The sequence below is a fragment of the Ambystoma mexicanum genome, chromosome 8 (genome assembly GCF_040938575.1).
Source record: "Ambystoma mexicanum isolate Mex_15411 chromosome 8, UKY_AmexF1_1, whole genome shotgun sequence".
In the NCBI taxonomy this organism is placed as follows: Eukaryota; Metazoa; Chordata; class Amphibia; order Caudata; family Ambystomatidae; genus Ambystoma; species Ambystoma mexicanum.
The window spans coordinates 979,686,013-979,830,191 of record NC_090929.1 but is presented as its reverse complement, the minus strand read 5'-3'; positions in this window follow the sequence as shown (position 1 = coordinate 979,830,191).

Sequence of the window (144,179 nt, the reverse complement as noted above, 5' to 3'; positions counted from 1 at the left end):
TGGCGTCCCCTGCGGACACCTGCAGACACTGACAGGGAGCTGCCCTTTGCCTACGTGCCCTTAGCCGTGGGGCTGCTGGGCAGGGGGCTGCCCTGGGAGGGCCAGTAAGTGGGAAGGGAGAGCCAATCAGGGAGGGCGTGGGCGGGCAGGAAAGCAGAAGGTGTGAGGAAACAGTTACGCTCACCTGGCTCCCACAGGGGTGTCGGTCGGACCCGGACAGTTGCGCTCTCCACCCACGTGATGCGTAGTGCAGCGATGACTGACTGGATCTGCCCTCCTAATCTTGTCTGCTTAACCCGTAGAAATATTCTCCTGCAAGTGGAGAGATGGATTTAGCCACTTGTGGATTCAAGTGATGGCACCCCCACAGTCCTCCCCAACTAATCTCCTCCGAAATGCCCTCACAGCAATCTCACCTTATATTCTTGAAAGATGAGCTCTCCATCCTGCGTGGATTTGCAGGGGCGCGTCGATTCCAGTTACTTCACTGGTTTGAAGGCTCGGGAGAGTTCTGGAGAGTATTGACTCTGAGGTTCCTGGTGAGGACCAATAAGTATTAAGTTCATAGAGTTCAATATGTCCGAAGTTCACTCTTGTTCCCCCCTTCCTTTCTTGTCTTGCAGCTGGCTCGTGAAAAGATGCTCTTGTGGCAGCTGGTGGCGCTCAGGTAAGAGTCTGTATTACCTGGCGCTGTCCGGTAAATGTTGCACGAGGAAAACGTGTTGTTTTGTCTCTCTTTACAGATGCGGCACGTGAAAATATGGAGAGTCACAAAAGGATGCCTCCGGTGGTAAATCAGGTAAGTCTATGGTGGTAAGAATTATATTTGTTGGTTCCCTCGGCTCATCTTGTGGTTTTCTTTTGTCTCTTAGGTGCCGAAGTTCGGCGAAGAAATGATGGAGGCAGCGCTGACCCGAAGGATGCTGTGAAGACTGGCGAGTATGGCGCAGCGCTGCAGATGGAGGTGCGGCCGTGCAGAAATTATGTTCTTTACAGGTCCGGAGACAAGATGGATCCAGAATCAGGTGTGGAATAGAAATAAGTTTGTTTTCTAACCTTGTCCCTTTCATTCCTCTTTGTTTTAGGAGCTCCGGATTCGAGGCGGGCGTGACAGAAGACTGGATGCAGGCTGCAGGCACGGTGAGTGTTACGCTGCTGGATGCAGAATAACGTGAAGCGTGTGTTGCTGGTCGGGTGTGGTTTAAATAGCCTCAAAAGTAGTCCCAGGTAAGAAGTCCCTAGAACCACACTCGAGTAAAAAATAGTCCCTGTAGAAAAATAGTCCCTTTCAGGCTTCATGTTGGATTGGAGTCATTTGCAGCATGGTCTGCCTGAGGTAAGTAATGACTATGAGCATGGCGCCTTAGGTGCCAGGACTGAAGCCAGATAGCCCCTAGCCGGGGCTGCTGAGGTTTTATTAAATGTCTAGATGCCTGCTCCCGGGGCTGAAGGGCTTGGTCCGGATGCCTGGGGGTAGGCAACATGACAGCACTCCCCCCCGCCCCCAAGGCCCCTGCTAAAGTTGTTCTTCCCCTGGGCCCTGGTTTGTCTGGGAAGTTCCGATGGAATCTTTTCACCAACCGAGGTGCATGGACGTGGTCACTAGGTTCCCATGACCTTTCTTGTGGTCCGTAGCCCTTCCAATCGATTAAATAAAAAAGTTTTGATTTAACCATCTTGGAGTCCAGGATATTTTTTACCTCGAATTCAGGTTCTCCATCTATCAAGATGGAGTTGGGTGGTTTGGTTAATCTTGTTCCTGGTTGAACTGGTTTTAAAAGTGAAACAAGAAAGACAGGATGAATGCGCATATTAGAGGGTAATTCCAATTTAACGGCTACCGGGTTGATAATGGCCTTAATAGTGTAAGGTCCCAAATATCTAGGGTTAAAAGTCCGAGTTCCCTTCAGAGGTATGTGTTTTGTAGCCAGCCAAACCTGATCCCCAATCTGGTATTGTGGAGTTTCACTTCTATGTTGATCAGCATTTTTTTTATATTTCTCTTTTGCTTGTTTCAAATGTTCTGGTGCCTCTTTAAAGGCTTGTGTAATAGTAGAATGCAAATGACTAACTGCAGGCATTTCTAAATGTTGAGGCGAATCTAGTTCTGAGGTTCGAGGGTGATGTCCACATATGGTATAAAAGGGGCTTTGTCCGGTTCCTGAATGTACAGAGTTATTGTATGCATACTCGGAAATCCATAAAATATCTTTCCAATTACTTTCGGTCTGGTGTAGCATTCAACGTAGGTACTCTTCAAGGGTCTGGTTGGTCCTCTCCGTCTGACCATCGGTCTGGGGATGGCGACTGGTTGATAACCTCACATCGATTTGCGCCAGTTGACAACATTTCTTCCAAAAATGTGAAATTAATTGACTACCTCGGTTAGAGACTAATACGGAAGGAAATCCGTGTATTCGAACAATGTTTTCGAGGAACTCATTGGCCAGAATTGAAGCATAAGGTAATCCCTTTAGAGGAATAAAGTGGGCCATCTTGGAAAAAAGATCCACAATAACTAGAATGCTGTTAAATCCATTACATGGAGGTAGATCTGTAATAAAGTCTAACAATAAGGTGTGCCATGGTGTAGGTGGAATATCCAAAGGTTGTAAGAGGCCAGCTGGTATTTTCTTCTGACTTTTGTTTTGGGCGCAAATGCCACAAGACATTACAAATGACTTTATGTCTCTTCGACCAGGTGGGCCACCAGAATTGCCTCTTAATTTTAGCTTCAGTTTTTGCGATACCTGGGTGTCCTTCCATCAGGGTGTCATGATAATTGGAGATGACTAGTTCTTGTAGTTCCTTGTGTGGTAGAAATAGTCTCCCTTGATAATAAGGTAGGTCATTGATGACTGAGTAGTCTGGGCCTTTCTTCGCCCAGTCCTGCAGGGCTGTTGGATCAAAGAGTTGTTGGATCTTTACTTGAATATCCTCTAGTGTCTGTAGGGTGGTTATGCCAAGAATTCTTTGTTCTGAAATTATAGGCACCGGTTCCGCATATGCTTCTCCCATCCCTATTCGGGATAAGGCATCTGCCTTGCCATTTTTACAACCTGGTCGATAAGTGATCACGAAATCGAACTCGGCAAAGAACAATGCCCATCGAAGTTGACACGACGATTGGGCCTTGGCTGTTTTTAAATACTGCAAGTTCCGGTGATCGGTGATTACCGTGATGGTATGCCTGGCACTGAGAAGATAATGCCGCCAAGCCTTGAAGGCGGATTTGATGGCTAATAATTCTTTATCAGTAACCGCATAGTTTAACTCGGGTGCCGAGAATTTTCTGGACCAAAATGCTACTGGGTGAAGTTGACCGGTTTCAGGATCCTTCTGGGACAGGACAGCTCCCATGGCTAAACTGGATGCATCAGTTTCAACTTTGTATGGAAGTTCAGGGCGTGGATGCTTTAAGACAGGTGCAGACGTGAATTTCGCTTTCAGCTCTTGGAAGGCCTTTTCAGCTTCTTCGGTCCACAAGAAGCATTGGTTTTTTCGCAAAAGTGCTGTGAAAGGGTGTACAACATGTGAGAAATCCGGAATGAATCTGCGGTAGAAATTAGCAAATCTGAGCATGCTTTGTACCCCTTTAACTGAAATGGGTGATGGCCACTTGAGGATTGCGTCCACCTTTCGAGAGTCCATTCAGACTCCTTTTGGAGTCAGGATAAATCCAAGGAATTCAACTTCTGTAGCATGAAAAACGCATTTTTCCAATTTTGCATATAACTTGTGCTGGCGTAGTTTCTCAAGGACTGCACGAACGTGCTTCACATGGTCTGATTCTGAAGAGGAGTACACTAGAATATCGTCTTTGTATACAACAACACAGACGTCAATGAGTTCACGAAGGACATCGTTCATAAAATACTGGAAGGCTGCTGGTGCATTGCACAACCCGAAGGGCATCACCTGGTATTCGAATAACCCGTACTTAGTGCGAAAAGCAGTCTTCCATTTGTCGCCTTTCTTTACATGTACCAGATGATATGCCCCTCGGAGATCTAATTTAGTGTAGATGCAAGCGTCCTTTACTTGGTCTAGTAATTCGGGGATCAGAGGCAATGGGTATCGGTTCTTAACCGTGATCTGATTTAATGCGCGGTAGTCTATGCACGTTCTGAGGTCACCTTCCTTTTTAGGCACGAAGAACAAAGCTGAAGATGCAGGGGACTTGGATGGACGAATGAAGCCATTAGCAAGGTATTGGTCCAAGTATTGTCGTAGGTGAAGGTTTTCGGGTTCGTAAGGGCGTAGATCCTACTACATGGAGGTTGTGCAGCGGGTATGAGTGCGATTTGACAATCGTATGATCTGTGAGGTGGTAGGGTGTTTGCCTGTTCCTTTTGGAAAACATCCTGGAATTCTTGATATTCCTGAGGTAACTGCACGACTGGAGTAGCGACTGTGGCCAGGCCTTGGTTCAAGGTTTTTTTTGGGTAACAAGTATGTGCACAATCCGGGAAGGTTATTCTCTTCTCTCGCCAATCAATACAAGGATTACGTGTTTCCAACCAAGGTATCCCCAGTATTATTTGGAACTGCGGGGCTTTGATTAAATCAAACACAATAGTCTCTCGATGCCCATCCTGACCCGATAGTGTAATCTCTGCGGTGGAATGAGTTACAGGCCCAGAGGCGATTTCAGTTCCATCGACTGTGGTGATGACATCCAAAGTGGTCTTTTTGCAGAGAGATAGATTCATCCTATAAGCCCACTCGTGGTCCACATAGTTTCCTATGGCCCCGCTATCAATGTATGCCCTCACTGCGTGCATACGTGATGGCTGCCTTGGATCTATAAGGACCATTGGTATGATGAAGTGCGAGGTCTGAGTATCCTTGTTCAAGCTCGGCAAGCGGACCTCTATGCTTGTCGGGCCTGGTCGTTTCCCGAATCAGGCTCCGTTTGATTTTTATCAGCAACTCCGACTACTTTTTTAGATGTTTTTATAGGGCAATCCCGTAGAAAATGTCTTGTGGCCCCACAGTACAGAAACAATTACATCTGCTGTCTTCTTTCTCTTTCCTTTTGAGTTAAGGGCCCCTTGACCCCCCCGATCTGCATCAGTTCTGATACATCTGTTCCTTTGAGGGTAACATTGGGTTTAACCAATACCCGATTCTCCAACTTAGCTCGATCAGCCTTTCTATTCTGAAGTCGGTGGTCTAACTGGACCACTAAGTCTATATATTCTGCACAATCCTGAGGTGGGTTCACAACTTGGGCCAAAACGTCTTTGAGTTCACCCCGAAGTCCACAATGAAATAATGTAATTCGTTTTACCTCTGGCCATCCGGTTTCCACCACTAACCTATTGAAAGTGGCGATATAGGTTAGTAGATCCTGGTTACCTTGATGTAATGATAAAAGTTTGTTATCCAGGGCCTGTCCCTGTGAATGTCTGGAAAATAGTCTTTCCATGCTCAATTGAAAACCTTGAAAATCCCGAAGAAGAGGGTCATCCTGGTTAACTAATGAATTGACCAATCCGCTGTGCTGCCACTAAGATATGATAGTACAAAGGCTACTTTGGTTTGGTCGTTCGGAAAAGCTTCAGGTCTGCATAAAAAGTGCAAGCGGCATTGGTTCATAAACACGGCAAACTTTTTTGGGTCCCCAGCAAAACGTTCGGGTGGAGCTAAAGGAATGCTCCCTGGTAGAACCACTTGCACAGGATTGCTCGATGAAACAGGAGTTGGATTCCCCCAGAGTCCAGGTAATGGTGTTTGCCCAGCTTGGTTTTGCAGTAATTGTCTAGCAAGATCATCAGTGCGCTCCACTTCTGCCCTAAATTCCCCTAACAATAGGGCTAGTTGGTCGGTTTCTGAGGTTTCCATAGCGCTCGGGTGGGGATTTGTAGATAGGCTTCGCGTTCTGTTACGCTCACCTGGCTCCCACAGGGGCGTCGGTCGGACCCAGACAGCTGCGGTCTCCACCCACGTGATGCGTAGTGCAGCGATGACTGACTGGAACTACCCTCCTAATCTTGTCTGCTTAACCCGTAGAAATATTCTCCTGCAAGTGGAGAGATGGATTTAGCCACTTGTGGATTCAAATGATGGCACCCCCACAGTCCTCCCCAACTAATCACCTCCGAAATGCCCTCACAGCAATCTCACCTTATATTCTTGAAAGATGAGCTCTCCATCCTGCGTAGATTCTCAGGGGCGCGTCGATTCCAGTTACTTCACTGGTTTGAAGGCTCGGGAGAGTTCCGGAGAGTATTGACTCTGAGGTTCCTGGTGAGGACCAGTAAGTATTAAATTCATAGAGTTCAATATATCCGATGTTCACTCTTGTTCCCCCCTTCCTTTCTTGTCTTGCAGCTGGCTCGTGAAAAGGTGCTCTTGTGGCAGCTGGTGGCGCTCAGGTAAGAGTCTGTATTACCTGGCGCTGTCCGGTAAATGTTGCACGAGGAAAACTTATTGTTTTGTCTCTCTTTACAGATGCGGCACGTGAAAATATGGAGAGTCACAAAAGGATGCCTCCGGTGGTAAATCAGGTAAGTCTATGGTGGTAAGAAGTATATTTGTTGGTTCCCTCTGCTCACCTTGTGGTTTTCTTTTGTCTCCTAGGTGCCGAAGTTCGGCGAAGAAATGGTGGAGGCAGCGGCGATCCGAAGGATGCTGTGAAGACTGGTGAGTATGGTGCGGCACTGCAGCTGGAGGCGTGGCGCGTGTAGAAATGATGTTCTTTACAGGTCCGGAGACAAGATGGATCCAGAATCAGGTGTGGAATAGAAATAAGTTTGTTTTCTAACCTTGTCCCTTTCTTTCCTCTTTGTTTTAGGAGCTCCGGATTCGAGGCGGGCGTGGCAGAAGACTGGGTGCAGGCTGCAGGCACAGTGAGTGTTACGCTGCTGGATGCAGAATAACGCGAAGCGTGTGTTGCTGGTGGGGTGTGGTTTAAATAGCCTCAAAAGTAGTCCCAGGTAAGAAGTCCCTAGAACCACACCCGAGTAAAAAATAGTCCCTGTAGAAAAATAGTCCCTTTCAGGCTTCATGTTGGATTGGAGTCATTTGCAGCATGGTGTGCCTGAGGTAAGTAATGACTATGAGCCTGGCGCCTTAGGCGCCAGGACTGATTCCTACTATGAGCCTGGCGCCTAAGGCTCCAGGACTGAACCCAGATAGCCCATAGCCGGGGCTGCTGAGGTTTTATTAAATGTCTAGATGCCTGCTCCCGGGGCTGAAGGGCTTGGTCCGGATGCCTGCGGGTAGGCATCATGACAGAAACAACAACAGGGAAAGACAACGAAGGAACAAAGAGCAGGGGGCGCAAGGGGCACCCGAGAAATAATTACAACAGAAATAAGGCCCCAGAGGGTCTTACCAACAATTTTGGTCAGCTGTAGCACCTGCTCACGCTAAGGTGGAAATGGCAAGCCAGGTCATGAGGTCCCGACAGCACCAACACAAGGGAAATAGAATCAGCCAATCAGGGAGGGAGTGGACGGGCAGGAAAACGGGAGGCAGGAGGAAACAACAACGGGGAAAGACAACAAAGGAACAAAAAGCAGGGGGTGCAGGGGGCACCCGAGAAAGAATTACAACAGAAATAAGGCCCCAGAGGGTCTTACCAACAATTTTGGTCAGCTGTAGCACACGCTCACGCCAAGGTGGAAATGGCGAGCGAGGTCACGAGGCTCCGACAGCACCAACACAAGGGAAATAGAATCAGCCAATCAGGGAGGGAGTGGACGGGCAGGAAAACGGGAGGCAGGAGGAAACAACAACGGGGAAAGACAACAAAGGAACAAAGAGCAGGGGGCGCAGGGGGCACCCGAGAAAGAATTACAACAGAAATAAGGCCCCAGAGGGTCTTACCAACAATTTTGGTCAGCTGTAGCACACGCTCACGCCAAGGTGGAAATGGCGAGCAAGGTCATGAGGCCCCGACAGCACCAACACAAGGGAAGTAGAATCAGCCAATCAGGGAGGGAGTGGGCGGGCAGGAAAGCGGGAGGCGGGAGGAATGAACAACATGAGTCGGTCTGACTCAATCCTTTAGGGTAGGCCAAAACGCGAGAAGATGTGGTTTTTTATCAGGGCAGCTGCTGTTTCTGCCTTGCAATTTGGGGCCAGGACAAATTCCACCCCTTTGGTAAACAAGCATGTTACTGTTAACATGTACTTGTTCACCTTAGAGGAGCGAATCATTGGCCCAATGAAATCTACTTGTAAATATGACCAAGGCAGGGTCAGCCCCCTCTTCTGGAGGGGCACTCGATGTGAGTGAGCTTGGCTGAAATTGTGCACACACAAGACACCCCTTCAAATATTGGTTGAGGTCCTGCCCCATGTGTGGCCAGTATGCAACCTTCCGCAAGATTTCTATTGTAGTATGAAACCCCCGAAGACCAGCTGTGGCTGCGTCATGGGTGTGACTTAGTGTCAGGCTTCGGAATGAGGTAGGTATCACTCACTGGTCACAACCAGAGATGGATCTCCTTACCAACAAACCGTATTGTATTCAGAAGATTTTGGGACACTTCATCAACAATCTGAGGTCCCCTTTCCCAATTTAATCGGTTTCCGTCAGAGGAAAGTTCTCAGGGTTCTCAATGTGTTGATAACATTTCCCAATAATCGGATCCCCTTTTTGTGCCGTGATTAAATCAGCACCTGGGGTCCCCTTACTCCACTGGGCAGTTGAGTGTTAATTTTGAGCATTTGTCTGGGACCTGGTGACAGCAGTGACCTGGATTTCCCCCAACACGGACTCGATTTCAAGGAGATCCCCTGGATGGCTCCAGCTTTGGCCAGCTGATCAGCCAGGTCGTTTCCAGTTTTGTCTGGCCCCTCTATTCTGGAATGACCCTTCATCTTTTTCCCAATAGATGGTCATCCCATTAGAGGTGACCAGATCATCAATATTTTGTATGAGCTAGCCATGTTTAAGTGGTTTGTTATTGGCACACAGCATGCCTCTGGTTCTCCAATTAATCAGGTGCTCCACTAACCCGTTCCAAACGTAATCTGAATCAGTGATTATGACCAGTTCGTGGAGTCAGTGTTGCACGGCAGTAAGGATGGCCTGGTGAACTGCCATCAACTCCGTCACCTGACTACTGTGGGGACTGATTTTGTACCCCGTGTAGGGTTCCGAGGCATCATTCACCCAGGCATTCCCAATGCCGGCCATCAGTTCCTTTTCCACGTTTTTGTCAACATGATAGGAGCACTCATCTGCATAAACTGTGGGCCTCCCCTCGCACCTGTCTTCTGTATAGACTGTGTGCTGGGAATTCAGGTACACCTCCATGATGTCTTGGGTTTTGAGACTTTCGTCATTTTCTCTGGCACAATCATACAAGTCAGCCAGACCTTGCGTGAGGGGACTCTTCTTGTTTTGCCCATATCTGACCTCCACAGGAAAGCCTTGCATGGACAGAATCCAGGAGTTAATTCTGGAATTACTCATATTTCCTGCCCGGATTCTGTTGCTTTGGAGGTATTGCAAAGGCTGGTGTGGAGTCTTCACTATGTTGTGCTCACCTTGGATGAACGGGCGGTCATTTTTCAGTGCCCACACCATTGCCAGGAGTGCCTTCTCACAATCGTTGAATTTGTTCTCCACAGAGGATTAAGTCTTACTTGCATAGGAGATGACTTTATTGACCTTGTTATGCTTTTGATATAATACTGCTGTCAAGCATGTATTCGAGAAACCTGTGTTCAAGAAGAACTTGTTTTTAACAGGTTAAGCTAGACAAGGCCCTTGTGAGAGACTTCTTTTGAGTTGCTTTACTGCCTCGGCTTGTTCTGGATCCCACTCCCACTTGACCCCTCTCCTTCAGCAAATGGACCAGGGGTCTTGTGACCTCTGCGTAATCCTCAATGAACTTCCTGCTGTAATTAGTCAGTCCAAGGAGGCTTCTTAGCTCATGCAGCGTTGTGGGGTCTTTCAGTTTTAGCAGTGCTTCCACTTTCTTCTCCTGGGGACAGAGACCCTCAGGAGTTTTTTCCTGTCTGAAAAAGTTGACATGGGTCCTGCACCACTGTGCCTTCTGGAAGGACAGTTTTGCTCTGGCAACCCTCAACTGGGTCAGAACATAGTGGATTTTCGCTATGTGTTCCTCCACAATTGGGCTTTTAATCAAGATATCATCCACATAGGCCAGGTTACCTAGCGGTGTATATCTTTGACCCCTGGATCTGGGCCAGCCCATGGTCAATGTAGGGAAGAGGCCATCAGGACATATGGACATGTTTGTTCAGTTCCCTAAGGTCTGTGCAGTCTCCATTGGCCATTTAGTTTTAAAATCCCCAGGATTATTAAAGGTGCTGTGGACTGGAGAAATTATCCCACAGGAATATAGATTTTTGATAATTTCTATCAGGGACTCCATAGATGGGAGAGGCAAGCAATATTGTTTCACAAAATCAGGAGTCATTCCAGGGTCTGTGGGAATTTTGGTAGTATGTATCTCAGTGCGACCACAGTCGTTCGAGCCGACAGCAAAGATATATTGGAAATCTAAGAACACCTGTTCTAACTTTTGCTTTTGTTCTTCAGTCTTACAGGCATCAGCGATGTTGAACCGCTCTTCAACCATTTGCCTGAAGCCTGGAAACACTTTGGGTTTTGCGATCTCAGTGGCCTCCTCCAGCTGGGTGGAGAGGTCTCTGGTTAAAGTGGTGACCTGGACAGAGGGTTGCAGGTAGGAGAGGAAGTCATTGTGGACCTAGAATATCACCTCATCCTGCCTGATGTCACAGGTCTCCTCTTCCTCCCCATAAGGGTAGGAAGAGTACACCAGGAAATTCCCCCCTTGCCGGGTGAAGATCCTGTTCAGTGGTATTTCATTGTCACTGTCATTATCATAGCAGTTATTGGGGATTGGTCCTATCAGTTCATTTCCTAGATCCATGGAAAAATGCTGGTCAGCAACCGCCATTCCAATAATGGTGCCTGCGCCCAGAGTGATACTCGTAGGGTCGCTTTTATCCACCAATATTGGAATGGTGTTTTGTTCTACATTGACTAATGGTGTTGGGTTTAACCCCAACCCCTGCTGTTAGAGATGGGCATTGAGAGGTACTTAGGCATCAGGATTTTGCAGTTGCTGTCCTCTTTAAATTTTTAAGTCCATTGGGAATTGTCGGGCCCGTCCTGGGATGGTGACCTCCTCTCCCATTTGAACTTCAACCAGATATGGCAGCAATTGGGCTGACCAAAATGCCTTTTCAGAATCATCAAAGCCCATGGGATTGCCCCTTAGTTGGGACCGGCCTTGTAATTTATACGGTCCAAATTAATTGCAAACCGATTGAGAATCTCACCACCTAAATAGAATGCAGCAGGGACATCTCGCACAACCCAACAATTATGCTCTATGCTTTTGTCACCTATAGACATTTTGAGCATACACCTGTTAGGCAGGAGATGTTTGGAATTGGAGTTTGGATTTTTAGATTGTGAATTGGTATACAATTTCAAAGTATTTCCTTCCACTGTGGAATGCCATTCAAACCTGGAAGGAAGGTTGATTTTGAGCAATAGAGAGGGGTTCCCATCACTAGTGTGTTGTCCTACAGCAATTACTGTAATGTCAGGTGTTTGATTATTTTGGAAATGAAACTCAATATGATCAGATTTTTGTTCAACCATGTGGCATGTGCCATTTAAGCTAACATGGTTGACACTTTGTTTTAATTTTATTGGCCGGTTAGTCTGAGTCCAGAGCACCTTGTTCACACAGTCTATTAGGGGAGACAACCTGTGAAGGATGTAATTCCCTAATTCACCTTATGTCACCCAATTTTAATTTCCAGATCTGCAGTCCCCTCAACGGGAATTTCATTCCCATCAAAGTTCCCATCAAAGTTCTGGAGTTATCCAGGAAGAGGGGTGATAGGGATATGGTGTCACCCCGCCCTTCCTGAATTTAGCTGCTCAAATGTCCTTTTTGACAGAAAGGTGGCTTGGGATCCAGTGTTCACCAGTGCTGAAAATGCACATTGCCCTTGAACTCATAGGGGGACATGGAATCTACCTTCTTTCTCCTCCAAAGGGCAAAGGTAATGGGCATTTTGGGCAAGCTGGGCATTCAATTTCTTTATTTTGGACACTGACACAGTGGAGTTTAGGACAGTTTTCTGTGTCAGAGTCTGGGAATCTGTAACAAAAGTGTGGCATCCTGAAATATGTGGGATTTCGGAATCCCCTTTTTCCCTTAGCTCTGTGCCACCCCCATTTACCTGGTGGCAGTCACTAGAACCAGTTTGTGGGGAGGATCCCTCCATTAATATTTTGTTCTCAGGATGACAATTCTGGGGTTCAGTGATGGGTGACTCTGAATCATTCCCCACACCCACCCAGTCTTCATTCAGGTCTTTTGGGACCCATTTTTCATTGGGAGGAATGCCCCCGTCCCTGAAGGAGAAGATTTTCTTCCCAGAATCCTCCAAGGATTCTTCCCCTTCAAACTGGAGGACACTGACTTCCTCCACAAAATGGGTCTTTTTGATTTCTTCATTTCTCCTACCACCCTCTGTTCCCTGGGTTGCAGATTTTCGGGGGCAAGAGATTTTAGTTTCGGTACCGGGGTGTCCAAGGGCTTTTCACGGGTGAAGAAGGAAGCTTCCTCTAGGGCTTTACACCTCCCTTCCTCCCGTGCCTGCTCCTCTGGAATGGGTGAGTTGTCGGGGTTCTCTCCCCATCATTGTTCTGGGGTGCCAGACCCTTGGTTTGAGGGGTTCTGAGCTGCCATGTTCATCTGAGGTTTCTGCTGAGCCCTCAACATGCGACTCCGATCCTGCGTGAGGTTCTGGACCTGGCGCTCCAGTTGGGACACCCGCTCCAGCTGGTACGGCGGTCTTTGCTCAAACCTAGGTGGTTCTCGGGAAGGGTAACTATCCCTTCTCCCGGAGTACCCTGGGTATTGGGGAATCTCTTGGTAACCCTCCACCCTTGGCCTCCCCTCTCCCAGATTGGGTGATCTGGACTCCTGAAAGCGGGGAAAGAAAGGAGGGTTGTCCAGCCTGTTGGGGCTTGGAAGGTGCCGGGGGAAGAAACTTAACCCAGGATTTTGGAGATTACTGCCCCCCTGAGGGAAGTTAGGAGGGAAGTTTCCTGGGGCAGTACTCACCTGGTTATCCCCCCCCCTTTGGGCTGGGGGAGTCCATACGTATCCCAAGATAGGTCTGTTGCCCTTATATCTGGGACTGTTAGGGGTCACATTGGTGGGGTTACCTACCTGACTACCACCTGCTGCTGACTGACCAGAAGGCCATCTTTGCCTCTGATTTGGCTGGTTTTGGGAAGGTGTGTTTTTAGGCCCCCCCATTTCTAGATCCAAAATGGGGGCAACCTTCACCACCTTAGCAGCAGCAGGGTGTTGGTTGGTTTGGGGGGCTTTGTCTGGTTTTTGTTTTTTGCAGGTTTTTGGACCTCATAGATCCGGGTAGCCTGCTCTATTACCCAGCCCAGGGTCCTGTTGTTGTGAAAATCCCTTACCAACTAAGTCATTATATATTTTGGGAGCGCATGAAAATAGGTAGTTATGAATTCTCTACTATTCGTGTGCACCCGCCTGGTGGTTTGTGCAAAGGCGCGTTTTAGCTCCTCCACAAATTCTCTTGGGGCCTGATCCTCCCCGCATTGCAGATTGTAGGCCGCTTTGCGAGCCTCCTGGGGGTTTCTGTGGGCAGAGAAGGACTTCAAGATGGCTGCCTTATAGGTGGACCACCTTGAATGGTTCCGGTCTTCCAGTCCCGAAAAGAAGCCGGAGTACTCCGGAGAGAACGCCCATTTGGCATAATCTGGCTATTATGTGAAAAAAGTCCATCATTTGTTCATATGGTTCCAGATGCTCCCAGACAGAATATTTTGCATTTTTGTGATACAGGGTTATACAATTCCTAAAAGCCTTAATCTGTCTAATGGGGTCTTTCACCAGAGGTCTCTTTTGTTTATTGGCCTTCTTTACCGCGTTACCTAAGTCCACTCGCCCTCATACTCAGAGCTGCTACTGTTTGATGTGCCCTCTTTATCTTCTAGGCGCTCCCTTATTCTTTGAGGTTGTGATTTGCTCTCAGAATGGTGGGGCCTAATGTCTTCTCCCCTGTTGTATCTTGGGCTCTCTCGGTCACTCCCCTTGGACTCCCTCTTTTGAACAGGAGAGTGGTCTTCTGACTCCTCTCTGCTTCCAGGGTTATTGGAGGGTCTCCCCCACTACCCTGTTTGGATGGAGGTTTTTAGAATGCTTTTTTGGAACCTCATTTCATGCTGTTTTTCTGCAAAGTGAACCAAATGGTTCCTTTGTAAGTGATGCTTCTGTAGGTCTAGCTCCCTGAGTTTCTCCTCATAGGAGTCTTCCTGATCACATATTTTGGCCATAACATTTCGGAATCTGTGCAGGGAGGCCCGTCCATCAATCTCTGATGGGCGGTGGCCTACCTGCTCAATCATGATAGGCCTATTTAAGCCTGGCTGCCTCATGACTCCCATTTCTTGTGAGCCGACATACATGAAGTCAGCAGTGCCTTGTGCATACAAATTGGTAAGTGGGGTTTGAGGCCCTTAGTACAGAGGGCATCACACTGTGATCAGAGGTTGCCCTGTCCCTCTCTACTTGTTCGGGTCCCTCAAGTTTGGATTCAGCCTAGAATATTCTTTCTCTAACAGCTCCAGTTTTTCCTTTTCAGCACCTATTTCTTGACGGTAGGCAAAGGCCTGAGCCTTTTGCTCTGCTATCACTTATTGACTTACTTCTATGACCCTTTTCTTGAGCTGCTACCTGACTCTGGAGTCAACTGTTCTCCTTATCTTTTTGTGCTGCCTGTATGCTCTGGGAATACTGGGCCAATTTTTGTTGCAGGAGATTAATCTCCTGGTTTTGTGCATTTTTAGCGTGGGTGTTCTCTTCTTGCACGGCCTCCACTCATCTGGTGTGCCCCAATAACCTTTCATAGTCTACTGTTAGTTAATTTTGTTTCTGGAGATCTGACTCTCTTTCCTGTAGATCTGTTTTTTAGGTTGCTCATGTCCTGTCATAGGGCATCTTTTTCTTGATAGAGGGCGCCCCTTTGTTCAGCCAGGTCATCCCGCTGTTTGATTTTACATGATGTCTGGCATTCTTGTTTAAATTCTGTCTGGAGGTGGAATTCTTTACTGATTAATTTACTATTCTCCTCTTCCAACTTTTTGATCTGATTTTGTAAGATGGTTATTTGTTCTGAGCAGGTTCTGTTATATTTTAGTTTTTGATTCAGTTTCTGTTGACTCTATTCCAGAGTGTCAACATTTATCTGACACTCCACTTTCAATGCATCTAATTGGGACTCTTGCTCTGAATAATTTTGTTGTTGTAGAGCCAAGTCCTCTTCTAGCTGTTTGATGTAGATTCCAAATTGTACCTCAGAATCTTGGCTCTTTTGCAATTTCTCTCCTACTAGTTTTTGTTCAGTCTGGATTTGGGTTAAGAGCTCAGACTGGTTTTGTGCAAGGGACCTATTTTCTTAATATTTTTCCTCCATAATTCCCATGTGGAGATATAGGTAGGCTGTGATTCTGACCATTTTAATCTGCTCCTCTTTAATTTTCGGAGTCATATACAACTCGCTCAAGGTTTGATGTAATAGGCCACCGTCTTGCCCCACATCCAGGTTCATGGCGGTTACCTGTTGCATCATTTCTTCTAGCCAGACCTCCTCATCTTGCTGAGCCCACTCCCCTCTGACAAATAATTTGTGCAGAAGGTGCTGCTTAGCCATGTCTATCTCTACTGTGGTCATTATGGAGAGTGTTCTTTCTTTATTAATTCATGTATATAAGAGTAAACCTGTTCTGTTGCTTTTTGTCTAGTTCAGGGTTGATTTTACTTTATTGTTTACACACATGCCTGATACTTATGGTCTAGGTTTTAGGAAGGCGCTTTTACAGTGTAACACAGTTTTATAACCACAAAATATATCACTACCTTTACAGTTAGCCTGCTGTGTTAAACTGTCACGGTTGGAAACACTGTCTCAAATACCGGCACAAGCCCCCAATTTGTTAAGGATTTCAAGGGCATGGTACACTCCAGACCTGGACTCTTTCTAATAATGGCTGTGGATGCAGCGCACAATTAAAACACTTTTATTTGATTTATTACGAATTCAGTTTGAGACGGTACCTAATCCGTCTCATAACCCCCTTTACAAATACCTCGGGTCGCAATGGACCATGAACCAGGCCAGTGTGCAATAATACAATATTTATCTATTTTTAAATTCCAATGAAAATCACACAAATTTAATATAGGGCAGCAATCACTGGTGTGGTGATAATTAAACTGTACATTGATAGAATACACTTAGTTTGACCTTGTTACATAAGATATATAATGCACACCTGAATAAAGGCAAGATTACTTTTTGGAAGGTGTTTTCTGATAGCACCACAGTTAGTATTTCCCCCTACAACACTCTCTCAAACCCCTGTTAACCGAATTGTGTGTGGGTAGCAAGAAGTAGCAATGAGTTAGGTATACTAGGCAAGAAACAGAATAAAAATATGACCTTCCCCCTCTGAATGGGAGGCAAAATCAGATTGAAAACCTTTGAAATTGAGCAAAATAGCACTCGGAATTACCTAATATTTGTTTTACATGTGCGGTTGAATGAATAAGGTAGAAATGAGTGTAGCAGTATCAAAGATGTAAGAACACTAATACAGTTCAGAAAATTGACTTTGGAAGGAAAAACACAGTGCAGCCAAATCATACGTGGAGAAATTGCGTTAGCTTAGATTCACGGGTTAAAATGGCAAAACGGCTTGGAAAAGGGGTTAAACAGACAAAATCGGAATGCGATTTTGATGCTAAGGGACAAATCACAGGTATAATATGGAAATGAAAGGGTCATTCTGGAGAGATGACAGTATGAGATTCTTAACGGGAAAGGAAAATCGTTTTTTAAACGGGAATAAACGGGAATAATTTCACGGGACAACTTGGTTTTGTTAGTAAAGCGATTTCTTTTACTGAAACTATATCTTAGTTACTAGGTTGTCAAAAAGAGAAACGCTGCTAATTTTCAAAGTTGTACCATGTATGTTTTCTCCAGAATTGAAATGTTCCTGGCGTTTGCACCCCCAACATGCTAGAAAAACCTACATCTTATTTTAATGGCACAGACATGATATTAAAACGGTCATAATTTCACATTTAATATGTCTTTTGATTACTGAAATAAATTACATGAACTGAATAGTCTCTGAAATCAACAAGGCTGGCTTTGTTTTCCAAATATGGGCATTCCTTTCCAGCCCACAGCCAAATGTCAGGCTCTGGCCAGTTTAGCCCACTGTTGCCATGCATCTGCCTTTGAAGTCCTTGGGTTTGAGTTGAGGGGAGGTGTCACCAGGAATTCACACCTTTGTGCCCTGGCAGTCCATTGTCTCAGGCTGGAGCAGTGCCGCTTCGTCTGACGAGGGTGCTAGATACTCTGCCTTGGCCCATTCATTGTTTGGTCCACTTGGGGAAAGTGATTCTGTTCCCAGGAAAGGCAGGGCCCTTAGAAGCTATGGTGTATTGGGGAATCCAATCAAGCCTTCATCCTGGTGTTTCATGACTTTTCAATTTCCTACTAGGAAATATGTGGCCCAAAACCTCCTCATCCCGAGACGCAATCTGCAGCTCCCCCACCTGTGCTCGAAACAGTGTCGGATCTTTGTCCTGGACCTGCTGCCTATCAGGTCTTGGTTATGCTTCCTCCAGAGTCATTAAGACATGTCTGTGCTGTCCGCAGGAGTACTCGGGTTTCACAGAGGCACTCCAAAGTAGTTTAATCAGGTGAGTCCAAATCCACACACATGATCACCATAAACCTGCTGGGATGCAGAGTGCCTTCTCCTCTTCCCTTCTGCTCAGCAGCAAAGTAGAACAAGAGGAATTACAAATAATTGTTGGCCCCCTGAGTTCAGCGCCAAGGGCATAGGAATGAGTCTAAGTGCCTCTGAGTTCCTACCAGCTATTAGACAAATTTAAATTTGAGGCATTATGGGTAGGGGAGAGTTATATCCTACTGGGAAACGGGTGTTCTGTCTTAAAAAAAGTAGTGAAAAAATTCCTATTAGATGACGTGTGTTGCACTAATGTGAGTACTGGGATATGGAAGCGGGATGTGGAAATAATTTATTGACGGTGTATCAATTGGCTTCAAGGTTTTAAAGGTACAGACACGTTTGCAACTTGTAGGAGCAAATAAAATGAAAGAAGTGTTATCCACATGAGTTTGTCCTTTTAATGATTAATACAATAATTGTAAAGAACATATGTTGATAAAATATATTTGGAGTTCTCTGTTACATTGCTATTTCAATGTATGCATATCTTTATAAGGCTAAGGCCAGCCATGACTTTTTTATCTGTAATTGTGGTGTTTTTTAATGTTTTAATGGAAACAATATTTTAATGCATGGATGATCTTAATTGTGTTGTTTTGTTTATTGAAATTGGAAAAGTTACTTTAAAACTCAATTGTAATAATTTTGTGGGGTACATCTACCAGCCCAGCAGAACTCCCCCACATCACCAAACTGCATTTCAGCAGTCGCAGCAGAATGGATGCGCTGTCTCTGCTGAGCGCTATTCCCTTGCATTGAAACTGCGTTTTGCCATTACAAAAATAATGGCTGTGCTGTCTTTGCCAAGCACATATGGGGCGAGATGGAACATGCAACACCCCGAGAATGGCTGCCAGTGTTTTCTTCATGTGCACCAAAGAAAAGAATTCAAAGGCAGTGCTGCTAAGCTGCCAGCTCCAAACTTCCCACTGAAAAAGAAAATGTTCTGCATTTAAAATGACTGCACACTGATGTCCTTTTCATCTTTTCAACATTATCCAGTTTGGTTCCAGTAAGACACATTCATGCATACCCATATTCAGGGTGTACACCAGTAAATGGGGGCATTCCTCACTGAATGGCATGTTGTGTCAGGCAAAATCTGTGAAATAGCAGAGAAGTTCACTCCAAGCCGTATGGCAAACACTTTACCTTTTGCAACAAAATAACACAGACGAACCCTTCACAAAAAGCCCTCTCTCCCTTTGCTTATGTCAGTTTCAAAGGACCCTTGCATTGAACAGACTCCTGCGTAATAGAAATAAACTGGCCATGGAAATGCTCGGAATACAGATCTGAGGAACAAAAGCATTTTGTAAAGGGACATTTGAGGAATATCAACCCACGTGTAAAATGGTGGTTTTGCCAAACAAGAAAATGCCTTTTTAAAAGTGAAATGTTAAACTAAGGCTTTGTGCTTGCATAGAAATGTGCTGGGGGTTTGCTTTAAAATATATATAGGATATTTATTGCCAAAAGACTTGCTTTTTGTTAAAGAAAGAAAAATAAATAAATAAAATGACTGTGAGGCCAGCAGAACAGGTTTGGCAGGCCCTGGCTTCAAAAGACCCTGCCTTTTCTGGGAACAGAATCACCTTCCCAAAGTGGACCAACCCCCTGGAAATTATGAATGGTCCAAGGGGGAGAATCTAGTATCCTCGTCAGACGAAGTGGCACTGCTCCAGCCTGAGACAATGGACTTCAAGGGCACATAGGTGTGAATTCCTGGTGACACCTCCCCTCAACTCAAACTGAAGGAATTCAAATGTGAATCCATGGCAACACTGGGCTAAACTGACGAGAGTCTGACATTTGGCTGTGGGCAGGAAAGGAATGCCCATATTTGGAAAACAAAGCCAGCCCTGTTGATTTCAGAGACTATTCAGTTTATGTCATTTATTTCAGTAATCAAAAGACATAATAATGTGAAATGATGACCGTTTAAATATCATGTCTGTGCCATTAAAATAAGACGTAGGTTTTTCTAGCATGCTGGGGGCGCAAATGCCAGGAACATTTCAATTCTGGGGAAAACATACATGGTACAACTTTGAGAATTAATGAGAACATGACCAGTGATAATATGTATATATATATACATTTGTAGAATTTTAGGTGAAAGTAACTTTGGTAGAACAAAGCATGTTGTAAAGAACACCCACCATAAAACTGAGTCACCTCCTTCAGTCCAATCTGCTTCCAGGGAGACGGCGACATCCACAGCTGACCTATCCAACTTTAAGAGGTGTGCCCAGCTTGAGTCTGCCCCGTAGTAAAATCTTGTGATGTCATGCTCCTTAAATAAAGAGGAGGCATAGGGAGCTCTGGACTCTCTTCTGACTTTTCCAGCTCCCGCGCATACAGAGATCCAGACATTCCAGATTCACCCTGTAAGATTCCAGATTCCACTGGCAGGTCAGAGCTAGCTGACTCTATTCAGGCAGAACCACTGATCTAGAAAACCCCCACAAAAATCCCAATAATTCAAGGAGAGCCCAGCTGATGCACCTCGCTATCCAGTGACCAGAATGGGCCCAGCTGTCCCCTTCTAGGTTAGCCTGTCACTGTTTGCAGAGACCAGATTTTGCCTCTCTGTCCAGAAACCCGCTTTGCTGTCCAAGCTACCCCATTTAAGTGCTTGTTGTGAGTATTTCCCTTCCCCAGCAACCACAAACTGCATCCCTTGCTTTGTTACCTTGTATTAGGTCCAATTCGATAGAGATCTTATAACTGCCCTAGCAAAATCCTTAAAATTGTCAGAATCCTCTGTCTACCTTGTTCTTAGGAAAATCTGTAGTGATCTCAATGTGTTAGCACTGTTCTTTCCAATCCTTTTAGTCCGTGGTATAAGTCCCTAGTACTATTTTGAATAAATTAATGAATTCCCACATAAAGAGATACACGGTGTGAGGGGGTTAAAACTGCAGCTTAACCCTTTTCACGGGCAGCGTTTCTCTTTTTGACAACCTAGTAACTAAGATATAGTTTGAGTAAAAGAAATCACTTTACTAACAAAACCAAGTTGTCCCGTGAAATTATTCCCGTTTATTCCTGTTTAAAAAACGATTTTCCTTTCCCGTTAAGAATCTCATACTGTCATCTCTCCAGAATGACCCTTTCATTTCCATATTATACCTGTGATTTGTCCCTTAGCATCAAAATCGCATTCCGATTTTGTCTGTTTAACCCCTTTTCCAAGCCGTTTTGCCATTTTAACCCGTGAATCTAAGCTAACGCAATTTCTCCACGTATGATTTGGCTGCACTGTGTTTTTCCTTCCAAAGTTGATTTTCGGAACTGTATTAGTGTTCTTACATCTTTGATACTGCTATACTCATTTCTACCTTATTCATTCAACCGCACATGTAAAACAAATATTGAGTAATTCCGAGTGCTATTTTGCTCAATTTCAAAGGTTTTCAATCCGATTTTGCCTCCCATTCAGAGGGGGAAGGTCATATTTGTATTCTGTTTGTTGCCTAGTATACCTGACTCATTGCTACTCCTTGATACCAACACAAAATTCGGTTAACAGGGGTTTGAGGGAGTATTGCAGGGGGAAATACTAACTGTGGTGCTATCAGAAAACACCTTCCAAAAAGTAATCTTGCCTTTATTCAGGTGTGCATTAGATATCTTATGTAACAAGGTCCAAGTAAATGTATTCTATGAATTTACAGTGTAATTATCACCACACAAGTGATTGCTGCCCTATATTAAATTCGTGTGATGGTGCATAAGTAACACTGCATGGTCAGCAGGATGAGCAATAAACAATTGTTTCCGATAAAGGTCGATGGTAAAGGCATGGGAACATACATCTGTCTTAATGATGTGTCCCAAGTCCAACCTTATGCCTTTTTCTGGAGTTTTGATTTATTTAATGGCCAGGATTCCTTGTCTTGCTTAGTGTTAATGTAACTGAAAGAGTTCCTGGTGTTCAAGGCTTTCCAAAGCAGTGTTTGTTTTGGCATTTGTTTGAAATGTGGCTTGTAGTCAGTACTGTAATAGGCGTTATCACATAAACCGGTGTGGGCTTTATTGAACGGCTTCATGGAGTGGGCTTTATTAAAAAAACAAAAAACCTGACTTTTCAAAAAAAGTTATTGATAGACCCCGTGTCACTCACCTGTTGCTATAGCGCCAAAGTGCTCAGTTGGTGACTACGAACCTTCACACAATCCATCACCAAATGCAGTCCTTTAGTAATGCTATGAAGTTGGTATTTGTCTTGTTGATAAACATTCTGTGAAAAACACTGTTACAACATTGAAAGCTAATTGGTGCAGGAACAGTAAATATATGGTAGCTGGATTTTCTGTAGTTTGGAATATGGAAAAGGGACAGATACGTTTCTGACGTTTGTCACGAGGACTTTCATTGACTGCTCTGTGTTTTAGGAATGTGAATCTTTGTTCTGTATTTTAACGGGGAATTTTGAATTCTGCCGTAGAAAGCAATGCCTCCAACTATCGTAAAAACAGGAGATATAATTGTTTTTAATATATTTGTTGGAGGTGAAACCTTAAAAAAAAATGTCAACAGGTTCCATGATTGAATATACATATATAGTGGATGTGTGTTGCTGTATTGGAAATCCATAGCCGAGAAAGCTCTGTATGTTTAGAAGCACTGGTTCTCCCAGCATCTCTCTTCTCTGTTTTGTATTGGAGCCTCTTTATCGATGTCAGAGCTCTTAAACAGAGGGCGAGAAAGACAAATGCCTCAGGTAATATCAGAATTTGGATCATGTAATCCCTTTCTGGGAGGGAGAGAAGGATTGTGAATTCTGTGACAAGGAAGAGTAGGACGAGGAGTAATGAAATGGCCAGTGTGTAATCCTGTAAATAATTCCAAATGTCAGATGAATGGTCTAAGAAAACAGAAATGCTGCCAAAATCCTCCAACACCAATTGTATTAGGACAAAATTAGTGCCAACTCAATCCTGGATACCAACATTCAAAACCCCTGTACTGAACACCAATGACCCAGAGTTATGCACGTCTAAGTGATAGTGTTTTACAAAAGAAATCTGGAATGCCCAAATGGTTCACTTGCAAATATCCTGGATTGGTACCCCGTGAGCCTCTACCGATGATGCTAAAACCAAAAAGGTGATGGGAGGAAGGTTTTGAATTAATCTGAATCACTGGCATTGCTCTGTTTTTTAGCCCATCTGTGCCATTTCAAAAGAGGTCTGGCCATAAGCAAATCTGTCCAGAACTGCAACCAATGGGAGTAGTCCTGCCCTAACTGCTAGGACAGATTGCCCTCTTCATGGAAAGACAAGCAACCCCAGACATGTTTATTTTGGTGTAGTCTACCCTTGATGCTGCCATATCCCTGGCAGATCTCCCCTAGATATTGTCTGGCACCTGGATCTCTGATAGTGAAGAGGCTGTAGTAATGCTCTACCGGATCTACTGGCTGAATCATATTTCCATGACCTGAACCTCCAAATGTTATTAACAGGCATTCTGCCTGTCTAAATTCCTCCCTCCCTTGTGCCTAGGTAATTAGAAATGACCCTGTTGACATCAAATATGGGAGGCCAACATCCAGGCATTGGTGGAATTTAGAGATGACCTTTGGCAACCAAGTGTCAAGGCCTCTGATTGGATCTGAATAAAAGGTCAGTGCATTAATGCCCGAATCTCTCTTAACCTTCCAGCTAAAGTAATTTCCACAAACAATATTGTATTCTGGGAAAGCATCTTAAAGTCAATCTTGGCAATAAGCTCAAAATGAGGAGCCTGTAAGGATTTCAGAACTAGCAGAGGTCACAGGAAGGAACTCCTGAATGCAACATCGATTTAAATATCAAAATAACTCTTAAAAGGTGTGTAACAAGTATCTCTCTCTCGTCCCCAAAAGAATGATGGTGTCTAAACACCCACATTTCTGCCCATTGACCCCTAATAGAAGAAATCACCAGTCCCATCTCAAAAACCTTCCGGAGAAAATACCTGAAGGCTTGATTTGATTCCCCAATACACCATAGTCCTGCTGAATCAGCAAAGGGGAGATTCACAGCCCAACTTTGACACCGAAGACCGCAGCTAGGAGGCAGGGCCAGTGATCACCAAAGCTTGTAATCATGGCATGTCAAGGGGTAGTGAGTGGTTGGGGACAGAGCACTGATAGGAGCATGCATGGATCCTATTGGTAGGCAAACTATGCTGTCAATGGTTTATTTACAGACATCCTGTCAAGCAACCGACAAAATGGGCTCCCGAAAATGCAATGCTATTTGCAAGCATGTCCAGAAAGGCACAGATTGCTACAGCTACTCTTTCTCCCGTGAAACCCAAAGAAAAAGAAGGAAGAAAATTATAAAAAATGGAAAACCTCTTCCTAAAGTTTGTTTTAAAAGGTGTTATGAGGGTTTTAAAAAGGCCTTAAAGGAAGGAACGTTCAGGAGAAGCAAGCACAAAGACTAAAGGTACTCACCTTCCTTTTATCCCCCTCCACTTTGAGCTCTTGGTCCTCATCTGATACTGAATCAGAAACTCTGTTAGTTCATCATAAGGGTAAATATATGGATACAGATTCCTTACCTGTGCTATTAAGTCAAGTGGCAGCTTTGATGAGGTTTCTACAGGAGACCTCTAAATATGCTGGCAGATCTATTAAAAGAGCCACCCTAAGCATTACATAAATGTGGGACTTCCTCTCTCAAAGAAAATGAAGGAGGAGGTGTTAAAGAAATGGACAGACCCAGACAGAGTTGATGTCCCAAGGTTCATGAAGAAGACATATTCCTTAAAAGGAGAAGAACAGGCCCTCCCACAGACTATCCATGTTGATGCCATTCTTCCCAGTTTGGTAGGAAGATGCTCGATGTATCCCGAGGAGGCAGTCATGGACTAGGTGAACAGAAAGTTAGATTCTGCTATTAAAAGATCCTTCTCCTTGGCTCACCTCAGCCTTGGCTTCATTGTCTATGTCTCTTACATGGCAGAACCTACCTTGGGGGTTCTGAGAGTTTGGATAAGCCATTGAGGAGGGGGCTGATTGCACCCCAATTCTGTGGGTTATGAAGGCTCAAGCAGAATTTATATCAGATCTGGTTTATGACAAGGACACTGACACATGACACTGTAGCCATGATGAAGGGTACAGTCATTTTGAGGAGCCGTAATTTACATATAAAAGACTTGCATCCAGAAGGACATTGAAAGGCCACTCCTATGCAAATTCCCGTTAAGGAAAAGATTTTGTTCAGAGATTACTTGCAAGAAAAGATCCATCAAACCATTGAATCGAGGTTGATAAAAATGCAGATCAGCTAAGGAAGCAGACTAGGTCAATACTGAAACAGGGAACAAGTCAACTACAAAACAAGCCAGCATGACAGGTTGGAGTTTTCCTCAGAAACCAAGGAAGCCTTTCTCTGCCCAGAAGCAGCAGAAGTACTGATGCCAAGAGAGTGGAAGCATGTGTGCCTTGGTTTGCGGCGATATGGGAAAGACTTCCAGCAAAATCCTGGGTCAAGAGGATTGTTCATGAAGGTTACAGAATAGATTTCCTAACTCCTTCATAAGAATAAGAATTGGTTAGAACACTGTTACCCGGAGCAAGGCCAAAAGGACAGCAATGATTCAAGATGGGAGGGAGTCGATCCAGATAGGAGCATACATTCAACTTCCCTGGAATCAGTGATGTCAGGGCTTCTATTCTATCATCTTTCAGGCCCTAAACAAAGATATATAACATTCCAGAGCAACCGTTCAAGATGTGCCTGCAAAAGATTAGCTGTATCAGTAAGGAGGATTTTCTCACCACCTCTATCATCAGGACACTTATTTACAGATTCTTATTCATCCGAACCTTCAGACATTTCTGAGATTCTACTTTGCTGTGGTTCATTTGAATCAGGACTCATTAATTCAGGCTCAAGACTTCTGCCAGGCACTTTATCAAAATCCAGGGCCCAGTGGTGGCACTTCTCCATCTGCAAGGAATCCACATATTCCTATTTATAAGCGGCTGGTTGATCTGGAAGCCTCCCTAGGGCAGCTGGAGGAGCATGTCCTGATGACCAGTCAGAGGTTGGAATACTTGGGGTTCCTCTTGAATTGGGGGTAATATGTATCTCGTTCCATCCTTGGACTTAATGCTGTTTGCGGCCAGATTTTTGACATCCATGGTGGGGGGATCCTTCACCTGAGAGGCCGAACAAACAGGTTAAAGAGATTGCTGAGGAATCTCCTGGTGGGTCAGGGATCTACAGTCTCGAAATCTCCTTCAGGTTCTGATCTGTACAGGCACTCTTTCCCAGCATCCTCAGCAAGGTGGTGGCAGTCAGGACGGACAGCACAGAAGGACAGGCATGTGTGAACAGGCAGGGTAATCTCACTCCAGGTATTTGGGACAGTTGGCTCGGCTCTGGATCTAGGGCCCTGGACAGAGAGCAATCTGTTATCCCTGAGAGTGGATCACATTACAGGTGTGGGCATTGTGACATCAAAGATGACATCACAAATGTCATTGATAACATCACTGATGACATCACATGTGCATTTACCTTTCATGAAAAGTCTGTACAAGGGATTCTTATTGTAATGTCCTGGGTGTTAGTCTTAGCAGTGCACAGTGGTGGCACGAGTTATGGTTGTTTAGTTTACCATAACTGGTGAATTTCAGGGGGTTTTCGGTTTTACTTGGAAGCATAACGTCCCTTTAACAAAGTTTTTTCGCTGAATTTCACAGGTTTTTAGTAGCGCAACTTAACCATAACGTCCCTTTAATAAAGTTTTTTCATTGAATATATGTATATTCAATCATGGCACCTGTTGACATTTTTTTTAAGGCTTCACCTCCAACAAATACATTAAAAACAATTACATCTCCTGTTTTTACGATAGTTGGAGGCATTGCTTTCAATGGCAGAATTCAAAATTCCTCGTTCAAATACAGAACACATTTTCACATTCCTAAAACGCAGAGCAGTCAATGAAAGTCCTCGTGACAAACGTCAGAAACGTATCTGACCCTTTTCCATATTCCAAACTACAGAAAATCCAGCTATCTTAGATTTACTGTTCCTGCACCAATTACCTTTCAATGTTGTAACACGCGTTTTTCACAGAATGTTTATCAACAAGACAAATACCAACTTCATAGCATTACTAAAGGACTGCATTTGGTGATGGATTGTGTGAAGGTTCGTAGTCACCAACTAAGCACTTCGGTGCTATAGCAACATGTGAGTGACACGGGGTCTATCAATAACTTTTTTTGTTTTTTTAATAAAGCCCACACCATGAAGCCGTTCAATAAAGCCCACACCGGTTTATGTGATAAAGCCTATTACAGTACTGACTACATGCCACATTTCAAACAAATGCCAAAACAAACACTGCTTTGGAAAGCCTTGAACACCAGGAACTCTTTGTTACATTAACACTAAGCAAGACAAGGAATCCTGGCCATTGAATAAATCAAAACTCCAGAAAAAGGCATAAGGTTGGACTTGGGACACATCATTAAGACAGATGTATGTTTCCATGCCTTTACCATCGACCCTTATCCGAAACAATTGTTTATTGCTCATCCTGCTGACCATGCAGTGTCACTTATGCACCAAAAATAAAAATAGGAGTCTTAACATGATGCCCAGATTAGTTACAGTAATCTTCATTACTCCTAGTCCACTCTTAATCGTCAGAGTAATTATCTATGAGGGCCTCACCCACAGGCAACCTTTTATCCCTCTAGAGGTATAACATATCTTAATTACCCATAGTCCTCAATTACAATTACAATCCGGATCATGGGTCTGCCCACACCGAGGGTGGGAGAAGTGGGTCTGAATTACTGCCAAAAGGAAGAGAAGGACTAGGAGTAATTAAGATTACCGCTAAGTAATTAGAGCACTACCTCCATGTCCCTCTTCCTCATCCCAGTACTCACCAATGCGGTGCACCCATCAGAATTCAGTTGAAAGGGCCCATTGAGACACACCACAACACCCTGCAATGCTGCATCGCATCACCAAATTTATTAACAGAAACCAAGGAAATCAGACCCTGCCAACTAAAAGCACTCTTACCAAAATGGAGCAGCCGTGTGTTATCCTCGTTCAATCAATAATTTCTAATGTTTGTGTTTGGATCTGCCCAGGTGGCCACTCTACGTATATCCTGTAGGGAAACCCCATGAGTGTCTGCCTAAGAGGCGGGCATGCCCCTAGTAGAGCGTCCCTGCATATGTTCAGGAATGGGCAACCCATATGCCATGTAAATAGCCCCCTGATCCAATTATTGATTGATACCACAGGCACCTTTATGCTTTCCAAAAGTCACTGGGAGATTGTCCACATTCTTAAAACCCCAGCCTTAGAGATGTATTACAGGACCAATCTCCTCACGTTGAAGGAGTGCTATGCTTCTTTGTCGGGTGTTCGGGGTCCTGAAAGAAAGCAGGAAGGAACGCATATTGAGAAACATGAAACTTTGTGACAACCTTTGGGAGACATTGTGGGTCACACTTCAAAACCAGATTCTCAGGGAGGATTTTAAGAAAGGGAGGTTTATACAGAACGGATCTAATTTCATCCAATTTATAAGGCAAGGTAATGGCAATCGGAAATGCTGTTTTGAGTGCGAGGTGTTTAATGTCAGTTTTATCAATGGGTTCAAAAGAATGGCTTTGTAAAAGTCTGAGCACTAAAGGAAAATCCCAAAGAGGTAAACCCTTATTGGCATAGGCTGGGAGAAAGCATGACACTTAAGGAATCTTCCCACCAGTGCTTCTCCATCCATCTTGCCCTCCACAGCCCCTTCCCGGCTTTTAAGGGATGCCAAATTGCAGAGAAAATTGGATACTACCAATCCTTTGTCAAAGTCATCCTGGAGGAACTGAAGAACGGCTGGAATACCACAGGGAAGAGGGGAGGAACTGGACCTCTCACGCCAGTTTATCAAATGGACTGATTGCCTGTTATAGGTTTTTAATGTGTTGGGCCATTTAGAGCAGAGCATAGTCTCTGCTACCTGAGCAGAAAGGCCAAGGGCCCTTAACTTATTCCTCTTAATTTCCAGACTGCCCATTCTATCACATGAATTCCTGACCCTGGAACAGTTTGTAGAGGGCACGGCCATCACAGGATCCTCCAAACCCTGTGGGACTGGAGATCCAGAAGAGAAGGAAACCACCCCATATGTGGCCAATAGGGAACCATTAGGATAGCAGAGAAACTGCTCCAGCTGATCTTTTGAATCACCCTGAGAATCAGCTGAATGGGAGCAAAGGCATAAAGAAAAACATGAGGTCAATCCAGTTTTAATCCGCCCACCCTCCTAGGCACCAACTACCTAGAACCAAGAGCAGAATCTGGGAACCTTTGTAGAAGACGGGGAGACAAACAAGTCCAATATTGGTGTCCCAAACGTTTGATCTCTGAAAAGGTCCTCTTTGAGAGGAGCAATTCCTGAGAGCCGAGGAATATCCTACTTAGGCAATCTGCCGCAAGATTCTTCACCCCCCCCACCCGGATGTAATCCGCTTCCAAGGACAGCAGGTGTTTCTTCACCCGGGACCCTATTTTCCATGCAATGGCATTCAAAGATCCCGGCCCTGAAACTCCTTGGCGGTTGACATATGCCATGGCAGAGATATTGTCTATTCTGACTAGACCCTTAATTCATTAGGAGAACCTCCGCAGAGCTCTGTAAAGGGCTGGCAACTCCCTCCAATTGGAGATCCTGATTCCACTTCTCCTGAACTGTCATAGTAAGAGAGGACTTAATGGGGTGTTTCAGCCCAATCTGTTTTTGTGGGTTGTCCATGCATCACCTCCACCCCAGAGGCCCCATCAAGCCCTGTGACACTGGTATGAGGGAATCCTAAGATAGGGATGCAGAAATCCAATGCATTAGGAAATGAACCACCTAGGGGTTGAAGTAGGGACATGCCCACAGAATCAAAACGACATAAGACGCTATGTGGCTGTGAACCACTAGAATCTCTTCTGCTGAGCCCCAATCTTGTCTCAGAATTCTTGACAGAGAAGTCTGGAGATTAAGAGCTCTCTCCTGAGAGAGGAAGACTTTGACCTCGCTGATGCAGAATTGAGCTCTTATGAAAATCAAATATTGGGAAGGGATTAACTGGGACTTTTTCCAATTGGTAAGAAACCCCTAGTCCTGAAGGGCTTGACAGATCCGGAGAAGATGGACCCTAACCCCCCCCCCCACCCCCCTGCAGTCTGCTTTGATTAACCAATCATTGATATGTGGGATGAGTTGAATACCCTGGGGATGCAGGTGAGCCATCAAGGGTGTCACAAGCTTGGTAAAGACCCACACAGTAATCTTCAACCCAAAAGGAAGATCCTGGAATTTGGTAATGCAGCCCCCACCACAAATCTGAGACATTTCTGCTGGGAAGGTCGAATGGCCACATGGTAGTAGGCTTACTTAACGTCTAATGACACCAACCAGTCTCTCTCTACCAAAGGGAGGCTTTTTTGAAGGGCCTCCAGTATGAATCTTTCCGCATTAAAAAATATATTCAGGGCTTTTAGATCCAGAATCACTCTAAACTTTCCCAGGCCTTTCAGATTTCGAACTCCCGACGCTTTTGAATCCTTGCAATTGCCATTTTTTCACTATTTCTAAGATGGCCATGAACATGGCTGTCCTCTAGACCTAGTTTCTTGGAATAGGTGTCCTGGTCATAGCTGACTTATCCGGAGGGACTAGACCACTATCTGTTATCCCCTCTGTGCCATCTGGAGGGTCCAGGCATCTGAAGACCGCTTGTGCCAGATCAGTAAAAGTGTGGGCATCTTCCACCCACCGGCATAATGTCATTGTCAGGACTTCTGGAATTTTACAGAAGTTTTCATTGTTGCAGGTCTTGACGGAAACCCATGTGCCTTCCCAAAAAGATCTGGTTCTGCCACCTGAAGAATGAGCCTGGACTTTAATCATGATGATTTGCGACTGGAGGTTGAGGGGGAATACTTATATCGGCATGTTTATCTGACCAAAATACTGGACTTTGTCTTTTAGGGAGTCCCTAAAAAGCTTGCTTACTTCGAACAGGATTTCCAAGGCTGTATATTTCTGAGACCCTCTCTTTTCTAATTGTGTAAATGAATGCGCCTCCTAGCAGAAATGCCTCCCCAGTCTCCATTGCTGTACCTAACACCTCGTCGTAGGATAAGTCTGAAAGACACTCCACCTGCCTTTGCATATCTTCCAAGGTAGGTCCACAATTGGACCCCTCTTCCATGGCTTTGCATAACCGTTGGAATCCTCCAAGGACATTCTCTGCGATGTAAGGTTTATGGATAATGTCTCTAAGGGATGCATGAGCACCAAGATGGACTTTCTTTAGGGAAGAATTTGCCTTCTGATCTACTGAATCCCGTACTGCTACTTCTTCAGCTGCCATAGATGATATTCTCACTAGACGGCCAAGATGTCATCAACCTCTTCTGATTCTGACGGAAAGGATTACATGCCCTTCACAGGGTATGATTTGGCTACGAAACGAGGCATAGCAATGTGTTCCGGGGATTTCCATTCTTTCAGGAATGTATACATTAAACCGGAAATCAGTCGAAGCCCCTTCTTGAGGTGTGTTTGTATTGTCTGATATTAGAATCAGCTGTTTCAGAGAACCCCATGTTTTCTCAGACCTGGGATAGCGCTGCCTAACCCTCGTCTCAGTCCAGATATTTCCCTTATGTTTCATTATCAGATATGGAAGAACCAGATGGTGTTAAGTCTGAAGTAGAAGAGGAGGAGGATAATGAGGATCTGGACTGAGACTGTTTCCCCTTTTTCCTTTCCTCAAGTTACAGGAATGCCTGTTTCATGAGCCTATTGATTTCTTTTTGTGACAGCGAAAATTTCAGCACCACATTTTCTTCCCTGTTTTCTTCTTTTTAGTCCCTCTTTTCGGACTGGAGGAGTCTTGACTTCTCCTTTTCAGATGCTTATTTTTCGCTATTTATCCCCATGATCTGAGGAGGGCGAAACCGCCTGCCATGTAATCTACACCAGCAAAGTGTCTGCAAAGGACCAAACACACTGGAGACACGGAAACAGGTCACCCAGACAACTGCCCCCAGTCCCCTTTCTAGTGGCTGACGATCAGGTTCCTTTGTACATTAGGAAGCACCCAGCCCCTTTCCAGGGAGAGTGGCCCGAATAACGAGGTTCCCAGTGCCATAGCAACTGGCCCATGCCAATAGCTGGATACATGATGGTTATTGGCGTGGACTGACTAGGACAGTGCCAATAAAACACAGAGGAATCTTCATTTTGCTTGGGCGCGGCCCCAGTATCAAAGACTATGGGTGCTGTGCCTTCCAGAAACCATGGACCTGGCCAAGGCAAGTGAATGGCCTTGCCCCCATAAGAACGCCGGCCCCTCCAACATTCTTGGGATTGATAGCCTGGGGCCATTTCGATGCTGTGACTTCCATTGGGTCCCCTCACCCTGCAGCGGCACCGAGAGGGGCTTACACAGTTCCCATTATAGCTCAACTGAACCACCTGCCCTACCGGAGGTCCAGGAGATTGCTTCACCCGGACCAAACTCCACCGCCCATCTAGAGGAGACATCAGCGAAGCTCACAACCTTGCTCCTCAGAGCCTCCCACTGGGAAGATGCCTACTTCCTGTCTTTCGGACAGGACATGTTTAACTGAAGATTATGGGTAATAGGAAGTATTATACCTCCAGAAGGGAAAAAAAGGGTTCTGGAGGGGAGGCGGTGCCTCATAGGTAAGTACTGGGCTGGGGAAGAGGGACGTGGAGGTAATGTGCCTGAAGTTAGAGACTAGGCTATTTTATCTCGCTAGGCTCTGCAATATAATTTCACTGAAAGTTTTCTCAAAACTGCCAATGGACCTGGTGTGTGTAGTGCAAGCTAGGAATATCATTGGAAGATCTTCAGTGCACACGTGGGACAGTAAAGAGGAGGCTGTTGACACTGGACTGAATCTTAACAGGCGATGAAGTAAGCAGTTATTAACTTATTTGAAACTCAGACATTGAACCCAGATGCTGAATACCAGATCCACTATTCAGGGGCAGACTTCATGAAAATTCGGTTGAAACCTGCACAAAACCAACAAAGTCTTAGCGGCCAGAGCCCCCAGAAGGTTAACCAACCCAGACCGCAGATTCTTTAAAATGGTTGGGCAGACGGAAAACCTATACCACCAATTTACGGAATGTGAGGCTTTAACATCCAGCAGGAGTAAACACTTTGGTCGGTTTCTTGAAGGTAACGTAACGATGTCTGCTGCAGAGTGGTGGCCAACGCTGCTGAGAGGAAAGCAGATTGGCCCATCAGTCACAGACGTAAAATTCATAAGAGAAACACTTAACTTATTAGAAGAGGATGTGATCTGAAGTGAGAGAATGAAATGTGTACCCTATCACAAATTGGAAAAGATCGAACAGAACATTGGAGCTGGCACTGTGTCTTTGACAAACTTTTACAAAAGTTTAAATTAAACAGCAATGCAATAAATAAACATTTTAAAAAATGCAAGCTATGTCAAAGGTACAACGATTCAAATAACCTTTTAAAAATACAACTCTGGGCACAGAAAAACGAAGCAACAAACGTGGTGAATGAAACCGTTAGGCGTTCACACTGTTTTGATCACACACAACATAACGAAAGCAAAGTGGGATTTTCAACTCAAGAAGTTCTTTTCATTGGTCAAGTCGAAAACAACAATCCTACAGTACGTGTGGGTCATTGCTCAGTTTAATTAAGAACCTGACAGCAGGAAACCGAGTCTTAGAAGAAACTAAGCGTTTTAATAACTTGATTAAGGATACAGGATGAGTAAACGCGTTTACAGAACAATGTTGTGACGCAAATTGTAAAAACAAGTTTTCTGTGTTCTATGTTCAATGCTGAATGGTATTGTGGCTTAACCTTTTCACATGCTACACACAATCTATTTGTAGGCTTCGCCACATCCCTTTGCTGCTAATACACCAGTCCTCCAAAAAGAACCACAATAACACACCCACACTCACCTGAAAACCCACAGCTCAACCAAACGTCACAGCTTACAACCACTCCCAAATACCTACACACACTTGACGCCCACACTTCCTCTCCTCTGCAAGAACCCAATCACACCCCATGACCACACAGCGTCAGCGGACCCACCCCTTAACCACAGGATATATTTGACTTAAACCTCTCTGAGTAACACGAATGTACAATGGTGTGCGTGGAAGTAGCAGAGCTATGCCCTTTGCTTACATATCAGGGTGGAATCCACTGCAGTATCAAACAGACATTCACAGCCTGAAAGATGCCAATTTCTGCTTCCAGGTTGTGTTTACCCTTCCAACATTCGCGAGATAGTAGAGAAACGCAGAGCCAGTAATCTCATTAATATTCATCGTTCAGAAATGACTCATTTGGCAGCTGTTATTAATCTAGCCTCTATGCCAGGGCCCAAATATTTTCTAGCACGCTTGTGACACTGCAAGCGGACAGTTCCCCACCATTGCTGCCACCACCCAGAACAGCCCAGGAGCCCGCCGCCCCATCCCCCCGCATTTGGGGGGTGCGCGCACCTGCTCATTGGGGTTGATGGATGCTCTTGGCTATCATTACGTCATAATCTGATTCGGACACAGTACGTGCTGGTGCTCAGAAATAAGTGCCTGGGCTGAGCCCTACAAATTAAGCACTGCATGCAATGCACGAGTAACCCCAGCAATTTGAATTTCTATCCAACCTCACATTCGTCCAATGGAGGATAAAGAGTACTTCTAAAGACGCTTCTTATTGCAGGTGTTGGACACCGGACATCAGATTGCGAGCATCTCTGCTCACGTCTTTATGGGCTGGGGCATTACATTTTCACTTGTGAGGGAAAACCGTTTAAGGAACCACTATTGTTTGCCCGCCTTAAAATACTTTTACCTCTACCTTTTGATTGGAAGTCGTAATATGGGTATTTTTGGATGGTAATGAATCTCGTTATCGGGAAGTATTTACCAAATGCAGTAATTGGCAAATCCCTAAAGTGATACATTCCTCAATAGTACAGGATAAGGCTGTTGAACTAAGGCCCTAATAAATCCTTAGCAAGTAGTAGGTCCAGAGAAGGTCATGCTGTGCAACAAGGAACGGCAGAGCTTTGAAGTGGACAACATTGCATCTGGCGTGTATTTTAACACAGGCATTCTCATTTGTTGGCGAGTATTTGGAGGTATGATATGATATGATATGGCATTTATTACACACCTATACACAAGTGTTTCAAGGCGCAACGAGGTAAGGGAGGGAAACAGAGGGAAGACAGAGACAGTGATCCTACTAGGCCAGGTGACGATGAGATCGCGCAAGTGCAAGGGGGGGGGGGGGGGTTAAGGGGGAAAGGGGAGGGGGCACTGCCGGACATAGGATTACAGTAAAATAAAGAAAGACAATAAATTAAAGTGCGGCAAGTGCAGGGGTAAGTGCAGACATCAGGTGTCAAGTGCTGCAAGGGGGCTGTAGGGATACCAAAACAGCCCCCCGAGTGCAAGGGTTGCCAGGGGAGGCAGCGCAGGTGTGTAACTGGCGGGAAGAGGACCTGGGCCTGAGATCAGAGGGCAGCCAGATAACCAGTGCAATTTCAGATTTAGCCAGGAGATCAGCAGGGGAGAGGAGGAGAGAAGGCAGAAGCAAAGAGGAAAGTCTTGAGGTGCTTCCAGAACCAGAGATGGATCTCCTCAAGTTTCAGAGAGGCAGGGAGGCTGTTTCAGAGGGAGGCCCCAGCAGAAGAAAAAGATCTACCACCAACTTGCTGCTTGGAGAAGCGACTAACCCTGATGGAGTTGGAGGCAGATGAGCGAAGAGCTCGAGAAGGAAGATATTTAGGAAGAGAGAATTGAAGGTATTGGAGGTCCCATGCCCTACAAGGCCTTGTGGACAATGCAAAGGGTTTTGAGCTTAATCCTCACCGCCAGCGGAAGCCAGTGCAGATATCAGTCCTGGAGAGATACGATCCCTGGGCTTGAGGACAACAAGTGTCGCAGTCCTGTTTTGGAAGAGTTGCAGAGGGCGGAGAGTGGAGGCAGGCAGATTTAGAAAGAGGCTGTTGCAGCCTAGAGGAACCAGAGCTCTGGAGACAGTGAGCTTCTGGGGAAAGGAAAGGAAGAATACCTCTGAAGAGGTGCAGCTGGTAGTGTGACTTCTCATAGACGTTAGAGATGTGGGGAAAGAAGGAAAGTGTGGAGTCGAAGATGACATGAGGTTTTTAGCCTCGTAGGTGGGAGCAGGAAGAGGGCCAAGAGAGGCTGGCCAGAGAGTGACAGGAAAGGAGAGAGCAGGTGTGCCGATGAGGAGAATCTCGGTATTAGTGGCATTAAGGCAGAGATCATTGACGGCACACCACTTCTGAATGGCGGACAGACAGTCAGAGATGAGTGTCATCCGCATAGCACTGAAAGTTGGGGCAGAGAGCGGCAATGCGGTGGGCAAGAAGTGCCAGGTATTGGTTGAAAAGCCAGGGAGAGAGGTTACACCCCTGGGGAACACCACAGGTAGAGATAGATGTAGAGGAGAGGAAGGACCCAGGTTGGACCTGAGAGGGTCAATCAGAGAGGAAGGAGGTCAGCCAAGCCAGCGCCTGATCGGTGATACCCAGGTTATCATGGAGGCGGTTGAGCAGGATGGCATGGTTGACCGTGTCAAAGGCAGAAGAGAGATCGAGTAAGATGAGGACACAAGGGTTTTGGAATCGAGGTTGGAGAGCAGGTCTTCACAGATGTTCAGGAGAGCAGTTTCTGTACTTCTGGCAGCTCTGAAGCCAGACTGATGGTCATGGAGACAACCAACAGATTCAGAGTGAAGATTAAGCTGGGAGATGGCCAGCTTTTCCAAGTTTTCCCAGGAAAGAAGTGATGGAGATTGGACAATAGTTGGCTGGGCATTAAGGGTCGGCAGAGTGTTTCTTAAGAAGAGGGTGCAAAGGAAGTGCTTCAGGGGGCTAGGGAAGACTCCAGTGGCGAAGGAGTGGTTGCAGAAGTCAGCCAGAGCAGGAGCCAGGGTGTCAATGTGGTCCTTGATGGTTTTGGAGGAACAGGGGAGAACCTGTTTTGATGAGACTTTCATAGATTAGACTTGTCTAGAAACTTTGTCTGAGGAGAACAGTGGAAAGGCAGAGAAGCAGGGAGGAGAGGTGGCCGAAGAAGGGCCAGAGGAAGAGCAGGCAGTAGACAGAGGAGGAGGAGAGGAAGAGAGAGAGGACACGATGCCCTGAGTTTTAGAGATGAAATGAGAACCCAGGGCCATGCAGAGGGCCTGGGAGGGGACAGGAGAGGTAGAGACTGCAGCAGGATTGGCCAGTTCCTTGCAGATTTTAAAGTGTTTGGCCGAGTTGTTAGATGCCTCGGAGACACAGGCTTGGATGAGGGCTCTCTTCTTGGTGGGACAGAGAGCGGGTATTTCCTTTGGAGCAGGCAGCAGGCCAGTTTGTCAGGGGATGTACCAGAAGCACGCAATTTCCTCTCAGCCACCCTGCACTTGCGTTTAAGGGTGACAAGGTCAGAGTAGTACCAAGAGTTGCACTTGGCTTTGGGCTTCAAGCAGATCCTCATGACAGGGGCAAGAACATCAAGAGTATCATATATAGCAGAGTGGAGCATGGAATGCGCTATGCCAGGGTGTGAGCCAACCAAGGGAGGAGGAGGGGGGTGAGAAAGTGGCCGTGAAAACGTCAACTGACATACACTTCATGGGTCAGATAACCAAGAAGATAGGCGAAGCCACTGCCACCTAAGGGGTAGAGAGGGTGAGATAGGAGGAAAGGAGAAAGTGGTCACCACAGGAGAGAGGAGTGGTGAGAGGGGACGAAAGGGGAAGGTCTGAAGAGATCAGAACATCCAGAGTGTGCCCTGCAGAGAGAGTCAGGCCAGAGGGGAGAATAGAGAGTGAGAGTCGCAAAGGTCACAAAAGAGTCCAGTGGTAGGACAGGAATCATCCAAGTGAATGTTGAGGTCACCAAGAAGGAGGAGTTGAGTGGTTACGAGGAGCGAAGAGGAGAGGTCTGCCCACTCAGAGAGGAAGGGGGGATCTGACAAGGTGGCCGATAGATGGTGGCCACAGTAAGGGAACGGCCAGGAGAGAGCCTACAGACAAGGCATTCAAAAAAGGAGTAGGCCTGCGTACGAATGACAGAGGCAGGAATCCACTCGAAGAAGATCAGGGCTACACCCCCTCCATAACGGTTGTATCTGGGTGCAGAGAGGATCTTGTAGCCATCAGGGAGGAGAGTGTCAAAGCTTGTGACAGCTGTTATTAACTGCAGACACAGGTATTAACTGATTAACTGCAGACACAGAGCTGTAGCCTTAGGAGCAGCATATTGTGACATGTTCAATTATTGGTGAACTGTTGGCAGCCCCACACATAGGATTCACAATTTTGAGAGAGTGGGAGATAGTGGGCAGAAATCAGGAGGCAAAGAGCTATGGCTGGAGCTAAGGTTAATTCCTACAAGTCAAAAACCTTTCAGCAAAAATAGCACACAATAAAGCCTTTTTCTCCTGGGGCTCTTCAGTAGGAGCGCCTGAGATATCATCGCGTTTTTAACTTTAAAGACAAAGACACAGACTTGCACCTGGACAGCTTTGGATGTGGTCATTTGCACCACACATTCTCGAATCTTCTGGTGCCAAATAAACTGAGGATCAAGCGATTACGCTTGTGCTTAGAGAATATCAGCAGTGAGGAATGGGAGGCTATTTTAGCGACCTGCACACTCACTGGAAATGACGTCATAGGCAAGGAATAGTCATGCAATGCCCCACGGTAGGGGGGAGGGTTACTGTTAGCCCCTCGCCCTCCGGTAGGCTGATATTGCAATTCTACCTCAGCAACCTGAGATGACAATGGGTGTTGATGAATTCCCAATGGGAAAACTCCAGTCAACTCTATTCATATGGGGTCGTTTATTAGAACCCATTTTAATGCCGTTATAGTGACACCTTTAGTCGCTGCCAGATGGTTTACTGCTCGCTATCTTCCTAAAGGGAAGAGTGGATGGCCCATGTAGTGATCAGCCCATACCACTGATTTGGGGTGTTGCTAGGTCTGGAAAAGATCTGGGGCTACACTAATATCAGGACTGTCGAGACTCGGGGCTAACTAGCCTTTTGGATGTAGCCCTGAAGATTGTATCCGGGGCTACAACCAAAAAACCCAGGGCTATAGCCCCCTAAGCAACGCCTCTGCCACTGATATGTGTGTTGTGCAATACACTGCATGCTTGTTCTTTCTAGATTCGAGAATGAGCTGCTCCAGGGGGGATATGATTGCACATATGCAGGGGAGCTTTGACCAGGGTTTTGGAGCAATGAAGCAGTGCCTAAGCCTCCTAATTGATGTATACTAAATATGTGGACCTGTAAGTGGAACACCTGTTCGCAGGTTTTGTGTATGCAAAAGCTGCATTCATTGCCCTAGATCCGACACAGCTGTAGGAGTCTTTACACTGGAAAGGGATGAATGAAGGACTGCGGTGCCTCCTCAAGGTGCTGTATGGGGAAACTAATGGTAAAGTGCAGTTTTGCCCCAGAGAGGAACACATTGAGAATTTCACCATTGCAAAAGTAGTTAGACAGGGTGTGTTAGTGCCAACCCTTTTTTAAAAAAAAAAAAAAACCTTTATTTAACTCTGGCATGGCATTTAGGCAATAAACAGACATAATATTTTAAACATTTGGGAGAAATGCATTCTTACAACTTGGAAATTACACAGTTTATCACTAATTGTCTCTATCTAACGCTCTTCTTCTTCCGAGCTGGCCGCCTGGGCTTGTAGGTATGCTCTCAGTGGGGCCCATATGTCCTTGGGTCTGGAGCGGGCTTGTAGCCCTTGCACATACATCTCCTCGCTTTCCCGTGTGAGAGCCAGATATCTGAGCCATGTTTGGGCCGTGGGGGGCGAGCTAGACTTCCATTTCAGGAGTATGTGTCTCTTGGCTGCTGCTCCCGCCACCGCGAACAGTCTACGGATCTTATTTGAGGCCTTTCCAATGTATCCTAGTAGGTATTTCTGCGGGGTTGCCGGGATATAAATGTCCAGTATGTCGCTTATCTTTTCTGCCACGTCCTCCCAAAACTGACCAATCGGTGGGCAATACCAATACGTATGTATCGCATCCGCCTCAATTGCACCGCATATGGGGCATACTGAATGTTTGGAGGAGTCGAATTTGGAAATCTTTTTTGGGGTGATATGCAGCTGGTTTAGGATTTTGTATTGGATTAGGTGTAAATTGGCATTGAGAGAGATGGTTTTAGTATATCTGCAGTAATGTGCACATTGTTGTTAGTTGATTTCATTGTTAAGGTCTTCTTCCCATTTGGATCGCATTGTGTTGGCCGAGGGGGTGTGTGGTTGTACTTTCTTGTATATTTCAGAGATGCCGCTCTTGCACCCTTCTGGTGTTAGAATATCCGCAAGGAACTTATGAACTGGAGGTTCTGCAGGGAACGACAGCCAGATTGCTTTGCAGGCCACCTTTAGGCGGTGATACTGTAATGTCGGAATCAAGCCTTTGCCTATTCTCTCCTGTAGTTCGACCATCGTGATAAAACGCCCTTCAGGAAAAAGGTCACCTAGTCTGGCTCCGCGTTCCGGGTCCCAACAGTTCTGCAGAGTGCGATCCAAGGTCGGTTCGAGGTCTGGGTATGCCCATAACGGGGTATGTGGCCAGTAAGGTGTGTCGCATTGAACTCTCTTCAGGATTTGCATCCATGCTCGGACCATGGTCGTCACTGGGTCCGCCCCGTCCTCTCCTCCTTTACCCTGGTAAACATCATACCTCGCAGGTAATTCGGGGCTGCTGCAAACTCTTCAGCGTGTATGTGTGCATACTGTTCTGTGTCTTGGAACCAATATCCTGCAAACTGGGATTGTGCCGTGTAATAATATAGCAGGTAATCCGGCGCCGCCAGGCCTCCTGTTTCGTAATGTTCACACATCTTGGTCCAACTGATCCTGGGTGTACTTCCTCCCCATACAAAGTGTGTGCTGCTCCTTTGTAAGGTCTCGAAGAATTTACAGCCCGGCCAAATGGGAATTCCACTGAAGAGGTATAACAATTTGTGGACGATCACCATCTTTAGTAGGGATATCCGGCCATACATGGACAGCAGAAGTTTTGCCCAGAGGTTGAGCTTGGTTTCCAGCTGTGTTAGGAATGGGCCATAGTTGTTGGACTACAGCGTGTTTTTATCCGTTGCCATAATAATCCCTAGGTATCTGGCAGTAGTAGGTGACCAGCAGAACTGGGCAGTAGCCTCTGATTGTGAGTCGGCTTTGGTTAGAGGCATTATTTTGGATTTGAGTTGGTTAATCTTATATCCGGAATACTTCGTAAATTCTGCAATGTCTTGTATGATCGGGGGGAGATGTATATCTGGGTCTCTGATGTATAACATAGTGTCATCTGCGTATAGTGAGATGAATTGAGGTCTACCCATGATGCGTATCCCTCTCCATGCATGTTTGGTCCGTAAGAATGCTGCCATTCCCTCTATGGTGAGCGCAAATATCAGCGGAGAGAGGGGGCATCCCTGCCTTGTTTCTCTTTGTAGTCCGAAGCCATCGGAGATGGTCGCGTTTGTTCTGACTCCGGCTGTGGGGTTACAATATAATGTCTGTATGCACCTGAGGAATCCCGAGCCGAATCCCATTTTTTGGAGGATGGCGTACATGAACCTCCAAGAGATGGAGTCAAACGCCTTTTCGGCATCCAATGTTACTGCAATAGTTTTCTTCTCCGGGTCCATTTGTGATGATATTGCAAAGAATCTGCGGAGGTTTAGGGCAGTGGAGCGGGATGGTATAAAGCCGGATTGGTCTGGATGAATCAGTTTATTCATGTATGGGTTTAGTTTATTGGCGATGGATTTGGCTATGATCTTCGCATCTACATTGATGAGAGATAGGGGCCTGTAAGAGGAGGGGTCAGTGAGGCAGTTTGTGTGGCTTTAACAGGACAGAAATTATGGCCTCACGTAGAGTTGGTGGGAGTGTTCCTTTCTCCAGTGACTCCTCCCATACTTTCAGAAGTCGTGGTGCTAGTTCAGTGACAAATGCTTTGTATAGGTCTGTCTTAATGCCGTCTGCTCCTGGTGCTTTGCCCATCTTTAAGTCTTTAATTGCTTGTGTTATGTCCTCTTCTGATGGCGGGGTGTCTAGGATTGTTCTGTCCTCTTCCGTAAGTCGCAGAAGTGAGTATGAATCTAAGTGTTGCTGCAGTTCTTCTGCTGATTTATGATCCCTGTTTTGGTATAATTTGGAGCAGTATCAGAGAAACTGTTCATCTGTGATGCTGATTTGTCCTTGGCATAGTTCTGACCTGACAAGGTTGGCCAGGAGCTTTCCTGATTTATTTCCCTCTCCATATCTATTGGCTCTCATGGGTCGTATCATGTAATGCACTTCTTGGTCTGCCAGTGTATTGAATGTTTCAGTGGCTTCATGTAGGGGGGCAGGGTGTTTTGACCCGGTGCTCTGGTGTATGCTTCCTCTGCCTTTTTTATGCAGGTTTCGGTCTGAGTCAAGTTTGAGCGGCTCTCTTGCAGTCTGCCATGCACCGTGGCGATCAGCTGCCCCCTTAGCCACACCTTGAAGGTTTCCCATATTGTGCTGTACGATGATACAGAGCCCTCGTTGCATTCAAAAAAGTAGGTTAATTCTATGTGGAGTGATTCCACCGGCGCTTCATCACGTAGGAGTTGTGGCAGCATCTTCCACATTCGGGGGCTTCGGGGTGTGGAGCCAAGTAGTATGTCTAGTATGACCGGGGAGCGGTCTGAGAGAGTGCGGGGTAGTATGGTGCACTCCTTAGTCTCTTGAATACATTCCGTAGAGCAGAGCCAGTAGTCTATACAGGAGCTCGACCCATGAACCTATGAATGGAATGTGAACTCCTGTTAGTGTGGATGAAGTTCCCTCCAGGTATCGGCCAACGGTAGTAGGCGGATGGCATGTTTGATGGTTGAAGCCGCCTTCGTCTCCCTTCTACTATTTGTGGTTGTTCTGTCCATCTCGGGGTCCAGGATGGTATTGAAGTCCCCGCCCCACATCACCTTCTTCTCTCCTATAGGCAATATCAACGACAGTATCTGGTGGTAAAACTCCGGGTTGTTGACGTTGGGGCCATATGTGTTGAGGAGTATTGTATCCTGCCCATGCAGTGTTCCCCATATAATTACGTATCTGCCTTCGGGATCACATTTGGTTTTGGTTATAAAAAGCCTGTTCTTCGGTGAATAAATATCGCCACCCCTCTGGATTGTGAGGAAAAGTCAGTAGTGATCACTTGTTGACCCCAGGTGCGGCGAAGGGATGCTACCACCTTTTCAGTTGCATGAGTCTCTTGCAGAAACAGAATGTCGATATGGTGTCTTGTAGCGTAAACCACTACTTTTCTAGTTTTGATTGGGTTGGACAGGCCTCTTATGTTCCAGGACAGAAGCCTAGTGCTCACCATCTTATCTTGTGTTGCCATTCATTCTGCTCTGTTAAATGTGTGCAACATCTGTGACGCCCAAATACAAGTCTTTCGGATTTTGCCATGCCAGGTTTTATATATAGCATAACGTAGTCTCGGTTTTTCTGCTTTATAACAAACATCAGTAACTGTAGAAACTTCGCCCGACTGGATCCTTTGTTTGCAATCCTAGGTACAAGTATGTGTAGCATCAGGGAACGAGTCTTAAATAGGCAACAGGCCTGCAGTTCCTCCCATTCCCCTCCCTCACCAGCCCCCCCAATCGGGCGGTGTATCCCTGTGAACCGTATGCAACATTGCGAAGTGAGGGGGGCTGGGTGGCCCGCTTTCCTCACTGGAGTCGTGGCTGTATTAGGCTATCGTGTAGGTGCATTGTCGTTCTATATCTGAATCAATGTTTGGTCGTACGGGTTTCTGGGTTCAGGTTCCATTCTGCACTGTTGGAAAGTGTTGTTCCAGGTATGACATGGCCTTGTCAGGTGTCTCAAAGAATTGTGTCCTGCCGGCGTGCTGTATGCGGAGCTTAGCCGGAAATAGCATTGCGTATATTATTTTCCTTTTCTTGAGTGCCTTCTTTACTGTGTCAAAGGAGCGCCTCATCGCCTGGACCCCTGATGAAAAGTCTGGGTATATGTGGATGTGGTTGGAGACGTAGGATAGAGGGGCTTGTTCACGTGCTAGTCTGAGGATGAGATCGCGGTCCCGGTAGTTAAGTATTCTTGCTATAATTGTTCGGGGTGGAGCACCTGGTCTAGGCAGAGGGGCAAGTGCTCTGTGTGCTCTTTCGACCAGAAATTGTTTTGAGAACTGTGCCTCTGGGAACAAAGAATGGAGTATATCCTCGAGGAAGTGTTCCATGGGAGTGTTAAGTTTGGTGGTATTAGCAAATGCATCCATGGGTCCACGTTTTTATTTTTTGATCCTCCCACCATGCCTGTGTGTTAATTCCTTGTTTTTTCTGTACCACCGGGGAGGGGTGCTATGGAGCGCTGTGTAGGGGGTCTTTGATACTGGCTTAGGTATATGTTTTTTGATGTGTCTATGGCGGGCTATCCTGCCCAGAAGGATTGGGGTGTTTTTTCCAGGTCCTCACAATGGGGTTCCGGGGCTCTGGTGCTCAGAGGTGCACTTGGTGATAGACAGAGTGCAAGTAAATATTCGCCAGGAGACAAGTATTGCCTAGCCCTGTCCCTCAGTCCATCTCAGGGGGGAGGGGCAGCGACTGCGCTGCAGGTTGCGTGGACTCTGGTGAGAGTATGGGGCGGCCTCGTGTTTGACTGTGCACAAATTTATGAGGGGGCCCTCCGCCCCTGCACATACCTTGCCGGCGCCGGGTCAGCCGCGCCGTGATCTCTGCCGTCGGGGAGCAGGGCACCGAGAGCACAACCTCTGCTCTCTGCCATGCCGTGTCTCCACTTCAACCATTCCTCAGGCGCTGCAGTGTCTTGCTGATGGGGGGGGGGGTGGACCATGATTCTGCCCCCTCATGCATGTTTAATTCATCTGTAGGCCCTGGTGGGAGGGGCGGCCCGCAGCGGACCATCCAGCACCTCCCTCGTCTGGATGTTGTTTAGCCGGGGGTCTTGTCCGCGTCCCCTCCACGGTCGCCTCCACCCAGCAGGCAGCGAGGTGGCCCAGACGCAGCCCCTGCACTCTCACGGGCCACGTCGCAGTCCTCGCCCACACCAGATCTCTGGCCCTCATGTACCCGGAGCCAGTGCCCGGCCACTCGGTGTGTCTATGTGCCCAATGCCTTGGTAGCTGGAGGGGGTTCCGACTCCCTCACGGTCCTCGCCGTCAAAGGTGTTCCGGGCCACTCTTGGGCTTGTATGCTGCCGGTAGTAGTCGGGTCTGGTACACTCCTCCCTCCATCCAGTGCGAAGGTGCCAGTCCAGGAGTGGTTTTGGCACGCTGTGTCACAGCCATTAGAGGGGGATCTCGGCAGTGCAGCCGTTCGTTTTCTGGGATACAGGATCCAATTTCGTCCCAGATTGGGACAATGTAGTCCCAGAGTCTTCAGCTGGAAGTTTGTAGGCTCTGGGCACTCGACAATAGCAGCCTTCAGCAGGATTTCCAGGTACAGGATATTATCAGCCACGGAGCTCACGGATTAGGCGGCCATCTTGTTCGGCGCACAACAGCGCCCCGTGCTCACCCTTTTTAAAAGATGTATTAATTATGTTAATGGGCTGTTTCAGAGAGTTGGGGCTCGCACTACACCAACAGAAGTTATGTTCCTTGGAATGATTATTTGGGGGTTTGTTTTTGGGCAATTTGGTTCCTGGAAACATCACATATTTAAAAGCACCACCCCCTTTAAAACAGGCAGCTGGAGGTATTCTCTGTTTGAATGAGGCTTGAAGGTCGATCTGCTGAACGAACTAAATAGGGAGTACACCAGGTACAAGGCTGTCCATGTGCTAGCGAGCTATGGGACATAGAACATTGAAAATCTTAGATACAGTCAAAAACTTGTTTTGAAAGATATTGATTAGTTTATCTATGACGGCAGTTAATTTAAAGACCCATGCCGAACTAGGCGGCAGCACTGAGACTTGTAGTATTACTGTGGATTCGGTCATGGGCTGCTCCAGACACTAAAGCAGTATTATTCAAACTATTGTATCCTGATCCCCTCCTTAAATATAGTTGCTGAGCCCCCCCCCCACAATTAAGTACAAATCATGTTTTTTCTATTAAGAACAGTCACTGTTCTCTGATTTTCAAGATCCTCACCCCGCTGACCATCCTTCAGGCACCCCTAGGGGAGCCAGCCCCACAGTTTGAAGACCACTGCAAGTCAGTGCCATGAGAGCGAGCTACAACACCACTCCTCTCTTAATTACCAACACAAACAATACAGACAGTGAACATATCCGAATTAGCCATGAGGCAGAACATTTTAAAAAACCCACTAAGATAACAATTAAATAAATATTTCATTTTGACAAACTGTGGCATTAGCAAAGTTAGTAGTTACGCTATCCTGACAAAAGCATTGTATTGGAAGAATAACTGCGATGTGGTAAGGAGTAGGTTATAGCCAGTGAAAGACAGTGTGTGGAGGAAAACACCTGGCTTGCTTTATGAACTTGAAAGAGACATTTTGCCTTATCAAGAAGGATACTGTGAAAGCGAACTATTGCTTGGCCTTTGAACAAGTGTTTCGGGAAGAGGCATTTATTTCGCAAAGGGGAAAATACATAGTGGATTGGAGAAGACATTTGGTGTTGAACTGAACAAATCTTTGTCAAATAAGAAATTATCTAAAGTTATTACTGAATTGAGCCGAGGGAATGGAGTGCTACCCTGGACGCAAGGAGTGCTGTCTGAAACCTATGAGTTTGAACTTTTGCAATGTTTTGTTGAACTGAAGCCAGTCAAATATTCCTTGTACATTTGTGTTGTATGTATAAGTGTGAGGGTCAGAAACTATTGGACACTGTGCCATCTTTATTTAGTTTTAGTTTGCTAGGCAGGAACATTCTCAGAAGGGTAGGGAAAGATAGGTGTTTATCTCACCTCTTTTATCTTTTAATAAAATGGCAAAACTTGAGAAAACTATATCTTTGTGTCTGTCTTGCAATTATGACCCCTCACAATAGGTAATACTTACCTTTAGTAGTTTTGTCACTAATTTGTTTCTGGAGTGTTGATTCTAGTGTTTGGGTGTTCACCAATAGGCGTTCGCCCAGGTCTAATGCTTGTTCGCATTCAGGGAGAGCCTGCCAGCTTCCCTGAACCCTTTCTACCAACAAAAGCTTGCTTCTCACTTGTAACTGAAGAATCCTCTGGATCTTTGATTGTTTTCTACAGCTGTGCTGCATCTGCTTTGCCCTCCAATCTGACTTTGAAGAACTCATACCTAGATAGGGATGGACTGCTAAAGCCTTAAGACCCCATAAAAGTATTACAAGTCATTAAAAGCGCTTACCTGCTATTGTTGGGGCTCTTTATTCATTTTATTCCTACATCAGAATGTTCTGAGTTAGTAGAACAGTGGTTTTACTTAACTTTGAATTGCATTCACTGACCTTGAACGCGTGTGCTAGTGAGTGTTGGACCCCTACCCAAACCCAATCTCTGCGCTGCATTTGTCTGCACAAATTTGATTTGTTTGATTTCATTTTAAATTGTTGTACTGCATCTGTGCCGGTAACTGCATGCTTTGAGCCCGCTTTCTGATTCCAACTACAAGCCCGCCTCCCATCCCTCCCACCATCTGCCTGATTGGCCCAAGAGACCCACTTAGCACATCCACCCAGGGTAGCCCTCTGCCTGTTGCATCCCCCCGAGGCAAAGGGCAGCTCCCGAAGAAGCAGCTCCAGAACTGTTAACCTGTGGTGCCTGCAGCCGTCAACCAGCAGCAACTGACAAGGTAGGTGAGGTCTGGACAGGGGGACCAGCAATTACTGCTCCCCATTAAATTGTCTGACCCATCTTATTATCCTAATATTATATTATCTAAAAGCGCAGGTAGATTGTGCTAATTAGCCATATCTCACATTATGACAGATTGGGGCAGGTATCAACATCTCGCATCTAGGGAAATTGCCCACTGATTAACTCGCAGCAAGGGCATTTACCCCTACGCCCTGGTATCCCAAACCTTGTAGTTACTGCCTGCATTGTTATACTTTTTAGACATTTCTATGTCTTTCCAGTTGCCCCAAATCTTGGTGCTACTGCATTTTACGGTCTACTGTTGTATCCCCATTTAAGAACCTCTCCCTCTATCCAGGTGTCCCAAATCTAGGGGCTACTTCATTTTACTATATACTGTTGTATCCCTATTTAGACATCTCCTCTTCTATCCAGGTGTCCCAAATCTAGGTGCTACTGTATTTTACAATCCACTGTTGTATCCAAATTTAGGAGTTTCTCCCTCTATCCAGGTGTCCCAAATCTAGGTGCTACTGCATTTTACTGTAAACTGTTGTATCCCTATTTAAGCATTTCTCCCACTACCCATGTGTCCCAAGTATAGGTGCTACTACATTTTACTGTCTACTGTTGGATACCCACTTAGGTGGTTCTCCAATTATTCAGGTGTCGCAAATCTAGGCGCTACTGCATTTTGCTGTCTACTGTTGTATCCCCATTTATGCGCGACTACTGCTATCCAGGTGTCCCAAATCTAGGGCTACTGAGTTTCTCTGTCTACTTTGGTACCCCTTTTAGGCGCCCACCTTAAACGCTCCTCCCCCTGATCAGGTGCCCCAAGTCTAGGTGAATACACTACCCCAGCTGGACATGATCCCCTCTACTGAGTCACATAATCCGATGTGGTGCTCAATCCTCAACCACTCCCTAACATTGGGAACCTTCCCAGAAGCCTAAAAACCTCCTAAATCAAACCCCTCTTCAGAACACCTACACTCAATCCACTCCTCCCCCAGAACTACCGGCCAATCTCCAACACCCGCTTCATGGCCAAACACATGGACCACACAGCATACAAGCAGCTTGGCCTTTTCACTGAAGCCAACAACCTCCTGGACCCTGCACAATCTTGTTTCAGACCTCTCAGAGGAACAGAATCCTCCTTAGTGTCCTTCTGAGGTGACCTAAAAAGAACATCTGATGCATGAGACTGCGCTGAACTCATCCTTCTTGACCTCTCTGCCGCCTTCAATACCATCGTTCACACCATCCTCCCAGACAGGGTACACTCATTAGCAATCAAAGATACTGCCCTCTCTTGGATCTCCCCTTTCATCTCACAATTAATGCTCCTCCACCCGTTCATCTCCACCTCACGACCAGTAACAAAAGGGATCCCACTAGGAGCATCCCTATCTCCCCTGCTCTTCAACATCTATCTAAACCCTCTGCCTGCACTCATCCACTCCCACAATCTTATCTGATACAACTACGCAGACTACACCCAGATAATTATTAAAATCCCAAAATCGCCAGGCTCCAACTGCCCAGATCTATCATCATGCCTCTCAGATACTGACTACTGGATGACGACCAACCAACTCATCCTCAATCCTGGGAAAATTGGAATCCTGGTCTGCAGAAAAATAGCGCTCCTCCCCCAACCGATTCCCTGGCCGCAATCCCTAGGTTCCCCACCGGCAAACTCCACCTCGATGAAAAACCTCAGATCCACACTGGACACGGATTTATCCCTTTCCCAACACATCAACACTATCCAGAGCCTGTTTCTTCCATCTACGCATCCTCAGTCATATTTTCCCTTACCTCACCTAGCCTCACTGTTTGCCCACCATCATCTCCCTCATCCTCTCCCACTTAGACTACGCAAACAGCCTTTACCTAGGTGCACCAGCGTTTCAATTAAGGAAACTGCAAAGAATCCAAAACCCTGCAGCCTGCCTGCTCATTAACCTCCCTCCCAGAGAGCACATCAGCCCTACACTAAGACTCCTCCGTTGGCTCCCTATTGGTCAACACACTACCTTTAAAGCCATGTGCATCCCCCACCGGGCCATCCACAGCACTGGCCCAGAATTCCTTCAAGACAAAGTAATTCGCTACCACCCCTCAAGGACTCTCAGATCATGCACAGCATCTCTCCTAGTTGTTCGACATTATAGCTCCTCCAGACTGGGTGGATCCTCTTTCTACATCAAAGCGCTGATCATCTGGAACTCATTACCCATGCATATTCGCAATATTGACAATCACCTGGCATTCAGAAAGGCCCTCAAAACCTGTCTTTTCCATCCATCCTCTTGAAGCCCTCTCACACTCTACACTCTCAATAGGCACACAGAAATGCAGACCCAAACACAACCCTCATATTCACCAATACCCCATGGATGCTGGCAGCGTTTGCAGACGCACACAGTAACAAACCATCATCCTGCCCTCATACGCCACCCCCATGTCCCTCCGGACAACTCTCCCACTGCTCAGACCTTCGTTCAAGGGAGACCAGCCAATCGCATTGGACCAAGAAAAAGAACACTGCAGTCAAACTACATCCAAGAGTACGGTACGTATACCTTACACCACACCTGTAGACACAGGACACAGGCAAGGCCACCCATGAATGCACCCTAGAATGCAGCTATGCCTATGCTATTCTGGTCTAGCAGCACACATAGCCATCCACACGAAACCCCTGACATACTCAACACCTCTGCCATTAGTATAGAGTGACAACCAACGGAAACAAAATCGGTTTAGCTGGGCACACATCGAATCTTCAGCACTAGCACTCTATCATAAACCGCCAACAGCACCCACCCACGTGCCTGACCTTCGGGCAGTTTACTGGAGACTAGCCAGCCCACCTAAGTTCTAAACCAGCCAAAATGCACACATCTAAATTTAAACTCTTAGAACCTCCTACACATGGGGGTTGCAACCACAAAGCACATTGAGGGCATACAAATGGGGAAAGGGTGCTATACAAAGTGACAAACACAATATGATACCTATGTGCCCCCAAGTTTATTGGCATCTGGTCTGCTGAAGACAACAGAGTTAAATTACCTCAAATTGGAACTAGTATATAGGCCTAAAATGATCCTTTAAGTTTCTACCCGAAGGGCACATAGTACAAATTGATAGTAACTGAAATACTAACTGAGACTGGATGTGGGACTGCAATACTAGTGTGCAGGATCTAAACTATCATTAAGTGCCAGTGTTTCCATGACCCCTGTTATTTTATATTTTTCTTAATTGTCTAAATATTACTGGAATCTTAGATGCCTGTCCTCTCTCATTCTCTCAATGAGCTATGGCAAATGCATTGGCCCCACCACTTGTCCAGCCCCAATTATTAAAGAGGCTGCACATGAACTAGCCCCCTTCATCACATCATTCATTACCTCCTCATTTAAATCATGCTCTGTGCCAACAAACCTTAAAGACGCATGGATACTACCTCTACTAAAAAAAGTTAACCTGGACCCCAACGTCCCAACTAACTATAGGCCAATAACAACTGTCCCGTTCCTCCTTAAAATCTTAGATAAAGCCGCATACCTTCAGATCCAAGACTATCTGGAGAGCAACAATCTACTAGGGCCAAGACAATCTGGATTTAGACCTAGACATGGAACCGAAACGGCTCTCCTTGATCTTAAAAACCAGCTAGACGAGCGTAACGACAAAGGAGATGTGTCTATTCTCCTACTCCTAGGCCTATCAGCTGCTTTCGACCTGGTAGATCACAAGGTACTGTGCAATCACCTCAAATCGTCAGCCAACTTCTCCACAAAAGCCAAGGCATGGATAAATTCATTCCTGGACCAGAGAACTATAAGAGTCTTCTCTCCTTCATCAGCAGCGGACCCAGTCCCCATCACCTGCAGAGTCCCTCAAGGGTCATGTGTTTCCCCCACGCTATACAATATTTTTACAAAGCCTCTCTTTGATATATTGGACAAGCTAGGGGTCTCATATACCAATTACGCCGATGATACCCAAATCCTTATCCCAATCCAAGCTGACTATGAAAAAGACACCAGACTCATAAACAAAATTTACCAAATCATCCAAACCTGGATGGCCACTCATGGCCTATGTCTTAACGACGATAAGACCGAGCTCTTAATCATTGGTTATACCAATAAACTGAACAAACTACCCCAGCTTTACAATTCCATCACGATCGATGACATCAAAATAAAGGTAGCCAAAGAAGTAAAAACCTTAGGCTTCTACCTAGACTCAGCTCTCACCCTCAACGAGCAAGTAAATGCTACAGCCTCAGCAACCAGCTATACCTGCAAACTCATCCATGCCTGCAAACCATACCTTTCGACAGATAGCTGCACCACCATTGCGCGAGCCCTCATCCTCTCCAAATTATATTACTGTAATGCACTGTACCTAGGCACCAGTAAACATAACACTAACAAACTCCAAACCCTGCAGAACAATGCCCTCAGAACAGCCCTAGGCATACCCAAAGGACAACACATATCTACCCACAGAAGAGCCGTCAACTGGCTGGCCATCAATGACCGTATCAAACTCAAAACCCTGAACATTACACATAACTGTCTGAACAACAAAGCTCCTGCATACCTGTCAGAAAAATTCACAAAGCATACTTCTGAACGTCCCATCAGAAAGGCCCTCTCAAATAGCATCAAAGTCCCTAACTTTAAACTAAAAAGAACTGGTGGGTCTAGCTTCCCGGTTCGAGCAGCGCAGCTTTGGAACTCCATCCCAGATGCACTTAGAGCCACCCCCTCCTTCCATGTGTTCAACGCCAATGCTAAACTCTGGGTTAAAAATAACGACCGCTAAATGCCCCAACTATACCAAAAACTATGTATATTCATTGCAAACACTGTAACTGTAACTTATCTATTCTGCAAGTCATCTGGCAGTGCTACACAAAAGATTCTGATAAATGTAACATACCTCTCTTGTAAGTAAAAATGCCTTGTAAGTAATGCTTGACATATGAGCCTGTAATATATGATACTGTAACCTAAGAAATGTAATGTAACTGTAATATATAATCCTGTAACCTAAGAAATGTAACAGACTCATGTACCTGTAACCCAAGATTTATTTCATTGCAAGCGCCCAGTTGCTTAACGGCCAGGCGCGCTCTATAAATAAATAAACAATACAATACAATACTTGGTGTATGTCTAGCAACCCTTGGATCTGATGTTGAGTCACTCATTCCAGGAAGGCCTAAGTCGGTGTGCGCTTGTGTGCTACCAACTAGGGCGATGTCTGTCAAAAGATTTAACATTGGCCGCTTTAGGCCGCTTTAGGAATCATCAAAAGTTTAATGTATTTCCGAAATTATATGTTCATATATAATAACCACGTTAGTCCATTGATTTTTCAAAAAAAGAGAGTTTTTATCAACAAATAGTTGCGTGAAGGCATAGTAATCTGCCTCGTGGTGTGAGGCGTTACCAATATTTCCTTAGCGAGGAAGGAAAAGCCACTTAACATCTCATGTCAGACAAAAACATTTGCCAATGCATTTCGGATTCATATATCCTTCTTCAGGGCAAGTCTGCAAATTGTACATGTGTCATATCATAATATTCCAAAATTAATGTATCGACAATAATTAAATAAATAAAGTAAATAACATACCAATAATTGTTGTGGTGGAAAAGGTCAAAATTGATAGATGCGGATAACAGGAAACAGAAGGAGAAGAAGAAAACAGCAGTGAGAGGGCTGATGCATATAAAATTGGCAAGAAATAAAAATTCGAATATCATTTCCCTGACTGAGTAGTAAAGTGCTTGCATGCGTGGTGGCTTGGTGTGCGAAAACATGTGGACGGCAGTGAACTGCCCGGGAAAATGTCAGCGCCGTAGCGCAGCCTTCGGAATAAGCTGAAACGTAATGAAACTACCATAAGCTATGGAAGTAGACAGGTACAATCAGTATAGATAAATATTAAGAAGGCTTACCGTGTGACCAACGAGCGATAGAACTGTTCCTCTCGCTAGCTCACTTGAAACTGCGATGCACGCATCGGCGCGTTGTCAGGACAACGCTTCTTGAATCTACCACGTGACCGCGTTCCCGAAGGACTCGCGGGTAGGGATGGCAGACTGTGTGTGGATCTCCGGAAGGGAGTGCAAAGTCAAAAAATAATTTACATTCTACCAAAAGGTAATCCCGGAATAATGGTGACTCAAAATTATCAATAATGAGAAACATGGAAATAGAAGAAATACTGCCAAAGTAAAGAAGAGTAAAGACAAGCAGTAGCCAAAGGTATGAAAGTGAGGTGGCAATTAAAATGGTGTCCAACCCAGAGGCAGGCTGCTAAATATGTTAAGCACAGTATACATAATATTAATAACACATGGTTGTGGAATTACATTCTGAAATTACAATCAACATACAAAATGCAGTGTCGAACAGTGGCGACACCAAAGGGAGTAACACTGATGGTGCAAGCCTCCCCACTGCTATGGTGGCGCAAAACAACGCCACCTTGGGTCCCAGACAATTGTCCAGGAGACGTAGCGGGGAGGACACAAATAGATCAGTCATATGGAAATTCACAGTATATAATAGCTAGAAACATGTCTATAAAGCAATTCACAGTATATAATAGCTAGAAACATGTCCATAGAATCAAAGAAAAGGCAAAATTATAAAAAGCAGTGATAATTGATCTCCTCGTTCATTCCATGGGGAACCAAACTTCCAAGTTTGTCGATCCAAAATGTCTCTCTTCGGTTCAACCGCTGGTTCAAATCTTCGTGAGGATTATTCTTAGTCAGTACCTCCAAGATCACAAATCTGATTTGGGTCAAATTATGACCATTCTCCATCCAGTGGCGGGCTACAGCAGAGTTGGTGTTAGCAGTCCGGATGCATGAGCGATGCTCATTCCACCTCACTTTAGCCATTCTTGTGGATTGTCCCACATAGAATTTTCCACACGGGCATTTGATGCCGTAGATTATATTGGTGCTATCACAAGTACCATAGTTCTTGAGCGGAATCTTTTTCCCTGTTCTGGGATGGTTGATAGAGTCTCCTTTAATTACTGAATTACAATTGGTACAGTGGAGGCAAGGGTATGTCCCAGTACGTTGGGTTGCAGATTCTTTCAAGGGGGGTCTAGTATATACCAGTTCATCCCTCAAGTTCCTGCTACGTTGATAGGCAAATACCGGTAATTCAGTGAATAAACTTTGTACTCGGACATCATTCTTCAAAATCCCCCAGTGCTTACTAATAGTTTTCTTAATCCTGTTACTCTGAGTTGAAAATTTAGAAACAAATACCGGTGTTTTTAATTCTTTCTTATTTCTGGGATTTTGGGTAGATAACAAAGTTTCTCGTGTCAGGGTACTGACCCTATTTGATGCTATGTCGAGTTCTGTTTGTTTGTAGCCCCGGGCTAGAAATTTCTCTTTCATAATCTGTTGTTGGACTGCGCAATCCTCGGGGTCGCTAACAATCTTCTTAACCCTAAGCAGTTGACTGTATGGAAGGTTCTTAAGTAAACTGGGTTGGTGAAAACTTAAGCGATGTAACAGATTGTTACGATCTGTCGGTTTCCGGAAGATTGAGGTGCTGTAAGATGTAGTCTCTCTCTTAATGCAGATATCCAAAAAGGTAATCGTGTCCTGTGAAACCTCTCTAGTGAATTGGATGCGTTGATCAATACTGTTGAGATATTCAAAGAAGGTGTCAAAGGCCGTCTTGGTGCCCCTCCACACTCCAAAGATATCATCGATGTAACGAGTCCATAGACGAATGTCATTTTTCCAACGTTGATTACTCAGCACATTATCGGTTTCAAATTTATACATGAAGCTGTTGGCGTATGAGGGTGCCATTGTTGCCCCCATAGATGTTCCAGAGGTTTGTAAATAGAACTGATTTCGGTACTGAAAGTAGGAATTTTCTGATATGAATTGTAAGAGGGCTAATAGAAACTCCTTTTGTGCTCGTATATCAGGTGCTTGTAGCAGTAGCCATTCCACAGCTTCTAATCCTAGATCATGTGGTATAGATGTGTAGAGGCTTCTAACATCTATAGTAAACAGCCAATCCCCTTGTTCAGGAATAATGGAGTTGAGTTTCTGTAAAAAGTGGGTGGTGTCGCGAGTATATGTGGATGTTTTCTGAATTAAAGGTTGTAGAAAAAAATCGACGTAGACGCCCAGTGGTTGATTAATACTTTCCATGCCAGCCACAATTGGTCTTCCTGGAGGGTTGGTGGGATGCTTATGAATTTTGGGTAAAGTATAGAAGTTTGGTATCCTTGGATGATCTTTAAGTAAAAACTTCTGGGTGTGTTCGTTTATCCACTCTAGTTCGAAGGCCTTATCTAGTAGAGTCTTGAGATTTTGTTTAATCGTAACGGTAGGATCACGGTCCAGGGTGGCATAAATTGACCTGTCCTGAAGTTGCCGGTTACATTCTGCATCATAGTCCACCGTGTTTTGGATAACTAACGCTCCACCTTTGTCCGCTGGGCGAATGGTTATTTTCTTATCACCATACAGGTCTCTAATGAGTCTCATTTCGTGAGGTTTCAGATTCTTATGGGGAGGATTCTTATAGCTAATTCTCTCCAAGTCACGAGTAACTAGTTTTTGAAAAATATCGATGGAAGGAACAGTAATGGGTGGCACAAAGCCACTCTTTTCTCTAAATTCTTGAAAATCTGGACCACTAGGTGGTTTTTCTTGGACTTCAAGTTCTTCGAAGAAGACCTTCAATTTCAATTTTCTAACGAATTTATAGAGCTCAATTTTTGTGTTGAAGAGAGTAGTACCGTAAGTGGGTACAAAACTCAAACCTTTTTGTAATATGTCTTCCTCTGCTCCTGTCAGTGGTCGGCTGGATATGTTGATCACTAAGTTTTCCTTAGTTGAAATCTGGTTTGTGGTCTGTTTTTTTGATTTCCTCCTCCCCCTGCGCGTTCTTTTGGGCGGGCGCCTAAAAAAGGCAAAGAGGAAGGTGCTTGTGTTGTGGAGCCGCTAGCTGTATTAAGCTCTTCTGTGGTTCGTTCTGTGGAAGTTTCAGATTCTCTCTGAGCTTCCGAATCGGAGCTGCTGGTATTATCTGACGTGTATTTAAATGGTTTCTTAGGTATTACAGAACTATACCGTTCCATCCATGTATATACCTCATCATTAATGTAATCGTAGGTATCACGTTTAAATTTTTTGACTTTTTTCTGTTCTAGTTCTGCTTTGTAGTCTTCAAGCTTAGTGTTGACATCTAGCAAGATACTGTCGTATTCTTCTTTTCCTAATGAAGCGGTTAGTTCTTTCTCGATATCTTCAATCTCTGTCTTTAATGTCATCAAGTTCTTGGAAAGTTCTTGGATGGTTAACAGAATCAGATCCAATGAACATTTGTTTAAAATAGCTTCCCATTTACGGACAAACTCCTTATTTTCCTTGCACAAGGTTGGCCGAAGTTGTATACGTAGGCCTCTAGGAATGCGTTGGTTCTTGAAGTAGCGTCCTAATGTAATTGCATGTAATTTTCTGTTGATTTCTTTACGTATTAAGTATTCTAGCTGTCTGATCTGTTTCGCAAGATCTTTAGGTGTAGTCCCATGTGTGCCAATTGATGTATCACTGATTAGTTTCAAAATGGCGTTTGCTTCCTCAGGTGAAAACCCTAAGGTTTCTGCGCATTTGTTCGATAATCCTTCTATATCTTCATATGACATAGTAATGTAGTCTGAATCTTGGTGATGTTAAAGAAAACGTGTGCCTCCACTGTGATGTGTCTCGCCAAAAATGGGGAACAAAAAAGCGAATAGCAGCAAAGAAGTGGGCACCACTTTGTAATCTTTACTCGGATACTAATTTTTTAGAAAATTAGTTTCTTATGTGATTTCTTGTCCAAAAATTGTAAGAGGGAGCCAGCTGAGATAAATGAGGAGACACCCAAATCTAAACTCAACTAAAAAAGCAAAAGACCAAGTACACAACTAGGTCACTCAACTGCTCTCCAGAAAACCCAACCGGGTACATTGATAATGCAAATTCATCAAAAGTTTAATGTATTTCCGAAATTATATGTTCATATATAATAACCACGTTAGTCCATTGATTTTTCAAAAAAAGAGAGTTTTTATCAACAAATAGTTGCGTGAAGGCATAGTAATCTGCCTCGTGGTGTGAGGCGTTACCAATATTTCCTTAGCGAGGAAGGAAAAGCCACTTAACATCTCATGTCAGACAAAAACATTTGCCAATGCATTTCGGATTCATATATCCTTCTTCAGGGCAAGTCTGCAAATTGTACATGTGTCATATCATAATATTCCAAAATTAATGTATCGACAATAATTAAATAAATAAAGTAAATAACATACCAATAATTGTTGTGGTGGAAAAGGTCAAAATTGATAGATGCGGATAACAGGAAACAGAAGGAGAAGAAGAAAACAGCAGTGAGAGGGCTGATGCATATAAAATTGGCAAGAAATAAAAATTCGAATAGCATTTACCTGACTGAGTAGTAAAGTGCTTGCATGCGTGGTGGCTTGGTGTGCGAAAACATGTGGACGGCAGTGAACTGCCCGGGAAAATGTCAGCGCCGTAGCGCAGCCTTCGGAATAGGCTGAAATGTAATGAAACTACCATAAGCTATGGAAGTAGACAGGTACAATCAGTATAGATAAATATTAAGAAGGCTTACCGTGTGACCAACGAGCGATAGAACTGTTCCTCTCGCTAGCTCACTTGAAACTGCGATGCACGCATCGGCGCGTTGTCAGGACAACGCTTCTTGAATCTACCACGTGACCGCGTTCCCGAAGGACTCGCGGGTAGGGATGGCAGACTGTGTGTGGATCTCCGGAAGGGAGTGCAAAGTCAAAAAATAATTTACATTCTACCAAAAGGTAATCCCGGAATAATGGTGACTCAAAATTATCAATAATGAGAAACATGGAAATAGAAGAAATACTGCCAAAGTAAAGAAGAGTAAAGACAAGCAGTAGCCAAAGGTATGAAAGTGAGGTGGCAATTAAAATGGTGTCCAACCCAGAGGCGGGCTGCTAAATATGTTAAGCACAGTATACATAATATTAATAACACATGGTTGTGGAATTACATTCTGAAATTACAATCAACATACAAAATGCAGTGTCGAACAGTGGCGACACCAAAGGGAGTAACACTGATGGTGCAAGCCTCCCCACTGCTATGGTGGCGCAAAACAACGCCACCTTGGGTCCCAGACAATTGTCCAGGAGACGTAGCGGGGAGGACACAAATAGATCAGTCATATGGAAATTCACAGTATATAATAGCTAGAAACATGTCTATAAAGCAATTCACAGTATATAATAGCTAGAAACATGTCCATAGAATCAAAGAAAAGGCAAAATTATAAAAAGCAGTGATAATTGATCTCCTCGTTCATTCCATGGGGAACCAAACTTCCAAGTTTGTCGATCCAAAATGTCTCTCTTCGGTTCAACCGCTGGTTCAAATCTTCGTGAGGATTATTCTTAGTCATACCTCTAAGATCACAAATCTGATTTGGGTCAAATTATGACCATTCTCCATCCAGTGGCGGGCTACAGCAGAGTTGGTGTTAGCAGTCCGGATGCATGAGCGATGCTCATTCCACCTCACTTTAGCCATTCTTGTGGATTGTCCCACATAGAATTTTCCACACGGGCATTTGATGCCGTAGATTATATTGGTGCTATCACAAGTACCATAGTTCTTGAGCGGAATCTTTTTCCCTGTTCTGGGATGGTTGATAGAGTCTCCTTTAATTACTGAATTACAATTGGTACAGTGGAGGCAAGGGTATGTCCCAGTACGTTGGGTTGCAGATTCTTTCAAGGGGGGTCTAGTATATACCAGTTCATCCCTCAAGTTCCTGCTACGTTGATAGGCAAATACCGGTAATTCAGTGAATAAACTTTGTACTCGGACATCATTCTTCAAAATCCCCCAGTGCTTACTAATAGTTTTCTTAATCCTGTTACTCTGAGTTGAAAATTTAGAAACAAATACCGGTGTTTTTAATTCTTTCTTATTTCTGGGATTTTGGGTAGATAACAAAGTTTCTCGTGTCAGGGTACTGACCCTATTTGATGCTATGTCGAGTTCTGTTTGTTTGTAGCCCCGGGCTAGAAATTTCTCTTTCATAATCTGTTGTTGGACTGCGCAATCCTCGGGGTCGCTAACAATCTTCTTAACCCTAAGCAGTTGACTGTATGGAAGGTTCTTAAGTAAACTGGGTTGGTGAAAACTTAAGCGATGTAACAGATTGTTACGATCTGTCGGTTTCCGGAAGATTGAGGTGCTGTAAGATGTAGTCTCTCTCTTAATGCAGATATCCAAAAAGGTAATCGTGTCCTGTGAAACCTCTCTAGTGAATTGGATGCGTTGATCAATACTGTTGAGATATTCAAAGAAGGTGTCAAAGGCCGTCTTGGTGCCCCTCCACACTCCAAAGATATCATCGATGTAACGAGTCCATAGACGAATGTCATTTTTCCAACGTTGATTACTCAGCACATTATCGGTTTCAAATTTATACATGAAGCTGTTGGCGTATGAGGGTGCCATTGTTGCCCCCATAGATGTTCCAGAGGTTTGTAAATAGAACTGATTTCGGTACTGAAAGTAGGAATTTTCTGATATGAATTGTAAGAGGGCTAATAGAAACTCCTTTTGTGCTCGTATATCAGGTGCTTGTAGCAGTAGCCATTCCACAGCTTCTAATCCTAGATCATGTGGTATAGATGTGTAGAGGCTTCTAACATCTATAGTAAACAGCCAATCCCCTTGTTCAGGAATAATGGAGTTGAGTTTCTGTAAAAAGTGGGTGGTGTCGCGAGTATATGTGGATGTTTTCTGAATTAAAGGTTGTAGAAAAAAATCGACGTAGACGCCCAGTGGTTGATTAATACTTTCCATGCCAGCCACAATTGGTCTTCCTGGAGGGTTGGTGGGATGCTTATGAATTTTGGGTAAAGTATAGAAGTTTGGTATCCTTGGATGATCTTTAAGTAAAAACTTCTGGGTGTGTTCGTTTATCCACTCTAGTTCGAAGGCCTTATCTAGTAGAGTCTTGAGATTTTGTTTAATCGTAACGGTAGGATCACGGTCCAGGGTGGCATAAATTGACCTGTCCTGAAGTTGCCTGTTACATTCTGCATCATAGTCCACCGTGTTTTGGATAACTAACGCTCCACCTTTGTCCGCTGGGCGAATGGTTATTTTCTTATCACCATACAGGTCTCTAATGAGTCTCATTTCGTGAGGTTTCAGATTCTTATGGGGAGGATTCTTATAGCTAATTCTCTCCAAGTCACGAGTAACTAGTTTTTGAAAAATATCGATGGAAGGAACAGTAATGGGTGGCACAAAGCCACTCTTTTCTCTAAATTCTTGAAAATCTGGACCACTAGGTGGTTTTTCTTGGACTTCAAGTTCTTCGAAGAAGACCTTCAATTTCAATTTTCTAACGAATTTATAGAGCTCAATTTTTGTGTTGAAGAGAGTAGTACCGTAAGTGGGTACAAAACTCAAACCTTTTTGTAATATGTCTTCCTCTGCTCCTGTCAGTGGTCGGCTGGATATGTTGATCACTAAGTTTTCCTTAGTTGAAATCTGGTTTGTGGTCTGTTTTTTTGATTTCCTCCTCCCCCTGCGCGTTCTCTTTTTTTGAAAAATCAATGGACTAACGTGGTTATTATATATGAACATATAATTTCGGAAATACATTAAACTTTTGATGAATTTGCATTATCAATGTACCCGGTTGGGTTTTCTGGAGAGCAGTTGAGTGACCTAGTTGTGTACTTGGTCTTTTGCTTTTTTAGTTGAGTTTAGATTTGGGTGTCTCCTCATTTATCTCAGCTGGCTCCCTCTTACAATTTTTGGACAAGAAATCACATAAGAAACTAATTTTCTAAAAAATTAGTATCCGAGTAAAGATTACAAAGTGGTGCCCACTTCTTTGCTGCTATTCGCTTTTTTGTTCCCCATTTTTGGCGAGACACATCACAGTGGAGGCACACGTTTTCTTTAACATCACCAAGATTCAGACTACATTACTATGTCATATGAAGATATAGAAGGATTATCGAACAAATGCGCAGAAACCTTAGGGTTTTCACCTGAGGAAGCAAACGCCATTTTGAAACTAATCAGTGATACATCAATTGGCACACATGGGACTACACCTAAAGATCCTGCGAAACAGATCAGACAGCTAGAATACTTAATACGTAAAGAAATCAACAGAAAATTACATGCAATTACATTAGGACGCTACTTCAAGAACCAACGCATTCCTAGAGGCCTACGTATACAACTTCGGCCAACCTTGTGCAAGGAAAATAAGGAGTTTGTCCGTAAATGGGAAGCTATTTTAAACAAATGTTCATTGGATCTGATTCTGTTAACCATCCAAGAACTTTCCAAGAACTTGATGACATTAAAGACAGAGATTGAAGATATCGAGAAAGAACTAACCGCTTCATTAGGAAAAGAAGAATACGACAGTATCTTGCTAGATGTCAACACTAAGCTTGAAGACTACAAAGCAGAACTAGAACAGAAAAAAGTCAAAAAATTTAAACGTGATACCTACGATTACATTAATGATGAGGTATATACATGGATGGAACGGTATAGTTCTGTAATACCTAAGAAACCATTTAAATACACGTCAGATAATACCAGCAGCTCCGATTCGGAAGCTCAGAGAGAATCTGAAACTTCCACAGAACGAACCACAGAAGAGCTTAATACAGCTAGCGGCTCCACAACACAAGCACCTTCCTCTTTGCCTTTTTTAGGCGCCCGCCCAAAAGAACGCGCAGGGGGAGGAGGAAATCAAAAAAACAGACCACAAACCAGATTTCAACTAAGGAAAACTTAGTGATCAACATATCCAGCCGACCACTGACAGGAGCAGAGGAAGACATATTACAAAAAGGTTTGAGTTTTGTACCCACTTACGGTACTACTCTCTTCAACACAAAAATTGAGCTCTATAAATTCGTTAGAAAATTGAAATTGAAGGTCTTCTTCGAAGAACTTGAAGTCCAAGAAAAACCACCTAGTGGTCCAGATTTTCAAGAATTTAGAGAAAAGAGTGGCTTTGTGCCACCCATTACTGTTCCTTCCATCGATATTTTTCAAAAACTAGTTACTCGTGACTTGGAGAGAATTAGCTATAAGAATCCTCCCCATAAGAATCTGAAACCTCACGAAATGAGACTCATTAGAGACCTGTATGGTGATAAGAAAATAACCATTCGCCCAGCGGACAAAGGTGGAGCGTTAGTTATCCAAAACACGGTGGACTATGATGCAGAATGTAACCGGCAACTTCAGGACAGGTCAATTTATGCCACCCTGGACCGTGATCCTACCGTTACGATTAAACAAAATCTCAAGACTCTACTAGATAAGGCCTTCGAACTAGAGTGGATAAACGAACACACCCAGAAGTTTTTACTTAAAGATCATCCAAGGATACCAAACTTCTATACTTTACCCAAAATTCATAAGCATCCCACCAACCCTCCAGGAAGACCAATTGTGGCTGGCATGGAAAGTATTAATCAACCACTGGGCGTCTACGTCGATTTTTTTCTACAACCTTTAATTCAGAAAACATCCACATATACTCGCGACACCACCCACTTTTTACAGAAACTCAACTCCATTATTCCTGAACAAGGGGATTGGCTGTTTACTATAGATGTTAGAAGCCTCTACACATCTATACCACATGATCTAGGATTAGAAGCTGTGGAATGGCTACTGCTACAAGCACCTGATATACGAGCACAAAAGGAGTTTCTATTAGCCCTCTTACAATTCATATCAGAAAATTCCTACTTTCAGTACCGAAATCAGTTCTATTTACAAACCTCTGGAACATCTATGGGGGCAACAATGGCACCCTCATACGCCAACAGCTTCATGTATAAATTTGAAACCGATAATGTGCTGAGTAATCAACGTTGGAAAAATGACATTCGTCTATGGACTCGTTACATCGATGATATCTTTGGAGTGTGGAGGGGCACCAAGACGGCCTTTGACACCTTCTTTGAATATCTCAACAGTATTGATCAACGCATCCAATTCACTAGAGAGGTTTCACAGGACACGATTACCTTTTTGGATATCTGCATTAAGAGAGAGACTACATCTTACAGCACCTCAATCTTCCGGAAACCGACAGATCGTAACAATCTGTTACATCGCTTAAGTTTTCACCAACCCAGTTTACTTAAGAACCTTCCATACAGTCAACTGCTTAGGGTTAAGAAGATTGTTAGCGACCCCGAGGATTGCGCAGTCCAACAACAGATTATGAAAGAGAAATTTCTAGCCCGGGGCTACAAACAAACAGAACTCGACATAGCATCAAATAGGGTCAGTACCCTGACACGAGAAACTTTGTTATCTACCCAAAATCCCAGAAATAAGAAAGAATTAAAAACACCGGTATTTGTTTCTAAATTTTCAACTCAGAGTAACAGGATTAAGAAAACTATTAGTAAGCACTGGGGGATTTTGAAGAATGATGTCCGAGTACAAAGTTTATTCACTGAATTACCGGTATTTGCCTATCAACGTAGCAGGAACTTGAGGGATGAACTGGTATATACTAGACCCCCCTTGAAAGAATCTGCAACCCAACGTACTGGGACATACCCTTGCCTCCACTGTACCAATTGTAATTCAGTAATTAAAGGAGACTCTATCAACCATCCCAGAACAGGGAAAAAGATTCCGCTCAAGAACTATGGTACTTGTGATAGCACCAATATAATCTACGGCATCAAATGCCCGTGTGGAAAATTCTATGTGGGACAATCCACAAGAATGGCTAAAGTGAGGTGGAATGAGCATCGCTCATGCATCCGGACTGCTAACACCAACTCTGCTGTAGCCCGCCACTGGATGGAGAATGGTCATAATTTGACCCAAATCAGATTTGTGATCTTGGAGGTACTGACTAAGAATAATCCTCACGAAGATTTGAACCAGCGGTTGAACCGAAGAGAGACATTTTGGATCGACAAACTTGGAAGTTTGGTTCCCCATGGAATGAACGAGGAGATCAATTATCACTGCTTTTTATAATTTTGCCTTTTCTTTGATTCTATGGACATGTTTCTAGCTATTATATACTGTGAATTGCTTTATAGACATGTTTCTAGCTATTATATACTGTGAATTTCCATATGACTGATCTATTTGTGTCCTCCCCGCTACGTCTCCTGGACAATTGTCTGGGACCCAAGGTGGCGTTGTTTTGCGCCACCATAGCAGTGGGGAGGCTTGCACCATCAGTGTTACTCCCTTTGGTGTCGCCACTGTTCGACACTGCATTTTGTATGTTGATTGTAATTTCAGAATGTAATTCCACAACCATGTGTTATTAATATTATGTATACTGTGCTTAACATATTTAGCAGCCCGCCTCTGGGTTGGACACCATTTTAATTGCCACCTCACTTTCATACCTTTGGCTACTGCTTGTCTTTACTCTTCTTTACTTTGGCAGTATTTCTTCTATTTCCATGTTTCTCATTATTGATAATTTTGAGTCGCCATTATTCCGGGATTACCTTTTGGTAGAATGTAAATTATTTTTTGACTTTGCACTCCCTTCCGGAGATCCACACACAGTCTGCCATCCCTACCCGCGAGTCCTTCGGGAACGCGGTCACGTGGTAGATTCAAGAAGCGTTGTCCTGACAACGCGCCGATGCGTGCATCGCAGTTTCAAGTGAGCTAGCGAGAGGAACAGTTCTATCGCTCGTTGGTCACACGGTAAGCCTTCTTAATATTTATCTATACTGATTGTACCTGTCTACTTCCATAGCTTATGGTAGTTTCATTACATTTCAGCCTATTCCGAAGGCTGCGCTACGGCGCTGACATTTTCCCGGGCAGTTCACTGCCGTCCACATGTTTTCGCACACCAAGCCACCACGCATGCAAGCACTTTACTACTCAGTCAGGTAAATGCTATTCGAATTTTTATTTCTTGCCAATTTTATATGCATCAGCCCTCTCACTGCTGTTTTCTTCTTCTCCTTCTGTTTCCTGTTATCCGCATCTATCAATTTTGACCTTTTCCACCACAACAATTATTGGTATGTTATTTACTTTATTTATTTAATTATTGTCGATACATTAATTTTGGAATATTATGATATGACACATGTACAATTTGCAGACTTGCCCTGAAGAAGGATATATGAATCCGAAATGCATTGGCAAATGTTGTTGTCTGACATGAGATGTTAAGTGGCTTTTCCTTCCTCGCTAAGGAAATATTGGTAACGCCTCACACCACGAGGCAGATTACTATGCCTTCACGCAACTATTTGTTGATAAAAACTCTCTTTTTTTGAAAAATCAATGGACTAACGTGGTTATTATATATGAACATATAATTTCGGAAATACATTAAACTTTTGATGAATTTGCATTATCAATGTACCCGGTTGGGTTTTCTGGAGAGCAGTTGAGTGACCTAGTTGTGTACTTGGTCTTTTGCTTTTTTAGTTGAGTTTAGATTTGGGTGTCTCCTCATTTATCTCAGCTGGCTCCCTCTTACAATTTTTGGACAAGAAATCACATAAGAAACTAATTTTCTAAAAAATTAGTATCCGAGTAAAGATTACAAAGTGGTGCCCACTTCTTTGCTGCTATTCGCTTTAGGAATCATGCCTGATTGTGTGAGGACAATCCCACTCTGATGTGAGTCATTTGCTCAACATTCCAAACTTTATTGTCTGTGGTACGTACCACACCACCCAGTACTTGAATCACCTTCATGGGATCTGATTATTTAGACAGCCCTTTGGGAACTAAGACTGACAGTTTGACCTTGACCCAGTCTCCTACGTGAAAAGGGGGGAGGGAAATGGAACAGGAATTCTCAAGTTGTGTTCCCATGCAGTGCTACGTCCTGAGCAGATTATTCCTCACTTTGTCTAAGCCTGTCTTAACTGTCATTTATTTTGCTTCCCCCTGGAAAATCCATCAAGGTTTTGAAGAAAGAGGTGTTTTCCATCCTCTTAAGAGTACACACAGAGATATTTTAGTGGTTGAGTGCAGTGTGGTCCTAAATGTAAATATGTTTTGCACAACTTCTACCACTTCAGTGTCACCTTGCAATGCTAACTGTATCATGGATGTAAGTACCCCATTGAACCTCTCCACCATGCCATTAGTTTGAGGGTGGTACAAAGAGGTAGTGCGATGGATAATGCTTCATGAATGTAAAAAGGTTTTCATGGATTGTGACGTGAATTGAACTCCATTGTCCGATATTAGGATCTCTATCAAACCTTCCTTACTAAATAATTCTCTTAACACCCTTATCACTGAATTAGTAGTGACTGTTTCCAAAAGGTTGACCTCCAGCCATTTGGCAAAATGGTCAAAAAAGACCAGGGCATATCTATGTGATGAGGGAAATGTGCTATATGGTCCCAGTATATCTATAGTTGGAGTGTGCCATGGCCCTTCTGGTCCTTCTGTTACAGCTTCCATATCTATTACTGACCACCAGTAATTCTCAGTTATTGCTCTGTAGAGGTATTGTCCCAGTTCTGCATTGAATGTACCAGAGATGATATGCACTTAGACAACCATATCAAATGTACCAACAACTTAAAAGGCTAGTGGGAGATTTGCAGAAATCACTAAGCTTTGAAGTGCTGTAAAGAAAATATGACAGTTGCAGAATGAAGTCATGAAGGAAAGACATGAAGACACACTGAAACGATATGCAAATACTTAAAGAATGAAGATGTAACTGAAGTAATAAGAGAAACATGTAACTGAACAAAAAGAAATCATGTGCACCAAAGAAATAAGTGAGCAGCGATGAAGTGAATGTACATACGCAGAAATGCAAGCTTGATGAGACATATAGAAGCTTGCTGCAGAAGAAAATGCAACGTGACTAAAACCGCCATGAGAAAAAGCTGGACGCAGGACATGTGTTGAAACCAATCAAGCTAACTTAGAGACAGAACAGGGCTTTAGAGTAAGGAGATGCTGGAAAAACAGCTTTGTGTGAGGAATAAAGAGGAGTCTATTGGCCTGGGATCAAGGATGCCACATCAAGGAATAATTGCAAGGCGCAAAGGGAGTCAAGAAGATAAGCCATATACGCAAGACATTTTTATCTAGGATTAAGCAAAGAATAAAAAGAATAAAACATCTGCGAGTGCCAAGTACTGGACACTTAAGGGTGCAGAAAGCTTATGTGAGGTAGAGCAACCAAGACTACAGTGGCCAAGAGAAATATTGTCACTCAGTCTAATTGATTCAAATAGCAGTAAATAAAAGGTCAAAATGGACAACATCGTGGTCTCCTCACACGTGATTCAGAAGTCGAAAACAAGGGCTATTCATTAAGCTCCAGACAAAGATAATGGTGTACCTACATGCCCTTGAAAGTCCCGCAACAGAGAAAAAGTTGCAAGGTCAACTACAAAGAAGAAGCCTTGGTTTAGGGCCTGACCAATGAGAAATGGTGGACTAATTGGGCAAGTGGGTAGTAGCCTGACATTGTTCTCTGCACCCGAGCTTTGTATAACGAGCCGAAAGTCCAAGGTTGGGAGAGAATACAAAACAATAATAGGGGTCTATTTAGCAACATACTATACAATGCTACACAGGCCAATCCACTGCTGTTATTCTGCTATAATCCGTAGTACACATATTTAGAGGTGGTTCATGGCGTGTCTACCAGATAATGGGTATCCAGTAACGATACTAATACGTATATGATACATAGGTAAACTTGTTCCCTTAACCAATCCATCCCTTCAAAAGGTTTTGCAGTTTGCCACATAGGAGGACATCTTAGCTGACGTACATCAAAGTATAAAACCTTTGTACAATCGAAATGTAAGTGTGAGTACGTGTACTACAGGTGGTTGTTCGCCAGATCGTTCTTCTTTATTTGAGCTGATAAATAAGTAGTGCTTTGCCATATTCTTTGAGTCTGTCCAGTTATTTGGGTCTGAGATCATTATCAGTAATTCCATCGAGCACATGAGACACCTCAAGGTGCTATTGCACAGGTCTATTGGTTATTGTGATTCCTAGGTGACCTTGGTGTACCCCTTTGAGTAGAGCTACTCTAACCCCACTTGGAGGCACAATTTTATCAGCTCTGCATAGAAAGGTTCCATGTAGCGATAGTTCAGCCTAGATGTAGCTCCTTTCCCAGATGTTTAATTAGAGGGCATCCTTTTTTCACATGCTCTTTAACTTCCTGCAGTATCGTGTCTTCACTTTCAGCCTTTGAGTACATCTGTTTGGTTACAAGGTCCTCTGACATGTCCAGTCTATTTATACAGATGACAGCATTATAATGTTCAATTGTTCTCCCAGACTCTGGCGACAATTGTGAAAACAGCGGCCACATTTGTCCTGCCTGGCTTGTACCCAATAAGATAATTGTATTTTGGAAGTAGTGCTGAAAATCTCGCCAGTCTGGGAGCCACTCTAGAAGTTCATACTGCAAATAATATTTGTAATAATGGTTTATGGTCAGTTTTAAGAACGATGGGTGATCCCCACAGATATTGGTGAAAGAGCTGTATTGCCCACACACAGGCCACAGTCTCTCTTTCGATAACTTAGTAAAAATACAAATGCAATGGGGTGCACACTGCCTTCTTTGACCTGTGACAGGGCAGCACCCAGACCTTTTTTGCTTACATCCACTGTCAGTATGGACTTGTTGTTGAGCATGTTGAATGGCTGCACATTGGTGCTCTTGTTCTGTTTGCACAGACAAAAAGGAGTTTCCCTTAGAGGCTGGCCTATGAACCCTGTGGGTTCAGAATCAGTTCACTAATTGTAACAGTGAGGATGTGGAACATCAGTTCCGGGGCTAGCTTTCCCGCCAAAATCTAGACGAGGCGAGGCCGGGAGGACCGGACCGTGTGTGGAACGTGACGGACCCGGGCACCGCGGGCACCCCCGGGAAATGCGACTCCCCTCCTGGTGGCACAGTTTGCGCACAATTTTGTTTGAAGAGTTAGAACTCGACACAGTGGCCGCTTCACGTAAAAGACTAATTACTCTCCTCAAAGGCTTATTCTCTTTTGGGAACACATTTGGCTACCACACTTTGCAGGTGTGTTCTTACTCAAATCCCTTGAAAAGAATTACTATTATAAGTGGCTGATATCCGGCTGGATGTGACTATTATTGGCGACATTGGATCCTTGGAATACACAGATCCCAAGATTGCATTAAGGATCAAGTTCAGATCCATGCCCACCAGGACTGGAGGGGACGATCACTGTAGAATTTTAAGAAGAGCTATCCCTGATGAATGTCAGACATCTAAGAGTCAACAGACAGAAACATGTTGGGTTATATATAGATCACAACAAATTAATTTTGCACTGATATTTGTATGGTAAATGTTGTTTTTTTAGTTAATGTGGTATGGTTGTTTTTTATTTTTACATTGATGTTGTGTATGTAATCGTCCTGTTTTTTGATAACCTGGTTTTAGGGTTGTTCCTTAAACTGTGTATTATTTAACACAGTTTTAATAAGAATTATGTCTTTTTTCTATAATAAAAATATTTTTCTTAATGATATAGCTTTTGTGTGTTACACCTTTCCTTCCCATTAAAATGTGAATTTGAACTGTTTTCTTCTATACTATAAAATATTGTCTTGGGGTCCCCAGACAGTGAAAACAGTAGGTTTATGTAACGGACCTTGCTGTGGGGATTGTTTTTGTTCTGATTTGACCTCATTTGTACTGCTATTTAATTACAAGACATGGATTTGTAGAGTCCCTGTTTGATACCAGATGATCAACACAAAAGGATAATTAAAATCGTAAATCCATAATCTTTAGATCTAATAAATCAGACATAAATACATTTGTAGCATTATAGAACCCGAACTAAACATCGCGTTCACTTGTCTTGCAGATGCACACAGAAATTGCAGATAGAGGATTAACCTTTCGATCCCTGTGGCGATTTGAAGTGAGAACAAGTGACCGCAGAAAATGTAAGTCTTGTTTACATACTCCCACTTCCCAATACATCAGACGAAGGGAGACTGATTAGATTACTAAACTTCAATCTTATATCACAGACGCCTTTTTTCAGTAACACACTGGAGCTAAAGACACAGGAGTACCATTTCTACTAGCATCTACGGCTCTGTTAAAAGCTGAACCAGCGCATATGAGTAATTATTTTAAATAATTTTTTAGAAAGTCTAATGAAATTGTAAAGTCCATAACATTATGAACAACATTCTTACGTAGATTTCCCATACCAATAGGACAGCTTGTGCTGATACTACGGTGAGACCCAACATCTGTCGACAAACAACATGCCTTATGGTAAACTCAATACCTCGAAATAAGTTTTGATATATTCCGAATCATAATCCAACTAGTCAAGTGTCCTAATACATTACTAATGTATGTCTTACAGGTGACTTGTCGTGTAATTTTCTACAATTGTTGAAACAATAAAGAAGTAATATTGGCTAACAAAGCCGTCAAGAAATAATAGGTAAAGTATGGATCTAGAAAATATACACCCCCCCCTAAAAATGAAGTTTGAGCAAACATAATTGGATGGCTACAAGGTTATATATTTCTGACATTCTCCTCTTTGAATGTTTTAGAAATTATGTTGAAAATTGAAAATTCTTTTGCTCCCGAAGAAGAGATGGAATTCTCGAAACGCGTAGAGCTCTTTGTATATCTTTTTTTTGTTATTCTCATGAATAATTGTAAGTACATTTGAAATGTATTCAAATTTGTTTTGGTTTATAATAACACCACGATGTAATACTGAATTTTCAAGTTGCTCATGTCTGTATTAAGTAAAATATTGAATATTAACACAAAGCTACACATCTATAAAGCACTTTCTTTGTAGAGAAAACTATTGATTATGATGTTACAAGAGATGACTCTAAAAATGTATTGAAGTATTCCTTCATTACAGATAGGTGTTCATGGGACGGGAGTGTCCATAAATGGTGGACACTTATCCGACTTTGGCGGCAACCCTTAAATCCGGCGGTAGCGCTAATACCGCCGGAATTAAGGGTCCACCAAAGCAGGACTTCGGCGGATTTCTCCCCAGCTCTGGGCAAATCCGCTGGCGGTAAGAGCGCGAAATTTCCCCATTGAGCCCAATGGGGAATGAGGCATTCCCGAATGGGCTCAATGGGGAATGGGGACTTCCAAGTCCGCCCAACTCGTGATCCCGCGCTATTAGTGCCGGGGGCTATGGTGGTCGCGCTAATAGCCTCCGTGCTTATAGCGCTAACGTTACCGCCCAAGTTGTGATGAGGCCCTTAGTCTGTTTCCTATTTATTTACTTGCCCATTCAAGTTACATTATGTAGATATGACTAATTGAAAAATTAAAACACACATTGAGTACAAATTCTGCATTAAAACTAAGAAGATAACAGGGCCTCTTGTAAAACATTTTCTGAAAGAACGACATTTAGAGCATGGTTTCAGATGGACAATCATTGAAAAAGTGATGAGACAAGTCAGTGGTGTGGACCTTCAAGCTATCTTACTAAGGAGAGAAGGGACTTAACAAGCAGATGTGTTGGTAAATGTTAGCTACCCTATCATGATGAATATGGATTCACTATTATAGATCTTCTAGACTATGTGAACCAAGTGGGTATCATATGAAAGTACCCATTGCAGTGTTTTGGGTATCTCCGATATTCCCAATATTTCTGATAAATTTGTTATATTGGAAGGTTCCCACTTGTGAGAGGTAAAGCAATAAGAACATTTATGCTGAATCACCATAAACACAGTCCATGCACCTTGTGTACAGACTGAGTGATATACTTGGGTTTCCCTGCACAAACAGGATAAGGATAGACGTTGTCAGTAAGAGACCATCTGAGAAGAACACATGGGTGGGCCTGAGGCAAGGATCAGGCTGACCGATCATCAGTTGTGTACGATAAGCGAGCTACTGTTCCATCTAACTATGTTTAATACAGTATCAGGTCTTTAGTTAAAAGGCAAATATACCTTCTGCTGTGGTGTTCTCGATTCAAGCAACGTCACGAGATGCACACTACGAATAAGGCATAGCGTTACCTAGGCAACATCACAGAGACGCACTAGGTGTGCATTTTGTAAGGTAGTGCTGTGGTTGGCCAGGCAACGTTGTAGAGAATGGGATGCTATTTGGTTACAGCCCTATGCAAGTTTAGGAAGTGACCAGTATGAATGGCTGGTGCCCGTTGGGGAACGGTTAGTCGCATTTGTACTGCAAGGGTACAAAGACCCAACAGCAAGATGGACAATTATTAGGTAATCTGTATGGTACAGATGTATATGACTCTCGTGTTCTGAATGATTGTCTTATATTAACATACAGATAATAATTTGTGGAGAGTTATGCCATACTTCATTTAAAGATAATGTCACTACCTGCTACCCATCTTGTGTGCATACACATACCACCAGCAATTTGTAGGAACACACACGAGTAGTCTTATTTTAGGGAAAATGTGTGAACTGATACTGACTCTACTTGCAACTAGAGTTACAAACTGATAATGAGTGAAATATTTCTTGTAGGTTGCCCTACAAGCAACTTTGATGATGCAGTCACTTACATCACGAGTGGGAAGTCACCCACAAACAAGTTCCCAATGAATAAGTGTAATTTTATTAAGAACTATGCTGTAATTATATGCAAGTTCCCCCTATCTTTGTGGACTTTTTAACCACAGGTTGTGTTTTGTGCTTGTGTCTCCCTTTACAGAAAATAAAGAAATCTACTTTCAAGACAGGGTGACCTATGCTAGATAATACATTTTTGTTCATGATTACAGGGATAACAGATTTATTGTTAACTCTTACTGCTTTACTGCTGGAACTATATTGAATATGTAGTAAATGTAGTAGTTGTATTGATTACGCAGTACACATAGTAATATACTCTTAGAGCTAACTTGCAATAGTTTTATGTGTTTCACAACAGAGACTGTACTTTGGGTATGTATCTATGGTTCCGACGAAGGCGACATACAATATTATAAACATCGCTGAAACCGGTCGACCAAATTTTAATAGATGGCATAAGTGTAGATATGCCACCCAGATTGACCAGATCTAACTAGTTTGCATATCTGAGCCTTTTAATTTTTGGGGTTTAATTACCCCAAGTGCACAGACTTATGAGGTTAATAAACATTACCACCTCAATGATGATCCCTTTTTAATAATTTCATTCAATTTGTTCTTCATTTTTTGCTGTTTCTCTTGTGTAGAGCACAATTGGTTTTTAATAAGTCTTTGTGGTGTCTTTTGGTCATAAGAAGAAACAATATCTTTTTGACAAAGGTCCCACACACTTAGGTGTTTCCATTTGAGTACCTTTGAGAGGTTTTTTCTTTTCCTGTCCACGTTTTAGCTGAGCAGCTCATCACCACATGCTAGAGTGAGGGGAACCCCTGTGAGGGACAGTTAGTCTCTTCTCCGTCTCTTGCTTAATATACTATGAGGAGAGTGTTAAGTCTACATATAGACTACCTTTTACACATTTAGGCTCCCTGCTCAGTTTTCTGTGATATCATTGCACATTCTTCCATTATCGATTTCTTGATTTCTTCAAACGCTTGCTTTTGTGCTGGTGTCCATCAAAATTGGACTCCCTTCTTGAATAACTGATGCAGAGACACATTTAGCGCAATACTCACATAGGCCTAAGAAAGAGACAAACTTGCCTTTAGTCGATGGTGGAGGTGCATTCGTGATTGCTTCTAGCAATTTAAGTAATCCGCTCCGGGAATAGTAATCTACATTTGCTCATTTTGAGAGTGATCCTGTGACATTGCAGGGTTCGTGATCGAAGACCTCAACATGCTTCTGTAAGGATGGTGTGAAGATCAAGAGATCATCTAGGAATGCTAGAACGCCCTCTGTGTTCTTCAATAACTGATCCATTTATCTCTGGAAGACAGCAGCAGCAGATCCCATGCCAAAAGGCATCCGCAAGTACTGATACGATCCAAATGGTGTTATAAATTCTCTCCGTCAGTTTTACCTGGTGATATGCCAAAGGAAAATTCAGCGTGGTGAAGAATTTTGCATCAGGAACTTTTTCCATAATTTTGGAGATGTTTGAAATAGGATATGAGACTACTTTGATGTTTTTGTTGAAGCTGCTGAGCTCTAGAAAAATGTGTATATCCCTATCTGCCTTACATGTCAGGACTATTAGGGTAAGCCTCTCTGTGCCGTCTACCAATGCCATTTTGTAGCATTTCTTCAATTTGTATTTGAAACTGTTCTTCACATCTTAAGTAAACTTTCTGCACTTGATGTCTCACCGGTTGTGCATCCTTCTTGAGTGTCATTTGAAGCTTAAAATGTTCAATCTTTCCAATGTGGTCGTAGAGAAGACTTTGGGAAAATGTTCAGTAACAGCTTCAGTAAATTATTGGATACTGCAGTTTCATTCTTGGATATTGTGATTTCATTTGTCTCGTTCTCTCCTTGTTCAAATGCTGGAAGTTGGGCATCTGCACCAAGCATGAGTATCTGCTGTTCCTCTTCCTGACTCAGAGTGAGATGAAAAGCTGCTTGATGTTTTTAGCTAAGAACTGGGGAACCCTCAGTGGTTGCCTAGATGATAGTTACTGTAGACCAATTCTTGTACTTCAGTACGGTCTGAAAGTACACCAACAGTTCTTTGTGGTGTCCTGTCCTCAGTAGGCAGTGGGTTGGAATGAAACGGGACCTAGTTATTCTATTTCTCAGTGCAGGGTTTTCACGAGCAGGTCCTTGGCTATAACAGTTTAAAGTGAAGCCGAATCAGACATAAATTATTCTCATTTTCTGGATACATCTATCAGAATTGTGGGTCTTCAAGTACCAGGTTTTTCCTCGGGTCCATACATAGCTAGCACCATATTGGTCATGTGTTCTGCTATGTCCTTTTCATCACTCATTACTGCAGAGAGTTTGTCAATGTTTGATGCGTTGTTGCAAAGATTCCTTGTCTTGGTTTCACTGTGTGACGATTTGCGTTTGCTCTGAAGGCACTCTTGTGAGTAATGATTAATGCAACCAAACATGGTGTATTTGTGCCCCTTAGTTGGAAACGCGTTGTACCTGGAGGTATGAGAACTGCTGCCACAGCGAGTCCAGCGATTCACGGAGGGGTTTTTACATTTTTTTTCCCTTTGCCCCTTGATGATGGTTGCCTGTATGACCTGCATTTAGTATTGACAGCACAGATGGGGTTGACACTTGTTCCGCTTTGTCTTTTCTCTTTGTCTAGTGCGTTGCTTCAAACCAAAGACTGTTACACCCCTCTGGCTAGGGTTAAGGCTTCACCCAGAGAGGCATCTTCGGCTAGCTAGATGTGGGCACGCACATGAGGGTTGTTCGTGTGCACCATCAGTTTGTCCTTCATCACCTTGTTCTGAAAGGCTACACATTTGCAGGTGGCCACCAATGTACATAGGGCAGTCACCTATTGTTCTATTAACTGTCCAGTTTGCTGATTGTGAGTGTAGAAGACATGGTCCTCCATGGCATTGAGCTTTAGTATATAGTATTTGTCCAGTTTCTGAAGCATTTCCTCAAAGAGACATAGTGCTGGATCATCTGCAGTGCCCTGTAAGGGTGGTAAGTGTCTGCACACTTCCTGTGCCTCTGACGCTAGACAGTTTGAGAAGCATCGCCTTTGTGTTAGTTGCAGGAAAGAGATATCCATCAGAGTCTTCTTGGTAAGTGAGAAACTCTTGCTTCCATCTCTGCTATGGATTGGCAGGCATCCCAGGACGTTGTAGGAAGGTGGTTCAACATGTTGCAGCACAAGGGTGTGGTTGTTTGTCATGCCGAGGACATACCCATTCCTGTCTGGTATTTGCTCGTTTACTGCACAGCATTGGAATCCACCTTATGTCATACACAGCCCTCTCGGCTCTCACTGCGAGCCAAAGAAAATGTTGACAGACAATAGAACACAACTGATATATGCAATATCGTATGTCAGTAAATCAAACACCTATATTGCTGCATCACTATAGATTAATTGGCAATCCCGTAGGTGCCACTGCAGGGCATGCACCTACCATCCAGAGGCCTGCTTCTAGACCATTCCTGCAGAGGGGTCATTCCATGTGCACTGTCTCAATCAGTAGACAAACACAGCCAAACTAGATGCCCTAGGTTGGGACTTTGCCCTCTAGATAAGCAATCGCCTTTAAATACCACCAATCTGAAGGTGATGAGCCTCCTGCACTTCTGTGCAAGTAGATTATTCCAGACCACAGTGGATGGCATGACAGGAATATCTCAACCCACCTTCAGTGGAATCCAGATTCAGGTGCTGGATTTCTTCATGTTTGGTTTGTCAGAACACATGACTTTCCACACTGTTGACATGACCCTCAACAGGATAAATTGTGAATTCTGCAATTATGCGACCATCAAAACATTGTAGGTATAATCGAAGAACCCATTCTACTTTTATCTTCCTCAAAGCACATGAGCACATGTACTGCAATTTGAAAGGCTTTCACAGCAATAACCCACAGGCTGTTGAATTGGCCAGATGCTCTTCACACACATATGTAGCAAGTGCCACTCATGAAGACATGGTCTTGCAAAACAGCAGTCTGCAACATTTGATGTGCAGCATGAGCAACAGTGGTTGCCGAAGGCAGGCAGCTGTGTTCAGATCACCTATCATGAATGTCTGCCAAATTGAACAATGTTTTATTTTCCTTCTACTACCACATGTGATGCTCAGTTCCGTAAGAAAATGTTTATTGCCAACTCTCTATCACTATACTTTTATTAAGGGATCCTTGGCTAAACATCGGAAAGGCTTGATACCATGCCAGGCAGTAGGGAAACACTCTGGCACCTTTTTCAGAAATCAAAATAAAGTTCAGGAGCAATGATAACCACAAGACTCTTTTGCAAATGGGGTTTTTCTTGTTATACTATGTTTCACCAAACAAAACAGGCAATACTTTATAAACACTTATCCCTCATGGGCACATATGCAAAATAACATCTCATTTAGCACAAGAGAAAAAGAAATCAGCCAATTCAGCCGTGCATTTTGTTATTAAAAAAAAACAGAACATGCAATTTCACAACAGTTTTCTTTTGCTTCTAAAAGCTATTTAGTAGGATTCTGATAATGCATGTACCATAGATTAACATCCCTTACCACTACTCCCTTATATACTAATAGTAGATTGAGGGAAATGGGACACACCTTGGCATGCACTTCAGTTGTTTATGAAAGCAATTGCACTTTAGGAACTAGCCCCACCTACTATCTACCCTTTTCCCTTTTAGCCAAATGTCAGGTTAGTCTGAAGTTATAAACAATGGAATCTCTTGCATAACATAATAATTCCCATAATCAATTTAGATCCAGGAAGCTTCCTTATTCTTCGGGTACCATGAAAAAAAGGAAATTGTCTTTTAGGTCAGTCTGACCTGGCCATATCGAGATTCCCTTGCAAGAAATTCCAAATTCAATTTTTGGTGATTCCTATTTATACTCACTTAAATTAACTTGAGACCCTATTTGACCCCCTCTCTACTGGCCTGGCTGCAATTTAAGTCCCCATCTCAGCACTAGTCATGGCAGTACCCACACCTCCTGGCTTCGGAACTCAGCTCACACTGTTTTTTCCGCTGCTCAGCACACAGATAACAAACTCTGCTCCCTGTATCCTTCAAAACCCAGCAAGGTTTGGCAACATGCCTGTAACGCTCACCTGGTATCCACGGGGGCGTCACTTAGCCTGTTCTGACCTCTTACGACCTCGAACCCTTCCCTGGAGTCTACTCGACTGGAGACTGGGTCTGAAACACAGGATTGGTAGAGTTTAACTCCCTATTGTCTCTGTGTGCTTGAACCCCTTCTTCCCCGGGGTCCAACCCTTCCCTTTGATCCACAGCTCAAATTGTTTTCTTGGAACATGTGCTCTCTGTCCTGCTTTCAGTGCAGGGGCGAGTTGATTGATGCAGGCTCGTTGCTGCCTAGTTACTTCACTGGCAAGCGTCTGACAGGTAAGTATAATTAGTCTTTTGAACAGTTCTCTAACTTCGTTCCTTTACTTCCTTAGATGATGGCCGGCGTCCGGGGATGGCGACGTGCTGCTGAGATGAGTAGCGCTGAAGGTGAGTCAGAGCGCGATGCGTGATGCGACCCTTTCGTATTTGTATTGAACTGAGTTCTTTTTCTGTGTCTTTTAGGTGCTGCGACGTTTTCAGCGTGGATGCCGGTTATGAAGAAGAAATGTGGTGATTAAGCGCGGTATGCGACGCCTCTAGATGTTTCCACGCTAACCTGGAGTGTCTTTTCCCTCTTGCAGATGGGTGAGAAGTTCCAGAGACAGAGTTCCCCCAGAGCGGCTGGGATTCAGGTAAGCGTTTGAAGCTTGTACAGCTTTAAAAATAAGCGAAGATTTGCTGAATGCTTACTAATGCCTTTTTTCTGTTCTTTTCCCTTAGGAAGCGGTGTGCCGGAATGGGATTGACACCGCCGAAGATGCCCGCAGAACAGAAGGAGCGATGAATGATGGGCAGAAGCACCACATGATAAGGCTGTTCCTAAGGGTGTTCTTGTTCTTGCAGAAGCTGAGCGCAGAAGAAAGATGCAGGCCTACTGGAGACCGATCCGAACACGGTGAGTATCACGCTGCAGGTGCAGAAAACACAAAACATGTTTCTCAGCCTGGGCATGGATTAAATAGTCTCTGAGTATCCCAGGTGTCTCTGGGCTGAACCACACCCAAAAGACTAGACTGCACATGCAGTTCTGGGAACCGAAATATGTGGGGGCATCCATCTTGTCCCCATCAATGCACTACAAGTCCAATCTCCAATGTTATCCTATGGGAGTGAGTGAGTCTGGTGCCACAAGCGCCAAGTCTGACTCCAAGTGGGTTTTTGGAGGGATGGAGAGGCCCTTGAGGGCCATGTAGGTGATCATGGCCTGGCTCCAGCCTGACATCTTGGAGGGCTGGGGACATGAGGGGCAGGAATCATGACAATGCCTTAGGCTCTGACTACACAGTTACAGCTTGGCTCTTACAGCCCCTGGGATTCTTTTTCAGAATCAGAGCCCATGGTATCTAAACAATGCTCTTTTAAACATCTCAGCAATGCAATGGACAGGGCAGGCTTCCTCAAAACCCAGGCCACAGACTTATGCGGAAACCCTGGTTAAAAAGCACCTCATGTAAAATTCACTCATGGAATCAGCAGTAGATCAAAAATCCCTTGTCTTCTCCTTACTTAGCACTTTCAGCAAAAGGCCCTGTTGAAAAGAACATGGCCCCAAAAAGTCCTGCCTCTCAGCTTGATGTTCCTTATATAGCCTTTCTCAAAACACAGCCCCCACCTATTTGCTAATGTCACTTCCTTTCCCCAGTCTTCTTTCGTCAGACCCTTTGGGAATATTCCAGAGTCTTGTAGCACTATCTCACCCCCTCTGAATTTAGGCAAGATTCACCCAACTTTTGCTGAGCCGAGGAAGAGAAATGCTAAATGCCATCCTGTCTTCCTGTGTTTGCTCTGCACGAACAATGGACATTTATTTTCAAGGCCCTCTCGTATTGCCACACCGCACAAATCGCCTTTTAATTTCTCTGTTTTTATGTTCTACTTTTTTCTGAATCTAATCCTTGCAAGCACAGGTGTCCATGCACATGCTGCAGTGTTAATATGTTAAGGCTTGAAGCTAGCCTCCTAAATCACACACATAGCACATGCTGCAATGTTATTATCATTTGAAACTGCTGCACACCGTCTCTGTTGAAATCAGTGGCATTGTTGAAATTAGTGCACTCCAATTTTACTTACATTTCGCCCTTCTTCTGCAGCGGCCTGATTAAACAAAGACCTTTGCAGAGCCACAAATCCCTGCTACACATCATCAAACCATGTGATCTTCATGCAACCATTTGAGCATGTGTTTTGCAAATGAGTTTTTTGTAATAATTGATTATAAATTAAAAAAACATTAGCAAAAATAGTCCATAGAGTAAGTGACGAATAGGAAGCAGAGAAGATAGAAATTAGAATATCATGAAAGAATCATAGTGAAAGAAGAAAGAAAACAAATCAAAAATGAAAAAATCTTTACAATGGATTTGGCATCTTTGGGACTCAATGGTGACATATCTATCACCACGCCTAAAACCGACCCTGGCTTGAACATAGCTTGTCTGTTTGCCACAAAGCTCTGTGTCCTTGTCACTAAGTACATCACAACAAGACTGTAGATACCCATATCGTCATCTGGATACCTCATCTTCGCTCGAAAGTCTCTTTCTATCTTTTCCCGCCGTCTGGTTCTTTGTACTCTGCCTTTCTCCATCCCGCAGCCCTCTGCATGGACATCCGGCTCCAGGGAATGCTTATGAAGGAAATGAGTTAGAGAATTTTAATCAGAGGAAAGAGACAGATAGATATTTTTTTGTTGAAACATTTATTTTCCAAAATTACTGAAATTAGAAAAGACAAATAACAAAAGCACAACATATAAAATCAATTGAATGAACACCCAACTATATATACCCCCCCCACAGAGCCGCATTTCATTCAATATCAGGCCTAACACAATAATAGAAATGTGCCCCAAATCGTGTTGAATAATGCAGTTTTCTTTTCCCTGAGATAAAAAACCTTTGATATCCGCCAAAGTATGCATCTCATCAATCCACATTCCAATGGTAACGGGAGAAGAGGTCTTCCTATGTCTCAATATCAGTTTCTTTCCCACCATTGCACCCCGAAAAATCCACTTTCTCTGGGAAGTACTCAAGTCCTCCAGATCATCAGTGCTTCCCAGCACAATGGTCTTAAAATCCATGTGAATTCTCTCATCGAGAACCTTATCACAAATCTGTTCAAACTCGAACCACATACCCCTCACCCTTGAACATTCCCATAGCATATGTTCAAAGGTGCCCACCTCATGAACACGTGCCCAACAGTCAGAATCATCACTCATTCCCCTTTCCATCATTCTCTCAGGCCTCCAATACGTTCTATGCAAAATTTTGATCTGACGCGATCTCTCAACCAGACTCAGAGAACACAATTTCACATTCTCACAAATTCGAGACCAATGATCCTCCTCAATGTCCTCACCAATCCTCCGACTCCAATCCAGTCTCACAGCATAATTTATCTTAAAGTTAGACACAATTTGTTTATAAACATAGCTGACCAGGCCACAACCACTCATCCCCGGGCTCCAACCAAGCAAATCCAAATTGATCACCTTCTCCAGATTTACATCACCCAATGCTCTCCTGATCTTCCGATAATCCGCCAGACAAAAAGTAGGGATATCAAATTTCAACCTTACCTCCCATTAAAAAGATCCCCAATCCACTGCACCCCAGCAAGGAACCAATCATGCCAGAACAAAACTTTCCCTTCATGAGTAACACTCGGATTCAGCCAAAGTGAAGCACTCGGGTCTCTCAACGCATTGAAACCCAAACATTCATTCAAGGCCAACCAAAAAGTCTGTAAACTCCTAGTCAACAGATTCTCCAACCTCCTTCTGCATGGCTGACTCGTCAGCAGAGCCCTAGGTAACAAAGGACTCACATGACTGGACTCTGCACCAAACCAATCTCCACCATCTGATTTAAGACAGGCAAATAAGGTACGGGACATGAAAGCCAGATGATAAGCCTTGAAGTCTGGCACTCCCAACCCACCTTTTGTCAAGGGCATCTGTAGTTTACTAATCCTCAGGCGCAGAGGTTTATGATCCCACAAGAAACCTTGCATGAGTCTATCCAGTTCCCGCCAATATTTTCTCTCAATCTCCAATGGGACCATACTCAGAACATAGTTCACCCAGGGAGTTGACACCATTTTCAAAGCATTCATCTTCGCCCAAAGGGAAAGATGCAGCAAGAACCATCTATCCAGATCCGATTTGAAATTCGCACACACCACATTCATGTTCACTCTCACAAAATCAGCCACTGCAGGTAAAATCCAAACCCCAAGTACATCAATTTCTCAGCGCACCATTTGAAGCCAACCCAGTAACCAAATGTTTGTCACATAATGGGACAAGGGGCAAAACCTCAGATTTCGCCCAATTAATCTTATACCCAGAACACCCATGAAAGACCTCAAGACATTCATAAGTACAGGCTGTGATTCAGCAAGATTCTTAAGGACCAATAGCAAGTCATTGGCATACAGCCAGGTTTTTTGGTTCAAACCCCAACAATCAATACCTTGCATGCCATTCTCAACTCTCAGCATAATAGCCAAAGGTAAATTACTAAGCACAAATAAGAGAGGTGACAACGGGCAACCTTGTCGCGTGCCACTTTCCAATTCAAAAGATAGAGACCTCTGACCGTTAGTTTTAACATCCGCCGTGGGGTTGGTATATAGCAGTCTAATCGAGGAACAAAAATAATTACCAAAGCCCATCTTTTCCAGAACACTAAACATAAATTGCCAGTTGACTCTATCGAATGCCTTTTCGGCATCCAATGAGAGAACAGCTGAGTCTTCCGACAGCTCTGAGGCTCTAGCGATGGTGTACAGTAGATTCCTCATGTTGCTGGACGTTGTCCTGCTCTTAATGAAACCAGATTGATTTTGATCTATCAACCTCGGCAGAAGATTTTCCAGCGTTAACGCCAAAACCTTAGCTAAGATCTTATTGTCTATATTAATCAAACTAATAGGTCGGTAACTGGACCCCAACGTTTAATCCATGTCCTTCTTTAGAAAGACTGAAATTGTGGCATGCCTAGTCGTACCTGGGAGAAATCCCCTAGCTTTAGAGGTCCCATACATATCCGTTAACAACAACAATGCAGATTCAGGTAACCACCTATAAAACTCCACTGGCAGCCCATCCGGGCCTGGAGACTTGCCAACATTTAATTTAGAGATTCCATTCTTGATCTCATCTACAGTTATAGGTTCTTCCAACAATGCCGATTCCTCATCAGAAATTTCTGGGACCGGAATCTTCCCCAAAAAATCTCCATTATTCGCATCAATGTATGTCTCATTTTTATATAAATTCATATAAAACTTCTGAACACCTCATTTATCCTCACCCGATCAAAAGTAGTCAATCCATCAGAGTCTGTAATCGATGAGATTGAGCGCTCAGACTCCCTCACTCTCATTCTGTAAGCTAGCCAACGATCACACCTCTCACCTTGTTCAAAATAAGTGCACTTTTGCTGGAAATACCTTTTCTCCACTCTGTCAGAAATCAACGCAGTCAAGTCCATTTTCAATCGGTTTAACTCCAGAAGTAAAAACAACTGTGAAGGATCCACCATCAGTTTCCTTGACAAATCATTTATTTTACTCTCTAATTCCAACTGCGTATTGTCCCATTTCTTTTTCAAGCCTCTCGCCAAATTAATAAACATGCCTCGTACAGTACATCTAAATGCCCCCCAAACCACGCCCAACTCAACTTCTCCATTACAATTTTCCTCCACAAAATAATCTATTTCTGTAGAAGGTTTGTCCATCTCATCAACATTATCTAACAACAAAGGTTTTAGTCTCCATGTAAATTGTCTATCCACAGTAAAATCCCATCTCAGATCAAGAACCACATGTGCGTGATCAATCAGCTCAATATTACCAATACTACTCGCCTTATAACTCTGTAACATACCTCCTGACATTAACCCCATATCAATTCTCGAATAAGTTGCATGCGCTTCAGAATAGAAACTGTATTCCCTCACCAACGGATTGTCCATCCTCCAGCTGTCCTGCAGATTATGTTCCTCCATCAAATCCATTAGAGCCCGAGATTGCAAATCAGTCCTCCTACAGAATCTATTATTACTCCTATCAAGAGAAGTGTCAATGACCGTGTTAAAATCTCCCCCCAAGACAATGTTACTAGACTCCAGATTCTGAAGTGATTGCGCAACCTCCCTGAAAAAAGAACCATTATCCAAAGTTGGCGCATAAATATTACAGAATGTAACCACCTCTCCCTGAATGTTCACCAAAATAGCAACCATCCTTCCACCCTTGTCACATATTGTCCTAAGAACTTTAATCGGGGCATGCTTTCTTATCAAAATCACCACACCCCTAGACCTCGAATCATAAGAAGAACCGTATACTCTCCCAACCCATCCCTTCCTCAAACCATCCAAATCATCCTTAAGCAGATGAGTCTCTTGAAGGAAATAAATATCTCCTTTCAAATCATTCAGATAGGACATCACTTTCCTTTTTTTCTGCACATTGTTCAGTCCATTCACATTCCACGAAATATGCCTGAGACACTACCCTATCCCCTGCCCTACTCCCTTCCTACCGTCCCTGCCTCCCTTCCCACCCCCCCACTACCTGCCTTCTACACCCCCTACAACCATCAACTTCCCAGCCACCGCTGAATCAACCCTCAACACCCCCGGACCTAGCACTCCAGGCTCCTCCTCGCCATCTACGAAGCCCAACCCCACCGACCTGAACCCCAAACCCCCACCCCACCCAAGCCTCCTGGACTGACCCCTCCTCCACTCCCAACCTCACAGCCTGCAACTACAGACTAGGCAATAGGCTCCCTTCTTCTCACAACAAGCCCACTACCAAATCCAACTCTAAAACCAACAAGAAGGAGAAGGCATCCAACAAGCCTACCCCACCCCCACTAAAAGGAGCCCTACTCAATGTCAAATCCCTTGCTGCCCATCCCACGGAAATTGCTGACATCATTCTAACCAATGATCTTGACTTCCTAGCCCTAAAAGAAACCTGGCTTCACGAAGCATCCGGACCCCATCTATCACTAGCCATCTCTGACAAATACTCCATACTCAGAGCCGACAGACCTAACACCAGGGGAGGAGGTGTAGCAATTATCTCAAAACCCTCCTTAGGCTTCAGATCAGCCCCCCTCGTGTCACTCTCTTCCTGTGAGCTGCTCACAGCCACGTTACAAACCTCCCGCACAAGCACAATCACCTTTCACCTCATATATAGACCTCCAGGCCCCCCAGGGGCCTTTGAAGAAGACATCACTTCTCTCATTGCTGAAAACTCCAAGCCTTCAGAACAAATAATTATCCTAGGAGACCTTAACCTTGGTTACTGTGATCCCAATGATGCACCTGCTGCATCACTAGCCAATGCCTTAACAGAATATGGCTTTGCACAACTCATTGCCCTCCCCACTCACCAGAAAGGTCGAACTATCGACTGGGTGGCGACCCGCAACTGCGACACCATCTGTAAGGAGCCCCAACCTCTAGCCTGGAAAGATCACTACCTCATACCTCTTGAGATTGATATCACCCACACCACACCTGAAAAATGCCCTATAGCACCAGCATGCCCCAACATAAGCAAACGCTACATCACTGCTGAGGCCCTTCTACCAAAACACCAAGAACAGCAAACCAGAAAAAACTCCTACACACATTCCAGGTACTCCAACGTCCTGGACACCCCTCCAAATAAACCAAACTCCCTAATAAATCTCCCCTATCTGAAACTGAACCACCAAACCACAATTAAAAACATGACTACCATTACTAAGATCCTTAATTGCCACAGCCACACCCCAAGAAGGTAAGTAAGCAGAATTACATGAATCCTCATTTACCCCAAAAACAATTATCCAATCCTCGCCCAACATAACCACCACCAAGCCCCTCCCCCAAAAACATATCTAAATTTCACACTGAAGAAACCCAGAGAAATCCAAATGCAAAACAAAAGCCCCACGATCCAATTATCAACAATCATCAGTGAAGCCCCCCCTATGGCAGACACAGTAAGGACATTCAACAGCCCCATTCAAATTACCACCCTGCAGCCCCCCCGCCGGCAGCACATACCATGTTATATGCAACACTCCCCCAGATGACCATGATATGACATCCTCAATGTACTACCTGAGAACGTGCACTAGTAATCTGAAAGCAATAAACCAATTCCGAGCAAGCATGGGCATAAATCATTCCGTCCAGCTGATCGAGCACACCGGGTTGATGCGTCACCAAGTAAGACTTGGATAACACTCATCTGGTAATTCCAGAGCCCAAAATACATTCAAGCATCCAACACCGCCCAAAAGTAGCCACAGTCCACCCAGTAACCCGCATCAACATCAGAATTGATATGCAAACAAACATCAGAATAGCCAAAAGCACACAAAATAACACAGGCATAGGCAATCATTCAGGTATACATCAGTAAACAAGTTAACATTATACTTCTGAAAGCAACCAAATACCCAAAACCCCCTCAGGCGTGTGAATACACCATCCGCCCCCCAAAGTAAGTATCATGAAGTAGTTGCAAATTGCCTCAATGCAAGCCAAAACGAAATCATCCGGCTATTCACTGCAGACATATTTCAACCACCATCACTGCAGAGTACGTAGGCATCGCTCAGCCCTGCAATAAACCAGAGGGCAATGATCTCGGTTGGTTGCATGTAATGGCAACCTTTTGTCATGACTAAATTCATGAACCCCTTTATACAATAGCTGGAGGGAAAGTCCTGGGGCACAGCAACTTGTACAGGATTGGTGATAACAGTCATCTCTGGAAAAATGTGTGCAGGAGACAACACTGTCAGTTTGGCTAGGGCAGTTCAAAAATCACGGTGCCACGACTAGTTACTGCCCCCCGAGGTCAACAGGGAGCAAGTACTTCAATATGAATATGTGAGTCTGAAGGGCAGAAGCAAAGCGTCAAGAAACATTTGGATTCAACCCCAAAGGCACCTCAAATAACTTTCAGGGAGATAGCAGCTGTAGGGTCCACAGCCGGCTGCGCCCCAGCAGACAGGCACGGGCCATCACTTCATCTCTTGGCACCAGCACAAACCTCAGCATCGAGTGTTTAAGGGCCTGAAGCAATTAGCATCTCTGATCCGGTGGCTTGGGGTACCAATCACAGCCTTCTTTTCCACTTCATGGCACCCTCCCAGTGGACACGAGCTTTAGCATAGCACCTGGGACATCGAGAGGAGTGACCACTACTAAAAACATTTAGGACATTCTCCACATGAGTGGTGCAGTCAGTTTCCATTTCTTGCTGACCAGTACTTTGCTGCCTCACAAGTCCAGATCGACTTACAGTGAACAGCATTCCAATTCACATATATCAGCACGGATCCACGAGTAATCATGCATCGCCATCAAGACTGGTCATAAAGTCTGACCTCCTCAGCACATCGGCAATCCTAGGACACACTATGGGAAATAATTAGACCAAACACCATGGAAGACCTGGCCACAGAAACAGCGATTGTCGTTTGCACGCTTTGTTCCTGACCAATAGCAACATATGGCTTTAAACTGCAGCATATTTAGCCTGGCTCGTGTGAGGAGGGAGCTGAGGCAAAAGTTGGTCATAAAATGAGAGTACACAGCCCTCCCTGTTGATGGCGACAGGGGAAGACACTGTTTTACAGTTGATTTTACAAAATGTGCATTCTCTCTCATACTATTCTGTATGAAAGTTACTTCACAGGCATAGCAACAAGACATGATGGATTAGAAAAGCCGCATTCTGAGCCCACAGAGCCAGAGTTTATTTGATATAAAATAGCCAATCCATTTAATGAAAATTACCATCGTATTGTGGCATCCTCAAGTTTTTCAAAAATATGCAGTCTATCATTGCTGCCAGTAAATGCAAGCATAACACGTGAAATTGAAATCAGCCCAGAAGGCAGGCGGGATGAACGTGAACTGGTCACTAAACAGACCTGGGGCACAGACAGACACCGTTGGAGGGGATTGACTTGGACACCAGCCACAGCAACAGTCCGGCAGCAGGGGCACAAAAAGAAAAGAAAGCGAAGCCTACCCACTGCATTGCTCCAAGATGATCGGAGCCACCTGAGCCCTCGGCACCATGATTCAGTCTCCCAGGAGGAGTCCTCACAGCAAAGCACAGCGCTCGCCCCCAACGCCAATTCCAATGCAATACACTGCGTAGTACGCGAAATATGTCTACGCAATATCTCCTCCTTACAGGCTCTTCCGGTCAGCTGATCAACACCTGACAATCCATTTGCAGTAGGTGCGCTCCTCTAAAGATGCTCCGATGTCCTGCTGCAGCGTGGAACATTACGGTGAGAATGTTTACAACTAAAAAAGAAGGCGTTCAACTGTAAAATGCTCACAACGCCATTTTTTTCATATCAATCCAATGCATGTATGTAAAAACGAAAAAGTAAAAATGACAGAGGGTAAAAAAAAAAAAAAAAAACCCAAACATAGGTGTGGCAATGGCAGAAAGTCATCCAACAAGTCATCAGTTATTCATCTTTTCTGGCCGGCTTTGTAAATCTTTTAGCCATTGTAAGGCCTCATTTGGACCAGCTGTAATTTTTTCACCATCAGGAAGCACCAAAGTAAGTCAATTGGCTCTGTTAAGGAAAGCCTTCACCCCTAAGATCTTGCCAGATCCATAGGCTCCTTAAAAGACTTTCTAATCTCCACCACCTCCTTTGGATAATCCGGGTAGATAAACACCCTCTGCCTCTTGTAGTAGATCACCTCCATATTTCTTGCAGCACGCAGGACATCCTCCTTTACCCTGGTACAAGTAAAGGATATCAGAATCTGTCTAGCTCTCCCCTTGAGGCCCAACTTCCTGCCAATCCTGAACACATTGTCACTGTCCATTAATGTTAAATGTTCACACTTCAGTGTGTTCTTCAAGAAATCCAACATTTGAATTGCCAAATCTTCTTTGTCTTCCTCCTCCATGCCAACAAGCCGTATGTTTCTGCATCTAATTTTCAAGTCCAGCTCCAATGTTTTAGCTTTCCCTTTGCTGAGGTCCTCCGTCAGATTCTTGTATGCCCTGAAAATCCCCAAAATTCAGAGAACATGGATGCATTAACACTCTCCAAAACTGAAACACGGCCATCAATTTGAGCTACCTTCATTGTTAAATCCTCCATTGATGATTTGACATCAACCACATCTTGAGCCACTTTTCCCTGGTCCTGAGCCACCTTGAGAAGCAGGGAGTAAATATCCTGTGGACTTGGTATCTCTGCCATGTCAGCAATAGATTTGGTCTTCTTTGGCACGGGATTATCTGCAATGTCAATTTTCTTTTTGGAGATCATAATCTTCAATAATCCAGGAATAGGAGAGTGCCAGGAGCTGCTGGTTTAAGCTGCTGCCTCTGCTGCCTGCATTCCGGAATCCCCGAGACAGATAGATTAAGTATTAAGCAAATTCACTTTTGATTTAAAAACCCCCCTGTCTACCAATTACCTGGAAATAAAATATTTTTCTATGCATAGTTTCACATATTTAATATCAGACTACTTCTCATTCATACCCACAGGCACACCACACCTAATTACCTGCCCCGATGAACCCCTTTCTTTCCTTCTGTGAGTTACTTACCTTACTGCCATTCACTAGCTTACCTTGAGTTTAATGTAACGGTTACAACCCTCACTCCCTACTGGTTTCTCCAGACTGCTCTATCCTTTGAACCTCGTGTTTTGGGTGAAATGGTTTGATCTGGTTATCGTGGACAAATTGTTCCACAGCCAGATCCCCTTCTTTGGTCATTATTATGTAAACAACATGCAATACCTTGTCCACAATTGAGAAAGGACCACACCAGGATGCATACATTTGGTATGTTTAATTTTGTCTTTCACAGAATTAAATTTGTACACCTGATCACCTATTTCATAGTCCCTACCAGATGATTTCCTGTCATAATACGATTTGATACCTTCAGATGTCCTTTCCAAATTTCACTGTGCAAATGCATGCTGGCAATGCCTTCTCAATTCTTCCACATATTCATTAATTGTGGATGCATCTTTTAGGACCTGCTCAGAGGTTCTGTACAACAAGTGTTGGGGAAGTACCATTTTTCAGCCCGTTATGATTTCATGTGGACTGAGATTTGTAAACCTCAATATTGTTTCCCTAATGTCCAGCAGTACCAAAGTTGGGAAGCAATTACCTCATTGCTGCCTAGATTTTGGACAATTGATCGGCCTTGCCATTTCCTTCCTTCACTTCCCCCGGTATTTTGGCATGTCCTCTTATGTTTCGCCGGTGGATCTTCATATAATTTACTGAAACAAGATTGTTGAAGGCCTAAATCAGTTTTCCATGTTTCAGTGTTTTTTTGTTACATGTGACCATTTCTCTCAGCTTCCACCCCGTTAAGTATTCTACAAAATGATTCCGGGCATAATCAGAGTAGGTAACCAAATCTATTTCTTTTTACTTTGTTTCTACTGCTGTGGATATTGGTTTATAAATCACATCCAATTCTGCCACTTGACTACTTTTGGGACCCATTCTCATGCTCGCTTGTGGGATACCATCACATTTGACAGACATATTCTGTATTCCTGCAACCAATTCTTTTTCCGGATCACCCATCATGTGGTATGCACATCCATCCACATACACAGTTGAGAGATCTCTACACCCTTCTTCATTGAAGGCCTTGTGTGGTGTATGTTCAAATTGTAAAAAATGTGTTTCTAATTCTGTGTCATCTGTAGCACCTACAGCTGCATGGTCATGTAAGTCTGCCAACCCCTGCGCTACTGGACTCTTTTTATTCTGGCCATATCTCACTTCATCTCCCACTTCCACTGGGAATACCTGTAACACCAATGTCCATGATGTAATTCTTGACTGGGCTAAGTTCCCTGATCTGATTCTTTTACTATGCAAGAATTGCAGGGGTTGATGATAATTTTCGACAATCACACACTCTCCTTTAATAATGGAGCCGTAATGTTGTAATGCCCACATAGTAGTCAAAAGTGCTTTTTCACATTCATTTCCACCTGTGACAATTCTTTGCTAGCATATGCAACAGTTTTGTTATTTGAATCATGCTTTTGATATAGGATCGCTGAAATGCATCAATCTGTGAACCCTATATCCAGACAGAAATCTTGGTTCCTCTTTGGATAAGCCAAACATGGGGCCTTTATTAGACAATCTTTCAATTTCACTACTGCTTCACATTGTACTTGCCCCCATTTCTAGGGCACACTCTGCTTCAGTAAGTTAATCAATGGTTGCGTAATTTCTGTGTAATCTTCAATGAATTTCCTATTGTAACTTGTTTTCCCTAACAAACTCTTTAAGCTCTTCATATTCGTGGGATCTTTTACCTTATGGATGGCTTCAAACTTTTTCTTTTGTGGGTTGCTCTTTAACTTCATGTCCCAAGAAATTCACCCTTTTTCTACACCACTGCACCTTCTGCAATTACACTTTTGCCCCAGCCTTTTGCAACTGACTGAGCACATGTTTAATTTTACTGAAATGTCTATTTATATCCTCATTGTATTTTTATATCCTCATTTATTTGTTTATATCCTCATTTTTTTTATCAGGACATAATCCACATAGAACATAGTTCCCCTCTCGGCTGCATCTGGGAGTGCTTTGTTCAGGAAGATCCCAAACTCACTACCACTATTGATTTAGAGGCATAAAAACATACTCTCCACGGAGAGAAATAAAAACTAGAGGTTAGTGTAGCTGTCTAGTTTAAACCAACAAAGTTTTCTGGGCATGTCCAATTATTATTGTGGTGAACATCGTCTTCTGTATAAGCAAAAGACGATGTTCATCGCAATAATAATCTAGTTTTATTGCTCCTTGTGGAGAGTATGGTTTAAGCCTCTAACAATACATAGGTCTATAGTGGCGGTGACTGCCTCTGTTGAATGGTGAATAAAACATATAAATAAATCCAGATGCGAGGACAGCCCATTACCACTAAGATTGAGACAGAAGTTGCATACACTCTGTCACAGTAGAATCATGGTCAAGACCTATAATTGATTGTTTTTTACGTTATGCTTGTATGAAAGAAGGTTAGATAGGGAGAGCCTCTCTCCTATCCCTGTTAGATAGGCGGAACACCATTCACAGCCTAGGGAGAGAACCTGCTTGTAGACAGGGACAGGGTGTTCTTCCCATTAGGGACATCCTGTATGTGTGTATGAGACCTATGAGATATATATGAAATGGGAGACCTTGTGTAAAGATATTTTCCCATCAATGTGGTATAGTGTTACCACGTTTATTTGTAATGGTTGGAAAGCCTTTTGGACTGCGAGTCCTCTCACGAATGAGCCCTAGTTGTTTTTATTTATCCTTTATTATTCACCAGTATTTAAATGGGGACATCCCCAAATTCTACCAAAGGTGTGTATTTACATTCTAGCCCCTGCTGTCAAATGGATTCATTGAGACACACAAATGCATCAGGCTCCTTCAACCTCTGTCGCTTCCTGTACCTCAATGCCACTGTGAATTGCTTTGTGAATGCAGGAATTGTAACATCCTTCTTCACTTGAACCTCAACTGCATATGGCATTATTTGTACACAATGGTAGGCTTGCCTTCTATTCTCACATTCAGGTGCTGCTCCACCCAGTCTAGACCACACTTTTTGATTAGAGAAATTTAAAACCATAGCCCTTCTGTGCATGATGCCATTTCCCAAATAGAATTTGGCTTTGGTTCCACTTACACACCACATATTGTGATGAAGGCTTTTGGGCCCTACTGTTATTTTCAACTTGCAAACCCCCACTATTCCTTGCCCCAAATCAGGACCATCTAATCTGAATATTTCTCATGTTTTTTATTTTATAATCTTGGTATTTCTTCTCTGTCAAGCATTTGTACACTTTCTCATTAGCAAAACTCCTTTCATGTTCCAGGGCCTAAACTGCATCAATTATTTCCGGATGCCCTTCACATACAAAGACATCCATTCCTGACCTTCTTTCATGTGTACTTCTGCAATTGTTGAAATATACTTCTCCTGATCAAGCTTTGAAACCTCACTTTGTTCACAGTCTTCATCACTCATCTATCTGTCTTTGCCAATTCTTCTTGGGATCCAAGTGAATCTCTAATGACTGCTTTTCTCTTTCCCCTTGCATTTCACCCTGGCACATGAGAATGACAGTGACGCTAGGTACACAGCCATTCTGGAGAAACACCTCCACGGCTCTCTCTGATCTAAAAATGGTGTGACATTCTTTTGCATTGCTATACTGGCTCATCACTTTTTTAGCTTTCAAGGGCTTATTGGCCAAACACCACAGTAAGCCTTCAATGAGGGGAGACAGTCTCTTCAGACAAAGGGGCGCATGAAATTACATTTTATCCCCCTTTTTGCCCATCTGTGTTTCAATTTCTCTGTTTATGTTTCTGTCCTGAGAATTGATTCTGGAGTTTTGCCACTGACTGCCCCCTTGAATAGCAGGATATTTAGAGTTTTTACCCCCAATTCTTTTCTGCTTTCCCTGCATCATCCTGATTTCCTTAACCTACCTTCACTCTGGCACACAACTGTTTTGTGTTTTCATTAGCATCATATGGCAGAATGTCAGCATTTTTCAGTTTGAAACTGACATGGCTCTTGTACCATACCTGTCAATCCCTCCTCTTGGAACATCTGTGAATCGAAATACCCTTCTGGAATCTCACCTGCAAATGTCTTTTGGTGAATTTCAATTTCTGTGTAAATATGAGTACTATTAGAATGATTAGGTAATGAAAACCTATTACCTGTTTTTCTGTTTTAACCTATCATTTCATTCACTTTTGTTTTATTTATTGCTGAGGTATTCAGTGCACTATTAAACACATAGTGGTCCACTTGGTCACCGCTATCAATAGTTCATTAGTATGTTCCTCATCTTTTTCATGTGCCATGTTTGCTCTTTGGTTCCTCCTGTGCATTTCTCTTTTGTTCCTCCCCATCTTCACACACCTGAATAGTTTGGTTTAATTCTAAATTAAACCACACTCCTTTATTCTGTGTGTTAAATCACTAAGCAATTCAGTTGTTTCTGTCAATGGTGGATCATGTATGTCTTCACTTTGGGAATTCTGCCTTACTAGTCATGTATTGATGCACTGTGCAATATCACTCCTATGTTCTACATTCTCACTCAGCTGCTGTTTTGCCCTGCGCACAACCTTCCTATCTGCTCAGCTAACATTTTTTGCTTGTGCTTCTAAGCACTGGAATCTATCCAGATCCCTAAACTCATCCCTCTGATTTCTAGGCCTGTACTGGTTGGATTCATATTGGTCAGACCTATTTTGATTTCTTTCTTTCAAGAGACTGATTCCTGGTTGTGCTTCCCCTCAAGTCCCGGGACAGAGGAGGTGGAGAGCGTGGGATGACTGTCCTCTGTTCATCATCTCCCTGTGAGGAGGCCTGAATGTAGGAGTGAGGGCTATAGCTTAAATTTTGTCTCTTATTAGATTGATACTGCTCCCTTTGCTGATTTTCATTTTCAATAAATATATCTATATACCTTGGCCCTGTTTGATTGCCATATATAATTGTATCAGGGTTAAACCTACTCTGTACCCCTAATGCCTGGTAGGGTTCATTATGAAGTTGACTTTGGGTGTTATTAGATCCTATCATATCATACCAAAACGCCACCTTTGGCGAAGAACCAAGGTACCTCGGACTAAAGTAAGTATCCCTCTGGCTGGGGTCTGTGGATTGAAAAATAATTACCTGGGGTGCTGCCTTACCCTGCATGGCCATGCCCTTCTGGTAATGTGATATGCCATTCTTTGTTTGAGCAGTCTCTAATGGCATGTTCCCATATCTAATCTCTAACACTGCAGGTGCAGTCTCTTTTGACCTCTGCTTTGATTCCTTGCTTTTATTCTCATTATGTGAAATTACTTAAAACATTGTGGTCGACTGACCAAGAATCCAATGCAAGCTCTTGCCCCTAGTGAGTTCATATGGGAGTTGAGAGACAACCTCTCTCTGCAGCCCATAGAAGAAAGTGGTCTTGAATTCTACTGAGTGTACGTTACAGCCCAAGTCAAATCTTGAAAAGGTCTGTTTCAAGTTTTGCAAGAAGTGTCTTGGGGATTCATCTGGCTGTGCAGTCAAAGTGAAAGCATATGCCACCTTTTTTGCATCCTGAATAGACTGAAATGGAGAGAAGTGTTTTCGGATCTCTCTCTCAAAGTCATCCCATGGTAAATTCTCCTGTTCATTGAGACTAAGTATAGAACTAGCATAACTCACATCCACTGTGAGATGGTAAAATCTAACATATTGAGTTTTTGGAATGTCCTAAGTATGATACAGTTCGAGAACAGATTCCAGATACTCTTCAATAGTCACCCCCAAATCTTTCCTAAATGGTTTAATTTAGCTCTTAATTTTTTTATGGTTTTAATTGGATTTAAATGCATCACATTTTGACCCATATCTCTCTGCTCTGCAGAAACAGACCCAGTCTCTACCATTGGGGCATGGCCAGCCCTCACAAAGCACACATCAGCTGGCAGTGTTCCAAGACTGTGGCTTGGCATAGCCTCAGTGTAAGTAATGCCATGCTGTCCACAATATTGAGGGCAGCTGTGGATTTCTAAAGTCTGAATTTTGTCATTTTATTTCTCCAAGTTGCGCATGTAACACTTGTGTCTCTTTATAAAATGCAGAGTTCTCTTTCCTCAGTTTGACTATTAACTCATTCATGTCTGTGACCTGCATTTTGTAATCATTGATTGCTTCCATATTTCTATCATCTTCAGACATCAACCTAAACACCTCACTTTCCAACAATTGCATATCTCTAGAAGATTGATTATTTTGATTGTGTAGCATTTGCATCTATGACAAAGCAAGATCCCTGTCTGCTTGGATACTTTCCAAAATTGTTTTTAAATGTACAATTTTCCCCACACATTTCCCCACTTGCCTCTCTTTTTGCACAGTCTCCACATTTAAAGCATCCAATTTGTCCTGCAATTGTGCACTAAGCTCTCCCTTTTCTGCTCTCTTCTAATTGAAACACTTTCTCATACAATGCTGCCAACTCAGTTTGCAATCCTGCAATGGTCTCACCATCCCTCATTCTCAGATTGATGAGCCTGTGCAGAACGAACCATGCATTGGTTCCAATACAGACTAATAAATCTGGTTGCCCTTTTTTCGGTCATCGGATTGAAAAAGCTTGAGCAACCATGAATATAGCACCATCCCCTCTGCAAACAGTCAGTCAGTCAATAACTGTATTCCGGCAGCGAGCCATAAAAGTTTTGCACAAACCATATAAAACATTAGTAAAATGTAAACATCATTCACTCAATTAAAAAAAATGAGTACCCAGGAGATCAAAATTAGGCTATGAAAACAAAATAAGGATTATAACAAGATAACACAGGATAAAGGCAACGGCTCTCAATTAGTCACATGCTAGGGGGGTCTCGTCCAAGGGATATTTTCTCAAGACCTTTTCCTACAGCTGCTCAAGGCATTCATAATCAATTTATGACAATAATTATTCTGGGAAACATGCAAGCAGTAGGGAAACACTCTTGCACCTTTTTCAGAAATCAAAATAATATTGAGAAGCTATGATAACCATAACACTCTTTTGCAAATGGAGTTTTTCTTGTTATAATATGTTTCATCAAACAAAACAGCCAATACTTTATAAATACCTATCACAGATGTGCACACATGCAAAATAACACCTCTCATTTAGCACAAGAGAAAAAGAAACACACCAATTCAACATGCATTTTGTTATAAAAGAAACAATTTTACACAGGCAGTTTTCTTTGGCTTCTAAAAGCTATTTTCTATTATTCTGATAATGTATGTACCATAGATTAATATCGCTTACCACTTCTCCCTTGTATACTAATAGTAGATTGAGGATGACATTGGGACACACCTTGGCATGCATTTCCGTTGGCTATGAAAGCAGTTGGACTTTAGGATCCAGCTCCACCTACTTTCTACTCCTTGTCCTTTAAGCTAAATGTCAGGTTAGTCTGAGGTTAGAAACAACTGAATCTCAATTTAGATCCAGGAAGCTTCCTTATTCTCCTGGTACCATGAAAAACAAGGAAATTGCCTTTTGAGTCAGTTTGACCTGCCCAAATCAAGAATCCATTGCAAGAAATGCCAAGTCCAATTCTTTGTTGATCCCTATTAATATTCACTTCACTTGTCTTGAGACCCTATTCGACACCATCTGTGCCAGCCTGTCTGCAATTTCAACACCCGTCTCAGCACCAGTCACGGCAGCACCCCACCTCCTGGCTTTGGAACTCAGCACACTCTGTCCTGTCCGCGGCTCAGCACACAGATGACAAACTGTGCTCCCAGCAACCTTCAAAGACCAGCACAGTTTTGCAAGATGCCTTAGGCTCCGACTACACAGGTACAGCTTGGCTCTCACACACAAGGAAACCCTTTAAAAATTCAAAAAATGCAGCCCAAGTTATTCTTTCTCAATCAGAGCCTGTGGTATCTAAACGCTGTTCTTTTAAAAATCTCAGCAATGCAATGGACAGGTCAGGCTCTGTGTAAACTCAGGCCAGAGACTTATGCAGAAAAGCTGAGTCTAAAGCACCTCATTTAAAATTCACCAGCCGACAAGCCGCATGGAATCAGCAGTAAGTGAAAATGCCCCCTTCTTCTTCTTGTTTAGCACTTTCAGCAAAAGGCACAGTTGAAAATAATACATGGCCCCAAAAAGCCCTGTCGTTCAGCTTGCAGTTGCTCACAGAGACTTTCTCAAAACCCAGTCGAGGACCTATATCACATTTGGAAGCTGCACATTTTATCCACCTATTTCCCAATGTCATTTCCTTTCCCCAGCCTTCTTGTGTCACTAAACATGTAATAGACCCTTTGGGAATATTCCAGAGTCTTGTAGCACCATCTCACCCACTTTGACTTTTGGCAAGCTTCACCCATCTCATCTGCACGAACAAAGGGCATTTATTTTCAAGGCCCTCTCATTTTTTCGGGCAAATCACCCTTTAATTTCTCTGTTTTTATTTTCTGCTTTTTCTGAATCTAATCCTCGCAAGCACAGATGTTCATGCACATACTGCAATGTAAATATGTTAAGCGTTGAAGCCCCCAAACCAACCCCCTCTTTAGTTTACCCTCAATGCCACACCTCAGAACTAGTATCCTAAATCACACACATTGCACATACCGCAACATTAGCATCATAGGAAACTGGTGCACACTGTCTCTGTTGAAATCAGTGGCATCGTTGAAATTTGTGAACTCCACTATTCCTTACAGTACCAACAAAAACCTTGGCTGCTGACCCCAGTGCAGTATCCCCAAACTGTGGCACATCAGAGTTGCAGTTCGGCCCATGTAAAGACCTGTGCTGCAGTTGCGCATGTCTTCGGCTGTTTAAAAGCAGATGGCACTGCCTGCACCACATATGTTTTCTCCTCACACATGCACCTGGCCAGGTGCGCAACCTTTTATTTTTGTACTGTATACTGCATATTAGTGCCACATGAAGGGAAGTTCTGATCACTAAATAAAGAGTGATACATTCAGAGTGGAGGGGATGACCAAGATGACACAGAGGTAGGTAGCTCAGCCGCAAACCCTGCGGAATCTACCACCATGACAAAGGTTCTAATTCAAGACTACTTCTAAAGATGGGGTGGGACAAAGGTACTGTTATAATCACATAGAGCAGTAGGACACTGACTGTGCATGGTGACACATGCATGGAGAAATGCCCTGGCTGTCCACCCAAATGGTCAAAGACACCTAACCACTTTGAGAACAAAATGGGTATGTGGAGGTTGCTGGTTCGGGCAAACTCCAGGTTGCAATTTTCTGCCATAAATGATCATCATCCAGGTCACTGGAAATGGCAGCATGACAGTGGGGGAAACCTAAAAACATGTATGCAACACTATCCTGTTTTGTCTAGTCCACACGCAAAGGTATGTTGTGTCGGGGGGCAATTCTGCCGGGGTCGGCCGGGCCGTCCGCAGACCTCCGGGCAGGGAGGCCCCAACTCCTCCCGTATATCCCAAAAAAAGATAGAGTATGAGACACACGCAAGAAGCAAGGTGACTCTGCTGTTTATTAGACAAAACGGCAGGGATGGGTCAAGGAGCGTACGCGTCCGCCCTGACACACACACAATCGTGGGGCTCTCAGGCCCTTTTTACCTTAGTATGACGCGCTACTTGCGTCATCTTACAAAGTTTAGTAAAAAACCTATTTCCACTCTGGATTGGTTACTCGAGTGGTAGGGTTAGTATAGCGCACATATAGAGAACGGTGTTAGTGGCTGAGGGTTAGTCAGGTGGTATACCTGGGCTGTCCCTTCAATTTGATACATGAAAATTGTTACATGAAGACCTCTGAGGATTGGTCAATGTTAATGGCGTCAGTGATAAGAGCCCCATGTTCTGATTGGTCCGCTCGCGAGCCTCCCAGTCTGGGACTATCGCTGTTCCCAGCTCGCGGTGCACCTGTCATTTGCAACAATGTTTTAATGTAGGTGTAGGTGTAAACAATGTGAGGATTTATTCATATGTTGGGAGGTCGACTACTCCCACTGCTGCAGATGTCCAATGAGTCTTTTAATTGTATCTGCCTGTGTCTTCAAACGTGGGATTCAGGCATCTTCTTCCTCCTTGGCTTGGCATCTTGTCAGGTTTGGCTTTGTCACGTGAGGTGGGACCGTGTTTGAGGCAAAATTCAACATAATTAATATTGTTTTTCCTACTGTGTGCCTGGTTTATCTTGCAGGTGCGACCTTGGCGTTGGCTTGCAGCGTGCAAGATTGCAACATCGTGCCCTTGGCGGTGTGCTTTCGCCGGGCTCATTTTGCAGGGTCAGAAACCCAGTTCTTGCTCATTCAATGTTCATGCAAGCTTTTGCTTGCGGCCTACTTGGGCCTGGTGCATAGGTGGAACCATTTGATGCAGAGCGCTTTAGGTTACGGTATCATATTGCTTTATCCTCAGTATCGAGTCCCCGTTATATTCGTCATTATGGTACATGGCTCTTAGAAGAAGCGTGAGCAAGCCTTTTTAGATAAGTTCATGATGCGTTTTGCGTTTCTGCATTTTGAGAGCCTATGTGGAAAATAATAAAGATGCACGTCCGTGAGTATGTATGTCGCCTACGTCATAGCACTGAGTATATTCTTCGTGTGGATTGGTGTGGGAGTGTCCGGTGTGTATATTTGCACAGGTGTGCTGACCGTGGCTAGGTCGTCCTGGCATCTCTAACGACATGTTGGTTTAGTCGAGTTGATCCGTGCCGCAGGTGTCGGCATGGACGGGGCTGGCTGCTGGGCAGGTAGATGGGCACATCCGTATGTTCCTGTACCAGGGTATTTGGTCGTCTGGTAAACAGGCAAACTCCTCTCGTTGCGGGTGTCTAGGCCGTGATCCTCTAGGCCAAGCGCGAGGGGGGAAGGGCGGGAGCCTGGTCTTCCATTCTCCCACTTCAGTCCCCCCTCTGGTCGACTTGTCGACCACAAACATATCCTTTTCTTTATCTCCTCTTACTCTCCATATTTTAGTTATTCCTCCCAAATGTCCATAGTGGTTAACATGGTCTTCAAATGACCAATACATATATTCACAGGTTCCTCCAGGTGTGCAGTATACCCATTTCCCTATGTAGCTCCTTGGGTTTCTTGGGTTTTCGAGCTTGACAGATGGTGGGTCCAGGTGGTTGGTGATGATCTGGTTGCGCAACTTCTCTCTCTCTTTTATTAGTGTGCCTGTGTGTTGGCCGTCATCTGTTGGCATCAAGAGGTGTATACCAACCATTTCGATCATCTCGTCTGTGGTGCGTGCCTTCCGGGCTTTCCAAAATCTTATTATGATCAGTGTAGCTCCAACCAAAATAGTACATCCAACTATAACCTTCAGTCCATCTGACAGCCAAGATGGCATCCATGACCATAATATTTAAAACCAACTCTCATCCTTTTTCACACCTTTACTTTCATCCATCATTTTTGAGTGCATCTGGGCCAATTGTGATACAGCTTCCGTGAGTTTACCATTGTCAGCATCGTTAGCAGGAATGAATGTGCAGCATGATTGTCCTATCTTTGCGCAAACTCCTCCTTCCATTGCTGTGAGGAGGTCCAGTACATATCTGTTCTGTAGTGCAACCATTCTTACTGCTCGCAATTCCTCTTTTATTGCGTTGAATCCATTCACTGTAGAGTTAATTGTCATCATTAGTTCCCACCTAGTTATCTGGAGCCATTTCGCGTTTGCGTAGGCCTGCAGTCCAGGATGTATTATTGAGGAGAAGAACATAGCTGCTCTGTTGAATAGTCTGTGTTCCGGCGGAATTGAGGTCAGTGCTGTTTCCGACCTTCCACACAGGTAATTTCCTGTCAGAGGTTCTCCTTGTCTTTTCCTTCTGTTGAGGACAGAGTTGTTGCCGTTGCGTCTGTTCCCTGCCCTTTCCGAGGCTGTGCAGATCTCTGCTTCCTTTTGTTCCCTTCATCCATCTTGGGGAAATTCGCCATGTTTACATGCTTCTGAGGTACCACCAGTGATGGTACATTAACGTGTACTACAGTGCATACACCATTCCACAAAGGGGGCAGTGTGTGGTACGCCTTGTCTCCACAGGCCCAGTAATGGTCCATTACTACTGCTGTTCCTGCTCCCCCCTCAGGTAGCTCCATCACGCTTTCACAGTTGGTATTGTATCCTACATCCACCTCTCCTTTATGTTGGTAGCATACCTTAGGCGCAGTTAGCGGCAATATTGTTATTGGGTCTTCATCCTTCTCCATCCATGTGAGCATGGGTACGTACTTGATCCAAGTCATCCAACATCTATGGTTATGTCCATCAATAGTTGACATGTTTTCTCTTGTTACCATGTTACTGCCAACCACTCCTATGTCCCATTTGTTGTCCATGTACACCTTCCCTGTTATTATCATCAGTGGTCTTTCCCAACATCCGTTTTTACCAGGGACTTCAGTGGCGTACCAATCACATGGTAGGTACTGCAGTGTTACCTTCTTTGTTTCTCCTTTTTCAGGACCACTTGTTATGTATTTGAATCCTTCAGCATGTAAACTGCTCTTGTGGTAACTCAAATAAGTCTTGAGGAAGTTGTTTTCATATGGATATGTATCTCGTGTTTTCCACACCAGATGCACCACTGTCCCTTGAAATCTTCCTTTCGTCTGGAACAGTGCCAGGTATATTATACATCGTGCTATTTTTCCATCTATCTCCGTCGCAACAAATGTTCGAGAAGCGCTCATGGCGTATGGGATCAATGAGCAAACGTCGCAGCTGTCTTCTGTTGTCTGCTTACCTATGTGGGTCATGTGTTGATACCATATGTTGTTTGAGATGTGTGCTGAATCTTGTACGTAGTTGTCAATGCCTTTATTATCTGAGTATGTGCTGCATTTAACTCTATTTTCCTTGTGTGGGATTTTACTAGTACCACCTGACATAACACCTGTTGCAGCTGGGGGTGGGGGTGTATTAGGTTTGGGTACAGCAATAATATTGATAGCATAGCTGTACTGCCATACAGAGGCAGCCAAGAACCTGGTGATCATTAAAATCCCTATCAATTTTATTACAAATGCTAATTTCACCGGCATTTTGCTCTTACCTTGTTGCAGTCCGGCAGCTTATTCTTGCGACGTTACAGTTGCCCGCCTGAAAATTCTTAATATGCTCGTTATTAAGGTTAGTTATTGTTATTAAGCTCTCCCTATCAAGTAGTCATTCAGTGCCCAGGCGAAGAGCTGTTCCCACACCAATCTAAGCGATCTATCTCTCAGGGCAGGCAAGTATGGTTGGAGGTGGGGCATTGAATGTTCTATGGCCAAGAGGAATGCTGTGTAGTAGACACGTACCCTCCTTCTTTTCAGGTACGTTGGCCTTTTTACTTCATATACAAATTGGTGTGACAATTCCTCCAGGTAATTATCGTCTGAGGGTACCATCTACTCCTGGGCAGTGAATTAGTTAGTTATCTACTTTCTTAACAGTACAATAATACGCTGTACCTGCATGTGCGAGAGAAAAGAAAGAGAACATTCAGGTGTTTACATGTGTATATGTGCAAAACAATGTCCTTCAGTTCAATTGTTACTACAGTGGGCAGGGGGTCAATGGGCAGAGGGTTTGGGGCTCAACTGGCGGAAGTCTCTTTACCCTTTGATCGTGTAACCATGGGGTGGGCGGTATGGGGATCACCCCTTTCTTTTCTAATAGTTGTCTCTGGGGAATCTGGGGGGTGGCAGGGTATGGGGACACTTAGGCTGTTAGTTGGTGGTAGAAGTCTCTTCCTCCGTTGGTGTCGCTGTTGTTGTTCTTCCAGTGGCCCTGTCGGTGGCGCTGGGGCGGGTCTGGAGTTTGTAGATCTTTACGTCGTGTAGGTGGTTCCAAGCACTTTTGTCCTGTAGCTTTACTGCTCTCGTTGATACCTCCTCTACCAGATGGGGGCCAGTGAATCGTGGACTGTTCCACTTTCTGTTGAAATTGCGAAGTAGTACGTGGTCACCTTTAGCAACTTTGCACAGTCTTTCCTTTTCCAATTCTTTATCCACGTCTTCTTGTTGATCGCTGTTAGACCCGCTCCGCGTGCGCTCGAGCTGTTGAGACACAAACACTACACTAGTAATAGAAGAAGACACATATTGGTACATTTCATCACCAAGAATACTCGCAGTACTCTCGTGGTCAGTAAATGCTCTTGATGTTGGCGTTAGGGGAAGGCGCATTTGACGTCCGGTAACCACCTCGTGAGGGGTGAGGTGGTGGTTGGACCCTGGTCTATTCCTTAGCTCAAATAGGGCTAATGGAAGGCAATATAACCAACTCTTCTTTGTTGTTTGCTGTATCTTTGAAATTGCCTCCTTTAATAGGCCATTCAGGTGTTCACATATACCGTTGGCCTGTGGGTGGTATGCACATGCAAATTTATGCTTGATGTTCAGCAAGGATGTGATGTGCTGGAACATTTCGTTTGCGAAATGTGGGCCATTGTCTGACCTCAGTACCTCGCACACTCCCCACCTGGGGAAGAGCTCCCTCACTAGGAATTTAGCTGCTCTAAATGCATCTGGGTGTGAACAGGGCTCTGCTTCAATCCACCTCGAGAATGGGCATACTACTACAATCATATACCTATTTCCTTGACATACGTTGATCATATCAACATAGTCCATATGGAGATGCCGGAAAGGTCCCTCTGGCCGGGGTATAGTACCTCTTATCACCTTCAGAGTATGACCGGCCGTAAACTGTTGACATGTGAGACAATTGCTGATAAAATTTGACACATGAGAATTTAACTCGGGGCAGAACCAGTCTTCCCTAATTCGTGCTGCAATTACTTCCTTGCCTGTGTGGGCTGGGTAATGTAGTTGGCTCAGGGCAGTGTTCAATAGTGCCAGTGGTATTACAATCTTTCCAGTGTCACCCTGGCGCCATAGTGCGTCGGTTGGTGACATTGCGCATCCTCTTTTTAGCCATATTTCTTTTTCGGCCATTGGTGCAGCCGCTTGTAGCTCCATAATCTGTGTGGCTGGGAGATGGGTGTACCCTTCTCTTAACAACATCTCCTTAGCCATTCCCCTCCCTCTCCCTCTCTGTGACTCTGGGGGGTTCCATATCTCACCAAAGTATGCAGCATACTTCGCATGTGCGTCTGCTGCTGCATTCCCTTTTGAGATGTGGTCTTCACCATTGGTGTGTGCGGTGCATTTGACCAAAGCTAATTCTTGGGGGTCATTTATTGCTTCAATTAGTTCAGCCAATAGGAGGGCATGTTGCACTGGAGTGCCATCAGCTCTCCTAAACCCTCTTCTTCTCCATTTCGACAGCCCTGAGTGGACAGTGGATGTAACATATGCGCTGTCGGAATATATGGTCACTCGTTTGTCAAAGCTTTCCTTCAACGCCAAGATCAGTGCAACTAATTCCGCTGCTTGAGCGGAGTAATGCTGTGGTAATTGTACACATTTCATGGCCACACATACCGGTACCTCCAACATTTTTACCACTGCTGCCCCAGTCCTCCTTACACCATCCCTTTGGTCGATAGTTGATGACCCATCAATGAACAAGAGCTCACCTCCCTCTTGTGCGTTTTCTTCAACCTTTCTAGTACATGAGTACATGTCAGTTATTTGCGTACAGTCGTGGGCATAATCTCCCTCCTCAATTACTTCTGCTAGAAACCTTGCAGGGTTGACCGTGCTACATCTAACAATTGATAGTTCAGCTCTGGATAAGATGATCTCATAACCTGATGCCCTTTGCGTGGTTAGGGTGGACTTAGGTTTATTCAATATGGCAAATAGTGCATGTTCCACAAACAGTGTAGTTGGGCACCCCATGGTGATTGCTGATGCTTTCTCTACCGCAAAAGCAGCTGCGGCGAGACCTTGTTCGCAAGGGAAATGACCTAGCATCACAGGATCTAAGTGGCCGCTGTAAAATGCTACTGGTTTGTAGCCCATGCTTGTTTTTTGGGCCAATACTGCTTTCATTACTGCTGAGTCGCAATGTGAGAATATAAAAAATTGTCGCTCATAGTCTGGAGATGCCAGTACCGGAGCAGTTGATATCGCATCTTTCAACTCATCAAAAGCCTCTTTCATTTCCATTGTCCATCCCAGCTTTTTCTCCCCTTTATTAGCTTCCTTTAACGCCTCAAGCAGGGGTCCTATGTATGAACTGTAATCAAATACCCATGCTCTACAGTAGTTGCACAGACCCAGGAACTGCTGCAGTTCCCTCACTGTTTGTGGCACTGGTGTGTTTGAAATGGCCTGTGCTCTTTGTGGTGCAATCTTTCTTCCATGTTGGGATATGAGCTGACCAATGTAAAGTACCTCTTCTTGACAGTACTGTAACTTTTCCATGTCTACCTTGTAACCTTTCTCAGCCAATATGGTCAACATCTTTAATGAGTCCTCTCTGCATGTTGTTTCATTTGTACTGCAAATTATTATGTCATCGACATACTGCAACACTGTACTTTCCACTTCAATGTTACCCAAATCCATCTGTATTACTCTGTTGAAAATTGAGGGTGATTCGCAATACCCTTGTGGCAATCTGGTGTGTTTCCACTTCGTGTTTCTGTAAGTGAAGCTTGTCAGATCTTGTGAGTCTGGGTGCAATGGTATTGAGAAGAATGCATTTTTAAGGTCGATCACTGTAAATCGTGATGCTTCTGCTGGAATGCCACACAATATTGTGGCCGGGTTTGCTGCTATGGGGTATTCTGCTTCTACTATGTTGTTCAAGGGCCTGAGATCCTGTATGAAGCGCCAAGAACCCCCTTTAGCCTTGCGCACTGGGTATACAGCCGTGTTACATGGTGATTCTGAGGGGACCAATATGCCATTATTTATAAGGGCCATTATGGTTTCATATATGCCCTCATCTGCCTCTTTTGATAGTGGGTACTGTTTCACTCTGGGGAGTATTGCACCTTTTTTCAATTTTATCCTTACTCCCCCTATACTTTTTATGCACCCTACATCATAGGGGCTAGTAGTCCACAATGATGTGGGTACCTTTGTCATATCCTCCTTAAAGAAGGGGACTGGGGTGCATGCGGGTGCCTCAAGTGCCATTGCAATTTTCTGTGCTACTTGTTTGTACGCCACTCTTAGCCATACTTCCACACTCATCATAAACACCATTTCACCTTCCTCCTTTTCTTCTGAGAACAGCTCCTCATCTGACACCTGGGTCAGTCTACATCCTTCTGCTAGTGCTATCACTGCCCTTTATGCCCTTCCTTCTCTGTCTTGGGCATGTACAGCAATGTAATCAGCTGTTGCTATAATGCTCTCAATGTCCACTGGAACCACCTTCCCTTCTGGTTCATCGACTGGTGTTTCTGGTCTGAACAGATAGGCTGCTGGCCTCCTCCATATTTTTCCCTCTATCCCTGGCATCCATGCAAATGCCATGTCTGTCCCATACTGGAAGAGTTCGCCATCTACTGGCTCCGCCCTAATCGCTGTCTGTCCGCAGTATGCTTGCATAATCTGTCGTGCTGTGAGCATGTTAATCCCTGGGGTAGAGCAAATTATGCCGTCCTCAGTAAAGGAGATTGTCATATTCAACCTGTTCATTATGTCTCTCCCCAGTATATTTACTGGTGAGGCACTATAATATAGAAGTGGAACTGACAGGTCATAATCTCCTATAGATAAGGGAATGTTATCAGTAAAAGGAACCAACCCTCTAGCCCCAGAGAATCCTTGGGTGTTCATGGCTTCGCCTGACATCTTAAATTTACCTTCCCTTATGCAAGACCGGGTCGCCCCGGTGTCAACAAGGAATGATAATTTTTTGTCACCTATCGTTACCTCTATGCGTGGTTCCTCCGCACTATTAGGTGTTACTGACAGGATGGGACACACCAAGGCCGTCTGTGGGCTGTCCTATTGAGGGTACAACGATTGACCATTTCCTGTGTAAGGGTTGTGTCCCAGGACCGTCACCCTACCCAGTTGTGTTTGTTGTACTTGGGGTTGTTGTGTTATCGCTACCTGTTGTTGTGGCAGTGAATGTGTCTGTGGCTGTTGTTGTGTTATTAGTTGTTGCTGTCCATTTCCCTGTTGGAACGTCTGCTGTTGCTGCATGCCCTGCTGTTCCTGTGTGGGCCTTGGTTGTCCCTGTTCACTCCATGATGGTGTTCCTGGTCTTACTCTACACGTGCGTGACATGTGCCCTAATAATCCACAACTCCAACACACCGGTGGTTCCCTACTCTGCCATGGAAAGCTCCCTGTGTTGTCCTGGTATGCTGGTTGCCCTGTGGGGTAGGAATTTCTAGGTCCTCCCCCCTGCTGTTGGGTATTATATCCGTATCCTCTCCCTCTCATAATTCCTCCTCTCCCCCTGTTGTAATTATAATACCCAGCTCCTGGCATTGGGCATCCTCCTCCCATGTTGGTCGTGTATGGTTGGAGTGGCGGCACCTGTTGTGTTATAGTCTGTGAAGGTGGTATTTGGGAGGCATCTTGTGCAGCCACTACTTGTGTGGGGTTTTGGGTCATTGTTGTAGGCGTAGTTATTAGTGCCCCTTCCATTGTGTATTTAGTGAGCTTTTTCTGTACTAGGTTAGCCTCTTCCGTTTTCCTGTCCTCTTCCTTTTGTTTCATTTTTCCTTGCCATGATGCACTATAGTCAGTTGTATTTCTGGCCATGCTTTTGCTTCCATTCCCACTACTTTCTTCAATTGTTTCTGAACTCCTTCTGGGAGCCCTTGTACTAGTATATGAAAAAATATTGCTGGTGTTTTATCCCATTGTTCTCTAGTTTCCATGCGCCACTTCTCTTGGATTTCCTGGATATAATCAACAGGATCTTCGTTCTCACGCATCTTGCGTGAGGTAATTGCTCCTATGTCTGATGTGTCTGGGTACTGTACCCTCAGTGCCTGCCATAGTGCATGTCTGCAGTTTGCGAATGGTGCCCCATCATGCGATGTGTTTGCTATTGTTACCCCAGGGAATCCCGCTCTTTTCCAAATTTCATCTGCTGCATCCCCTAATATTGATATTAGAAGGCCCTTTACATCTCCCACTGCCAGTTTCTGTCCTGCGGTGTGTTTTTCCATTTCATATATCCATTTACCCGCACCTCCACTTAATGATGGGAGCCTGCACTTTATATTTTCTTTGTCTGTATGCTTCCAAGGGACGTACTGTGGTCTAACTCCTCCCCTCTCCAGAAGTGGCATTAAGTTATGTCTCATTTTACCCTTTGTGTTCCATAGAATCAAGTCCTTACACCCTTCCTCTTCTTCCCTCTCTTCTACATCGTCAATTTCGTCTGTATTTCCCCTGCTCGTAACTCTTTCTTCTCCATCTTTTCCCCTTCTTCCATCACTTCCTGTATTTAATATGGGTATGTGTATTCGTCCTTCCTGCCTGCGTCTAGGGAGGTTTCTAAGCCGACATGCATAGGGTGTCAGCTCGTCTGTAAAGGGCGCAAGTTTTAATGTTCGTGACGAGCGTGAGGTGGTTGAGCATGTAGGGTGGGACGGGAGAGGGCGTGATGGGGACGGTGTGGCCTCATATGTCTGTCTTTCCACTATTCCTTGCTCTTCCCCCTCACTTCTCTCCAGTTCATCCTTTCTCCTACGGATCCATGGTGAGTCTGTGTTGGTCCGGGTGATGTATAGTTTTTCTAGGCTTTCCCTTTCACTTTTTCTTCCTTCCTTCCCCACTCCTTCCTCTTCTTCACTACAAAAGTCAGTCATAAACGGTAACCCCCACTCGGTCTTTTTCCCCTTGATTGTTACTGTTTTTAAGTCTATTAGGTCCAGTCCTCCTTTTTCTCCTTTATCAACCGCTCCCCCTTGCGCTGATGTTGTTGCTACCGCTGTGTCTCTATATACATCCCCCCACAGTTCACTCTCCCTTCTCCTATCTTCTCTTTCTCCTTCATTTCTCTCCTCCATCTCCCTACCATTTTCCTCCCTTTTCCTTTTTAATTCCTCCATTACTTCACTACTCACCTGTTCCAATATTCTTTCATCCTCTTTCTTCCTTTCCCATTTCACCCTTTCCCTTTCTAATATGCTCTCTATCACCCTCCCTTCTTCGTATTTTTTAGTCGTTTCTGATAGTAATCTCCTCTTCCACATTGCCATTTCTTTTTCTTTCTCTTCTTCTTCCCTTTTCTTTTCTCGCAGCACTGCTCTTGATACCCTTTCTGCTGCTGCCTTTACCCGTTCAGCTTCTCTCTTTTGCTCCTCAGTTCATTCCCTTATTTTTTCCAATTCGTTCTTACCTTCTTTTCTTTTCCTCGCGCTCTCTTTTTCCTCCCTCTCGAGCTGTTTGATCAGTTCGTTCTGCTCATCCCTTAACTCTGCTAGTCGTTCCTCCAAAATCTCTTCCTTTTGCCGTAACAGCTCTTCCCCTCTCATTCCACTCGCCCTAGTATTATCCTCGTCTGTTTTCCTTACTACCTCCTTCTCTTCTCCTGTTAATGAACCTCGTAATTTTAATAGTATCTGTGCAGCTACCCACTCATCATTTCCTATTTCCACAGTTTGTTCTTCTCCAGTCCTCCCTCCCCTGCTGGCATTTTCCTATGAGCCACATATGGTGGAGGGCTGTATGCCGGATTCGAGTACCCCTCAGCCGCCTTTAACTGACCTCTTTCTATTTCTCCTAACTCCCTTAAAGGGTACAATCCCCCTCCCTCTGTTTTCACTCCCTTTTCTAGGGGTATATCGTTGCTCGGTTCCTTTTTCATCTCATTTGATTTATTATTCTTTTCTCCTCCCTCTTGTCCGTTCCCCGTGTTCTTTGGGTCTTCACTCCCCTTTTTCCCATCCTCTCCTTCCTCCTTGATCTCTTTTTCTTCTGGTATTTCCCCCACAGTGAACATTCCATTTGGTCCTGGTCGGGACCCTTGGAACATCCTCCATAAGTTAAACACCTCCACATGGTTTGCCAACTTCTTCCTTTGTATGTATTATGCAGATGGTTTAGTAGTGAATGTTGGGCATATGGGTCGAGGCTACCATTAGGCGGCCACGGTGTTGTCATTTTGTTGTCCGTCCCCTGGGTCCATTCTATGCTATACTTAATCAGTTTCTCCCTATGGGGTGACAGTGTGGTACATATGTGTTGTAGTGGGGTAGTGAGGGTGTTCCCCCACCCTCCCGATCCTGTCCCGTATGACATAGTAGCGCTTCACTTGTTACCCTGCCCCTATTTGGTAGCGGTTATCTCACTAGCAGTTTACAATATACAGCCTTATATCGTTACCTGGCCCCGTAAGGTTGGGGACTTGCGATAGTCCGCTAAGGAAAATTATTAAAATATAGTATTTACATTTATATATTTTCTTCTTTCTTTCTTCCTTACACAACACCCTTACGGCCCCCTGCAGCCGAGGCGCACGTAGCCCCCTGTGGCTGCGTACCCCGTGTGACGTTCTTATACAGTCGTCCTATTTTCACTTGCTCCTCCTCCTTCTTCTACACTTGCCGTGGCCGGCGTTCTTCGTGCACCGCCACGTCCCCCGTTTTGCCTTTCCTTGATTAATTCATTACCGTTTATCTCCGTTCCCACTCCTTTACCACAGTTCTCTTCCCCACCACTCTCAGAAGGAAAGATGCCTTGTGCTCGGGATATCCTATGAAAGCCCTACTGGTGACGTCACCGATCTCTTCGAGCTACTGGTAAGTTTTTCATATATTCTTTAAGTTCAAAATACCCTTGCAATCTACCCCCGTTAACCTCACAGCTGTCTTCCTTTCACTCCTGGAACAAGGTAATCAATGATATAATCGGACTGCGCACGCTGCGTCGCCTCGCGTGTGATACGCCCCTCGACAGGAGGGCTTAACCAGCCAATTATCTTCCGCATTGGGCAACTGACTAGCTACCGCCTACAGGGAAACGTCATCTACCTATCGAGTTTCTTGCTCGAACAATAGGGATCCTCATCTACTCATTGATCAATAAATGCCAAATCGTAGGAAACCACACACACACACCCTTACACGTAGTCGCGACCTAGGCCAATCAGTGTCTACGAGCGGCCGCACGTGATGTTTTGGTGCTCCGCCCCCCTCTCTCGCGTAACGTAGCCGACTGCTCTCGCATTCGTTCGGCTACCATTCATGTCATTGCCAACACTAAATTGTCAAAACCTTCGCCGCGCACCTGTGCAACACCTCCCACCTCCCGTATTTAATTCCTCCCCCCTCCCTCACAATTTCACATTGCTTGTTGTGCGTGGCATGCTCACCAAGTTCTCTTGATGCGGGGCCGCTCCACTGGGTGCACCCCTCCAGGCGGCTCGCCACCTCCCCCCGTCTGGACCACGTCTGGACACTCGCCAACCGCGGGCGGGATACTTCTCAACCGGCTCCCGGAGGCCAATATCCGGATTGCGCTGTCCGGTCTTCTCGCAGTTCCGCGATGGTCCTGTAATCCTCAGAAGGGGGCAACGGCAGAGGGGGCCGCGCCCCCGGGCCTCCTCGCAACACTAGTACCTGGAAAAAAGTAAAAATAAAAAAGCAGATCTTAAACAGATCTCAGTAGTGCCTCCAACTTGTCAGGGGGGAAATTCTGCCGGGGTCGGCCAGGCCGTCCGCAGACCTCCGGGCAGGGAGGCCCCAACTCCTCCCGTATATCCCAAAAAAAGATAGAGTATGAGACACACGCAAGAAGCAAGGTGACTCTGCTGTTTATTAGACAAAACGGCAGGGATGGGTCAAGGAGCGTACGCGTCCGCCCTGACACACACACAATCGTGGGGCTCGCAGGCCCTTTTTACCTTAGTATGACGCGCTACTTGTGTCATCTTACAAAGTTTAGTAAAAAACCTATTTCCACTCTGGATTGGTTACTCGAGTGGTAGGGTTAGTATAGCGCACATATAGAGAACGGTGTTAGTGGCTGAGGGTTAGTCAGGTGGTATACCTGGGCTGTCCCTTCAATTTAATACATGAAAATTGTTACATGAAGACCTCTGAGGATTGGTCAATGTTAATGGCGTCAGTGATAAGAGCCCCATGTTCTGATTGGTCCGCTCGCGAGCCTCCCAGTCTGGGACTATCGCTGTTCCCAGCTCGCGGTGCACCTGTCATTTGCAACAATGTTTTAATATGGGTAGGTGTAAACAATGTGAGGATTTATTCATATGTTGGGAGGTTGACTACTCCCACTGCTGCAGATGTCCAATGAGTCTTTTAATTGTATCTGTCTGTGTCTTCAAACGTGGGATTCAGGCATCTTCTTCCTCCTTGGCTTGGCATCTTGTCAGGTTTGGCTTTGTCACGTGAGGTGGGACCGTGTTTGAGGCAAAATTCAACATAATTAATATTATTTTTCCTACTGTGTGCCTGGTATATCTTGCAGGTGCGACCTTCGCGTTGGCTTGCAGCGTGCGAGATTGCAACATCGTGCCCTTGGCGGTGTGCTTTCGCCGGGCTCATTTTGCAGGGTCAGCAACCCAGTTCTTGCTCATTCAATGTTCATGGAAGCTTTTGCTTGCGGCCTACTTGGGCCTGGTGCATAGGTGGAACCGTTTGATGCAGAGCACTTTAGGTTACGGTATCATATTGCTTTATCCTCAGTATCGTGTCCCCGTTATATTCTTCATTATGGTACATGGCTCTTAGAAGAAGCGTGAGCAAGCCTTTTTAGATAAGTTCATGATGCGTTTTGCGTTTCTGCATTTTGAGAGCCTATGTGGAAAATAATAAAGATGCACGTCCGTGAGTATGTCTGTCGCCTACGTCATAGCACTGAGTATATTCTTCGTGTGGATTGGTGTGGGAGTGTCCGGTGTGTATATTTGCACAGGTGTGCTGACCGTGGCTAGGTCGTCCTGGCATCTCTAACGACATGTAGGTTTAGTCGAGTTGATCCGTGCCGCAGGTGTCGGCATGGACGGGGCGGGCTGCTGGGAAGGTAGATGGGCACATCCGTATGTTCCTGTACCAGGGTATTTGGTCGTCTGGTAAACAGGCAAACTCCTCTCGTGGCGGGTGTCTAGGCCGTGATCATCTAGGCCAAGCGCGAGGGGGGAAGGGCGGGAGCCTGGTCTTCCATTCTCCCACTTCAGTTGCATGCCACTGTCCACCCACATAGTCCAACAGAAGGAGGGATTGTAAATTAACCAAGGGCATGTTGCCTATGCGCTGTTTAATGGTTGCATAACAGGAGCTGTGTAGTCAAGAAAATCCAGGGCACATTGCGTCAAATGCTGCTTTATGGTTGTCCAATATGGGCTGGGTACTTGAGGGAATCCACGGCATGTTGCCTCAAGTGCTGTTTCAACCTGTGTATACCTTGCACATGAGTGATTATTGTCATTTTGGTGGACCACGCCCAGACTGCTTAAACGTGGTGTCTCTCCTTTGCAGGTGATGACTGCATTTCAGATGTGTCACTTGGTTGTGTTGTGGGTGTTGCACTGCTCCTCGTGTCTGAAGATGAACTCTTCTGAGATGTCAGGCTCAAAACCTGGTATTGATGTCTGTGCCTGCTAGAGCTGGAGCAAGATGTGCTACACTGATTGGTTCTGTTATTTAAGCATTGTAGCTACCATGTCTGCACATGATGTTGGGCTTCTAGACACCGTACCAAGTCAACATTTAAGAATCTGCTGCAGGTTCCTCATGGTAGACATGGAACTCATGACACCTGTGATGAATCCAGGGAATGTGTCCTTTTTCCCCAAGGGGGAGCTATCTCCATTGACACTAGGGAGGTGAGCCTGCTATGCAAAACACTCCTAGGGGAATGGGCAAGTGGGATCTCAAAGGGTGTGACCCCCTTATGGGCCACAGACTCCCCAATGCACCAGGTTTACAACATCACCCTTGACACCAAGGTTCAACGTGTTTTCAGCATAAGAGAGCTGGAGAGCATGTTAGTAGTTCGGCTACCTCAACCTGATGTGATGACTAGTTTGAGCTCAGATTGTCCCTCCAATGACAGGGCAGTATGGTCAGGGATGACACTGTTGTTCAGTGGGGATTTTGCGTGCTAGAGAATGTGAATTTGTGGTGGTGTGGTAGGACTGGTGTGATTTGGATCTCCTAAGAAGCAATCAAGACACCGCAAACAAGGGGCAGGTCAAAGAAAAAAGGACTAACAACAGTTTAGTTGTCCCCTAACGAGTCAGCGGTTGTTTTTGCACTTTACACATATATGTTTGCTCCACTGTGTTCGGATTTAATGTTGAATAGTAGGGTTTACTCTCAGTCCTCTCTAAGCAGAGAGCCTACATCCAAGCCCGCATCTCTGTGTCATCTAACAACTTGGTCAAACTTTTCAAAATCTGCAAGGAGCTGGCCAATCCTGCTGTAGTCTCTGCCTCTCCTGTTTCTTCCCATGCCCTCTGCACGGCCTTGGCCTCTCATTTTACCACACAAACTCAGGACATCCTGTCGACCCTCTCTTCCTCTACTTCCTCTTTTTCCTCCTCTACCACTCTTATCCCATCCGAGGCCATCCCTCCTCCTTTCTCCTCCTTTCCCCTGTTCACCCCTGACGATGTTTGTAGACAGGTCTGATCTATGAAAGCCCCATCAAAGCAGGTTCTCCTCTGCTCATCCAGAACTATCAAGGACCACATTGACAACCTTGTTGCAGCCTAGGCCAATTTCTGCAATCACTCCTTTGCCACTGGAACTTTCCCCTCCCCCCTTAAGCACTCTCATGTGCACCACCTCCTAAATAAGGCCTTGGCCGATCCTTCCTCTCTGGCTAACTATCGCCCGATCTCCATCACTCCTTTCCTGGGCAAACTCTTGGAAAAGCTGGCCATCTCCCAGCTTAATCTACATACTGAATCTGTTGGTTGTGTCCATGACCGCCAGTCTGGCTTTAGAGCTGCCAGAAGTATGGAAACTGCTCTCCAGAACAGCCGTGAAGACTTTGTCTCCAATCCTGACTTTAATCTCCCTTTTGTCCTCACTCTCCTTGATCTATCCTCTGCTTTTGACACTGTCAACCATCTGTACCATCCTGCTAACTGTTTCCTGTTTCCTGGACAGCATTTGTATTACCTGTCAGACGCTTCTCCAAGCAGAGAGTCGGAGGCAGATCTATCTCCTTCGCTGGGGGAACAGCCTCCCTGCCTCTCTCAAACTTGTGCAGAACCACCTCTGGTTCCGGAAGCAACTCAAGACCTTCCTTTTCACTTCGGCTTTCTCTCTTCCTCTCCCCTGCTGATGCACCTGACTGCTCTGCGCACTGGTCATCTGGTCACCCTCTGAACTTGGGCCCAGGCTCCTGCATGTCCAGTTGGCCCTGCACTGCCTCTTGGCTCCCTAGCACTTAAGGGTCTGTATCTGCAACCCTACAGTCCCTTCTCTCTGCACTTATGAGCCACCCGCTGGCTTCACTTTTGAGTTAACTGCACTTGCCCCTTCCCTTGGCACTCCTCCCCTTTCTTCTTCCCCGCACTTGCACGATCTGAATGATACGAGGCCTAGTAAGATTGTTATGTTGTCCTCCCTTGCTCCCCCCGCCTTGTCTTGTCGTGCCTAGAAACACTTGTGTACAGGTACTTTACAAATGCCACGTCATATATCATATCATATCATATCATATCATATCATATCATATCAATCATATCATATGTCTAACTATCCTTGAATTGTTTGTTGAAATATGTACATCACGTTGAGCTGTGTTTTTAACCTTTGATACATGAATAAAATAATGTTTTTTTTGCTAAAATTGCAGTGATTAGATAACTATTGGATGGAGACCATGTGAGATGGAGGCCTTGATCACTTGTTTTTGTTGATGCCAATTATAGCCTGGTAGATCAAGGCCTACCAGGCACCCTAATGATAGAGATATTGTTGTGCAGCCCATGGATGGAGGGATAGTTGAAACATTTATGTGATTGGATTGTGAGTGTTCAATTTAGAACTACTATAAGTACAATTCTGAAATATGGAAAAAGTGAATATTTTTTCATTCTCAGACGAACATGATCAAACGTTGATCAATGCACCACCACTATTCCAAATGAATACAGGAGCTGCTGCATCTAGCAATGCACAGGACGAGTTAGAATTAATCAACCACAAATCAAAAAAAATGGATTAGGATTGAACATCATGGCAAGGTTGACAAGTCCGGAACAACCCGAGAGTATTTATTGACAAACATCACTTTAAAAAGAACTTCAGTGGGGTTGGAAACAGATGCTCTCGGGACTGGATGATATTAGTTATCAAAACAGCGGAAGAAGAATGTAAAACATAGGGAGAACAACTTGTGGCTATAGAAAAGATGATTCTGACCAACCAGAAAATACAATATGCTCATCAAAAATTAGAAAGACTCAACAAAGAAATCATCAATTTTAAACAACTATGTCTAGTAGAAAAATCTTGAAATTGAAAAAAAGATATAGAGGGTCATTCCGAGGTGGGCGGTAAGGGGTTTCCGGCAATGGTAAGGATGCCGGTGCCGGTAACCCCTTAACGCCCTATTCCAAGGTTCCCTAGCGGGACCCGCTGAAAACGTCTGGTCAGACCAGACGTCCTTAGCAGATCCCGTTAGGGGACCAGGGCGCAAATAACGGGCCCGTTATTAGCGCCTTCCCCATTCCGATTGAGCCCTATGGGGGCTCAAATGGGAATGGGGAATGGTATTCGGCATGGGGACTTACCGGGTCCGCATAGGTCGGAATGTCCCAGTAAGTCCCCATTCCACCTACCCGGACCCGAGTTTGGAGGCAGCCATGGTGCTAATAGCACCATGGCTGCCTCCAAACTGGGAATGACCCCCATAGACAAGTACAAAGAAGAAAGGAAATACCCTTTCTTGAGAGACAGGTTCTACAATGGACAAAACCAGAACAAGTGAAACAGAAGGAGAAATAGATACGTGAAATTCTCTAATACATCTGCCTCATCAAGTGATAATGAACAAGACATTCCGACAACCAGAGGAGGCGATGGACGAATGCCCTTGGTACAAGTCAACAGGTGTTTTCAGAGGGGGACAAAGAGGCTGATAAAGACGGCCGCTACCACAATCCGACCAGCGAATGCCAAAAGTACCAAAATCAGTGGATGACAGTTTATCCATTATAAACCTGGTGAACCATATACTTTCTAAGGCCGAAATGGATCTCTTACTTAAGGGCCTGTCTTTTGTACCAGTTACGAAGGCAGATCCTTTTCAGTGTGTAATAGAACTCCATAAATTCTTTCGTAACATTGACTTAAATATTTCTTTGAGATTTATCTCCCTAAACAACAGCAAGGGGAAGAACCTCTGCAGGCTGACCATGACAATATCACAGGGCTTAAGGCCAGATCCAAGTTTATTCCGCTCAACCACACAGCCAAGATCATGGCTTTTGAAAATATATTTATCAGACAGACTTTGGATACTATTGCCAAACAGAGCTACCAGGCTGATCATGTCAGTAAAGAGGAACAAGAGAGATTAAAGTCGTTATGCAACAACAGTAGCATTACTATTAAACCTGCCAATAAGTGGGGGGTATTGTACTACTGGAAACAAATCAGTATGAGGCAGAATGGGAACTCCTTCTCTCTGACACAGCATCATATGTTAAACTTCCGAATGACCCCACAAAACCTCTACAAGATTAAATAGACAGCCTCACTGACCATGCAGCCAGATTAGGTTGGATTTGTGATGAAAAAAGGCAGTTCCTTAAGAAAGATCACCCTAAAACAGCAGCCTTCTACACCCTCCCTAAAATACATAAAAACATGACACAACCACATAGGAGACCAATCGTTGCAGCAATTGACTCGATTCTTGAGGCATTGTCAGTATACACTGAATTTGTTCTGAAACCTTTTGTGGGGTAAATGCCCCCCTATATTAAAGACTCCAGCAATATGATAAACATCATTAAGACAATCTCAAGCTGCCCCCACAATATTCTAGTCACTATAGATGTGGAGGCGCTGTATACCTCAATCCCACAAATGGAATGTCTAGAAATCTTGGGAACCATTTTGGACACACGCAGTGGTCGCCTCACTCATCCCAACGGGTCCATTATTGAATGTGCGAGGCTAGTCACGCAGGAATTTCTTTTTATTCAAAAAAACAACTGTACAAACAGAAGAAGGTCGCCACCATGGCGGCCACCTTCACTCCCGATGTTGCAAATTTGTACATGTCATACTTTGAGAACTACTTGTTCATCTTTTCCATCTACAATCCTTACTATATAGTAACCTGAAAACGGTATATAGATGACGTTTTCTGTATCTGGACAGACAGCGATGCAGATATGGACAAATTCTTCCAATGGCTCAATGAGTGTGATGTAAACTTCAAATTCATGATGGAAGCTAACCAACATTAAGTCAACTTTCATGACCTCAAAATCTATAAAAACATTGAAGGCCTTGCTACTACCTTATACAGGAAACCTGCTGACCAGAATGGATTGCTCCACTTTACAAGTTTCCATCAGGCGGGGCTCAAATTCAACTTGCATTAGAGCCAGTTCCTCAGAATTTGGATAAATTGCACTGAGAAAAGCAATTTTGTAACACAAGCAGAATATCTGAAAAAGAGATTCCTTGCCAATGGGGGACCCTAGGAAGGTAGTAAGAAGTAATTTGAAGAGAGCTGCTAATGCAAATAGGGAAATTGCTCTAACCCCACAAAATAGTGAGCCCCAAAAAAGATTGGTGTGCGTCACCACATTTAGTCCAGTCAGGAATCCAATAAAAAAAATCATACAGAAAAATGTGATGAAACAAGGAACTCTTAATAGCAAAGCTTTATTTACCTTTAAGAAAAATGTGAATTTGAGGCAAAAGTTAGTTTAAACCTATAAAGTACCAACTGAAGTCCCCGCTGTGCACCCATTATGGAGGATCCCACAGGTGGCGGGTCAGCACAAGTGTGGTGGTTGTGTAGCATGCAATTTCACCAACACCAAATTACTATTAGAACAGGACAGGACTGGATGGGAACTGAGGACACACACTAACTGCAAAAGTAAAAATGTAATTTACATAATTGCCCTTGTAAGTTAATTAAATAATTAATTTATTTCATTTCTAATAGGGCGCTTAATTCCCGTAGGCCTCAGAGCAATGCATGAAAGGGAGAAGTGAGAAACCATGAGCCAGAGGAAAGTCTATTCAGGTAGATTGAAGAAAAATGTCTTCACGTGTTTCTTGAAGACAGATAGGAATTGAGATGTTTTAATGTTCATGGGTAAGACATTCCATTCACGTGGAGCGTTAAACTCGAAGCTACAATTGCCAACATTTTTCAAATGAGATCTAGGCTGATTGAGCAGAAGAGTATCAGGAGAGCATAGAGGTCTGCCTAGGGATTTCCTCGTTAATCTATTGGTGAGTTAATGTGGAGCAATGCCAATTTGGTATTTTTAGGCGAGGGATAAGACTTTATATTTAATTCTTTGCTTCACTGGAAGCTGTTACATGCTCATCCTGCTCCCCCGATACCAGTGCTCATCCAGCACCCTGGCAATCAGACACAAATAATACACGAGAGACCAGAAGTGTTGTGAAATGCGCTGCAATGCTAATACACACCAGTAATTGGGAGGGCTGCATTCGACTCTGCTCTTCCCAGCCCTGGCTCATCCTTATGTACAATGGAGCAGCTAGATCTTATTCTCCACCCATTAACAAAAGGTATCATAAACAGGTCATTTTGCTGAATAGGGGAAAAGAAAGTACATTTGGTAATAGCAGGTCTGCGAGGCAGCGTCTAGAAGCCTTGGGGCTTGAGCCAGCAGCATCATTGTTGTGTATATTCTCAGGTCTCAGGCAGAGCTGTTATAATTCCCAGCAATCTGAGGCATTATGCATTCCACAGCTCTGTGATCGCTTGGATTGGGTTTTCAGTGGTAGGCCAGCTTGTATGCCAATCAGTAGGCCAGTTTTCCTGCATCAGATGTATCTCAAGAAACCAAAAGAAAGTGCAGAATCAGAAATGTAATATATAACAGAAGCCAATGGAGTTTCTTCCTGGAGGCAGTGATGTGATCCCATCTAGTCAAGCCAAAGATTGCCCTAACAGCCCTGTCCAGCACGGTTTGTAACTGCTTCAGATTCCCCTGGGACATCCCCATCAACAAGCTGTTGCAATAATCCAGTCGTGAATTTATCAGTGAGGACGCCAGGGGGGATCTGTTAGTAATACTGAAATACGGCCTGATCTCATGTAAAAGTTTATTAACATGTCCAAAAGATGAACACATTTGGGAAACCTGTTTTTTCATTGAGAGGATATCATCCAGCATTATTCCCAGGGTTTTCATTGATTTGGTCACCAGGGTGACATTACCCACCACCTCAAAAGATTGATTCTGTTGGGTGAGGTTCTTTACTCTAGGAACGGACGCCAGAATAAGTAACTCTGTTTTGGAATCATTGAGGACCAAAGAGTTAGTTGCCATCCAGACTTGGATTTTGGAATGAATGTGATTCACAACATCTACATCCTTCTGGTAGTTGCCTGAATACTCAAAGGGGATCTTTGTGTCATCAGTGTAATTTGCGAATTGAACACCCAGGTCATCTAGGAGGTCAAGAAAAGGTCTGACATGAATATTAAAAAGCGGGGAGAAAGACAAGAACCCTGTGGGACACCATATATAATTGAGATGGATTTAACTTGAGATCTCTCGACTGCCACTGTAGAGCTTCTTGGACCCAAAAAAGACACAATTCATTTCACTGCATTTTTGGAACACTTAGCAATGGATAATAGTCCATTGTCGAGAAGATTATGGTCAATGAGGTCGAAACCTGCTAACAGATCCAAAATAATAGCAACGCAAAGTGTTTTTTCTCAATAGTTTTGGTAATGTTAGATTTGAGGCCCAACAGAGCGGTTTTGGGGCCATGCTGAGCATGAAAACCGGACTGATTTGGATTGAGAATAGTGTGTTCCTCAATACATTTCTGCAGCTGTACGTATGCCACTCTATCTAGAATTTTCAGTAGATAGGGGATGTTGGTAATGGGTCTATAGTTTTTGGGTATGGAGGGGTCAAAAGAAGAAGCCTTTTTCAGAGGTGGCGTAACCCAAGTCTTCTTCAGAGCACCAGGAACAATTATGTATCATATTAGGGGTCCCCTGTGGGCAGCAATGGTTGGGGTTATGGAAATGAAGACCTAATGTTATAGTCCATGCTGCTAAGTAGTAAATTAAGAAAGATTGTATTCTTTGTGTGTGTATCTGTAGAGATATCACGTTCTTAGTTATCCCATTATGGATCTGAATGCAATCAGGTGAACATTTCTTTAATCAGGTTGAGTGAGATAAAACACATAAACATACGAAGTACACAAATGAACATGGATTGGTAAAAATTAGAAACTATAAATTATACATGTCAAACCAAAGGTAAACAGAAAACATATAAGATACTGCTCTGCAACCAGTCAAACAGCAGAAGTACTCTTCAATAAAACATAAAAGATGCAGCTGAGTTATTATATACAATTAACTGATTTGTTAACTGTTGCAGGTCTGCCTACGTGCATGAACACATCATGTTGGTTTCCCTAATTACTTAGACACCAATCCACGTTTTGGCAAAAAGCCACCTGCCAGGCAAACATTTCAAAAAGCCTTCCTCGGGGTGAATTGCAACTGGACCCTAGAGGGAAGCAGACATGAAAAAAGGAGGACTAGTCATACATGATGTTTGGATTCAGATTCAGGGATGCTTTTTGAATTGCTAAGTAATTGACTTTCTGTCATTCTATTAAGTCCCAAACGCTTACCCATGAACTTGATGGGCATTGTGAAGTGGGACGTGCCGATGGTGACCCCGTAGGGGCGACACCCGCAACACATAGGTGCTAAAAGTCAGCTTGATAGTCCACGTTAGGCAGGAGAGTGGTTCTTCTGTGCAAAGGTACGAAGGTAGTCGAAACAGAGAAAAGGCCATTAGTACGTAAATTACGTGACAAGCGCTGCATTCAGCACGCCTATGTTGCCCACAGCATTGACAGGGATACATATGGATGTTGAAACGCAACACTGTTTGTGCGCACGAAGGAACGAAGATGGACAAGTGTAGTTTACACGTATTTGTAGGTGCCATGCAATACACTCCTTTCAGGCACTGCGTACGTGCATTTTTGTTTTGGGGCCGGGGGTAGTTTTTCTTTGCGCATATACCCATATTTACTTCCCAATTTGATGCCTGCAGTGTGTCACATATGCAACGTTTGTTTTTGAGGGTGCCACTCCGTATCGCGTACCACTTTTTTAAATCCGAAGGTTTCTGGGTATCGTGTATGCAATGTTCGTTATTCAGGTTGCCACTGCGTATCGCCTACATCATTTCCTTTCATTTTGGTGTACATTTCAGCCTTGCTGGACCACACATCTATGCCACACATCATTCATCCTTCGACATTAGGTGGTCCATGCCTATTTTCAAATTCCCTGCATGAGTTGTCATGGATATCCAGTATCTTTATGTTGTTGCAATGCATGTCTTTGCATTTTTCAAATGTCTTTCCAGGTGTGATGCAGCACATGCAAGCCAGGTGAGTGCACTCTGCAGGTAAGTGAAGGGCACTCAGGGTGTCACTTGTGTTGTTGTTTGTGGCAGGGAGTCTGTCACTGGGCCTCATTACACGGTAGGCGGAGGACCAAGGTGCTTTTAGCACCTTGGTCCATGCCGGTAAAATACCGGCACCACCTTGGTGGAAAGGGGAATTACCGCCCTATTCCAAGGTTGGCGGTGCGGTAATTCCCCCTTCCCCCATTGCCCTTCCCCATTCCCATTTTTGCCCCATAGGTCATAATGGGAATGGGCAAGGTGCTAATTACGGTACCGCAAATTGCGGTACCGTAATTAGCACCCTGGTCCCTTTGCGGGTTGGTTTTTAACGCCTGCTAAACAGCAGGCGTTAAAGTACCTACCCGCAAAGGGACCTCGTAGTAAGGCGGTAAGGGTTAACGGTCACCGGTACAATTACCGGTGACCGTTAACCCTTACCGCCTTCCGTGTAATGAGGCCCACTGTGTGTGCTCACTTTTCCTTTGCTTGTATTGAGGTGAACAGGTCCAGCTTTGTGGGTGCACATGACACACGGTGATGGTAGGTTGGTGTTTCTATGAATGATGTTTTCTCAAGACAATCAGGGTAGTAGTGGTTGTGGGCTCATAGTTGTGAGGGGTGCTGTCACTGTAGGGCCTTTGTTGGTGAGTTGCCATGAGGGTGGCAGACTCGGATGGTTGTGTGCTGTGACACATAGTAGTGGTTTTGGTGTTGAGCGTTTCCTTGCACATTTCACATGTGTCTTGCCTTCCACATGGCATCCCATTCAATGATTTTTTAATAGTCATGTCCACCCACGCAGGCAGTGCAATCTTGGTCCTTCTTCCCCTTCTGGGGTTGCTGTCCAAAGACAAGTCCACACATATGACAACATTGGTGGCCATTTGTGGGATGATATGTTCTCCACAGCCACCAGGCAAACACCATTGTCCAGGAGTTGTTCTTTGTCATGGTGGACATGCACCCTGCACGGTACACAATGACATTTCCAGACGATTGTTGACAGCTGTTGAGTGCATCTAATTGCTGCCTTCAGTTCAAAGCACGTTTTCCCCAATTCATTCCCATCCCAGTGGAGTCTGCCTTCCCTTACACTTCCCTGTTGCTTGCTCCCTTTTGTGTGTCTTTGTCCTTGACCTCTGTTTCTCATTGTTTTCTCATATCTGCTTGTGTGTTTAATGCCAGTGGCCTCGGTGCCCTGCCTTCCAGTATGACAGCTGCCTTGGTGAAGTGCTGCTTTGTGCATGATCCTGTCATTTGTGAAATTGGTGATATTTTGAAATCACATCTCCTTGGGCTTCGCATCATCAGCTCTCCTGCCAGTGTTTACTGCACTGTCCCAGTGCCACGTTAATGAGGGAATGACATATTGTGGCATTGGGAGTACTTCCAGGGTGATCATGGGTTTCCATCACCTCAGTGGTCTCTTTTTGGGGGTACTCTCAGTGTCAAACTGACTGTGGGCAGATGCAAGTGTTCAGAATGTCCCATCAGCATGAGAATGGGTACGTTTTACAGGGTTATTCACTGCATGGGGGGGAAGCAGTGTAGGTGTTGTGGGTGGGTAATGTTTCACTGTGTGGAGTGTTCATGTTGCATTGACTGGGGGTGGGCAGATCTGGCTGCATGGGTGCCGGGACACATGGTGATCGGTGGCTGGTGAGTTTTTGTTTGAATTTGTTGCATGTTACTCAGGGAGGCACATGTTGCTGTATTTTTGGATGCATGGATGTGTTGCCGGCACTCATATTGTTTTGTCCTTCTCCAAAGAGGCATTCCACATGTGGATTTGGTTGCTGAAATTGTAGGTGAAGTTGCTGGTGAGTGCGTGTACAGGACACAGCATCATAGTTTGGTGGTTTCCAGTCTGACACAGGGGTATATGAATGGATTGCACAGTCCTGCTGGTGCAGACACAGAAGGGTTCAGGTGAGATGAGCGTATTTCTTGGAGCGCGCTTGCATTTTTCAGGATTAACATGATAGCTTTGATGTAACTGTGTATTGTGATCATAGTTTTGGTCAGGGAATGGGTTGGCCACTGAATGCGTTTGTTGTTGTGGGACACGCACATTGGGTCCAGGTCTGTCCTCGCGTGTCTTTGTTTTTTGCATCCATTTGGTACTATTCCTTCCCACTTCTGGTCTTGTGTGTGTGTTTTGGTGACTACAAGCACAACAGTTGTTGTTGTCCATGTGACGGTGGTCAGGGACTTTGTTGCTTGTGCTGTATGCTTTTGGGTGTACTACATGGACACTGTTGGTTCAAGTCACTATGACTGTGTTGGTGATTTATTTTGCACACTCATACAGATTAGGGGCATGATTCTCAGAGCGTTTCACTATGGGAATGTGCATTATTTGGCACTTCTGTGTATCAGGTCTTTCAGGTGAATCAACCACTTTTTGTCACTAAGAAATTGTATCAGGTTCAGTGGTCATTTTGATAAGGGGTGCATAGTCTCCCTATTCACAGTATGTATGTTAACATGTGAAATTTTGCTCCCCTGCTTTCACGCTCACATAAACATGGATAGGTTTGAGCCTGTACTGCATGTAGTCCCACAGGTGCACAATGTTATTAAGAGTGGCTGAATAGAATTAGTGAACATGTTGCTTTTGATGTCCATGAATGACTAGGTGGTGAGGATTCAATGTTGCCAAGTTGATAAATGTTTCAGTTCCAGCATGTTTTTACTTGTTTATGTTTTTTTAGATTTGTACATTTGTTCTGCATCCAGTATTATTTTACTCCCTACTTCGCAAAGTGGGAGTGGTATAACCCTTACAAATCTTATCTGAGTTTCAGTTTGTGCCTGTTGATTTATGTCTAGTGGACACACAATTTTTCCCTCCCAGAGGTACATTCTCAGGGTGTTGTTTTGGGCATTGAGGTGATGCCCCAATTCATCATTGGCACCTGGGATGTGGCTTCAGTGTGTGTGTTCCAGAGGGGCTGGTTTATAAGGGAAGTATGATTGCACCAGCTGGGTGTGTGCAGCCTCTCCACATGCCCTTTGGTCAACCATCAGTAAGGTTGGTGCTTGTGGGGTGGGCAGTGTCCCATCTCTATTTGCACTGCCACACCAACCATGCCGTGTGGTGACATTGTGAAGTACACATGCAGCCACTATGATTCGACATAATACCAAAGGTGCATATAGCAACACCCCACCAGAGTGGTCAAGGGAGCGGAACCGTGACTTCAGCACACCGAATGTGCACTCCTCTATGGCCCGAGTGGCTATATGTGCTGTATTATATCTCACCTTAGGTATTGTTGTGGGATTCTGGATTGGTGTCATCATGAATGTTGACAGAGACTACGCACTGTCCCATGTAAATGTGTACATGGTTGTCATTGTCATTTATTGTCAGGATCTATTGATTGGTGTGTCGCATGTATGTGCGTGACCGTTCATACTCAATGATGAGCCATGCGTTGCCATGTTTTGCAGATGCCAGGGTCTGGTGCAGTGGTGACTGGTGGAAGATGTAGCCATCATGGGTGCTGCCTGGGAAATTGGCATACACTTCCATGAGATGGTGGTTGATGCTAAGTCATCTTCCTATTCCCTGACGAGGTCTAGGATTATATGCGGGGGTACCTGTACCTGGCATATACCTGGTCATCCTGAATCCCAGACAGTGTAGTGCATGTTGAGAACATCTGGGCCCTGGGAATCCTTCTCCTCTTGCTGTGTCCATGCATGACAGTTTCTACTATTGCTAGATTCATCGTGGCTGTAGACGTTGCTTTGGTGTGCGTTGCCTGCTTTATACGCATCGGTTCCTATGTGCAGATTGTATTTTAGGCCTGCTATCATGTGGCGGTTGGATCTCGGGGTTTGCGTATGTTTTTTCTCGATACAACGTTCTGCGTTGAAATCCATGAATACGGTTGTATTTGCTTTACCATGGCCCATCCCTCAACACGCCCACATTGTCATGTGTTCTTCCTCATTCTGTGTGTTGCGCCCCCTATTTGGGTCACTGCGTAGGCTCGGCACACACTCTGCTTGGAGTCTCGAGCAAAGCGCTCGTCCACTCGCAGAGATGTGCCGGGCCTGAGCGAACTCCACGCAGGTCTCGGAAAAGTCCTGCGTATTTGGTTCCATAAATCGAGAAACAGGGATTTGCGTGCAGATTGGCACATAAAGTCCCAATTTTCTGTGTAGTTTATTCCAAGAATCAGGCCCTTTATGCTTAGCATTCTAAAAACGTGTACATTCACATAATGCCCTGGGCATCTTTATTTATAAGAGTTTTTTGATAAGAGCAGACTAGGATAGTTTAGGCACTAGAGCACTTTTTCTACAGTTGTCAATAATTCACAAGCATTACCCTTATAGGATACAGGATATATTGGTATATTGGTCCATAACAACAACCTTAGAAGAAAGTGCAACGTCTGTATTGTGTATAATGTGCCAGGGTGCACAGTGCTAGTTTAAATAATGTCTGCATGCATGCAATTACGTGTGAAAAGAACTGGAAAGTAAAGGTGCGTTTTTATCGTGTAGGGTGTCATCTGGCTACTCTTCCCCACTCATGCCAGCACACTTACTCATGCCCATAATACTCCTCAGTTGGAATGTGTCTGTTTCGGCGGATGGGGCAAATTGATAGCATATTTGGTGGGGGGAGAGGGGCTATTAATGGTCTTGTGCTGCTTTTTTTCCCTATATTTAGACACAAAGGCCACACTGCATTCACCCAAGTGCAACTATACCTTATTTCCTGAAATCTTTTGAACCCACACAATTGCAAAGGCGTCTCCACCCAAACGAATGTCAGGCCCCAAACGTCAAAACCAGCATGATAATGTAGTGCCTTGAGCGAATACTTTCCCTACAGTGTGATATCTGATAGGTCTGCGAGGGTCAGACTGTTATCGTAAAGTTGCTTCACACACTGTGAAGGAGCTTGCCATCCCTTTTCCTATGCACGACGTATGTATTCGAGAGGATGTATTTTTTTTAATGCAGCAACGTGGTTACATTTCTTTTGTTCGAGAAGTGGCCTCTTCATTCCGTTGCTAGTGAGTTGTGTTGCCTCATCGGTGAGGGCTTGCAATGCAATTCCATCAGTCTTTCTAAGGGGTCTTCAAATGTTTCTGTTTCACAATTCACAACGTGCCTGTCTGTGAGGGAACATGCCTTGTCTGGGAGTCAGTTTCCTGGACATCAATTTGTGTTTTTTCAAATCATTTTCCACCAGAGTTTCAACATTTTGGACTTGATAGCACACTTGGAAATCTTGCGGTGTCATAAGTACGGTCCTGAGGTGAAACCCAAGATCCATTGGGGGCCATTACGAGTTTGATGGTATCCTGCCGGTTAATCTGGCAGGATACCACCAAACGGTAATACTGTTACCAGCGCCCGTTCTGCCGGAATTACCAGCAGATTACAAGTGGTGGCGAAGGTAGGTTAAATCCCATTCCATGGAGTGCCATAGGACTCAGGCAGCGGTAATACTGGCTGTTATCTGCTTGTGCGGTGGCAGAATTACCTCCAGCCTTTGGTTGAATGTAATTCCGGTCATCCCACCAGTAAACTTGCAGTTGGATGGTCCAGAAACATGCCAGCAAACGGAACTACCTACACGTTAATTCCAGACCTGCCAACATGCAGTGAGGCTGATTGACTTCACGAACATTCTATTACTAATTACATTTGACTTATCTGTATGCAATTTTCCAAAGATGTTTTCTGGCCAGGGCCCCTTAAATTTGGAAAGCTACGTGCAAATTCATGAAACAGCTGAAGAATTAGAAATCAGTGAACAAAAGAGGTTTGTTTTTTTGCATTGTTTTTCCCATAGAAGAAAATGCCATTCATTGAACAAACCACAGTCTAAACCAATGAAAGGATTGTCTTCAAATTCGAATAAAGTTGGACACAGAGTGGTACAGATGTGCCTTTTGGTGGTTTAGTGCATATCCGTCAGGCAATTTTGAATGCATTGCAACAACTGAGGTTTATTAGAATGGAAAAGCCACCATATTTTCATACATGCGAGCTGTTCTTGCAAGAATGTTGAATTTGCGATAGTCTTGTGTGAACAAAACGGTGGGGTCGCCAAAAAAAGTTTCAAAATAAATGTGTACTAAAACACCAACTATTGCACCTATTCTCTTCCTGGCTCCTCATGTTCACAAAGTTTCCTCTGGCTGTGGCCACAGGTCGTGGCTTGTGGGCCACAGACCGTAATGGGAATTAGTACCCGGTACTCGCTGCGCACCGGGAATACAACGTGTGGATTGGCTCTTTTCCGAGCCATACCACACAGTATTCCCGTGTTCTTTAGTGCGTGCCGGGTACTTTGTTCCCGGCGAGGGGTGTGGCAGCCGCTCCGAGCCTCCACATGGCTGGAGGCTGCCTTGGTCCCCCGCCAGGGACTCAGGTAAGTTTTTTTTTTCCTCCACCCCTCTCCCCCGCAAACTATCCCCTCTCCACCCTCCCAACCCCACTTACCTTCTTTTTTCTTCTTTTCTTGGAGCCAACGCGCTGGAAACACTTCTGCTCCCAGCGCATTCACTCCCGATGGCCACCATGGAAAGGGAAAACGAACTAAGTTTTCCCTTTCCCAGCGGCCATTTTTTCAACTTTTTTTTTTCTGTTTTGAAACGCGGCAGCATTTCAAAACAGAAAAAAATGCCATTAGTACCCCGGTCTAATGGGCCGGGGTACTAATGTCTATAAGACCCTCAGCGGCGGGCCAATACTGGCCCTCGCTACGCTAGGCCTGTAACTATAGCCCTGGAGGCATTACCTGGAGCACTATTTGCCCGCCGCCGAGGGTCCTATTGCAACAATAATCCCATGATGCATAGCCATAAAAACATACTAATAATATTGAATGAGCATATATAATTATATGAAAAGAAAAATACATACTAGAGGGTGTGTGAGATACAATAAACAAAAAACCCTGAAATTCAGTGAAAAAAATTTTAACTAAGCGACAGTTAATTTGATACAGCTGCACAGAACAAAATCCTTGAAAAAAGTGATTACCCCATAAATTACTCCCATAATAAGTCCATGGCTGCATTACATTTCTGTTAGCATGCACTGCACATATGTCTATACATACAGTATGTTTGAGATATGTCATGAATAGACCAAGGGAGTTTTTTTGCCTTAATGCTAGTTTCCTGTGATATGTCCTGTGATGCCATCTTTGATGTCATCAGTGTGCTCATGGTCTGCAAAACTGGGAGCGGGGGCTCAGAGTTAAAGTTGCATAGCTGTCAACACTTGCTGAATTTCAACGGTTTGGCTGCAATAAACCACCACCTTAACGTCACTTCAACTTAAGCCTTTCAGAGAATTTCAAGGATTTTATTGTGTTGAAGTGTTTCAACTTAACTCATACTTAACTAACGTTTTTTCACTGAATATTGTCACAGATGTCCTCAAGAACACACCAACTCCCAGATGCGATAGAAGGGTTTTTAATTAGATTTTTGTAATGGGCATAGTGGCCTCTCTTTAACCTAGGGCTGGCCAATCCCACTCTCTCCGAGGCTTCCCTCGACCACAGACACCAAAGGTGCTGCATAAGGATGACCCATCCGTGGCTTTAAAGTGCCACACTTTAAGCTACCGCAGAACCCACTGTGCTTGATGAAAAATGGAGAGGGCGGAATCAGGTTCCCTTCTAACCTGCAGGCCACAACTACCAGATGTCCTTGCCACCATTAGTGGTATTAACCACAAACACCTGCACTGCTTATAAGCCAAGAGTGCATCCCTGATGAATAGATAAGCCAATAAACCATATGAAGAAAACAAGTGGCTGTTGGCAGGGAACCAGAATGCCCCACTTCACTGCACGTACAATATCATGGCGGCCCAGACTCCAAGGGGCTGTATAAGGGTGGCCTATGCCTGGCTTTGGAGTGCTAAACTGTGGACTATTCCCACCCCCCACCCCCCACTGTGGTTATATAAGGGATATAATGCGAAGAGGAAAAGAGGAGCGGGAAGATGGTGGGGAAGGGGTGGTAAGAGGACTCCTATCTCTCACTGTCACTTTTCCACCATGCTCCAGCTTCTCCCTTTCCTCTCTGACTTGTATGCCATATATAATCAGGTTATGCAATTACATGTATTTTTAAACATATGTGTAAAGTCTAGGGAACACATTTTATTAGTGGTCGGAAAAGCTTGTGGCAATGATCCTAATACAGTTTCAAGAAAAAAACTGCACTTGGACAGAGAGAAGGCACACAATGGTAAGATTGTATGCAATTATATTTTTAATAATTTTAAACATATCAGTTTTATGTTTAAACATATTTTATTTCATTTTAAACGCAAACAATAGTAACCACATAACTTATATGCAATAATATACATAAAACAAGGGTGGAAAGAAAAGGGGAGGGGCTGGTCTTTCCACATCAAGTATTCAAATCATTAAACACATCCCAAATGCCTTCATAATTTTCCAATATATCTTTCTTTTGGAAGGATATCCTTTCCCTAATTGAAAGAGCAACCACGTTGGTATTCCAGTTTTCATGAGAGGGCTTAATAGAACTTTTCGATACTTTCAAAATCGGTTTTATAGCCACAATGAGAGCTCTATATACCATTGTTTCCCCATAGTCAAACTCAAGAATTGTGGTATCAAACCCAATACACAATAAAGTGGAGATCTCTGGAAGATCTTTCTCCTGTGCTTGGCGATGAGACTGGGGATCTTGGTTTTGAGGTAAGTCCACCTCTTATGGCATTCCTTGCTGTCCCGTGGAATAACACCCACTGCAACCACCTTTTCCCTGATGGTGGCCCAGATGGCAGCCTTCCTCTGCCCAGAGGTCCTGTGCTGTCTGCTCCCATACAGCTCTGCAGTGTGGCAGACAAATGTATCAATCAGTACCTGGAGTTCTGCCTCAGTGAACCTTTGTTTCCGCAGCCTCATCTCTGGCACTTTAGGCTTCCCCTTTTCCTGTGACATGATTGTGCCAAGTCTGGTCTCCGGATGGCAACAGGAAATGGAAGATTTAGAGTGAATTGTACTTTTAAAGGTTACCACTGCTGTGCTTCCTATTCTGACGATGACGCTATTTCTGCCAGGAGGTGGTAACGGTAATTCCACCAATTCTAGGCAGACTTTTGTCGGAAACTCATTTTTGGGTGTAATGGTAAAAGTATTACCACTGTATAATCATCCAACTCATGATGTGGCCCTTTTTATCTGGATTCACTTTATCCTCCATTTCTCTTTCTTTTTAGTTTGCACAAAGGATGAACATTACGCTTCCATCCTGCTGTCTATGTGCACGAATTAGAGGGATGCAGGATTCCCACAGAAAATTAACTTCACTGGGGGAAAAGCACTAGGCAATATATATATGCGAACAAGCCACTGGTTAGTGGTGAAACGCGTCAGGCTGCCGTCTGGCAAAGCATATATTGCATTGGGAGAACACTTTTTATCTGCTGCATTTGTAAAATAAAGGCTGTTATATTTCACACAACCGAAGATGCAGTGTGTTGCTGTTGGATTCCCGTGATGATTTTAATCATTGAAACACTTTCTTGTTCGTGGAGTGCTGCTCGCCTGAATAGTTTCTGTAGAAGCTGTTTGTTTTTTGAAATATATATATATATATATATATAATTTCATTATGTTTATAGTTCCAAAGAACTTTTACCTAGTTGAAATACAACGGAAAAAAAGGCAAAACTAATTGAAATGGAATACAAATTCAAAGAAAGTAATAGGCAAATCCAAATTCAAAATTAAATATACAATAGAATAACATATTTAAATATATATATGCATTACACGCCACGGTAGTGGCCGTGTAGTTATGGTTAAGTTGCTGTTTCCATAGGAACAGCACTTTTTGGGCGGCTTATAACTTCGCTCCCCCTGGACGAATCCTCACCAAACTTTGCGAAAAAAGTATATGGGCCACTCTGCAAAGTCTGGAGTTGTTTGGTCCAGGGGGGGAAAAGTTATAGGGGGTGGTCACAAAACGTCTTTTTTTCCCATAGACTGAATGAGGGAAAAACTTTGCGCATGGCTACAGTTCAAACCGCTGGACGGATTTTCACGAAATCTGCGGCAGGTACAGGGGCTTGGTCCAGAAAGCGTGCTTTTGTAAATTTGGTGACCTTCCGTGCAGTACTTTTCTTTAAAATTATCAAAAAGTAGGTCTGAAAAAATGTGTGATATCTATGTCCGCTTCGCGGTCACACTTCCCTGTTCGGTCCACGGACAAGATACCGATTGGCTAAGGGGCTGGTGTCATGACCGCGGACACACGACGTCTCTGCCCATTGGCTGCTGCGAGACGTGTTCTGCATCAGATTGTTTGGATGCGCCCGACATCTTGGATCCGCCGAAAGCGGAGCAACAATCAGCGTACATATGCTCTATTTATAAAACTCTTTTGCTGTGTTACAGACCGTTCGGAAAGGTTCAGACAGTAAGACATGGGTGATCAATGCATTTGTTCTGGGGGTCGGTCTTCATGATGTACTTTCCATGGACAGCTTGTACGCACAGAAAATGAGGGGTGTAATAACGATAGCACTTCAGTCCATGCAGTGGACAGGAAACTTCTAACTGTTGAAAGCACACGCGTAGTGGTAGCCAACATTGTAATTGACAACATGCCGTGATTGTATTACTTTTCCCGATGGCTAGTACTATATTCATTAGTACGCCGCCATGGGTGTCACATGCTACAGTGGTTGCGGCCAGGGCCTAGAGTCTTGGATGCATGGCCGTCAGCCGAATGCCGAAGACCAAAGGCCTTACTTCCAAGACTGTAGGCCCTGGCCACAACCACTGCAGCATGTCACACCCATGGATACACCCGTAGTATTGTGTTTCGAGTGCGTGCAGTCTTGGGTGCATGGCCGAAGACCATGCACCCAAGAATAAAGGCCTTACTTCCAAGACTGTAGGCCCTGACCACAACCACTGCAGCATGTCACACCCATGGATACACCTGTAGTATTGTGTTTCGATTGGTGGGGAGTGCGTGCAGTCTTGGGTGCATGGCAGGCCATGCACCCAAGAACAAAGTTATAAGTACTAGACGTGGAAGCCACTGCACACCCATCCCATGTAAGATCTATGGACATACAGCTAGGAGTGAAGCCTCTGGCCAGAAGCACTAAAGGATACCACACCTGTAGAAAACCCCCCACTACCACACATCACTCCGGTGGTTGTGGGGAGAGTCTGCAGTCATGAGTGCATGGACGTAGGCCAACAGCACAGTTATATGTAGTGTACTTACAAGGCACAATGTGTACGATATGGTGTGGTAGTGCATCACTCTGGCGGCTGTGGGGTGGGGCTGCAATCATGGGTGCATGGCAGAAGGCCATGCCCCCAAAAGTACATTTGTTTGTAGTGTACTTATATGACACAATGGATGTCATATGGTGTGTTAGTAGTGGCCAGGATGCAGAGCATTTGAACAAAGTAATAAGCACTGCAGTTGTAAGTAACTATGCATTTTAAATACTGTATACCGATACATTCATAATGCTATGGCCTCAAACTCACCTCTGTAGCCTGTGGCTACAAACTACTGCACCATATCACAGCTATTGGTACACTTGTACTATGCAACATCATTAAGATGGTTGTGGGCAGGGCGCAGCGTTTTGGGAGCATGGCCATGGCCATGCTCCCAAAACCAAGTTTGTACATATTAAAATGACAAGGCACAATGGTTCCGATATGCTGTGGTGTTTCTAGCCAGGACCCAGACTCTTGACTGCATGCCCAAAGGCCATGCACCCAAGACTGAAGTCATAAGCAGTGGAGTTACAAGTGAATATGGGTGTGGTGTAATGCGCTAGTTGTGTGGACGCCCTAGTGTCTTGCCTGCATGGCTGCAGACGATGGTCCGAAAAGTAAATTCATAAGTAGCTAATTTACAAGGACCATGGTTTTGATATGCAGCGATGGTTGTGGCTAGGACCTATACTCCTTATACCTTGGTCGTAAGGCGTAGATGGTAGGTTATTGTACTTGGCGGAAGTATCCCTTTTTCCATTTCTGTGATAAAAGAAACAGGTATGTTAGTCTTTGCATTTTTTGAAAATTTACCACATTGCTTAATAGACAGTTTACCTTTTTTTTACCCTCATATTTAGTTTACAAACCAGTGTACTGTGCATTGCGCTCAGTTTCTGTGTTTGCTCTTCTAATCCTTGGGTCTGGGAAAAAAAAATCCTTGTCGGATTAAAAAAAAACTTCATTTACTATGGTACTAACTACTTCCTTGTTTCCTTTGAGTGTTTCCTTCATCTTTCTGATTAATGTTACGTTTGTTGCCTTCCTGCCGATTTTTGCCAACAGTTAGATACCTGTAGGCGTATTCTAACTGTGTTTGTTCCTACAGCTTTGTGATATTCATTCATTTGTGTCGTTGTAATATCCTGTTTCCTTCATCTTTCCCATTAATTTTATGTTTGTTGCCATCCTGCCAATTTTTAACAACAGTTAGATACCTGTAGGCGTATTCTACCTGTGCATTTGTTCCCAACAATCTGTGATATTCATTTATTTGTGCCATTCTTACATCCTCTTGGCTGGCGTATTCTAACTGTTTGTAGTCTTTCACATAATTTTTTTTTTAAATCTTGAAACACACATTATTTCGTAAATTCCATTAAATATGCATTTGTAAGATTAGCTGGCAATCTCTGCTTTAGAGTAATGGTGCTATCATTACATTCGAACCATCCACAATTCTTTTTAATGTATGCAGTGTAGTGACCTGCATTGGTTGTAGCTCCTGCATGGTAGATTATACCTACTGTTTGTAAAGGTTCTCTTTCCAAGTGACACTTGACCGTGTGTGAATCCAGTCAGTTTGCAGTTGTTTTTGGTGCCATCTGCATTATAACGTAGAAGCATAAGTATTATGTAGGCACTATGTGATTGTATCAGTAAGGTGGAGCGATTGTCTGAATTGCAAATAGTACATAATCTGCCATTGTTTGCATTTTGTACAAGTTGCTGAAATGGAATGCTCTCACAATTTGGTATGGAAACATACACAAATCGCTCATTTGGGATTTCTTCCTGTATCACTTTGCTACAGAGAGTGCATGTATGTTTCCACATGTTCGAAATGTGGAAGATTTAATTTACAGGTATGCTTTTGTTTTCCAATACTAATAGTATGTACATTAGAAATTCTTGTGGATCTTCTTGTGAGTTCATAGCGAATCTCACCATTCCAGCACAGTCGTCCAATTGTTGCCTTACTCCATGAACACTGTAGGTGTTGTCAGGGTTGCTTGTTGTATTTCTATGCAGCACTAACATTTCCAAACACAATTGGTCTGTACTGTGCAGGTAAATATTGTTAACAATTGGTGGCAATTGAAATAGCATATTCATTGCTACATTTGCATAGCAACTTACCCCACATACATTTGCAAATTTGAATGGTCCAGCAAGTTCTGTATCTGAGTGCATTTTTCGGAATTTCTGTTCCTTCTTTGCCCACGTCCCTGGTTTACATTCCCTAATAGGTTCTTATATGTTTGCAGTAATTGATGAAACTTTAGCTTCTTTTCTTTTCTTTCCGGCATTTGCTGTTTGATTCTATTGCATTTCTGTTTCATTTAGTTTTCTTTTACCACGTTTTACTTTATCTGAAACAGGTATTGTTTCAGATGAAGGGTGTACAGTGAACGCAATCTATTGTATTCTAGAATGCAAGGAATATCAGCTTTGACTTTACTTGCATCAAAGTTCATTAGCAATAGACCGTCAAGTGTAGGTAAGCGTGATAATGCTACGTAACTCATGCCTTCCTTAAAGACTGTGTTTCCTATATCTATCAATGCTTTGTCTAGGGTAAGACCTTGGGATTTATGAATGGTAACTGCATATGTTAGAGAAAATTGCTCTCTACGTACATACATGTCTTTGAAGAGAAGGAATCGAGCAATTGAGCGCCCTATCCTTTTCACTTCTGAAACTTTATCAAAGCGAATATTGACAAACTGAATGTTGCTATCAAGTGGGTATGTTTGAAAGCCAACAACTGTGCCCAGTGCTCCATTAACTAGCCCTTGCTCGACGTCAAGGTTACGTTTAAGCATTACTCTACAATTTAAGGATAATTTCAATATTTTTTCCAAACCAGCTGTGTTGGAGATTGAATTTTCTAAACTATTTAGTCTTGTTGTGGTTTGCTCACACATGGGTACTGTCATACCATGTACGTCTAGTTTGTCTGTGGCGCTAATTTGCAGTATTGGTTGCATTTCTTTAATTAACATTGTTTCATTGAATTTGAAACAGCTTGCAAGAGTTGGCATTAAGACCATACAATTGACATTTTTGTGCGCTATTTGTTCCATAACATCAGTTGCACATGCATTGTCACCATAAAGTGCATGTATGTGCCGGTTTTCAATACAACTTGTGCTTCTTGCGATAATACACCAACTCTAATACTTTTTTAAGATGTTGGCATAAGTGAGATCTGCAGATTGCTGCATGTTCTCAGTTAATTCTCTACATTGGAAATGTTGCCAGAGGTTAACATTATCTATGCTACCAACAGTTTTCCGGCAGAGTTTGTGGCCTAAGATTTTAAAAATCGGTTCACCTTTCACTGGTGTCAATTGTAGAAGATCTCCGAAAACAATAATGTGTTTCCCTGCAAAGAGTTCTTCGTTGTTACTTTTAAGTACTTCTTGCAATCTGAGATGAATCAAAGCCAACATTAGGTTGGAGACCATGCTCACTTCATCTATTAGTAGCATTTCCATTTGTTTCAATACTCTGCGTAATTCCATTGCAGCTTCTGCAGAAAGCTTGTAGTAGTCTAATTTATTTTGATGCTCTACTGGAAGCAGTAGTAATCGGTGTAAAGTCACACCGCCTATGTTGTAGGCAGCTAAACCTGTGGGAGCCGTTACAACAGCTGACAGTTTGTTGTTTGTCAATTGTTGAAGGAACTTGCTGATGATTTTGATTAAGAATGTTTTCCCTGATCCAGCTTCACCACTGACGTACAGCAGTATATGTTAGTAATTTTGGCAGGTACATTCTTTATTTTCGTGTTGTACACCATGTACAATTTGTTTTGTTACGTCTTCAAAAATGGTGCGCTGATCATTGTTAAGTTTTGCTTGTTTTACAGTTAACTCTTCTGTTCTTCTTGATACTGATACATGGTGTTTTCTATTTCTGCCATAGCTACTTCAGCCTCATTTGCTATTAGTGGTTGTCCTAGTGGTTCTTGACCTCCTGTTACAGAAGGTTGACTACTGTCGGAAGAGTCCATATCTAGTTGGGCTTGAAGTTCTTCTTCCTGTTGCTGTTTATTGTGTAACATTGTTTTGTACTGGGTAAAGTTCACATCAGTGATAGCGCTTTCATTTGCTTTGAAAGCATCTTCATAGCAGTCATAGTTAACTAGTATGTCTTCCTCTTTTCTCCATGGTTTGAAAAGTTGTAACAGAGACATGTAATATAGTTCTTTCTGTTGAGGAGTTTTTAATGACAATTTTTCATGATTAATTAAGCTTCGTTTGCTAAGTTTAACTAAGCTCCCTTCACAATCGATCACTCTATATCTATGTTTGCTTTCATCAGGTTTTACATTATTTTTGTATGCAAAGTTTTGAGCTATGTGGTATAGACACATGCTTTCCAGAGTGCTACTCCTGTTCGGATAGTATGTGTCCATTAAATTGTTTTTTAGAATGTCTTGGCTGTTGGGATCATTTCTGGCAATTGTTTCTATGTCTTGAAATGATTTTAGCATTCTTTTTCTAGATTTTGCAGGACCAAGACTGAGCAATACTATGTTGTCTGATTTTCCATACAAAGCAGTACTGGTTAAACGATCTGCTGCTTCATAGGCACCACATTCTCTATGAGAGAGCATTTTTATGCCTAGGCTATACAGTTTCTGTGATAATGTTTTGTCTGATGCTAGGTCATCCCAGAGGTCTTGAAGCTCTGTTTTTTTCTGCTTTTGTTAAGTAGGCTGTAACATATCGTGCAACAGCAGTTGAATTGTCTGCAATGTACTGCAATCTATGTTTGCATTCCATAAGAGGGCAATGATTGCAGTGTAATCATTGGTATATTTTGATTCTTCCCTTATTTTTATGTAATACGTGTTCTTAGGTGATTTACCTTTAACACTATGTCGAACTGAAGACATGAAGTTGTTTACTTCACCTGTTTCTGTAACTGGTCTAGGGAAACCAAAGCAGCATTTGGTGTAGTATTTACCTTTGTTTTTGTATTTGCAGTGGCAATATTTGCCACATTTGTGTCTTTGAAATTGTAAAATCTGCCCATGCAGCTCACTATGTGTCTGTTGAGAAGGGATTTCACAAGTGACATATTTTTGGATAAACTGCAAAACAGTGCTGACACTGTCGTGACCAAATTTCGGTGCACCTTTGGTCCATAACAGCATGTGAATATGTGGTGCTCCTCTCGCTTGATATTTTTCTCTCCAAAAGAAGTGTTGCACTTCTCCAAGGGGAGGAACAGTTTTATTGCAAATAAAGTGTAGCATGGCAATGAAACGATGATGGAAATATCTTGACACATTAACTGGATCCAGAGAGCAAAGTTCTCCAGGTGTTAATATATCTATGTTGTTTTTGTTGCTGTTTTCTATGCATAGGAACTCATGTAAATCTTCCCATGCATATTCTGCACAATTTAGCGTAACAAGCCAAGTCGGTGGTCCAAGGTTTCTGATCATACAACACATATCTCCGTGCTGTCGGAACCAGTATTCCTTTGAACCACGCATGTTTGCAAACAAATTTGTTATACTTGATTGTAAAACCTAATCTTTTTCCTGTACTTTTTGTATTAACTGCGTAGCTGACATATTTTGAAAGTGGGTACCAGATTTAAGAATGTGTGCAACTCCATAACATAGGGGGTCATTACGACCCTGGTGCTAAGGGATTACCAGTACCGGTAAGGGTACCGGTACCGGTAAACCCTTAGTGCCCAATTCCCATAACGGCGGCTGGAACCAGCCATTATTGCAGGGATCCGCAAAGGGATTCTGGCGATAATTATGGTACCGCAATTTGCGGTACCATAATTACTGCCTTTCCCCATTCCCATTATGCCCTATGGGGCAAAAATGGGAATGGGGAAGGGCCATGGGGAAATGGGGAAGTACCACCCCGCCAACCTTGGAATGGGGTGGTACTTCCCCATTTCACCATGGCGGACTTGTTACAATACCGGCAGCAACCATGGTGCTAATAGCGCCATGGTTTAGTGCCGGTGTTGTAATGAGGGCCATAGTGTTGCTAATTCCCTTTCATAGAGTAGGTGGAATATGTAGTCCACATTTTGTCTAAATCTGGGATCTTGCGAATACATTCGTAATGAACAGTATTCTGATGCCCCAATCTGAGTGGGTCTATCATTATATCTTCCACCTTGGCAGTAGGAAATAGCAGTGGAAAAGCACGTGCTTCTATACTTTTTTCCCATATACTCATTGGTGACCCTTTGGTTTGTCGTATTTGGTAAGGATGAATTGTGTAATGGTCCAAAAGAGTGGATACTGTAGCAGGATCCAGAAGTTCGAATTGTCCAGTTTCTGTTGGATCTTGAATTATTTCAGTTTCTGTTGGATCTTGAATTATTTCAGTTGTTTCCCTTAAGCTTTCATCAATATTTATTTCCTTGTAGTACTCATTATTGTCTTTTAGATATTGCAATGCTTGTCTAACTTTGTGTAAATCCACTAATTGTTGCCAATTTTATTTGTCCTTTGTTGGTACCAAGACTATTAAAGAATGCTCTATTGAACGTTCCACTCCTAGAGTGTGTATATTTTCTGTTAGATCTAATGGCAAATAAACTACTTTGCCACAAGTGCCTTTCACCATTTCAGAGGAAGGTAATTTTGCTGTTTTTGGATGAAGGCATATCATTGCTTGAAATGGGTGAACTGTTTGAATTATTATGCTCTCATACAAATTAAGCTGTTGCAGGATTTTTGGTAATAGAAACAATTCCAAATTATTTGTAATAGCACGTGAAGGAGTGTGGTTGTTGTCTAATTTTGTATTACAGTAACTGCAACATATTAGGCGTTCAGTTAGTTCATATTTGTTTTCTGCTAAAAGGTAGAGAGCTAATTCAAACCATTTAGAATCTTCATTGTCTTCTATTTTGTATGCTATGTCACATTTTTTGTGTTCCTTTTGTAAAACGTTCTGCGGCAACACACACACACATGGTTTGGTACTTCAGCCGATGACCTTTTAAATTTTACTATTTCTTTTCTTTATGTGTGTAATAGAAGGTTGCTATGTGCAGAATTGTTGCTACTATGTTCTAAAACTGTTGCATTTTGTAAGTGGCTCTCACTTCCAAAATACTTTCTATGAATACGGTCAAATTCTTCTTGTACGTATTTGGGTGTACCATGCAGAAGAGTGGTATTTAAGTTGCCTAATTCTGAAGCTGGACTTTTTGCATAGTATATTTTGTACACTAGATTTCTTACTTTGGAATGATGTATTGATATCCTTTTGATATCATGGAAGGTGCTTTTGCAAATAGGCCCAGAAATGCAGGCTAATGAATGTCCTTTTAGTCCTGTGTATTTCCGCACTGGACAAATATCCATATTTTGCAGCACTTTCATTTTACTTTTCTCTTTACCTTTTACCTCTTATTGATTGAGGAACTGACGTAAAGATTTGAGCGCTTTGTTTGGAATGGTACACATTGATGTGCACGGCCATTTGTATACTGGACAGTGTGGTTCTGCTGAATCGAGAGGTAATTCTGAGTTTTCAGAGAATACATTTGTAAGCAGTGTTTCTTGTTCCATGCTGGTAGTATTGATTTTCTCATACCCTTGTCCACTGCTATGGATGGCAATTCTGTTTGTTTGATTTTGTTTGTATGCTTCTTCATTAAAATATGGTTCTGTGGTTGTTGTGTGACTCCATTCACCACCACAAACATGTAAGAAATTATTTTTGTTCACATTCCATTTATTGTTGAGTTTCTTTTGTAGTTTAGTACTTAGTTGTGTTAGTGCTTTCATCCTATTTAACACTAATATAAAAAACTTCCTTTTGAGAAGGATTGCACTGTCCATGAGAGCTTGTAGGATTAACTTTCTATGGTAGGTTTTAAGGGGTGAGGATAATTTCGGTCTTCTTCTTAGTAGATTCTGAAGGACTCTGTGACGAAACATTTTTGATAAAATACTTTTTTTACTATGCGTTCTTGTTACAGTATCAGGATTATTAGGACATTGTTAGCTGTACTGGTAGTCGTTTTTTTGACAACATTTTTGTGTTTTGTGACACATTTTGATGGAGGAGTTTCGGTAGTTGAGACTTCCTTTGTTTTGCTAACCAACTGCATTAGCTGGTTTGTTCCAACATTCTCTACAAACTCTACAACAGGTGGAACTTACATAGGGCACTTTTATTTTTATTTGCTCTACTTTTGCGTTCCTTTCTACGGAGTTGCTTTTTGGTAGGCATTCTTTGGTGTCTGTTGAAAAAAAAAGGTATACTTTGGTCTGTTGTCCAATGTCTGTGTGCTGTGTGCACGTGTGCATGAGTCTGATGGGGAAGCTCTTTGTCATGGTGTCTCGATGTGAATTGGACTCTTGCAATGATTTGGTAAGGCTACTTTATTGTTTGTATACTACTACAATGTTCTTCAGATGAGAGTACAAAGTGGGCTACTTGTGACGAGAACATTATTAATAAACGAAATGCCATAAACTTGCAACAGCAACTTCTTTTCTAAATCTAACCTTCTAAGGATTACGTATGTTATTTGAGTTCCAAACACACAGGGATTTGTGAGCCATTCTGCCTGTTATACTTTGTTCAATGAATGGATATTTGCAGGTAGAATGGTTTAGAAATCAATGTTTGCTTTGGCGCCCAAAATAAACAAATAACCCACACAGCCTCTTTGAGGAATAGTTACAATATAAAGGTAGTACTGTACTTAATATTTTTTTGCAAAATAACCAGGTTTCTTCGGATATGTTGTCTGCAGTGTAGATGCTGTTGATTCTCAGGAGAGTAGTCTTCACTGCGGTGCAAAAAACCAAAATCAATTACTTTGTGCGTTTACAGCAGTGATGATACTGCACAAATTCATTGTGCTTCTTTCGTCATTGCATTCTACTTTCATAATTCAACGCAGTGCATGTGTGCATTTCACTTCACTCTGTGCAGTCTTTGCATGGTATTTGCAATATGGTACTTGAAAGTCCTTCAAAATTGCTAACAATTTTAAGTTTATGGAAATGCCTTGTTTTTTACACAGTGTACTATGTATAGAAGAGAGGTTTGTAAGCGATAGGGCACAGTAGTAGATAGGGAAACATTTTATACTTGCAAATTAAAAGCACAATGCCGAGAAATCGGGAGACCCCCAGAGGGAGATGTCACCACAGC